This window comes from Melanotaenia boesemani, chromosome 10 (assembly GCF_017639745.1).
Source record: "Melanotaenia boesemani isolate fMelBoe1 chromosome 10, fMelBoe1.pri, whole genome shotgun sequence".
NCBI classification, from domain to species: domain Eukaryota; kingdom Metazoa; phylum Chordata; class Actinopteri; order Atheriniformes; family Melanotaeniidae; genus Melanotaenia; species Melanotaenia boesemani.
In genome coordinates, this window is record NC_055691.1 from 16695968 (window position 1) to 16837949 (window position 141982).

Genomic DNA, 141982 nt, shown 5'->3' on the forward strand with positions numbered 1-141982 from the left:
ATCAACTGGTGAAGCAAAGAGCTATGGCACGAGTTGGAGCTTTAGTGGGCGTGTGATCAAGTGTTGCTCAGGAGCGACCTGGCTGCTCAGGCTAATCTATTCATTAAACTCCCTTAATGGCCTCTTGTGCTTTAGGATCTATCATGTCACAATAACAGCCTTTTATGACTGAAGGATGCTTTTGAATGCTTTTGACTGATTGGAAAAACTATCCAATTTCTTCACAGAGAAAAAAAAAAACAGAGCAATAGCTGAACATGCCTTATTAATTTCATTGTCATGCCGGCTGAATCATTAACCGGTGGACTCAATTACCTCAACAAGCGTGACATAACAAAAGTAGGTTCATGGGTCAGGAATTTGATGGTCCACAATTTGAGATATTTTCCTCAGAAAAGTAGAACAGGCTCTCAAAAGGATGACGAGTACTCTTTGGTGAGACATGACAAACCTGTCACGGGTAGCAGTGGGTACATGAAATAACATTTAGAAAAAATGAAAAGGTAATGGGAGAAAATGAAGCATAAAAGCCTTGAGAGAGAGAGAAAAAAAGAAAATCTGCCAAAGGATCATGTTTATCACGAGCTTTGAATATCAACTAAAGGTCCCTACTGAATTCTGGCACTCAAACAATTATACATTAGTAAGAATGAGGCACTGTTAGCAGAATATAATTCAAATTATTCAGGCCACCTCTTGTGGTGTCATCACCCTTGTTCATTTTCAAACGATGGGGTTCTTCATGACCAGAAAAATGGATGAAGTCCTCTAACATGGCAAATATTATAAACTGATCCAATAAAACTCAATCCATCCATCCATCCATCCATCCATTTTGTATACCCACTTAATTCAATTCAGAAGCACTGGGGGCCAGAATCTATCACTGCCATTATTAGAAGAGAGGCAGGATACACCCCGGGCAGGTCACCACTGTCTTAATCCTACATGTTTTCCTGAATTTAACTACAGCATTTTCCTGACATTTTCTAGAAGTCAAACTTTTTTCATAGTTTGGCTGGTCTTGGGACTAATAGTCTAATTGTAAAAGTGTCATTTAACATGTTTTTAAATGTTAATTCATACTGACTGACATGAACCATGGAGTAAACATTATCATCTAAAGCTGTGATAACCACAGTACATGCTGCTCCTGTAACACTGAAAAAATACTAACAGAAACATTAACTTAAAGACAATTGAGAAAGACTGAACACAAACAAAATTACCCCATGAAGAAAATCCTATTCTGCAGATTACAAACTGCAGGTAGTAAAATATGCAGCTGAAAATGGTAATGGAGCGGCAGTTGGCAGAGTTGTTCACAAGCGACACCGAGGATGAAGAATTCAATGGATTCAGTGATGTGGAATGAGATTGGGAGTTTGATAAACTTCCTTACTGGTCACTTGATCGTTGGAGTAGCTAGTTTGTTATGTTAACTGGGCCTATTCAGCCTCCCAGGTATGTTCTTTATGCTATAAAGCTGAATGTGTTCAGGGTTTCCGCTACATAAATGATTGTGGCGTACCACCACAGCTAAATAAAAGCTGCCATGTTAGTATGTGCAATAATTGAGCCGGTTATTTCATATTTAAAGTGAAACTTCGTCTGTGGCAGGGCGGGGTTGTTTACGCAGTGGTGTTGGTGTCTTTAAATGCCAAATGTGATGTATACATTCTACCGGTCACATATTCAGCCTGTTGTTCCGTGTGCTATTGTGTAGTTGAATAACTTGCCTTTCCAGATTAAATATTTGCTCTTGGTCTTGGATTATGAGAAATAAATTTCTAAATAAATAAAAGCGACTTATAGTCCAGTGCGACTTCTAGTCGAAAATACGATAATATGATGAGTAGTTATCAATTTTGTAACACACACAAAATGTCAAACACGGTGCACAAACCCCAGTTTCTTAGCTGAAAGTCCATTATTAACTCATAACACCAAGCAGCTTTCTTGCTATTCATTTTAGTCTGCTTTCTATTGTTTTATCCAAGGACTAGGTGGCATTAGGTGTAATAGGTCTTAGCCTGCTATAAAATCAAGATGTGTCCTTTATTTATTTCAAAGCATATCCCAGGCAAGGCAGGAAAAAAAGCTGAGATGATGAGGTTTAAATGTTGCTTAGCATCACTGCAGATTTTAGACTTTATTGTCCCAGAGGGGAAATTCTTTCCCCTATATGGAGCCCCATCACCAATTACCGCACAGAATGCAATATAACTTTAAGATAAAACAATAAAAATCTTCAAATACATATTGCTTGGCTTGAGAAAAGATCTTGTTCTGGGTTTCACTAACTTGAGCATTTCTGAGCTGCACCGAGAGCCAGGAATTTTCAACTTTCAGCTTTGCTGCAGAGGCAGAAAAAATGGCAGGCTCTTGGGTCTCAGCCAGGCTTTATAACCGCATAACGTTTAACTTTCTATAAATACCACCGGATGCAGTCCAAGTTGATCAAGTGTGATTGAATCTGAAATGACTCCAAAGATGAGAGCCAAGTTTCCTTAAGATACTTCAGAGAAACTGCTTGCCTCTGCCCAGCTTTTGACAGGGCACCAGCCTGAGTCACTCTGCATAAGGTGCATCAGAGTGTTCATGCAAAAATAATGGTTCCATTACTCAAAATATCAAAAGATATTGGAGGCTTAAAAGGGCAGTAGTGGTATGCTTTCTAGTTGTGTAAGTTAACCTCAGTTGTCCTAATGTCCTGATATACTGGTCTACAAAACATCCCCCTTCAAGTGTCTTATAATCAGGTTTGAATTTCAGCTCATTTCTACATAGGCCCCTGGCAGAGTGCTGGGTAGCTCACTTTGTTAGTTGTTCTATTGCATGGCACCACAAGAACTGTTATAGTGCCGTCAAGCTTACTGTTTTATAGGGTTATACAAATTACAATATCTAACACATTTACCTTCCCAGACTGATGTAGACAAAACATCTGTCCAGCAAAATCCTGCTGAGAGGTTGAAAGGTTTTGGTGATTTTGGATTTGGAAAGGATGAATAAAGTTGCCAAGTTGTGAATGGAAAATCACTCTTTAGGATTGGTTGAGAGAATGGACCGTTAATCAGCGAAGTATTCACTTGGAAGATTGCTTTCTTCCACTTTCCGTGTTAGTGTTTAATACAGCTGTTGATTGGTGGTGTTTGGCTCCAGATATCATCTGTAATGTCCTAAAAATGAATCCAGACTAACCTGAGGGTGCTGTTTCTGCATCAGCATCCAGGTCTTGCCTTTTAATAGAAAAAGTAGGAAGAAACGAATTATTGAATGATCACCATTTTGTTTTATATAGTCTGGCTGGCAAGTGTAATCTTTGCACAATCAAATCCATTTTCACCGTATGTCTGCGTCTGCTCACTTCATTCATTCTTGTGTAATCATGATAAAGTGCTATGACAGGCACTTTTCGAAAGCACAAATTCTCCTTTGTGTTGCTTTGTACGTCCACAGCATTTGTAACTGTCTGGCTATTGATTGCTGAGAGGTCTCTTTTTCTCGCTTGCTCTTTTGTCTTGAATAAATGCATAGTAGATACAAGCAAGGGTTCAAACAGGGAGTCAGTCACAGCCAAAGGGCCTGCATCCCTCCCACACTACGATGCTAAAGGGCTCTGATTGATGCTTTAAGGTTACAACAATTTAATATAATCTGCTTAATGTCTGGGGATGAACAACAAATGGCTGGAAGTGCAGAACCTCTTGCTCACATCCTTGACATTTTACACGCTTCCTTTACTAATGACCTGTCCCCAAATGCAAGCTTGACTTCCACTCAGCCACTTGAGCTAACAGTTAAACAAACACAGCAACATGTTCATGCTTGTTAGCACCTGCTTGAATGTCTTCCTCCCCAGCCTGGTCCAGCTTATCCCAAAGAACACAGCTCTCCAGGTGTTTAAACACTATTCCCTTTTCTCCCAGATGTAAAACCATAAAGTGACACCACTTCTACCACTTGAACTTCCATTTAATCAGGTGGTGAGCCTCCTGTGTGGTGGCAAGCCACTGATTAGATTTTGAGATGGAGAGCCATTACAGGAGGGTGCAGTTGGATAATGACTTAAGTGCTGTTTCGTCTTCCTTTCTCCTCAGGAAGTGATTTATCTGGATCGGCCTGGCCTTAACTGACTGGGAAGTGCCCAACAGTGAGCAGTGCCATATAGATCATCTCAGCCTGCTGTGACCCTCTCAACACTTTCAGTCCTCCTATTGTTAATTTATATTTTCTGTATAATGGAAAAGTATGACATTATAAAACAGGTTATTTTCACAGCTTGTTAGATGGTATCTTGCTTTCTTGTAATTAAATTTTCCTCACTTGGTATACTGCTATGTTGCACAAATTTATAATTATTTGGCAGGAGCCCAACAATCAAAAGCACCTATAAAAATCAAGTTTTTAACCTTGATAACATGTCTACATGAGTTTTTTTCTTTTTTTCAATTTCATTAGACACACCATGAGCAATATCATTATGAAATACCAGCTGGTCATAAAACATTTTCTGCGAGTAGCTAGAAAGGTAATGAGATTTACACACAAAATTATATAGTTAGGGGTTAATTACTCTACTTCAGGGGTGCCCAAGTCCGGTCCTCGAGATCTACCATCCTGTAACTTTTAGATGCAACCCTTCTCCAACACACCTGAATTAAATGACTGGCTCGTTACCAGGCCTCTGCAGAGCTGAATGACATGCAGATGACATCTGATTCAAATGTGTTGGAGAAGGGTTGCATCTATAGTTGCAGGATGGTAGATCTTGAGGACTGAACCTGGGCACCCCTGCTCTACTTGGTACAGAATATGTGTAGTGCAAAGGGGTTGGTAAATGCTAACTATGAGTGCTTGCGCGAGTAACTCTGTTCCTGAGCGGTGGTAGGAGCAACAAAGGTATACTTTCAGCTGCCCAGTGAACAAATGTATCAACACAAAGTGCTGTTACCATGCTTAGCTGCCTTTTCGCTCACTGTATCCATGATGTTTTCACTAAAATTTGTTATATACCTAATGGCAACATGACAGACACCTGAAGCTCCTGACATTTTAGTAGAATAGCCTTGACCTTTACCTTTAGTCCCCCCAAAAACATTGTGATGGGTCTCATTCCGAAACCAGTTGATCGTGAAGTGTAGCAAGCACATCCAAGCATTTAACTGATTATGTTGCTGGCAAAGAAAAACAAACTGCATCCACTGATCCAAGATTGCTGGGTCTTTAGGGAAGCTAAAAATTGACAATATGTCCTTACAACCAAAAACAAAAGTCCCATAGTCAAGCAGTGGTGTAACAAAACTTTCACAAAGTTGCAGGGTATACTGTAACTTGCATGGTCTAGTTGGGGTGCACTACCTGGAGAATTTGACTGCCTTTGACAGTTTCCTTAGTCTTATGAGTGAGAGTTCAAGACTGCTGGATAAATCAAGTTCCTTTGCACTGAATTTCTAAATTCTAATTTAAAAAACAAAACAAAACACTGACGATAAACTAGTAAACACGTAGAAACATATTATAGCTAGACAGCTAATAGTAGCATCAGCTCAGGACTTGTAATTATTGTAGTGACATGCACAGATGAGCAATGGTTGAGAGTTTGGCCGGCTATATAACTGGACACCATTCTTGGCCCAGTATACGCATATAGGAGTGAAACTGAGATTCTAGCTGAAATCAGAAAATGGTAAAATCACAGCACAGATGTTATCTTTAAGTCACTGGAATGGTGGATTTTGACATTTTATCCAAGCAGTTGTATTATTCTGTGATGTATCACCATAATCTGTCATGTTCTAACACTTTGTAACGTGACCATAATCTGGTATATAATGGATAGAATGCTCATTTGTAAAAAACATTCTTTTATCAAGGGATGTTCATTTTGTATCAATGCTGCAGAGCTTAAAATCAACTTCCAACCATTTCTGGTAGCCACAGAGGCCTTGCTAAAAGAGGCACTAATTTTTCCACTGCCTTTCATACAGCAGCTTTACATTTGAAATGTTAATACATAATTTACAATGTGCAAAATGTACCCAGTTCACCAGTAGTTGTACCATGTACCATGTTTCCCACCTAGCAGCTGCTGGAATAGGCTCCAGCCCCCCAGTGTAATAAGTTTTTATGTGCCAGTAAAGTTGATGTTTTCAAGCATATAATTATTGACAAGCTGTTAGTGTCATGAAGGACGCATTATCTGTGACAAAAAGCATCCTCAACAAAAATAAAGTCATTCATCTGTATCCACTGACAGGGATTACCTACATTTGCCAACGCCTCCTTCATTTAGCTTCAGAGAACTGGTGTCTCAGTTCATCTGTGAGTGGCTCTTAGTGTAGAAATCAGTGATTATAAATTGTTCTTCCTTTTCTAAGAGTCACATTTTTGCTTGTTACTCTGATTTTAATCACTTGTTTATTGAAAGCAAAACAACAAATAGACACTGAAAAATCAATACCCAATAAAGAGCTTACTTCAACATAATTGTTCAGTGTAGGTGGAAAGAGCACAAAACAACACCTGTCAGAGAGTCATGCCCTAAACACAGCAAGCTGTGGTTGGTTAATAATGGAGTCCAATGTTGGTAAACTTGATATTCCATTACGGGAGAATGACATCATTCATTATGTGGCTAACCCCTTGCAAACCACGCAATGATGTTTATGTGTTTTATGTTGCTTTGCTGTAGAGCCAGAACAGAAGGGCCAGTCAGTAATTTCAAACCTCTGGCTGTGACCTACATAATGGGCTGTAAGATAAATATGAGGGTCAGAAAATGATAATCAGGATAAGAAAACAAATCAATAACACACATTTTCAAGTAAATTAGTGCATTGAGAGGGGCGGTAAAGAAAAGTCAAAGCAGCAATTGTTTTTTTAAATTTAAGTTATTGTTATTAACAGCTCTATTAGAATAAGTAAAGCCCACTAAGCTTAATGTGTATGTGAAGCATACAGTTCATATAATGGTATTTATATATTAATGAAGCATGGTTTCCGCGGTTGCAAGGTTGCGAACTGGTTAGAGCTTCATGTACTTGTTTGTGACAACAGGTGTGCAAAATGGACTTGGGCTGAAACAATCTCTTGAGTAACTCGAAAATAGAAATATCTTCAATGCTGTGCTTTATCTTATCAACACAAATGTGGTTTTGTAATTGGTCACAGCGTTTCACACCAACCATATACACAATAATAATAAGTGCTGTACTATGTTTACACCAGGATTTGGAGGAAATAAAACAAAACAAAACAAAACAAAACAAACAAAACAAAACAAAACAAAACAAAACAAAACAAAACAAAACAAAACAAAACAAAACAAACAAATAAATCAGGAGCAAAATCAGAAAAAATTATAATAATTGTCTACAGTTTGGCACCACTCCATACAGAAGTAAATCTAAATATTCTGCACAGTGTGTTCGTTGTAAAACTGGATTAGCATAGCGTAAAAGAGCTGTCAAGGAAAATGTGTGCACAAGTACACATCTGTGCATATTCATCTAAAAATTAAGAGTAAAATCACTCATAAAATCACGCATAAAATATTTATGGTGTATTTTGTTTATCTAAATACGATTTAAAAATGACAAATGCGATTTGTAACTTACAGTATAAATACAGGTTCTTCATAATGAATTTACAAACCTACAGCTGTGCCATTACTATCAAAAATACAATACAGAGTCACATTATCTGTTTAGTAAAGATTTATCAGCAAATTATTTACTGATATTTTTTGCATTGAGTTTTTATCAAAAATCAGGAGTGCTATAAAACCTGTTCGCACACTGGTTAGACCATATTCTTGCAGACAAATTTAACACTAGTGGTTGCAGAAATAAGCAATCCTCTTGCACAAAACATCCACATGTATAAAAGAAATCCAGATTTGCATGAGAGGGTGACTCGTCATGGGCAACCGAGTCTGGTACATACCATATGCTTAGGACATGCATGCTCATGTTTATCTAATGGACCTCAGCTTGAGGGCATTTGCACCTTCTCAGGCTGCTCTGTTCCCAAAGTTATAGTCTGTTGGCATAAAGAAAACTGCATTCAGACAGTTTGGGGATGTATAACGTGAGGCAAGATCAGATGTACTCCAAATTTTTGTCAAAAATGTGGTGCCATTTTCTGTATAATGCTAGTTATCTGTCACTTTTATAGACAAATTCAATCCTATTCATTGCAGTCTAATTATAATCTAGTTAAAACAAGTCTGTTGCATAATCCACATGATGTATAACAATTTCGTTCATATAAGTTAATTCATACAACCTAATTGCCTAAATAAGGAAACCAACAGACTGCATCATACCTTCTTTTCGATTAAATCCACCCTGACCCTGCACGGAGTGGTGGGTGACAATCAGATCAGGTTTTGGGGTGGAGAGGAAAGTCTCTAGCAGAGTCAGACTCAGGAAGGTTGGCCATCTCCCTCGACTAGATTTAATCAGTGGAATAAGTGACAGAATACAAGATTACCTACATACATAATCATTATTGTAAACTGGATTCAAACAATTCGGCAATGGTGAAAAGATAAATTAATAGTACAAAAGTAAGAAAAAACAAATATTTTTTTTCCTCACTTATAACTAATAAAAAAATTGGTTATATCAGGAGTTAAGAAGATGTGAAACTACTTTTAGACTTGAAAAGGCTCTAAATGTCCAATTAGACTGATAAGTTACTGAGTGAAGATGAAAATGGGGATGTGTGATGCCCATAGTCTTTGTATAACTTGTGTTTTGATCTAATAGCTTCTTCAGTGTCACAAAGATGAACATGCTTATAGTATACTTTTGCCTAACAGTCATAAGAAGAACTCAAATAAAGAAACTGAAGTATGTAAATATGTTTAATTCATTTTCATTGTAAGAATCAACCACAACTTCAAATGCAACCTGTAGAGAGAAAAGAAAGAAATGATTGCTTTTATTTCATGATTGTAAACCTACACATCAGCAATTTTACCTACAGATCCAAGAAAATTAAATGTGGCATGATACGTTGTATTGGGTTGCATCATCGTTCTGTCAAAACAGTTTAGAAGCTTTTAGTTTTAATGTTCACACTTCTCCCTGATGTTGCTTTAACACTGTTTCTGCTTGTGTATGCCCATGGCACAAATTATCTCCACCTCCATCCCTCTAATGAGCTGAACAGCTTCTTTAGTACTATCAATAACACTACTGTGTTAGTGTCTTATTCTTGCTACATTTCCACATGGGATCCTTGATTGACACACCATATGTGAGTCATTAATGTGGCATATAGCACTTTTGTCCACATCCAATGGTTGCAGCAGGAAGTTGTGTCCACAGTAATAACTTACACTAGGGTGGGTGTGTTGATCTCAGCTAGGGGAGGCCCTGCTTTAAAGGTTACTGTATCGACTCAGCACTCAAGATTTTTTCAGAAACTGGGGAAAAACTTTGTGGGAGTTGGGTGGCTTGTGCTTGCAGCTCCCTGGGGTGACGTGTGATACAGATAAACAAAAAGGAACACCTACGCAACAAGGACGAGCATATGCACAGAAACATGCAAAATGATGTATGCAAAATAACATCTTTTCCAAGACCACAGCATGTGTCTTTCCACATGGTTGTTTAAAAAATAAGAAGCTACCCATTGCTTCAGTTGGGTTTAAATAACCATACAGTAATTATCCAATAGGAGGCTTGTAACTATTTGTTCAGTTAAAATTCAGGTGGTGGCTTTATATACATAGAATATATATATATATACATATATATAAAGTAAAAAAAAATAATGTTTTGTTTTTTCCTGTTTTCCCTTTATACATTCAATTACAAATCCATGATTTCTTTTTGTCTTCATGGCTAAGATTACCTGGTATGTTTGCAGGTATTTGAAATATGCAATTTAATTAAATAATAATTTCTTGCTACATGGAGATGAAGATAAACCTACTGGAACTGTATAATCTGAGAGTGTGATTAACTGAATCCTAACATTTTTGCCCTTATTTTGACACCCCCGTTGGCCAGTATTCACATCACATTAATCTTCTGTGACCTTATATTATCTTTCACTGAGCACTTTTATACAGTAACTAAAATTACTGCCTTGTGGCTCTATGCCTGTAACCAAAACATCAAGTTTGGGTTGGGTGTATGTCCAGATGTATATAACATAAGTTGTGAAACATATGAAGGATTTCATAAAAAGTAGCATTTTAGGACTATTTACTTTTGTTCCACAAATCCAATCTAGATAAAACACACAGTTCTTGTCCTGGTGGCAATAAATAAATTGCAAAAATATCTACAATTTTTTTAGAATAAAGATGACTGACACACACACGGTGAAAAGAATGTTACAATGTAACTTTTACATAATTAATAAAAAAATATTAATTGGATTAAATAATACTTAATAACATTTACATTTCTTAATTTATTATTACTTTTTATTTATGAAATAAATATGCCATTGTGAAATAAAAGTGCACCGAGCATTTCCTTAAATAAACAAGTTAATTTATATATATTTATTTCATGGGATGTTTTATTATTTAATGGACATATTGATTAACTTTAGTACTTATTTATGTAACTTTTAATGGAATGCAGTCCATAAATATTAGTGTCACCAATTCAGTTTGACTAAATATAAAATGTGACTACAGTTGTCTCCTGTTTCCAAGTCGTGGTGTTGAAAAATAGCCAGAGAAGTGCTGAACATTATGACGCCACATTGAAGTTGACCTTTGAAGAGTTTGATATTTAATGACATTACTGTCAACATTCATGAAATGTTGACATAGATGGCCTATTATTAATTCTTAATGTATGACCAGGGCTGTTGCTAGACAAAGAATCTAGCAAACATCTACTGGGGTAATAACTGATAAATTTCAGGTAGTAATTAATTAATCAGTGTTGTCTCTAAGTGAATTCTAATGTGCTGTGTTATTCCAGGTGTGCTGCTCACCTTTCTTTTAACAGAAATCAGGAAGCAGCTGCTTCTCACTTCATTTTCTCTCATTCTTTCTTTCTTTTCATTTTGGGTAACCTGATTTTCCTTTTTTGGAGAAAGAATTGACTTTTCTCCGCCAACTGTGGCTGTCCAGTCACCCATCATAGGCTACCGGCAGGATGCGCAACTTAGTTCAAATGCCCAGTGCAGGTGTGGAGTGAACCATTGTGCCATGTTTTAAAGGGGTGAAATGGACCTCAGAGAACAACCATCATTATTGTTAATGGAAAATTCTGAGATAACTGGAGCTTGTATTTTCATGAAACTACATTATTTGAATTCATATATTAGTCTAAAAAAATCCATCTTCTGTCTCCTGCATTAACTCCTGAGATTATACCGAGGCAAAGACCTCTTTTGCTGGGCCCAGTAAAGGATCAAAAATCAAAATCCCTTAACAGAGAGGTGCAATATAGTTCCCAATATGAAAGACACCAAAAAACTTATTCAGTATAAGGATCATTAAAACTCTATTTTCAAAGATGAAAGGCCTTTTCAATTCCAAACAACAAACTGTTAACAGTCTTTTCTCTTTCTTAAGCTGCATCTTCATCCTTTGAACATTTTTTACCTCCACTTATCCTGTTTACTAACATTTAATAAGGACACATTGCACACTGTGCTAAGATATATTAAGTTTTAACTTAATATCTTTTTGGAAATCACCTTTGCTGGTGAAAAATGAACATTTTATATTAACCCATCTAAAGAAATGGAAACAAATGATGTGTCTTTTAGACACAAACACATGATTTATCCCTTTATTTATCCCTTTATTGCCTTTTTTTTAATGAATGATGATTTATAGATCAAGGTTTTAGAAAATAAATTCCTCTAAAAATGGTCAAGTTCAAAAACTAGATTTAAAATGAGTTTAAAGCAGCTGATGTTCAAAGAAAAATTTTTACAGACCTTCAGAAAGCCAAGAAAACTATTGGTCAAGAACACTTTAAAAGATTACAAGAAGGTCTGTCACCTCATAAGCAAAATCTAAAGACACGAGGAATGGCTCCATCCTTGCACAGTACTATAGAGAAGAGACTTTAGAGTGAAATGCACTCCATAATATCAATAGGGAAATTTGCAGAAACTTTTCTTAGCTCAATTAAAGTTTTTGTTGTCATTAAAAACCCAATCAGTAATCCATTTAATTTAAAATCTAAAATGCCTTAGCATAAAAAAAGACAGTAATAAATGTTTAAAATGAACAACAGGGCTTAATAAAACAGTTGAGATTCTTGTTGAAGAGTAAAAGTTGGCCTTAAGTTTTGCGCTCTAAGTCGTGGAGGACTGCAGATATGTAGAATGCAATGCAAGTGCATCGATGTGGCTTGAGACCTGGTAGCTGTCTATTCAGCAGTGATTTAGTGGCTGACAAGGCTGAGCCATGTGGCTCAATAGCACTAAAAGGCTCATCCTGTCTAATGGGGTTCCTCTATGACGCAGACGTGGAGAAGCTGCCCCTCCTATTCGTTTATTCTGACATATAGTCTTACACATACACAGCTACTGGGCGTCCATTCATTTTGTGCACTGTGCAGTTACAGAAAGTGATGCACGCAATTCAAACACATGCATTCTCATGTGAGGGGGTTCAGCACACACACACAAACACACTGCCCTGCAAACTAATGAAAAGGCAGGGCATTGAGACAATGGTGCACAGCAAACAGTTGTGTAATTGTGTTTGAAAAACAGCTCTTGTCACAGGCTGTCATCGATTGGCCATTTACTCGGTGTGTGGGAGTATGCCCGGGCAGCAGTGATCATTACTGGACTGACTGACTCTGGTATCACTTTATTAATTTAATACAGTCTGATATTTCATTGGAGGGAGGTTCTTTTCATTTTCTGCAAACAACATGTGCAGTACCTGTGGTGAGAGGGGAACAATGTTTTCAGTCAATCATGCTCATTGCAAATTATTAAATCAGACTGAAAATAACTCAATTGTCATTTTTTTTAAACACAAAATGACATGAGTGTTTAATTTCTGCTGAAGCAGAAATTTATTGCTCCAAATCAAATAATCAAATCGATAACCCACTGATTACATAAGTTGATGGTAGGAGCTGAAACACAAGGAGTGTGGTGCTGAAGTTGGTGCTACCCAAGCAGCGTTATGAATGAAGACCCAAGGAGTGCGTCACTGTGTAGTATGCATCCCTACCCAGCAGATGGCCCCGCCTGCAAGTGCTTACTTAGAAAAAGGTGGTAGGGCTGGGGTGGGGGTGCCCTTATTGATTTGGCATTTGAGATATAGCAAAGAAATGTAACATTTTTTGAAGGTTCCTAAAATATTTATCTCTGGTGAAGCTTCTCCACAGACACCAGTTTGCTTAGCATTCTATTTAATCAATGACATCATTGCAAATTGAGGATAGCAAATGATCCAAATGACTGGTGGATTTTGTGAATGGAGCACTTAGTGACTAAGGAAGGACGTCAGCACAAAAGCTCTATCCTTATTAGCCAGACAAGATCGAGGGGAGGAGTCTCATTGGCCTACCGTAGCACCAAAGCAACGTGATTGGCTACCAGCAGATAATTAAACACCTACACAGTCAATGCACAAATCCAAGTGGTGGGATATATAGGCTGCTGCGTTGGCGCTGCATGCAACAGAGTCAAGAGTTGTTCTGCAAGTTGAGAGAAAGTCAACTTATTGAGTTTTGCATAGAGATTCATAGAGCTATATATTTATTTACTTTTTTTTGCTGGGTGATTTTCACTGAAGGTAAGTGTTAACTTTTATCGTTGTGTTGAGCAATGTTTTGTTTCAGTTTGTGGAAGAAAACGGATATGGACGCAGAGGTGCTGGGTTAGACTGCAGTGACGTGATTGTGTTGGCAGTGGGTATAGGAATGAGGCTGCTGGGGTCACCTGTAACAGCAACATCTATTTAGTCAAGTTTTGGTTTTTCAGCTTGAACCCAAAAAACAAGACGAGCAGAGAAAAAGAAAGAGAGCAAGAAAGGTTTTTTTTAAAAAAGCAGAGCTGAAAAGAAAACCATGAGATAGAGGGAAATGGGCAGAAGCAACCAGATTTGAGTGTATGTGTGTGTCAGACACAGTGTGTGTGTGTGTGTGTGTGTGTGTGTGTATGAGAAAGAGAGAGAGAGAGAGAGAGAGAGAGATAGAGGGCTGGCAGCTCATTACACTAATGCACTGGTCCTTTAGGGAGTTGGCAAGCTCGGAGCCCCCCACCTCTCTTTTCCCCCCTCCTCTTCCAGCTCTAGCAAGTGCTACTAACATCGCACAGTCCAGGACCCTTTCCTCTACACACACATACATGCACACACACACACACACGCACACACACACACACACAGTCTAACCTGTAGGCATGTCACACTCCTGGACCTGCAGCGTACATCATGACAGAACTACATGTCCTGTGCTCTCAGCTGGATATTGTGGAACACTACGTTTTTGATGAAGAAGAGTAGAAAAGATTGTCATGTGTTGGAGGATGTTCAGCAGGAGGCTGAGATGTGGGTAGAAGTGAGTTGAGTTTTCACGCTGCAACTTCTTCTCTACAGCACTAAGAGGATCAGACACCAACAAGTGCTTCTCTTAGTCGTGTTGTTTTTTTTGCAGATGCATTTGTGAACGGCAGCAGGTTTTTGTTGCACACGAAGCTGATGGTGGGTGTTTTTCTTGCTGTTTTAGGGGACCATGGTTATGTTGAAGATCTCTGCTTTCCTCGTTGCCTACGCCCTGGTTATTTGCCAGATGTACTGCTCACAAGCCGCTCCTGCCAGGTGAGACACCCAGCATTCACATTTCACACTTGAGACTAAGCTGGCGATGCATTTAAACCATTGGATGTAAAATCCTAGAAGTTTTATTTTTTTTTTAGTTTTATAAGCAACTGGTGGGATGTAAAACACTATTTAAAGGGGTTAAAGATTTTTTGTTTTTCTTAATATTGTCATATAAATAAACATGAAATGAGAAATTGGGAGGAGATGCTGTACAAATTAAAATATACTTGCACAAAATAGAAAATTATAATTTCTCTGGTTAATCTAATTTTGAAATGCTTGTTTTCTTCAATGTGGATGAAACTGCACTCAGTTTAACTTTCAAAACAACACTAATGGAAACAAAAAAAAAAAAAAAGGAAAGAAGGGTAATTCACCTCAGAGGGAGATAAATGAGATCTATATTTCTATATGAATCCCCACTGCAGCCACTCTCGCTGTGTTCCCATGAAGCTATTGATTTTATAATAAATCTAAAGCTGTTTGGACACCAGCCCCTCTCTCAAATGGGGCACTTTCCGCAGATTATTTCCCCCCCATCTTAGCTGGCGGCCCTCCAACTCAGACGCCATAGCTCTCATAGGTGGTGACGTCTCAGCCCCATGTCTCCCCCTTCACCACCCCTCTTGTCCAACCTCCCACTCCACAAGCACCCTAACCCCACCCCAACAATCCCCTTTGCATCCCACCACCCATCCTTTTAACTGCAGGTGATAACTATAGTAAAGGATTTACATGAATTATGACCTCAATCCTTATGCCTCTCTTAAACCCCTTTAACCTCTGACCCTCCTCCTGCTCACCTCCCCCCACGACCACAGACCGGGTTTAGAGTCCATGTCAGACCGAGTCACGCTCACGGACTACGAGGCGCGAAGGTTACTCAACGCCATCGTCAAGGAATTTGTGCAGATGACAGCAGAGGAGCTGGAGCAGCAGGCAACTGAAGGAAACAGGTACACACAACTCCTTACATTACTTGACATTTCTTCCCTCACAGAAAAAAAAGTTAAGCAAAATGGAAAAGGACTGGTTAAACTAAACCTTATTAGCGTAAATCTAAAGGGAAAAAGTGGACAGATCCTTTTACGGCTAAAAGTCATTATGTTCTGAGGGCCTTCATCGTATTCTGCTTTCAACTTTAAACACCAATGAGGATGCATCTTGGATTCAGTCAGGTCTAGAGAGGTATGTACTTTTTATTAGACGAAAAACAAAAATGTGATAATAAGGAAAACAATAAGAAAAAGCCCTCCATATTCTCTGTCATGACCCTGCTCCTGCATGGATGAGTTTGATTATGACATGTGAACTGACTAATACTGCCTGCCGGGCATGTGAACAGTTTCTTTGCTCATCGGAACGAATAAGCATGCATGATGTCAGTTCAGAGGAAGCTGCATGACAGTGGGAAGAGACTGGTTTCTGTTTGTTCTGTGGGTGTGAATGATGTGGGACTGAATAGGGCGGGGGTGGATGTTTTGGGCGCATGAGGGGATGGATGACAGTTTCTTTGACTCTGCAAGGTGGCATGATGCTGTAAGGATTTGAGATAGTTTTTGATGTTTTTCTTTTTTTTTTATGCCTGTGATGGCATGAGATAGAAAATGCATGTGAGTGCAAATGTGTGTGAATGAAGAGAAAAGACAAGTGATGAAGATTAGTTGCTGCATGTTTTTCCCTTTACCTATGAGCCTGTTCTCTGCATGTCTCTTGTGTGTCCCCCCCCTTCCCAACAGCATGGACAGACACCTAACCAAGCGCTGCTCCAACCTCAGCACTTGCGTGTTGGGCAAACTGTCTCAGGAGCTGCACAAGTTGCAGACATTCCCTCGCACGAACGTGGGAGCAGGAACGCCCGGCAAGAAGCGCAGTGCGCCTGAGAGTGACAGCTATGCAAGCTACGGCGAGACGTTTGATAGCATCTAACCCTTCCTCACCCACCCGTCTTCCACATCTTCTACTGCTCCTCGACTTTCCTTTTTGTTCCCCACTTTTCCCCTTACCTCTTCTCCTTTCATCTTCCTCTCCTGAACCTGCATTCCTTCTTATAGTTTTCAGACTGGCAAATGCATGCTAACTTGACCTGCCTGGTTGACATGAGAAGAATATGATTCCCCCCCTCCCTGCTTTGTTTTGGCAGAGAAAAATGTGTTTCTTTTATCTCAGACAATCAGATTTAAATTTTCATTTTACCAAATGTAATTCAGGAGCCAGTTTAGACATCCATCTCTGTGTACGTGGAGTCATTCGATGGCATTTCAAAGCTTCTGGAAGTTACGAATGGAGAGACATCACTTAATCTAAAACATTAATAAATAATCCACTCATGCGACACCAATGTTTGTTGTTCAATAAACGTATTTTTCTACCAGTAAGCCTTTAGTTCATTTTTTAATTTAAAAAACTAAAAACAGTGGGTATTTCTCAGTGTGAACACTTTTCTAAAGGTAAGAACATAGATGCTGTGCATGCTTGACGTGTATGTTTAATGTCTGCTCAAGCTTAATATATTTTCTGTGATATGTCGTAAATTAGACAAACTATCAGTGGAGATGCTTTGTGTGTGTGTGTGTGTGTGTACGCGTGTGTGCTGTGTCAACCTGTGTTCAAGCATTATATGGATGTATGTCACATTGGATCTCACCGTTAATCCCAAGTTTGCTCTCCTGAAGCAGCGTTACAGCACAGAAGCGAGCCTGCAACACAGCAACCTGCGTGACCCACCGCCTGGCGGACTTCCTCAGCCGATCGGGGGGAATGGGTAACAGCAACTTCGTCCCCACCAACGTCGGTGCCAAGGCCTTTGGCAGACGGAGGAGAAGCATCCAGATGTGAGCGCTCCAAGATGCTGCAGGAAGATGGTAAATACAGATAAGATGAACATCCGTCTGCCTTGTCCTTTAAGACACCATGCATCAGATTCATGTTCATGTTGTTTCTTTCTGTCTGTCTTTGTATCTTTCAGAGGTTGAAACCTGAAAAGGAAACCATCAGAAAAAATAACAAGAAAAAAACATCACCCGTGAACAAAAATCAACAGAACTGAGCAGAAAAATAAACTGAACTGGCCCTTTATCCACTCCTTCACCTTCTTACGGGAAAAGAACGGACGTTTTGTTCCCATTTTCATTCTGTTAGTGAAACCTTTTGCTTTTTGCAAATAAGGGAGGAAAAAACGGAAAAGAAAAAAAAAGCACTTTACTTTATGTATATGAACAAATGAACTCCTTGTGAAAAAAAGAAAGAAAAAAAAACATCCAAATGGTTCCTCTTTTTTATACATGAATATCATTGGAAAATAAAATGAAAGCAGCAGTGGTTATCACTTTCTTATTTTCCACCTTTCACCTCGTTAGAGCACATTTCAGCCATGCTACCTCCTCCCCTCTGCCTCTCTTTACTGAAATCCATATTTCAACATTCCCCATTGTACGCCTTTCTCTTGAGGGTGCCCTGCTTTCCTGTGTGCCAGAGGGATGCCATTAAAGATCAGCCTACCCAAGGCCCCCCCACAACGGCTGTTGTCTTGTGCCTTGATGTAGAACAATTTACATGAACATGATTGTACAGCTCTGTTTCCAGATGACCCGAATGAGGATGAAGAGAACGATGACAGATTCATATTGTAAACAATATTGTGAAAACAAATTTCAGCAAGATTAAAATGTATTTTAGATACACTCGGGTTTGGGGTACTTGTGTTGTTCTTCACAGATTTTTATGCAGGTGTAGGAAAGAAACAAAAAAGAGAAAGTGATTAAATCACGTGAAGTTTATATTTGTATTGTTAATACTGATAAATACTGTCCATGAATTATAAATGACATTTAGAACCTCTCAGGAACAGAATACTTTGTGGTTTGTCGGTTGTAAATTTAACAGAACTTCCCATAAAGACAGATGCACAGTCACACACTGCTAACATGTAGCACACATACATAAGTGGTTAAATAATGGAAATCAAATTCACTGTTGCGCACATTACTGCTGCACAAATAAATGTGAAAACACATCAGCTCATTGGAACTATCTCTGACTGCCACTGCAGTAGAACTGATATGTTGACATCCATATTACAAAAAAAAAAAAAAAAAATGCATGCAAAGTTGCATAATAAAAGGCAGCGAAACCTGCAGTCAGTCTTGTTCTTCTTTGGCTTCAGCGAAAATGAACACGCTACTATATTTGACTCACAGAATACAATACACTGCAATTTACCCAGGGGAAAGGCTTTGTTTTATGAGCTGCAACATTACACAAGAGATTCAGCTTTTTCTTTTTACTTACTACACTTCATTTTCAGTTGGATGTTATATGAAGTGTGACTGAACATTTTGGGGTTCACGTGTTTTTACAGCAGTGCACCAATAGATGGCAACGTTATTATCTTGACAAAAGTTTGAAGAGAGCTCTGCAGAGTTTCACAAAGATCTGCTTCAAGTGAGGAGAGCATTAACAGATATTCCATGGATGATAAAAGTCAGCTGTGCGTCACCAGTTTTTCCACCTTTCCTCAGCAATGAACTACCAAATGGAAAGAAAAATAATTATTTTTTTCCTTCTCTTTATGATCTTTAAACAGTTTTTGGACAAGACGTAAAACAAACATCTGCTAAAAGTCCCTATAGGAGTATCACATAATGTCTCGTTTAAACATTTATCTGATCAGAGCTGACAGCAGAAGGCAAGAACTGAGCATCAGTCGTATTCTTCAGCAGCTGATATCAGGTAAGGTAGCTAAGATTATAAGGAAAAGACAAGAAAACCTAAACATAATGGCCAAAATGGAAACATTATAAGTGAAAGTAAAACATGACTTGTATTTGGAAATGTCCACAGCACAAAGTAAAACATTCTTTCCACACATAATGAGGGATAGATAAACATAATTTCACTCCATGTTTCCCAGCAATGACCTGTTTGGCCAGTTGTCTCAAATAATAATAAGTGGAGCCTTACCAAAAAATAAAAAATAAAAAAATAAAAAAAAATCCCAGAGTGATAGTTGAGGGAGGAATAAATAAAGAATGATTGGTTTTGGCTAACAAATATGGCATGTAAGCTTGGAAATTGAGGGGATAAGAAGACCATTCAACACGGGTGAAAGTGAAAAACAGGATACAGTTGATCCTACTTGGTTGCAAGGATGAATGTTAAGTGTGCACCAGAGCAAACACAGGATATTTGTCCCCATGTGTGCCATGCGCTTGCACACAAGAGTGGTCTGCACTAAAAACAAGCATATGTTTTGTTAAATGTAGATTTCATGTGAAATAAAGGGAATATGTGAGGGAAAAAGTCAGCAGCTGATACTTAAATAATTGGCACAGCTGCAGGATTTATCATTTTCCAGATGATAGGACATGTAGGTGTAATATAAAAACATGTGCTTTTAAATTTAAGCAGAGAGGGGATTTTTTTTTTGCTCTGTTCCTCTTAAAGCCTTAAAAGTCTCACTTGTCACTTCTTTTTACAGTCTTTCCACTCCTTCTCTGCCACACTATTGAGTCTGCTTGTGAATGAAGTTTGAGCCATGCAAGAATCCACATGGAGATTTTTCCTGCATGACTAAATAGGAGAAAGGAAAAAAAAATCTCTCTCTATAATCATCTCAACTATATTGTTGATAATTGAGGGGGATGGGATGTTGAGGGTTGATTTGTGGGGTTGGTTTGGTTTTAAGCTTCTTTCTCTGCAGTAATCTCCCAATCCTGCTTTGCAAATGAGAATAGCAGTCCTAATGGCACACAGCTGCTTTCAATGGGGCCCTTTCAGGCTGGAATCAGACAGTTCATATTAGAGAAACCAAGAAGTGAGCCCCCATCTCCAAAAAGAGGACATGACACCAGCCCAGTTCCCAGAAACTCACACCACAAAGCCATTTCAAAATCTCTGGTTTTGGAAGATACTTTCTTTTAATGTTTGAACGAGTAATTTGAGTTGAGGGAAAAATACAGAGCTGCAGCCATTATGTTTTGTCTGGGCTAACTTATTTTCCACTATGTTTTCCAACTTAGCATATTATTGGTCTTTTTGTAGAACAAAGAGGCCGCTTGTTTCATTTGTAACCATAACGTTCAACCTTTTCGATTTTGCCATGTACTTAATTTTTAAAACAGACCATTTGTTCCAAAGTTGTATAACAAATGTAACTATTTTTGAATTATCCAAACACTTTATTTAAAACTGTATAAAGACATAATATTAAATGTAAAAACTGAAACTTTCTGTTTTTTCCACTATATTACATCACTTCTGATTTGTGTTTAGGAACTGAAAAGATCAAAGTTATAGTTTTGACCACCATTTTCATCATTTATGCTTGATATAGGATTAATATATATATATATATATATATATATATATATATAATAGTTTTAATAGTTGCAGAAAGTAATTCCTTTTTCCCTTTAATAAAATGAATTAAATAACAAGAGCTTTGAAAAAGATTTTTTCTGGATAAAGTTGTCAATGCCATGCACGCATCCATACCTCAGACAACAGGTTTTGATTTCTACCTTATTATTAATGTCACAGTGATCATGGTTTCTAAAGAAAGTTGGAATGTAGGATTTGGGACAAATTTCCATATTACCAATGTCCATTTTCTATATTCAGTCTTACAGAGCTGGCATTGGATATTTTGTTATGTTATATTCTTTGCCTTATTTTAACTTATATTTGTGACACAGTTGTGTTAAATGATAATGATTTTCAAAAGATTTCTTTAAAAGTGTGTCTGTTTTTAATGCAGTGCTAAAGCCTAAAAAATATTCTGTTTTGTATCTACATCTCCACATGAAAAGAGATTGGAGAGAGGAGTGTTAGTAGTTATCTAAAACTGCAGTTAGACAGTCAAGCTAGTTAGCACTAATGCTACACACCACAGCTGCTCTAATTTAATTAAGTTCAAATTAACTTGGCCAACCAAGCTAGCTATAATGTGCTTCACTAACATGGCACTCAGACAATATGCTTTACTACAAAACTCATGATACACCTAAATAATGTACAGAGACTATACTGTTCATTCAGCTGGCATGGACATAATTGGAAATGGTGAGGTCAGGGGAGCTCAGTGTTCAGTCCAGCTTGGCTTCCCTGAAAAGCAAAGGAACTCCCTTAAAGACATTCAGCTGATATTCTTAGGAGGAGTCCACTTTTAGTTTATTTTTAATTTTTCCACGAGGTTCCTGATGTTTCTTAAAAATAGGGATGGATCCATACCACAGTTTTCAAGCGAAGTACTAGTACTTACATTTGAGTACTTGCCAGTAATGAGAAATTATATAAATACTAATAAATCCCATTAGAGTTTGTTGGTAAGGAGCATGGACCAGAATATCAGATGAGTTAACTGTGTGGTTAATTGTGAGATATATCAAATGGGTCCTGCAGCCATCCTATAAATGTTAAGCTTAAAAACTATTAGTATAAGGAGGTTAAAGTGTTTTTTTGTGGATTCAGTTAACCAATGCGACAAGACACTTATATGCATAATATCTGCTTCTTATTGAGATAATGCCAAATTTAAATTTTTAAAATAGACAAGTGATAACTTTGTTTCTGGACACCCAATGAGGAAAATGTAAAATGTAAGACTTGAAAAAGATCATAAACTTCATAAATAAAGAGAATAAATGTGAGTGGTTTGTGGTCGATTTCGTTCACTGCTGTGACAAAAGAACCTACATCCTTTAACCCCAAAATATGCTTCTCTTTAAATAACATTAACAATAACTTTGTTGTTAATGATTTTCTGGTTGTATCAGCTGCATACTGTAGTGGTATAATGTTATTTGGCATTCACCATATTTTTGAACAAGCTACCGTGCACTAATATATATGCACACACACGTGACCTGTGGAGTCACGGTACACACTCGTAAAAAAAGGCATTCCCGAAAGCCCCACTGTAAATCGGACCCTGACAATGGATCATTGCTACTGCTACTCAGAGCAGGCTAATGCTACATACTGCTGAGTCATTCCACGACAACAGTACAAATTGGATTTTGACGTTATCTTCTTATTTTTTCTAACCAAAGGTATTACTTGTACAAATACCCCCATTGCACTTAGGATATATTTAACTACTAAAAAAACACATGTTTTCCCACCTCAGGCACCAAATCCATACTGGTTATTATTTCATAATGTGGGCACTGTAATTCTTAAACCCTATTACGTGCGCTATGGAAGATCTCTGATGGTTATAAAATGTCTTTCTGAAGAAGTCAACATTTCATATTAAATAGATGTCACACTAAACTCTTACACTAAACAAATAATTGCAAATAAATAAATCAATGAATAGAAAAAAAATAGAAAAAAAATCCCATTTTTGCTCTACTAAAGCCTGATACGATCCGTTTTGTGACAGCAGCCTCATATTTTTTTTCATTCAAAATGTATTTTAACTGAAGAATTTCAAGCAAAATCAATAATGTTATGATAACTCGACATGTTTCAAAATAAAATCACTAAATATTCAATAATTTTTTTCATAAACTAAAAAACAAATGTATAAAATGTAGTTGTGCTGGGGTTGAGAGTAGGGTAACAGGGCTGAAGGTTGTAACAGGGTTCAAAGGACAAATACAGCCAAATATATTAAATGTTTTTTTCTGCAAGCTAGGTGATAAACCTGAAATTACAGCTTCAACAAATGCATGCTTGGTGTGGAGATAGAGGTGCTTTGGGGAAACAAAAACTCCTCTGCTCTGTCTGCCAGCATTTTTATGGATTGTTTAGTCTTTGTTTTGATAATTCCCAAACTTCTTCATCTAATAATAATAATATTTACTGGAGTCAGGGAGTCATTGAATTTAACAACCACAATGCTATAAGGAAAATATAGTAAGAGCAAGTAGCCACTTGGTTGTCTTGTCCTGCTGTCCAAAAAAACTTCAATGATGTTATTTCCTGATGTTTTGCTTATTTGGATCACACGTTTTTTGGGGGAAGGATCAAACTACAAATAGATGCTTATGTTAATATAAAAATATATGGCCTTTTTTTCATAGTTTTATTTGTGATATTACAAGTACACTTTCACTCAAGGCCGTGAGAGACATGACACAATATGTGATGACAAAACAAAATTAGTTGGGGTTGAGAGTAGGGTAACAGGGTTGAAGGCCTTTTTTTGTCTTCCCCTGGCCTGAGTGAAAGTCCATGGGGACTGTGAGGAGAAGGTCTGAAGAGACTTGTGAGCGACAGAAGGGACCTTTTGAGGTAACAAACTGGCCGGCATTCTGTGAGCTGCATGGAGCAGAAGGGATCACAGTATCTGCACCTACTCAATTACTGCAGCCAAGACTGTCTTAACAACAAGCCATGGATAACAAAATGACAGGCAAGGCAGGTTTGATTACACATTTCATGTACAAAACAACTTAAAGTGCTTTACATAAAACATTAAAAGTATCATAAGAAATTAAATATTTTAAATAGGATAATTAAAGCAAACTAAAACGAGTAATAACTGGGCCTTCAACAGTTTTATCATCACATTTGTTATTTCTGTTTCCCGTATGAATGATGTGAAGAAAAACCTAGAATTCCTTATCTGAAATTATACTGAAACATGGTTGTTATCCAACCATTATTATACAGTTAGCCTTTGTTCTGTTTTGATGGCACAAACAAAGGTAAAAGTCGCTCATTCTTGGAGCATGACCAAGAGGGTCAAAGGACAGCTGTGCCCAACTTCATGCACCACCTCATCTTCCCTATTCTTCTCCTGTAGAAGTGTAAATAGTATATAGACAAGACTGGAAATTTATACTTTGAAGACAATCTAATGTAGTACAAGTAGAACATCAGTAGGTAGAATAAATAGATAAGACATAAAAGCCTTAAAAAAAAAAGGCCTGCAAAGCTTGAAACAAGAGGGACTGATGGTCATGACAAAAGTCATGTGTTTGTGGTTTACTGGAAGCAGTGCTGGTTTTAAAGTCTCCTTGTATGAAGGAAGGACCTGTGATACATTCCTTCACCCACTTAGGGTGAAGCAGTCCGTCACTAGAAAAGCTCTGCTGTACTGTCAAAGTGTTCTGGAGGGGGTGGGAGCTGTTCCCCAACATGGATGACAGCTGAGCCATCATCCTCATGTCTGCCACCACCTACACTGGGTACAGGGGGCATCCTAGTACAGAGCTGGTCTTCCTGGTCATCCTGTCAAGTCTCTACCTGTCCACCGCTAATCTGCTGCTGCTCCAGTAGACAGCTCCATAAAAAATGGCTGATTTCACCACAGAGTCATAACGGTCTCCAGGAGCATTTCCTGCACTCCAAAAGACCTCAGTCTTTTTAGCAGATAAAGTCTGCTCTGGCTTTTCCTGTACAGTGAACTAGTGTCCAGCCCAGTTTATTGTTCAGGTGAACCCAGTTGTTCACTGGTGTAGAGGAAATCCACCAGCAGCTTTTTGGTTTTCTCCATGTTGATCTGGAGGTGGCTTCACAGCCACCAGTCCACAAAGCCCTTCAAGAGTTTTGCATACTCTCTGCCATCTCTATTATAGATGAGGCTACAATAGCAGAGTCATCAAAGAACCTCTACAGATGACAGGTGGAGGTGTTGTATGAAAAGTGATATCTAAAGACCTTAACTATGGACAGGACCAATGAAGTGAATTTGTTTTTCAACAGATTTGTTGCGATGGCCGCTGTGTAACCCCTGACTGACTTGTCTGCTGTCAGTCTACAAACCACAGCCACTCCAGTGTCCCCCCCCCCCTCTCTTTCCTTACAGCCTGACAACCTCTGGTGAAATCCCCATTCACACCTATGGCTTCACTCCCCTTACTCTTCAACCTGACACCCCCACCTGTCCACTACCTGTCTGCCACCTCCACTGTGTTTTTCCCTGCTGACCATGTTCGGAGACAGCTGATGAGACTCCACTAGGGCAAGTCTGTAGACCCTGATGGTGTGGGTCTCAGAGGTCTCAAGACCTCTGCCCCCTAGCTTTGTGGAGTACTTCACCATGTCTTCAGGATGGGTCTGATACTGCAGAGAGTCTCTATGCTGTGGAAGGCATTGTGCTTTGTTGTTCTGCCAAAGTTGCCCCAGTCTTAAAAGAGTCTCAAAACCCCTCATGCACTTCTAAACTGATCTGTGATTAAATGCAGTTTTGTCTGTCTTCGTGTGCATGTATTTAACGATTTGTCTGCGTCAGTGGTGTAGTAGTCACTCGAGAAGTGGGTATACTCTTAATTTGTTTTTAGTAGCACAGAAAAACAAAAACAGCAAGACTACTCTAATTACTCTTTACCCCAAAAGTTCATCAGAAGTACTTGTTTATTGCCACATGATTTCTGTTGCTCGATCTGTAGAGTAAACTATTCCTTATTTTGTTTGTGGATGGATTAAAGAATTACTGGAATGACAACTATTCTCTCACCTGATCAGGAGCTGTTTGAGTAAGTTCCATTCCTCCAACATACAATACATTCAAATGGACAAACCCACACAAACACACAACATTTATCTGTCTTCACTGTAACAGAAGTTACCCAAACTAGCAATCTGTCTAAACTACCCATTTTTTTTGTTCTGGATCCCAACCAGGGGATCTTGGATTTAAAATATTTTTGTTTGACAGTCCACAGGTCTGGACAGTCAATATTGATGTGTACAGAAAAACCTCAAAACAACTGAATTACAGGCTGTAAATGTAACAGGAGAAACAATGACAACAACCCATTCAACATGTAAAGTTGCCATCCATTTCATTTTATTTATTTTTCACCCTAAACAGACAATTACATATGATTTAACTGTAGCTACTGTATATCCATGCCTGTCGAGTTCTGACATGTTATTATCAGCATTTACAAGGTCTAGCAGTAAAAAAAGGTTCCTCTCACTGTTTTTGATGTCGTCATCCGAAGTTGTACCTGCATCTTTAGCTGTGGATGAAGAGACAGCATCTCATTCCCTGCAAGCATCCTTCCTGATGGGGGTGGAGAATGGAGCGGGCATGGGTGTCAGGCTTATGTTTACAGAGCTACTGGCTAACTCCTCCGGTGTAGCATCGCTAACATTAGCTACGCTACTGGTTGATGTACATTCACATGACGTTTTAAAACTGTGAAAGCAAATTTTACTTTGAATTGCTGGCTTCATCATGTATTCCAAAGGTGAAAGTTTTGAATTAAACTTGTAAACGGGTCACAATTTCTTCCTCGGCACGGCCATCCAGCTGTACCTCTGAGTGACTCATCAGTTCCCTAATCCTAATTAAAGTTAACCAAAGAAATCAGTGAAGCTGTGGGTACAAGCCAGTGTTGGGAAAGCTGTTCATGAACTAGTTCAAAGTTTAGTTGACACATTTTAAAATGAACTAGTTTAGTTCAAAGTTCACAATTCTAAAAATCAATGTAGTTCTTTTTTTCTAATATGTTGCTGCAAGCTATTACCCTCAGAATACTGGCATTTTCCTGTTGTTGCCACCCATTCATTCCACGTGCATAGCCAGCTGCAGCTTTCACTCCTACAGTATAAAAACATGAGAAAAACTTTCTTGAATGGTCTTTTTTAATGAGGAATTATCAAACTATCTGAGGTAGGAACCAGGCTGAGGTAGGAAACAAAGGATGTACTTCAAAGTGCAATATATAAAGTGCAAAACATTTAAACATTATCTTTTCATTAAGTCACTTCAGTTTTTTGTGAATTTATTTTTTTCTGACTTGTTTATCCAAAGAAAAGCTCTAGAACTTGGGTCATCAAAAGTGCAATATTCAACCCAAATGAATAGGTAAAAAACAAAACAAAAAAAGACATGACAGACCTTGTGTCTTGCATTTGTCAAGTTCATGAAAGCTGAGGGTTCCTCTTTCCTCAAAGGCTGCAGATCTCAGACAATATATTGCAAAAGGTTTCCCAGCTGTGGCTGGAGATGAAGACAACGGAGGTAGAAGATCTGCTTTAGCACATTGTTGCCAAGTCTAGTTTTTAGTGACATTTAGTTCACATACCTAGGAAGGCTAACCGGGTGCTATATCTCAATATGCCGTTTCCGGTTTGTTGTTGACATTGTTGATGTTGCTTCTTGACACCCGGCGGGCAAAGTTTATTCAAAAAGGCAAAGATTTCTCCCTCTTGGATCATCACTGACCTTTTCAAAAAGTGATTTTAAATGATCATGCGATGTTGTAGTGATCAATGAGGCAGAGGTGTTGCTGCTACCTTCATCGGATTTTGCCTCTATGTTACACATGCGCGGTGCGACTCTGTGGTGGCTGGTGTTGCCAGATTTGGTGTTTTTCACCTATATGAAGGCCTGTTTACGATGTGTTTTAGGCTGCGATTTTGCCTGATGGCTCCATGGATATCTAGCAATCTCTTCAACAAAGTTCAGCTGTGAGGGAACGCCGTTCACTAATGCCAGAATGAGCGTGCTCACAATAATGTTTATCAGGCAGAAATACAGTACGTTCAGTTCACGTTCACCTAAAGTATGAACAAGTTCATGAATGATCGTTTAATAAACTCGTTCAGGCACAACACTGGTACTAGCCAACTCGAGACAGAGTAGGGTGGATCATGGCTTTATTATCTCTGGGGGGAAAATGACAACTATGCTTGCAGATATAACTAAATGGTAGGCCTCACTGGGGTTTAGAAGTGGGTATACACAATGCTGACTGAAGAAAAATGGGTATACACCGTATACCCTGAACTACACCACAGGTCTGCGTAGGAGCCTTTTTGAAGATTAAAGTGTTAGATTTGTGAGGTTGAAATAAAAAAAAAGCAGTGTTTAAAATATTAATGTTTGTGCATTTTTGTGATTTGTGCATGTGTAAATATATTTTGTGTAATTTGTGTGCATTTTAACTAAATCGTATACATGATTTATAGTCCATCCATTTACATACAAGTGCCCAAAGTTACACATAAATTAGTCTACACAATGATACTGAGTAGATTTTTTTTCTGTATATGAGGGTCATGTTTCTTTATTTCTTCTGGACATTTAACACCATCCGGCCAGACCTACTGTCTAAAAAGCAGACATTGTTAAAGATGGTAACTCTTGTTAATGCTTTTAAACAGACACAGTTCTGGTTACCCTGGTTAAGTTCTGTCCAGGAGCTGGAAAGATGGACATGTAACACCACGTCCACTTTTGTTACAGTCTTTTTTTATTGTTGTGGTATTGCTTCTTCATTGTCTACATCCTGTTGGTTATTTGGTCTGGCATTTTGTTTTTATTGAAACATAGCGTGTAAGAAGTCTAGCTGTGAAATTTCCTCATTCCTAATTAGTTCACAGTCAACTGTCAGTGGTATCATAACAAAGTGGAAGCAGTTGGGAATGATAGAAACTCAGCCACGAAGTGGTAGGCCCTGTAAAATGACTGAGTGGGTTCGGCAGAGGCATAGTGCGCAAAGGTCGGCAACTTTATGTGGCCAGTTGCCTCCGAACTTCATGTGGTCTTCAGATCAGCTCCAGAACAGTGTGAAGAGAAATTCATGCATTGGTTTTCCACGGTCAAGCAGCTGCATCCAAGCCATACTTGCAGTGGTACAGAGACCACTGCCACAAGATTCTGGATCAGTAGAGACGGGTTCTCTGGAGTGACGAATCATGCTTTACCACCTCGCAATCTGATTGATGAGTCCAGGTATGGCGGTTGCCAGGAGAATGGAACTTGTCTGATTGCATTGTGCCAAGCATAAAGTTTTCTATAATTATGGTTTGGGGTTGTTTTTCATGAGCTGGACTTGGCCACTTCCAGTGAAAGGAACTCTTAATGCTTCAGTATACCAAGAGATTTTGGTCTGCAGTCTCTTCAACACTAGACTGCCACCTGTTGTAGATAGATTTATCAGAAAGGGTCATGAGGATGAGTACAGGGCTGTGGTGGACAAAGAGGGAACTGGTAGGTGGATTCAGAAAGACTAAAACACATGATCTCTCCTGGCACAGCACAATTATAGAAAATTTAAGGTGCACACAAATTTGTGTCATAACAGTATTACAGTGGGTACAGAAAGTATTCAGACCCCATTATTTTTCACTGTTTGGTAATTTGCAACCACTTGATAAAATCTTTTTTTTTCCTCATGAGTGAAAACACAGCACCCATTTTGACAGAAAAACACAGAATTGTAGCCATTTTTGCAAATTTATTAAACAAAAACTGAACTGTCACATGACCATAAGTACTCAGACCTTGCGCTGTGTTACAGCCCGGCTCAATGGCTGTGACAAAAAATGGAAGCGGGCGTAAGGTGGGTGTTTACAAAAATATAATTTATTAAAGAGAAGCCAAGTAAAACGTGTGAGAGTGATGTAAACGGTGTATGGAAATGTTTGTGAAACCGTAAAATGTAGAAGGCGAGTGAAGGATGGCAAACAGCGTTATATCGGACTATAGCTGGTGAGCAGAGTGTTTACTAAACAGATCCCTCCTGGTGCATTCGTTGCTGCAGGTTGCTGAGTTGTTCACTCTCGTTATCGGGATCTGATTCATGTATGACTTTATGTTTTGTGTTGACATTTTCACTGAGTATTTATATTACTTCTGTCATGATCTTAGTTTATTATCTTGGTCTTTGGTTTTTATGGTCTTATCGTGTTCAGTTCTGTTTCTTGTTTTATTTTTGTAATTCCAATTCATTTGCAGTCTATATTCTATATTTCCTAGGCACTTTGTTATGTTTTGTAGCGTTTTCTTTTTTTTCTAGTAGTATTCATGCCAAGTTCAGGTCATATACTCTAGTTTTATTTCTTACAATCAAAATCTGCATCGGTCTTCCTAGTAAAGCCTGTATTTGGGTCCACACCACCCACGGCATGCAACCCTGACAACTTCAGTTTGTTTACGAGTCTGCCAGTGTTTCTATGACGAAAATAGTTGCGCTTCCGACAGCTACTCCTGGCAGTTGACCAATCAGAGGCAGGCCGCATCAGGGAGAGGCAGGGTTTTGGGCTGATTTTGCTTGTTTCTGGCAGAAGCTGATCTGAGGGCCTACAGAGACGATCGATCTAAAATAAATTAAATGAGGTTTGTGAAAAATGCTTAATTCCTGCCCTTGTGGACTCATATTAAAATAAATTAACCTGAAATGAGCATAATAGAGCCACTTTAATAAATTTGTAAAAATGTATAACATTTTATGTCAAAATGGAGTGTCCATTAATGAGGGAAAAAAATCATCTTCAATGATTTTAGCAAATCACTGCACATTAACAGAGAGAAAAAATTTAAACTGTGTGAATACTTTCCATACCCACTGTAGGTCAGTCTTGTGCATAGTGATGTTTGCAACACGTTATCACTTGGGCATATGCTTACCCAGCTGGTTTTTGTTGCTAACAAGCAAATCCTAATATCTGGCGCTAATTATGAAGCACAGTTGCATTTAAGTATCTGGAAGTTATCAGCAGTTTGCTTATATTAAAAAGTGAATGTGTAATGTTTGTTTTTAAATTGATATCTTCACAGAAGTATTAATCTGCATTGCTGTCAGCTCAGCTCCATTACACTGCAGTCTTCAGCTGACTAGTTGAAAGTTAACTGGAACTAGAAAGGGACAAAAACTGATTACATAATAAAGAGGATGAAACACAAAAACTATAGCAAAGAAACACACGTGAAAAGCATTGGACAATCTTCATTTAACATCTTTACTCCATTACAAAGCAGATCCACTGCAGAGCACAGCTAAAGCACAACAAAAACGAGACAACCAAGTGTACACTGTAAAAAACAAAGTTGTGTAAATTAAAAAAATTAAGGCAACCAGCTGCACAGCTTTTATGAGACAACTCAACATTTTGTGTGAACCTAAATTGCCACTCATGTCTTTGAGCTGAAACAAATCATGTTGTAAAGATGAAAATACCTCTGAAGATATTGAGTCTTAAGTTTGTTCAACTTAAAATTACAACCTTGATTTACTGACTTAATGAGGGTTCACATTTCACATGTTTGGGTTAAGGCGGATTTATGGATGCACGGCGTTTGCATCTGCGTAACCGCTGTAGGCTTGGTGTAGCTCCGCAGAGGCTCGAAGCACACCTCTTCCAGACGTGCACCCCTACTTGTTGATGGTTATGCGGAGGTACTCCCTTGTGATTGGTCAGTTTGGGATCATGTGTTGCCAGATATCTGGCTCTTCTCGCTGTATTTGTGTGGCATCCACCTTTTTTTTAAAACAATGACCAGTGGATCAAATTGATGAGAGGCTGGTCGAATTATTTCTTTGTTTTCTTCCACAAGCTAAAAAAAACACTGAACCATACTGGACGCCATTGTTGTTTTAAAACAAAGTACCTACCGAACTGAAGTGAACCATCAAAAGAACTCCGACCTGGTGAGTTTACCGGCCGATACCACCCTGTTGCCACCTTCTGGTTAGGAGGAGAAAGTGCAATGCAACACCAAAACTACGTGTTACCCCTACGCTCGGGTGCGAAAACAAACTCACCAGCGTCAGCTACGCCATAAATGACCGCACTCAGACGTTGTGCAAGCATAAATCCGGCTTTACTCAATAATGCTTTGCTGCTGGGTGCTTTGCTGTTTTAGGTTTTCTTAACTACTCATTCTTTATGTGGCGAGCTGGTTGTGCAAGGGTAGGACAAAGCCACCCGGGACTTTCACCCAGGGAAATACACCAAGGTGTTGAACTTACCACCAGGCACCCAGGTTCAATATGCACGAGGCGGAGACAGCAGTTCCAATAAACAAATGAATTTATTAAACAAAAGACCAATTAAAATAACTAATAAGACCAAGGGAGTAAATCAGGGCTGAGACCTACTTGGTTGGGGAGGGTCCAGACAAAACGAAAAGAAGGGGATCCCAGGAAAAGTGAGGTTAAACAAACAAAACCAACTTAAATCCACATGACAGACAGAGGGGGCACCACCAACACCACTAGAGACACCAATCCACCCAATAAAAGAAAGAAAACAGAATTATAAAATACTCTTAATAAAACAAAGTTACTATAAGTTTGGGAAAAGGATAACCAAAAGAACTGCCTCTACTATAAAACAGCCACGCATACACGTGCACACTAAATCAGCTGATAGCCGTCAATGGTGGAAGTCATGCTAAGTGGTCAGGTGACAGCATCAGTGTCCACAAAGTAATCAACAATTCCAGGGAAAGCAAGACTTAGCCCAAGCCTCTTGATGAAGATCCTCCAAGATGGCCGCGCCCAAACAAAGCGAAGCAAAATGAATCACAGCAAAGCAAAGCAGCACCGGTCCCCAACAGACGTGATCCGGCCCTGCACGGCCACTCTACAGCCCAATCCGGGATCGCACGACGTATCGCGGAGCATTCACCGACCGGCCCTCATCCTCTGCAGCGTGGCGTCAGGCGCCGTGTTGTCACAGCGCCATGTATAACCCACAATCTAGGGCTGCACGTGAGGCGAAGAAATCCACTGCAGGTTATGCAGCATGCAGCATCAGCCTAAAGGATCCGTGAGCTTGATGAGGAGTGCACAGCGTGCAGCAATACCCACATGAGTCTCTGAAACAAAAACCAGAGTGAGCAGCACTAGACAGACAAACAAACAGTTTGCAGCGATGGCTGCTAGCCTACCTGCACCATCTAGTAAGGGAAGTTCCGGATGCCAGGAAATGACGTAACCCCAGCCACCAGCCAGCAAGCAAGAGGCAGCCTGTACGCCCTTCTTGCCTTTTATATGGTTGTCCCCTCCAGTAATTGGCTGACCAACACATATGGCAATCAATAACACACATGTGTCCTGCTACATTTAGTTTGGAAGTTTGTATTCTATCCATCTATTTCCTTTACCTGTTTATTCCAGTGCAGGGTCACGGGGGCCTGGAGCCTATGGCAGCTACTAGGTGAGAGGCAGGGTACACTCTGGACAGGTCAGCAGTCTGTTGTAGGTCCATCACAGGGAAACAAACAACCAATCACACCCACTCACACTCACTAGAGTTTAGAGTGACCAATTAACCTTTTGGACTGTGGAAGGAAGCAGGGATACCTGGAGGGAACCTATACATATGCAAACTCCACACAGAAAGACCTGGCTTAAACTCCTCCCACTGAGACTCTAATCAGGAACGTTCTTGTTGAGAGGCAACGGTGCTAACCACCACATCACCGTATAGCCCTGGAAACTTGTATTTAAGAATTCAAATACTCCTAAGAAAAACCATCTTATTTGTTAAGAACTATTAAATATTTCCATGGCAACATTTTACACACTAAAGTTACAAGATTGTCCAATAACCTGAATGTTATTTTTGCACATGCACCGCAACTTCACACGTGAAGTGCACGCGCATTTATATGAGTGCACGTAGCGTGGTCAAAAATATGGTTAAAAAAAAAAATACTTAATGCAGCTTGTTTAATTAGAAACAGCGATGGAGAGTTCTTTAACTACAAAAAGAAGCACATCAGGTGGTTGTGTGGACGCTCACAGCACATAACAGACAAACAATGCTGCTGTGCACGTGCTGAAGGAAACAATGAATTATGTGTGTTGTTTGGAAGATTTTTAGGGCTCCCCCTAAAGTATGAGCTGAATCTTTTTAGGGGAGCTCCTCTGCCTTTCAGGGGAGCCAAGCTCCCCTTAGCTCCCCCATAATTCGAACCCTGTTTTTAACAAGTTAACGTGTGTTAACAATGTGTTACAGACACAAGTTCGAAGCATAAAATTTGTGAGTAAAGCAGTGAATAATCCAACAATCATCTGAAGTAAAACTTTAACCTCCAGAAGGTTTTATTTCCTTGGTTGAGTTGATCATTACCTTCATACTCTGCAATGCACTTTTGTGTCAGCTTTAAGGAGTGCACTACTTTTGCTTTTTCTAGGAAATGAGGTAAAATTTGTGAGGAAATTAGCTGTTTACATTCAGATTTAAGCTAGAGCTAATATTTATGGCCTCCATATAGTGTAACAGGCTCTTATGTCCACATTGGAATGTGTGTGAAGCTGTGTGCATCGCATAATCACATGATTATTATTCAGTCAAGAAATAAGAGTATATGAGCTGCAGCAACCCAGACCAGCTGAGTCTTTGCTGTAATGGGAACCAGCCGACTATCGTTTATACTTTTATTTTCCTTCCTCGTTTTTAAAGCTCCCAGTTTTTCCATAAGGTAGTCATTTCCAAGGCTGACGTGAAACCAGACACCCAGGAACAGTCATGGTAAAGGTCCAGAAACAACACAAGGCTGGGCCTGACATCCTCTCACCTTCCCCAGTCCCCCTTTCCATCTTGTGTGACTGTTCCTGGGAAGATAAACACCCTTTCACCATGTCAGAAATAGGATTTCTTTTTGCTTCCATGGCAGTTCCTTCATCTCACTTCTTTTTTGTCCCACCCTCTTTCTTCTCCTCCCCTCCCTTCCTTTGCTGCCACATCTGGAACCCAGCTCCTCATTTATTTATGTGGTCTGTTCAGTTTCTTTTTTTCCAAAGCATTATTTAAAAGTCCTTTACCTTGTCTTGTTGGCAGTTTCTCTCCATCTGATGAGGTCTGCAATTACATCTCACCATGACTGGTCACTCTGCAATTACATGCTCCACCACAGAATCTTACCCCCTCCTCTGAACTGCACCGCTGCTCATATGGCAGACCAAAATAGAATAGTTTCATGTCTGTTTGGATGGCAGCCCAGCTGAAACTATGCTCCACTCTGACTGACAGTGGGATGTGGACTTTTTCTCCTTAAGAAAAACCTTTAAGACCAGTCCCGTTCAGACTCGGAGCAGTCTTACTCCAGCTGGCTGTGGAGGTGGTTTGCGCCAGCTGGGCTCTAAAACGGGAACCAGAGCAGGATAAAGTCAGGGTGAATAACAGTAAGCAGGGAAACAGAGGGTTTTCAGGGCAGAAGACAAGACCCATGACCTTGAACCCCAATGGGAACATTTTATCTTTCAGCTGCTGGCCAAAGAAATGGGTAAGTTTCTCAAGTTTAGTGTTATGTTTATGGGGAATGATGAAGTGATTTTGGGGGAAACTTATTATTATTATTTATTAAACTTTGGGGAAATTTAAAGGGTACATGACAAGTTGCAGCATAGCACTTTTCAGGATAACCTTTAAAAAAACAGACTGGCTTTACTTCAAACATTTGATTGATTGAAGGGCTGTAAGATCTTACAGCTGTGTTTTATCCAACTGGATGCTTGCTTGCAAGGTGCAGCTGGAAATTCATGTTACACGTGGCTGATGCCAAAGCTTGTTTTGATGCCATACAAAAGAGTTTGTAATATAACAAGAGCATTTAAGGACAAAGTTTCATGGCCCTGTTTGTCATTAAGATACACAGGTTTTTAAAGATTTATATGAATGTCCCTGAAGAATGATTTAAGAGACTTTACTACTTTAATATTAGGTCATTCTTTTTAAAAAGAGGAACACATACAGTATCTTAAAAAGCTTTAAAAGAACTCAATACTAATGTCTAAAAAGTTATAGATTACATATATTACAGTAGGGTACACTGAGGTGGAAATGAAGAGAAAATACTATAGTTTCTGATAAAAGTTGAAATGAGAGGTTTATATAGTATGAGAAAATCCAACTTTTACACCTTTTTGATAGTAAACTGAAACAAATTTTCCTCTTTTGACTGTTATTTCTTAACTTTGTTGATCTTGTGTTTGGTGTTAATAAATTATGTTACAATGCTGCTACAGGGCTGCCAAAAAAGGCCCTTAAACAAAAACAACAAGCTGAAAGATGCTATATATTTCACTAAATCAGTTTAAGACTACTACAGCATTAAGTTCTATAGCGTTTCGACAGGACTACAGCTTTCTGCTGACTTAGCTGCACCGACAGCTCAAATAATTTTGTGTGAATGGCCAAATCTAATAAGCATGCTAACATGCTAGGTTTGACAGACAGCCCCCAATTTGTAAGAATCTACATGTATCATCTAAAGCTGTTAAATGGACATGAATAGTCCTCCTGAGACATCGCATAGTTCTCTCAAATGGTCAATATTTTGTTTTAGTTCTGAGTCATCTTGAAGCTGAAACAACATGGAGGCTAAAATTGTTCATTGTATTGGCTGATCTGGTTTGTGTGGGAGTGATAGAAGTTGAGGTAGTGTGGAACAACAAAGATTACTGTGAGGCTAGCAGTAATGATGAAGAATCAGCTACTGCTGTCTGTACTGTGCTTCTGCGTGTGTGTGTCTGTGTTTGCGTTATGTGGTAGGAAAAAAATGTGTTTGTGTCTTCCAGAGACAACCGAATATGACAACAGCTATGTGTCATGATGTTGTTCGATATGTACTGTGTGTGTTTGATTTTATAGGCAAATGATGTGGAACTACATGAGTCCATATAAGGATAATGGCATGAGTGCTCTTAACCCCTTTATGTTTGTTTTTCTAGTCCAAACTAGCCCAGTAAGTACTCCAAACCTACAAACTTTTAAAGATTTAAACTAGCTGCACCTATGTTATGAATGAGTGATAAAAGTGCAGTCAGCAGCAGTGTGTTACCAGGGTAAGAGGCATTTCTGTGGTCACACAAGTCATGTTATCACTATGTAATTATATGACAAACAACAACATGTGCAGTAGTGAGGTATTTATAGGCTAAAGTAAACCATATAAGTAAAAATTTTATACTTCAACAGAAAGCTTGTCAGCGGGGCATTGTATGTCTCTGGGTCAGGGTTTGCATTGGGGTGGGGTGTTCATGTCTTTATATACCTTACATTATATGCTGTATAGATTTTTTCTTTTTTCCCTGCCTTGACCAGCTGTTCATCAAAACTATCCATTTAACCTCGCTGAAACCTTTTGTGTAAGCAGAAAAGCCAAAATGAACATTTTTTTGCTTCCCTCTTGTCTGCATTAACCATGACTTTAAATTTATATACAATAGTTGCTGGACACCAAACAAGACAAAAAGCTCTGCTAAAAAGATGTGTTGAAAACAAGCTGCAAGAACTCTCAAACCAGGGCTAAGAAACAACAAAAACAACATAATTCTTTTCTCACAGCAGTGGAAGAGACAGTACATTTCTTCACTTTTTGTACAGTCTATTAGCTTGTAAGCATGCTATTACTATTTAGTAACAATTTGCTATGAGGCTAATGATGAGAATAAGAACAGGTCTGCCAATGTACAGGCAATAGCTCAAGAGTTATTGAAGTCCTTTGCTCAGGGTTTAGCTTGTTTTGCTTCTTAGTACCTTCCATGAGGTAATCTATTACTTCACATATGTTTAAGAAATATACCATTTCTATATTAAATATCTCTTGAAGTGTTTAAGAGTCGCAACCATTAATGTTACATGGATGCTTTAATATACCATTCCAAGCAGCAAATGAAAACCTTAGCATTGCTTATTATAAGATGGTAGTGTAAGAGAAAACTGGTTAAACAGCTCATTTAGCATCTACAGATGACAGGCTACAACAACTGCTTCCTATAAACATCTGTTAAGCAGTTCTATCTAATGATACATGGTTGGTCTGGGATGAATCCAGTAACTCTGCTTACTGGATGTACTCTGCTCTCCCCCTGGCCTGCCTGATGAACAGCTGAGGAGCTATGGTTTTTCCTTTTCTTTTCCCCATGGGGATCCTCCACACTGGTAGCTATGCCTGCTCGGTCTGCAGAGTTGTTTCCACAATGATCGTCCTTGTCTGGGTGGCAGAGGGTCCTGCACTGCACTGTGGGGTATACTCTAAACCACATGCACAGGTGTGGCCCTAAGTGTGCTCTTGTGCTGTTTAATTAGGTTTTCTCTCCACAGGGTGGGGAACATCAGGGTTTATGCTGTAAAAGTCTTGTCTCTCCACAGTCTCTGCCACACACTCATTGTCATGTGACGTTAGGAGGGTGCTTTGCCACTGATGAGCAGTGGCTGTGGCCGAGGGTGTGACTTAACTTTGTAAGCACAGCTAGTTGGCAACAAAAACTTCACAAGTGTGGTTTTTAATAAGACAGTGAGAAAGCTTTGTTTATTCTGAGAGTCAGCTCATATAAAACTGGCTTTATGCTAAATATCATAACTCGTATTTTTCAAGAAACATCAAACCCAGCATGTGTATTTGCTACCATAGTAACAGCCTTGTTCTAACTGCTGACAAAGCTTTTAGGACTCAGATGCCATGCCTGGTTGGACATGGATGAATCTCAGCCTTTTTCTCATGGACAAAGCAACATTTTTCTTTGTGTACTATTTATTGCTATTTTTCCTCCCTCCTTTATGCATCTGTGTGGCCTTGCTGGACTCAGGACACGGTTATTGCGATTCTCCTCCCACAAGTCTACCGCTTCCCCAGAAGCTATTTCTCACACAGATTTTCCTGCTGACTGTTTCGATCCAGATACTTGTTAACAGCATTTTCTTCAGGGTAAAAAGCATTACAGCTCTTATGACCTGCCTAAATAGTTGTACTTATTGCTCAACAGATGAAAAGTTCACTCAGTATTTAATAATTATTTAACTATATAATTATGAAAGCCTCAATGCCACCATACAGCCACACAGCTGATAGGTTAAAAGCAGAATTATTTTAAAGTTTGCTGTGTAATTCCACAAAAGGTGTCCAATTTTGATTAAGTAATAGATTAACAAGCGTGTACTTTACTTAAAATACTTGGTCTGTGTTGAAATGATCAGACGTTTTTACCTTTTGAGCCTAATGCCACCTCTAGTCGGCAAACTTAAACAAGAGTGGCCATGATTCAGGTGTTAGAGCAGGTTATCTATTTGCAGGGTTGCATCTTCAATACCTAGTCAATGCTAGGGGTGTAAATCACCAGTTTGATTACAATACGATATTATATTGATGTAATGGATAACGATCCGATGTTTGCCATAATTTTAAATTCAGTCATGATATGATTTCGACTCGATTCAATTTACGATCCTCCGATCAAAATGAAATGATATCCCAAGTGATTGAACACCATCATTTCCATCCCAAATCCCATAAAGCAACTAGAATTTAAAATTTAACACTTTTATTCTTGGGCTCAGGTATTTAAATCAATAAATTTAAATGGAAAAACAATCTGTTCTTTTAACAAAGACAGACCAGTAATAAACAAGTGCATATGTAGTACAGTCTGTGTCATAGCTATCCACTGCACCACTATAAACATGTGATTTTTTAAAAAAACAAATCAATGCAAGAATCTCAGTTAATAAAGAATAAAACAAAATATATACACTGTCAAAAGGTGCAATCAGTAGTTTGACTGACTTGCATCTGTTTAGCTTTTTGTTTAATCTTTTAAAAAGTCAAATGTGTCCTTCACAATTCTTCTTTGAAAGGTTTACATGAAAAAAATCAACTGATCAACAAGCTCAGGAGACAAAACACTGCGTTATGAATGGACAATGTCATCTGCAGTGGTGAACACACACTCAGATGGTACACTAGTACCAGGAATACAGAGGTATGTTTTGGCAAGGTTTGCCAGGAGAGGAAACTCAGTCTGGTGACTTTTCCACTACAGTGACACATTACCTCCCAGAGGGAAAGATGAAGTGTCTTTATACTCTATACTTACAACTTCAGTTCTGGCCAACTCTCCGGAGGTTTTGGCAGCACCGTTAGAGTTCACAGTGCAGAAAGAGTCACCAAAAAAAATCCACAAGCGCCTTCACTTCTTGCAGACAGGAATATAATCTAAAATTAAATGAGACAAAACAACACTCACTTATTTTAGAAGACAAAACATTTCTTGAGCATTTCAGACGCTAGTAAGATAACCATTAATTTACACTCACTTTGTGAGTCACCTGAGTTTGTTTATTGACTTTTTATAAAAATGAATAATACACACCTTGTTCAGTGGCTTCAGCCTGGGATGATGCAGGATTATCATCAGAAAGCTGCTTACACAGGCCACCAGATGTTTCATCAGATAAGAAGGTGTGTTCTCAACCCCTGCCACTGGTTCCTTTTTTACATGATTAAAACAAATATCGCACACAAACACAGTACCAAATGACAATAATAAAGAAAATAGTGAAAAAAAAAACATTCACACAAGTGTTCACTTGTATATATATATATATATATATATATATATATATTATTTATTTATTTATTTATTTTCAAGCATGATCATTGTTTCATTTTTCTTTTTTGTATTTGGAATTTTCATGGCTGTACATTTGGTTTTGTATGTGCTCGAAATACACTTACTATATATATATGTACTAAAAGACAAAAAAATCTTACTTTTGAGTCACATAGTTTTGCAGCCTCACGTATGAGATGCTGCATGTCTCTTCTTCTCAGTCAGAAACGGCAGTTTCATGAACCTTGCATCCAAGGCAGTTGCTGTATAGAGGACTTCCTGCACATCCACATATCGCTGCCAAGCTCCGTGGTCATAATTTCCTTCATCTCTCTAATTAAAAGAGAGACTTCTTCAAAGATTTTGAAATGCTCCAACTATTTAGCTTTCAAATGAGCAATGACAGACACAGTGGGCTGATTATCGCGCTCTGATCGAAAAATGCAACAAACCTCTTCACTTTAGTTAAAAGATGTGCCACACCTGCGCATTTGAGGCCTTTCTGTGTGGCCACACACATAAAACATACACTCTATAGCACAGATGTAGATTACAGCTGATATTGTAAATGTTGTTGTAAAAATAAGCCCAGTGCGACCAGTACAACACTGTTTGGCCAGAGTATGTTATACAGGAGGAGTGATACAGACAAAACAACTGTATCCAACTCTAAATAAAGCAGAATATTTCTCCTGTTTCATTCCATCTCCATCTACTTTAATAAAATAGCAATATGTTTTTGTTGGCTCAGAATAAATTTACTTCTACTGGGATGATGCCCCCATGAATTTCAGATTAAAGTTTTAAGAAATTTGACATCATGTGTAAAATGTGTCTCTGTAGACTCTCCCACATCTCTAGTGTCTTTTCATCGTGAAGGTTTCCCAAAAAACCTTTACCAAAAATGAAGAGTTACGGAAGTGGAGGTGGAAAATTGCTGCTAGAAGAGAGAGATTTACCAGCAGTTATTCCTCTGTGATATGCAGTCAACACAAGACAAAGGATTTGGACAGGAGAGATTGTTAGACTTAAAGATGGAGTTATTTCATCTATCTTCAGATTCCCAGATCATCTCCAAAGACTAAGAGTACTACTATTATTATTATTATTATTATTATTATTATTATTATTATTACACATGTAAAGCATATTTGAGTACCCTAAAATATACTGTATAAACTCTTGGACTCTTGTCCCTGTCTGCAGTGGAGATGTCCTCTGCTGAGGTTGCAGAAAAGCTTTTATCTCTATTTGCCAATATTGCAGCCTTAGTATGTGATTACATTTACTTCCCACGATGGAGGCCTGGTAGACAACGATCTTGTCGATTTTACCCAACGATTTGTTGTCCGGCAGGTTCTTTGAAAGCTTCCATGTGATGTGTTCTGCACCATCTTGGTAAATGATGCTGTACCATCATCATTTGTAGAGAGCTACCACCATCTTGCCTTGAAAAATCCATCAGAGGGTATAATGATGGTGGTGAGAGCAGCACAGTTTCATGAAAGCAAGCCCCAAATGTATCTGCAGTCATGAAATGAAAATTAAATTTGAAATACTGTATTTATCACAGAGGGAAATTGCAATGTTTTAGTAGTTTTTTTTTCTATCTATCTGTCTGTCTTACATTGGATTAGACAAAGCCTCACATTGAACACACTCTTCACTGTGTTGTGTAGAGGATGTGAAGAGTCAGCCATTATGTTCAGCAGCTTGTGCAGCATTTTTCCTGGACAATCAGCTCTAGCATCTGCAGACTTATCCCCAGAACAGAACCAGAGTTCTTCCCAGGATAGAGTCAGAACCAGAGTTATCCCCAGTACTGAACCTGAACCAGAGTTATCCCCAACCCAGCACCAGAACCAGACTTATCCCCAGCACAGTACCAGAGTTGTTCCAAGCATAGAACCTGAACCAGAGTTATTCCCAGATGCTGCAAAGCTGACTGCACTTTCTACAACATAAGAATGTGTACACATGGTCCAGGACGAGATTGTTTCTGAGAATGTTTTCTTGCTCAGGGAACACATTGAGGAGATACAGTTTGGCATTGATAACCATAATTCAAACTTATTGTCATTGGTTGTGTCAATGTTCCTTAAAATAAGACTTTACCGAACTCGCCTCTCTTTACTTGCAGAGTGGCAGTACACGAAAGAAGCTCTGCAAAACTGTCCTCTTTCAGAGGTTTTAGCTCACAATCTTTTTTATGAAAGAATAAGATAGGTTAGATCGACTAGATAAGATAAAATAAAAGTTGTAGATAGATTACATGTATACATTTTTACATTGTCACAGTTTACTATGTATATTGTATTTACTGATATGTTAGTCTGACAAAATGTGTTGTACATGTGTGTGAATATATTGTTACTGATATACTTAATTTTTTTAAATATCTCTGTATATGTCTTATATTGATTGTATTTATAGAATCAGTTAGTGACTTTTTAATTAAGTAAAACTGACTAGTACTGTCTCTATGCATGTGTGTGTTTTGTGATACATTGAATACATCATGTACCTGGACACAGACACAAAGTATTCTATTACTATTAAGCAGACTATCTGCCCACAAACTATGAAAACAAGTGTTTTCACTGTAACTAAGTGTCCTGTATCAGAGCAACATGTCTGACTCCTATAGGTGGCCTATGCCTACTGGAGCCCATGTTTATGCTGGGCCTTAATATATAGGTGGAAAACCATAGATATATGTAATAAAGGCAAGTTTCACTTAAGTGCTATCTAGAGGGATCTCTGTATTTTGGCTCCAGAGTATATGGTAGCTCACAGAACTCCTCATTCGTGTAAGGCCTCATATCTTTGCAAATGACATATGAAATTGCAACAGTAATACTCATTGCTCTTTTCTAATTGTTTTGAGTTTGTTCTGAGTGAAAAAGTTAGTTACAGCTGGTGATGATGCCTTGTTCTCAATGGCTCTTCCAGCATGAGAGCCTATCCCCCAATTTCCACTGGGTGCGTGTGTAACGCGGTTTCGTTTCAACCTTCGTGGTCAGTTCACACTGGGACCATGTCAGATGCAGAGCGCCTGCGAGTGCAGGCCACCTAGCTGGATCAGCAAGATCATGAAATCACAGTGGAAAATCTTGTGATTCTACACTTCCAGGATAAATGTCTCATCGTCCATGATGAGAAAAAAACAAACAAAAAACACTGAGACAACTTGACCGATTGACATAATGTTTACATGGTTCAGCGAGCAAAAATTTGCACAGGGACAATTATTTTGAAAATTACTATAAGCGTATCTGAACTGCTGAGCTTGACACATTATGAACATGTGCTCCGTCAATACTAAGCACATATGTTTAGTAGAGAGGTGCGACAAGGCGCTTGTAGGACACTTCTGACAAGCACGGCGACACTCCCAGTGTGAACCAAACCACTGACTAAAATGGCTGCGGAGGCCGCACCCAGAGGGAGTTGGCCTTATCACGTGTTTTTTCTTCAGGTGCCTAAGGTTTGTTGTGTTACCTAAGTATTTTATCTCAAAATGACACTGCTTACACACAGCACGCAACTTGTCAGTTGATCCGTCGCTTTGTCTCCAAAATTCAAAATGTTTCAATCCACAGATTTATGAGTGAGATATGATTATGATTTATGGGTGAGATGATTTCCTCATTGACTGTTTTCTCGCCAGTTGCCATGACGTCGCTAACTTCTTGCTTGGAGGTTAGACGGAAAGCTATGTGCTGGGGAACTTTATTTCAAAATAAAGCAATTTTCAAAATAAAAGGATGTTTGCATTTTGGATCAATGTCTTTTGCTTTTTGACCATATGATTGAATTATCAGTGTGGATCGATGCATTGTTACATACCTGGTTGATACCTCTACATCTCTATTACTCATAAACCCATAATTTATTCCAAATAGAACATAAGCATTTCAGATTTTGAAACTGAAACATTTTACCATTTCTGGGAAAATGTCAACTCATTTTGAATTTGATGGCAGCAACACATCTAAGAAAACTTAAAACAGAAACAACAAAAGGCTGGAAAAGTAATTGCCACAAATCAAAAACAACCTGAGTAGCATTTAACAACTAATTAAATTGGAATTAAATTGACTGTTTATAAAGGAGCATTTCAGGGAGGCAGGCAGAGCTTCGCAGATGTTGGATGATGGAAGGTTCATCAAACTGCGACAGAAATCATTGTATGTGTTCACAGACAGTGATGAAGAGTCCCTGAGCCCATGCAGTGATTTCCAGTAGAGAATAATATTTTATTAATGCAGTGCTGCCTGAGGGCCTGAAGCGCATCTTGACCTTCAGCCTTGTCCCTGCACACAGAGGATCCTCCCATTTCTTTGAATTGTTTTTCTGATGTACTCTGTAGATGGTGGAATGTTCAAAATCTTCTCAATTTTAGATTGAGAAACATTTTCTAAAACTGTTTCATCATCATTTTTCATCCTTGAGCTTACAAGTCTGTGGATGTCTGCTGGTGGGAAGGAACACAAGTCTTCTATAATAAAGTCTCATTTGTTGCTTTGATGATAGTGGTGGAGGGCACAGCTGAAATTGTGGGTAGTAAATCTCCCATAGGTGTTCAGCTAGACAACATTTGCTTCACATCATTTTGATACACAGTTAGCCACCCAGTGCCTGGAAAAGATTGTTTCCATTAAATTATTATAGAAATATGTCATCATATGATAATTGTGTTAACTCTAAAATTCAAACTGGTCATGTATTGGCATTGTTAGAATCCAATTTATTTGGGTTAATGATAGTTACTCTTTGCATAGCATGGCCACAGAAACATTATTCCCTCCGGTGGGCTACCTTTGAGAAGATGACCTTTGACTCGGATGGAAGACAAGCAGCATGAAGCCAGCAGCCCGTCTCAGACATTAATTAAAGAAGCAGTTTTTACAGAGAAACAACTGTGATCAAAGAAAACTGTTAAAAAAAGAAAAAAAAGATAGTTGTGTCTGAAAACCCCCTACTGTTGATTTAGATATTATTTTATTTAAGGATTAACATAGCAGTGTTTTCTTAACTGTAGTATTAGAAATGAACATTTGAAGCCAGCTGTGCCAGCACATGGATGCTGCATGTGTGTCACATATTTGACGCTTCACTATCGGGGTTAAGAGCAACTGTTGACACACCACTGTGAGAGCTTTTGTGACTCAGTAAAGACTCTTTAGTGTGGGGACTCAATTAAGAGAGTGAGGGTATAAATTTTTGTGTAGGTGGGCCCAATATGGCAGCCACTCGTGGGGCCTAAAGCTGGGACATAAATCAATATCAGACTGGTTGAATCAGAGCGTCATCTTGAAGCTTCTCCTGTGCTGACCTCTTTTTCTTTCCTGTGTTCTTTTCTTTCTATCCGCATCAACTAATTGGACCGAGGTCATGGCTTACTGAGCTTTAGCCTGTTTATCTGTCTCTGCTGCAGTTGCCATGTACTGTATCTGCTTCGTGACCCACGTTATGGTTCATTGGTGAGATCATGACAGGAAATGGAGGCTTCAGTTCTTGTGTGTTTCTGTTTGCTGTGAGATTCACAGAAGATAGAAAGGTCACCACTCCCTCCTCCTTGTGAAAATGTCTGTTGAGAGCACCTCAGGGAGTCTTGAGGAGTTACTACTCCTAGTTTCTCTCCACTTCTCTCCAGTGATATCGTTTTCTATTTGGATAACCTCTCGCCGTCTCTTCTACTGTCGGCTTCTGGCTCAAATAGCTTCATATATCAGCAACACGCTCTAGAGGGAATGTGAATGGAGATGTAAACTTCTACAAAGTTTTGCACAATATCCTGAAATTAAAACTTTATATATTGGTTGTGCAGGTGGATAATTCAGTAAATGAATAACATAATTCATCTTTTGGTTAACAAAGATAATTCACATGTCATCAAAGCACAACATATCATGATGTGACTCAGTAACTAAGTATTAATAATTTTAATTATTATTTCATTTTCCTAAGAAGCGAGTTGTTAGAGTAAGGCTTGTGGGAACTGTTCAGGGTTTGGAAAACTGTATTTGGACCAAACTATATTATTTTCCAAGTAGTTTTGTGCATAAAGCCAACAAAGTAGTGAATGAAAATTCAACCAAAAAGACTGGTCAGCGTCCTCTGATTTAATCCACAGCACCCCAAATACAAGCTTCCAAATGCTTGCATGGTTGCTGATGACATCCTTATTTGCCATTGGAAACAAGCGATGAGCTGGAAAAAGAAAGGTTTGTATGCTGCTGTTTAGGAAACTTCTGATCTTGTTTTGCTGTCAGAAGCTAAAATCTGCTCTAATTAGATACATCTGCACTCAGCAGGGATCAAATTCATGCTGTTTTACTCTGGCCAGTTGGTTGGATTATTCAGCTTAAACTGTCAGAAAACATTGTCTTTGTTCTGCAAAAACCCTCAAATCTTTAACTGACAGGAATATTACCAGATGCAGTAGCTGCTTGAAAAGAAAGATCAAGATCCTTTTGTTTGGAAACATGATGTTTGGTAGACTGACTAATTCATTAATTACCATTTTTCAGATCTGTTCATAAATTACTGTTTGGTTGTTTCTCAGTGTGTTGGCCCTGCAATGGACTGACCCCCTGTCTATGGTGTACCCTGCTTCCTGCCTAGTGGCCCCTGGGTTAGGCTCTAGCCTCCTATGACCCTGTGTTGGAATAAGTGGGTATGGGCAATGGATGGATGGAGATCCTACTATTCTTTCATGGATCCATCCTGTCTTTTGACAACACTTTAGGCTGCTGGTGGTGTCATGGTGTGGGGAATGTTTTATGTTTCAACACCACAGCGTACCTTAGTATTTAGCTGTCCATGTCCATCCCTTTATGACCACAGTGTAGCATCTTCTGATGGCTACTTCCAGCAAAATAATGCACCATGGCACAAAGCTCAGATTAAAACCAAAGCCAAGATAAGCGATTTAGTCAGGATATTTTGGTCAATCTGGATCAACTCATCTATGATCCTGTTGCATAAAAGTGGGATGAGGGGAAGTGTGATATGTTATGACATTAGTTACCATGAAGATTCTGTGGAGCTAGCCTGCTCCAGACCAGGCTAAGGTCCAGGATTAATTTAATCTCATCCCTTACTACAGTCAGCAGTCACCACAAATGGAAACCAATATTTATTCTACTGCCTACTACACATTGTTATCACATTCAGCTAAACCCACTGTTATTGTTTAAACACTTGTGATCATTATTTACAATCGTTTTTGATAAATGAGTTTAGATGGTTTCTTTTAGATGCATTCATTAGATATTTTACACTTTCTTATAGACTATATATATGAAATACATGCCATATAAAAATCATCAAACATCAAAGAGTAACATGAAGTTCCTTTATAAAATAAGGATAAATTGAAGCAATTAAAGCATGAGCTCAGTTCAAAACTGAAGTCTGACAGCACTCTACAACAGTGGTTTCCATACTTATTGAGCTCCCAAGATAACACATCAGTGATGACATTGGTTAAACCTGTAACACAAAGCAACGAGTCTCCTAGTATGACTGACTTAGCCAGTTCTCTTACCTGCAGTTATGTAAAAAATCTCCTTGATGTTGCAGCGTCTTCTACATCCAGGGGAGGAGATAAAGACATGATGGTACTTTAGCAGGCAGACACACATATTTACACAATTTCACTCACATAGGCAGTCAGTTTAACCTTCAGTTTCAACAGATTACGTTTCAGAGATGTCAATTAAGTGCAGTATGTGGATTGTAATCGTGAGGGTTTCAGTGGAGTAGTTAGTGTGTAGTAGTGACCTAGTTGTGCTGTACTTACTCATTCAGGTGGTCTGCAATAATTTACTATGCTTTATCTCTTAGTTTTATAACTCTGGCAATGTTTCCCTTCTTTTTATTTGGTCCTTGACTTCTTCATACATTTCTATGAGGGTTTCCTGCTCCGACTGACAGAAGTACACCGCTCTAGTTGCTATGGTAGATCAGTGATTCTGTGATAGATCGCAAGGGTCTATTTGAGGAAGCCGCGAGCTTGCACTGATCCAGGATTAGTGTCACCTGGTTGGATGAATCTGTGTCTGCTCACCCTGGCTTGCTCTTTGTGTAACCAATTAAACCTTGTTTTGAAATCAATGAACCCAGCTTAGTTATTTATCCTGGATATTTGAACTTTACTTTGTATAATACGCCTCAGATCTCAATCCAATAAAGCACCTTTGGGATATAGTGGAACTGGAGATTCTCATTATGGGTGACTGTGTGATGCTGTCATGTCAATAAGGAACAAAATCTCTGAGGAATGTTTCCAACACCTTGTTGAATCTATGCCACAAAGAATTAAGGCAGTTCTGGAGGCCCAGTGCTAGCAAGTATACCTAGCAGTACATAAAGAATATAAGAATATACACAGATTGAACATTTATGTCTTCTGTTCGAATGCCTTCATTTGATTCAACCCATAAGAAAATAAAACCTCCAAATGACTCTCAACTATTTTATCAGAGTAGATGTTGCACCTTTTAAATGATAACCATCTCATTTATTTTAGACCATACTATATTTTAAATGGGACATGGCAGGATGTTTGCCAGATCTAATTACCCAGAAAACTCTCCCCAGTGTTTACTTTTCATACCCAAAGTGGAAAAAATAGCAGTGAAATGGCCATTTGAAGCGCCACGTGTGTGTGCTCTGCTGGCACACATGTAACGTTTATTGCATACTTTGCCATTTTTGCTGCTGATATTTAACTTATCAGGCTGACCCCATGTGAGAACCATTTACCATGTGCCTTTAAGTCAGTGGAAAACTGCTGAAAAATCCCACCCTGGGGTGAAGCAGTTCTTGTGTTGCTCTGATCTAGGCAGGATCTATCCTCCACCCCTGATTCTTACACTTCCCTTCCTTCTCCCTTAAACCCACACATGGACCCAGCCCACCTAATTTACTCCCACCTCCTAATGTCAAACAGCTGTTATGTTGACTTGCAAGGAATTGCTGTTATTGCATCCTCCTCCCCTCGCTCTCTGCTCTCTTTAGTTAAGCCATTTTGCATGTGGATTGAAATCAGTTTGCTCAAAGTCCAAATATGACACTGAAGTATCCAAATTTCCATTCCAGTTTAATAAATGACTTGGGTGTTAGCTACAAGGTCATGAGTTAAAATCCTAGGTGCATATGGGAGGAGACACAGACAAACAGATAGCTAGCTATAAATTGTGGCTATGAATCTTGCTTGGCTCCAATGTTTTGAAGTCGCATGACACAACGTCAGGTTGTAACTGCGTCAATGCAATTTCCAGAGCACTCCATCAAACTGAAGGAGCTGTGTGACATAAATACCTTGAGGTCACTCTACCTGTGATTGACAGCTGGAGATCAGGTAATGATGCCGAGGGTTGAGAGGTTCTGGGAATCTGCTTCAGAGGATTGTCCTGCCCACAAGCCTGGAGTTCAGCATGGAAGCTGATGACACAAATTTGTCAAGAATTTATCACTGACTTTAAAACTTTGGCCGCACAATTCCAGACAGTGCTGGAAAACCAACATCATGCGCTTAGACTGCCAAGGATTTTATTATAATATATCATGCGTCTACATCGGAGCACTACAGTGTCTTTTGCCAAGCTAAAAAAAAAAAAAAAAAAAAAAAAAAGGATGCAGCAGACCACTTTTTCATCTCAGTCATATATAACTTTGCATGTACAGCAGGAGCAGGAGATTTTTTACAGAGTCTTTAAGCCCACAGGGCACCCAAGTTGTTCAATTACTGTTTTATAGAGTTTACTCCTGTTTCTCGTGGTTTTATTGAGTACTCATGCTGAGCTTAAGTAGTTTCGCTAAAGCAACTGGGAGTTCAGTTTACTTTTGTACCTTATATATGTGTCGTGTTGACGTTTCTCCACCCAGAGCCTTGATCTTTAGATGAATAGTGATGAATAACAATACAAAATACCAGATTTAGCTAAACACCAATGTTTAGTTTTGTTTCTTTTATGTCAAATGTAAACCTTTTTATTTATTTTTTTTACATCCTTACTTTCTGAGATATCGGCCTCTTGGGTCAAATCACAAAAACAAATAATGTGTCACTCTCAGGAGAGACGGAGTGCAGAAACTAATAATAGGACTGCAACAGGAAGTGCAGCTTTTCACTACTTTTTAGCATCTACGCCTTGCTACATTCCCACTCTTTCATTTATTGTAATGGGCAGGCAACTCCTCAAATAAAGAATGTGAAGATACATCACGCTATGTAGCACACTGTCACACCCCCATTGTTGCCTGGATTTTTGTTTAGCTAACACTAGTAACGTAGAGTAGATGTCTTGAGGTGGGAAAAAAAGTAGGACAAACCCAGTTATTTAAACTTCCCTGAATATTTCTTTTGTTGTGCACTTACTGAACAGTTCTGTGTTTAAAAGAAATGCATGCTAAGGTCAGGACAGTGTTGCAAGCAGCAGACAGATGGTGTGGACCATCAGATGGTGATGATTCCCAATAAAATGCTCAAAGTCCACATGAGTTGTTAACCAGCATTTTTGTGAAAACCAGCAAGTCCTGACATGGTTACTGTTCTGTGATGAGCAGTGTAGTTTAGATGAGGTTTCAGCTTGACATTTTGAAGGGGTTAGACAATGTGTTACCAAGACTCTAACCACATGTTTGATAGCACTGTGGCTCCATTTGTATCAGATTTTTTTGTCCACTCAGTCAACCACTCAGTCAGTAGTTGTTTTTTTGTTTATTTTCATGCACTCTCATCTTCTAATTACAAGCTTTCTGATTGTTGAAATAGTCTCAGCTCACAGCTAATGTATTGGTTTTTGTTTCCTGCAGATGACAGCTCTTCCTTTCATTTGTACTTTCCCCTCTTCTTTTCCACATAGCATAATTTTCAGCCAAAGTTAGGTGTGGTCGGTGTCTAAGTCATTCATGACAACACCCATTAATCTTCTTATTTTAAACACCACACAGGATTGTGATTGGTGTTTTTCCACATTACCAACACCATTTGATATTGTCATCTCAATGCTCAACATCTATTTTTCTTTTTCTTTCCTTTTACATTGCACTGAAACAAAGTTTTCACAAACTGACTTTATCCTTCTAGAAACAGCATCTTGCAGCTACGCGATGATGACAGACTACTTTGTTAGCAACATGTGTCAAGTTGCTTTGACTTGTTATAGTTGTATACCCTACTTTTACCCGACCACACTGTAAGCCTACCTCCAATTATATGAGTCTGACTCCCTGCTAACCATGTGGTGTGTGTGTGCATGTGTGTATGCTTCTCTAAAGGTTTTGTTTATTCATTATTTAGCAGCTCCCGATGTTTTGCTGGTCGTCGCTGCTTTGGTATCAAATGCCCGCTTGATCCTTCTCTCTGAACCAGGTTTAGGCAGGATCCAGTTCCAGTCTCTTTGGCCTGTTTGAGCTGCTTCCAGAGCTGCTGAGTTCCACTCCAAAACCCCTTTGTTAGTCCTGGATGTTGTCTCTTTCCCGGCTGATTTCTCTTAGCTATTTATTCAACTAACTGTCGATGGAGCTGGGAAACGTAAAATGCATTTGGATATTACTCTTGGCGTAACATTGGGGCTGTTTGGGCTCTCAGGAGGTATGGTTCTGCTATTATCTTTTTATTTTGGTCTTGAAAATAAGAGTTATGGGTACTTTTATAACTGACCATAAAGTACCACAAAGATGGTGCATTTATTTTGTAGGCTCACAGTGAAGCTATACAGTTATTTATTCAGCTGAATGTAATCTTTTTTGGGGGACTAAAGTCTCCTTTGGTGTCTGAGGAGCTGATATAATAACTGTTGCCTTGAAGTGTAGCAACAGTCAGTCACAGTTATCTGTTTACTTTTATTAGCATGACAATTTACAGTGTTTCTGATCATGAACCATGAACAGGGATACAGGTCTGTGCATATATGTGTGTATGAAACTTGATCTCATCTTCTTACACGACACAGGTTGCCTAGAAACACCACGAGGGCAGAGTGTTTTAACTTCCATATTTTTATACCAGAGGAAAGAATGCTCCCAGACCTAAACAGACTACAGTGGTTTTGGCCTTACATGGGAACCTTCCCATTTAGTCAGTAGTTTTTTTTTTTTGCTTTTTTTGCTGTTTTTCATGGAGAAAGATAAATTATCATCTCCCATACTTACGGATGGAAAGACTATAAAAAGTAATTAACACATGCTAGACAAAGAAACTGGAATAATCTAAAAGAAAACTGAAGTGCTTTTATTACAAGCTAACAATAGTTTTATATGTGTCTGACGTTATCTTGGAAAATAAAAAAAAAAACAAAGCACTGTGCTGCTTCCCATAAATGCTACAAAATTACTTTTCCAGCTCTTTTCTGAATACGTGTAAAGCTCGAGTCAACTTCAAAAAACAAAAAACACAAAAAGGAAAAAAAAAAAAACTTTTGTCTTGGGTAACAGCAGAAATATAGAATATATCTAACAGAAGTACAATGGAGGGAAACCGTGGCTCTGATGTCTGGTACGTGTTGGTAGAGCATTTCATATGTCAGTCAAATCCATCATGACTGCAGAGGCTGGTGCCAGATGCTGAGTGATAGCCAGCTCCCTTCTGCTTCAAAATGGATCTTTAGTCAGAAATGCTTGAATGATCCATTTAAGGGGCCATTCTGGTACTTTCTCGGTACATCTACTCAAACTCTAAGTGCTACAACTTTTCAGCCCTGTTCCTTTGCAGCAGAAACTTTGACAACATTCTTTCTTAAAATTATTATAAAGAAATAAAACTCTAGAAAGAGCATTTCTATTGACTCTTGTCCGTATATTTTAAAAACTAAACCTTCTTTTACCCAACTGGATTCAGTTTACTTGAAATGTCATTAATTTCAGTATAAACTTTGATGTGTCTTGAGTTTCTTCTTTAACCTTCCAATACGTGTCCTGCCTCTTCACAAGGCAGGTGTAATAGCTGATTACGTTTAGAAGGAGCAACAAAGCACCACAAAGAAGGGAATTTGTGATTTTATTAAGATTTGAAAAACACAATGTAAAGTAGCTTGTATTCTTTGAAAGATTACACTTCTGCTAACTGCTAGCTAGCTGTTAGCATCTTTTATGGTGTTGCCAGATTAGCTTTAATTTTTGTGTTGTCTGGTGTAAGAGCAGCAAACTGTATGAATAATCCTTTGCAACCCCCCATGTAAATCACACCACATGTCCTTTAGGCTAATTGTTATAATCAGCTAGAGCGTTCTTAAAAAAATAAGCAACCTTTAGCTGCCTTATAAAATAAATTCAGTCAAAACAGAAAATGAAGCTTTGCTGTAAAGAATTAAGTACATCTCCATAATGAATTCATTTTGTCAACCAAATATTGTAAATTAAATTCAACAAAATTTGGTGCCTAAAATTACCCAAGGCATTGAGTGACAATTAAAGTGCATTAAAGAAAAGTTTGAAAACAAAACCAAAAATTCTGAAAGGTCTTGATATATGGACTCCTACCTCTGTTAGGTGAAGGTTGTACTTGCTGCAGATACACAGACGGAGGGACAGTTTCTTCCGTCTCCTGTGTTGGTCATGCACGTAATTTTGTCCATTTTCACTGAGCTTAGCCATCCAAAAAAATTTAAAAAAAGCAGAAAAAGAATGAAGACAAGCACAACAACTGTGGAAATTGTGCAAGCTTTTGAAGAAAGACTATATGCGAGTATCTAGGGTGTGTTGGGTAAAAAACTTTATAGTGAAGCTTTTCCGCTGCCAAACTGTGTCTGAAACTGACGTCAGCTCATGGGACTGAACTCTGAACTTAGACCTGCCTACTAGTGGAGGAATTGACTCAACAACCATGGCAATGCAAAAGACTGTCATGTTGCAGAGCTGCTCTGCAGAGCTGCAATCAGGATGATCTCCTACACCTGTCCTGATTGTCATTTCCCTCACCTGCTCCCTCCCCTACTTAAACTCTCTTCACTCCCTGCTTCCCTGCCAGATGGTCACCAGTACTTACCTTGTGATATCCAGTTATTTCTAGTTCCAGACTTCCTTGTCATCGACCCTGTCACGTCCGTGGATATTCTTTTGCCTGACCCCTGCCGGATCCCTTCAAGTGCCTGCCTGGATTGACCCTTGCCCGCATGACCACGGAATAGCCTGTCCCTCTGGATAAGTACTGCACTGAGCCTCACTGTGAATGAACGTTGCCTGCCCTGACTACGTCTTTTGGATTTGTGGACTAAAACTTCCTGTCTGAAGTTCATTTCAGGAATTCTCTCTCACAGACCTGGGATTGCCTGACTCCGCCAGCTAACCAGAACTGGTTTCACTCCCTCCATCCCCTGGTCCTCAATAAACCTTATTCTTTTCAAATCCATTTGTCCTACGTGTGGCTGAATTTCCGGGTCTTCAGGAGCAAACCTGACAGAACCATCTGGCCAATATGGACCCGTCGCCCACGCAGGAATGGCGCTCATGTGTAGAGACGTCCATCACCAAGCTGGAGAACCACATGCAGTATTTATTGTCTCTGCTCACTAACCTGTCTGCATCTGCAGGTCCTCCAGACTCCCCGTCTGCTCCGACTCCCACAGTAATCCCTGCTCACCCTGTTCAGCCCTCCCGGGAGCCGCGTCTCAGTCCTCCAGAGGTATTCACAGGTGAGCGCGCTCAGTGTCGTCCATTTTTGACTCAATGTGAAATCCAATTCGAGCTTCAGCCCTCAGCTTTTCCTTCCGACCGAGCCAGAGTCGCCTACGTGATATCCCTGCTGTCCGGTAAAGCCAAGCTGTGGGGAACGGCTGAGTGGCAGAGCGACTCCCCTCGGTGCTACGTGTATAGAGACTTCGCCAAGGCACTCATCAGAGTGTTCGACCCCATTCTACCCGAGAGGGAGGCCGCTCGCGGGTTGTTGACGCTGCGACAGGACAACAGACACGTCGCAGATTACATCATCGACTTCCACACACTGGCCGCTGACAGTCGCTGGAATGAGGAAGCACTCTGTGATGCGTTCTACCAGGGTCTGAATGAGGAGATAAAGGATGAGTTGGCTACCAGGGACGCCCCCAGGAACCTGGCGGACCTGGAGACACTCGCTACCCGCATCGACCAGAGGCGGCAGGAACGGCAGAGGGAGAAAGACCGGGCGCATCAACGTAGCCAGCCCTATGCCAGGGAGGGACTTCCTGGTCGTCCACCTGACCCCGCCCCTTCTCGTTCGTCCACCACGACAACAGGGGAACCCATGCAGCTGGGGCGGACCAGACGTTCCTCCCGGGAGAAGGACCGCCACCTCAGGGAGGGTCTCTGTTTCTACTGTGGAGAGGGCGGGCACCAGGCCCTGCGGTGTTCGCTAAAAAGAACTGACTCGGTAGGTAGAGTGAGGCGCCTACTGAGCCAGAGGAGATTATTGGCCTCCACACCCATGTTTTCTGTTCCAGTCCGGTTACAAATAAATGGGCAGTCGAGAAAAGCATCTGCATTCATTGACTCGGGCGCAGATACTGAATTCATGGACATTAACCTGGCAAAGGTTCTAGACATACAGACCCAACCCACACCCAGCACAATAAAGGTGTTGGCTCTTGACGGTCATGTGTTGCATCGCATAACTCAACAGACTGTTCCCTTAACCCTGGTCATGGAGGGAAACCATCATGAACACGTGAGTTTCCTGCTCATCCACTCACCTGACGTTCCCATGATTTTGGGGGCTTCCTGGTTACGTAACCATAACCCACATATAGACTGGAACAAAGGAGAGATTCTGGGTTGGTCCGCGAATTGTCTGTCCACCTGTCTTCGCACTGCTTCTAACTCCTGTAAGGATCCTGGGAGGTTTCAGGAGGAGTTTCCCAACCTGGCTGCAGTTCCCCGAGAATATCACGACCTCCGTGAGGTCTTCAACAAACATTGCGCCACCTCTCTTCCACCTCATCGACCATACGACTGCTCCATTGAACTGATGTCTGGCACGTTTCCACCCCGGGGTCGGCTGTATTCCTTGTCTGGACCAGAAAGACAAGCCATGGAGGATTACATCAACGACTCGCTGGAGGCAGGCATCATCCGGGCATCTTCATCTCCTGCCGGAGCAGGGTTTTTCTTCGTCGAGAAGAAGGACGGTTCTCTGCGACCGTGCATTGACTACAGGGGCTTAAATGACATCACTGTAAAGAACCGCTATCCACTTCCTCTCATGAACACTGCGTTTGAGCAGATTCAAGGGGCTACTGTTTTCACAAAGCTGGACCTCCGTAATGCCTATCACCTCGTTCGGATCAAGGAGGGAGACGAATGGAAAACTGCGTTTAATACACCCAACGGGCATTACGAATACCTCGTGATGCCGTTCGGCCTAACCAATGCCCCTGCTATCTTCCAAGCTTTAGTTAATGATGTCCTGAGAGATATGATCGGTCAGTTCGTATTCGTGTATCTGGATGATATCCTGGTTTTCTCAAAGGATCTCTCTTCTCACAGGCGGCATGTTCGAGCTGTTCTCCTCCGTCTACTACAGAACAAACTGTACATCAAGGCGGAGAAGTGTGAGTTTCATCAGAACACCACCTCGTTCCTGGGGTACATCATCACCACGGAGGGCATGGTCATGGACCCATCCAAGGTCAAGGCGGTTGCGGACTGGCCCATTCCTCAATGTCGAAAACAGCTTCAGCGGTTCCTGGGGTTCGCTAACTTCTACCGTAGATTCATCAGGAATTACAGCTCCATTGCATCACCCCTGCACGCCTTGACGTCGTCCAAAGCGCGGTTCGCCTGGTCGGACCAGGCTGACCGCTCTTTTGGGTGTCTAAAACAACTGTTCACCACGGCCCCTGTTCTGTTCACTCCCGACACGTCTCGTCAGTTCATTGTGGAGGTCGACGCCTCCGACTCGGGAGTTGGGGCTGTCCTCAGCCAACACTTTCCTGATAACAAGACTCACCCCTGTGCCTTCTTTTCTAGGAGCTTGTCTGCTGCAGAGAAGAACTATGATGTGGGGAACCGCGAATTATTGGCGGTTAAACTGGCGCTGGAGGAGTGGAGGCATTGGCTGGAGGGGGCGCCTGTTCCTTTCATTGTGTGGACCGACCATAAGAATTTAGAGTATTTAAAGACAGCTAAACGGCTGAATCCGAGACAAGCCAGGTGGGCTCTATTCTTTGGTCGTTTCAACTTTACGTTGTCTTACAGGCCGGGCAGTAAGAATGTGAAGCCCGACGCGCTTTCCCGGCTCCATGACCCGCCAGAGAAGGCGCACATGGCCAATCGGGAGGAGTTTATCTTGCCTTCATCTGTGCGTTTGGCGGCCACCAGGCTAGCCCTGGAGAACAAGGTCACGGATTCCCACCGGCTTCATCCCGTGCCGGACGGCTGCCCCCGGGATAGGCTGTTTGTTCCGGGTCACCTGGTTCCCGAGGTATTGTCATTCTGTCACAGCTCTCGTCTGTACTGTCACCCAGGTTTCCACAAGACGCTCTCTGTGGTTCGGGGCCGCTTCTGGTGGGAGACCCTGGTCAAGGACGTCAAGGGTTTTGTGTTGTCATGCCGTCTCTGCTGTCAGGCCAAGCCCTCCCGTCGACCCCCTGCGGGTTTGCTGCGACCCCTTCCCATCCCTGGTCGTCCTTGGTCTCATGTGTCCATGGACTTCATAACTGGTCTCCCTGTTTCCAACTCTTACACTGTTTTGCTCACCATTGTCGATCGCTTCTCTAAAATGACTCACCTGGTTCCTCTTCCTAAGCTGCCCTCTTCCAGGGACCTCGGGGTTATTCTGTCCAGGGAGCTGTTCCGTCTTCACGGCCTTCCCACCAGTATCGTCTCGGATCGAGGACCCCAGTTCGTGTCCAAGTACTGGAAGGAGTTTTGTACCCTGCTGGGCATCCAGGTTGACCTATCTTCAGGTTTTCATCCCCAGACCGATGGCCAGACCGAACGTGTCAACCAGGAGGTGGAGACCAAGCTCCGCATGTTGTGTGAGCGGGACCCGGCCTCTTGGTCACAGAACCTCCCCTGGGTGGAGTATGCCATCAACTCTCTTCCCTCTGGTTCTACTGGGTTGTCTCCCTTCTACGTGGTGTTTGGTTACCAGCCCCCTGTGTTCTGTGTCCAGGAGAGGGATGCCAGGGTGCCCTCGGCCCATGCTGCTGCCCTTCGGTGCCAGCGGGTTTGGAGACGGGCCCGCAGGTCCCTTCTAACCACCTCTGCCGTTTATTCCAGGGCGGCTAACAGGAGGCGCACCCCGGCGCCTGAGTACTCCCTGGGACAGCGGGTGTGGTTGTCTACCCGGGACCTTCCGCTGAGGGTGGAGAATCGCAAATTGGCTCCTCGCTTCATTGGACCCTTCCCCATCATCCGACTCATCAATCCAGTGTCAGTTCGTCTGGGCCTGCCCAGGACCCTCCGGATCCATCCCACTTTTCATGTCTCCCGGATCAAGCCTGTGTCGGAGTCGGACCTGGTTCCCGCCTCCGCGTCCCCGCCGCCCGCCCGGTTCTTCGACGGAGGGCTGGTTTACACTGTGCGGCGCCTCCTCCGTTCCAGGCGCCGGGGTCGGGGCTTGCAGTATCTGGTCGACTGGGAGGGTTACGGCCCGGAGGAGCGCTCTTGGGTTCCCTCCCGGTTCATTGTGGATCGCACCCTCGTCCGGGCTTTCCATCGGGCCCATCCGTCGATGCCTGGTGGGCCGTCCGGTGTCGGCCCTTGAGGGGGGGGTACTGTCATGTTGCAGAGCTGCTCTGCAGAGCTGCAATCAGGATGATCTCCTACACCTGTCCTGATTGTCATTTCCCTCACCTGCTCCCTCCCCTACTTAAACTCTCTTCACTCCCTGCTTCCCTGCCAGATGGTCACCAGTACTTACCTTGTGATATCCAGTTATTTCTAGTTCCAGACTTCCTTGTCATCGACCCTGTCACGTCCGTGGATATTCTTTTGCCTGACCCCTGCCGGATCCCTTCAAGTGCCTGCCTGGATTGACCCTTGCCCGCATGACCACGGAATAGCCTGTCCCTCTGGATAAGTACTGCACTGAGCCTCACTGTGAATGAACGTTGCCTGCCCTGACTACGTCTTTTGGATTTGTGGACTAAAACTTCCTGTCTGAAGTTCATTTCAGGAATTCTCTCTCACAGACCTGGGATTGCCTGACTCCGCCAGCTAACCAGAACTGGTTTCACTCCCTCCATCCCCTGGTCCTCAATAAACCTTATTCTTTTCAAATCCATTTGTCCTACGTGTGGCTGAATTTCCGGGTCTTCAGGAGCAAACCTGACAAAGACACATGGAAGTATGAGGACGGTAACGTATGACAGCGTTTGAAACGGACATTTCTACTTACATCCGTAAGGAACATAAATGGGCCTTAAAACTAAGTATGTAATTGCCTTTTGATTTCGCATTCGGATTAGCGACCGCCTCTCTTGTCAGTGTAAGGGTTGCTGAATTTGTAGGTTGTGTACAAAACGATAAACATGGAGGTTAGTAGTTGGTTAATTTTCATATCACAGCAGAAAATATAGAACAGCAGTATTGTAGATGGTAAGTAAGGCATCTAAACAAATCATTTTAAAAAGTATATTTGATAAATTTTTTTTTAATTCTATCAGTTTTTTTTTTTTAATTTTTAACTTTCTTTTCATCCCGTGACCTTACATCTGGTCAAATAGGTCCCTACACTGTACCACTGCAGCATTATTCACATATTGCAGCTTGAAAATGTGTAGCATTAATTTCTCAAGATCAGTGATCACCAACCTTTTTAAGACCTCTTACCTCAGCATGATTGACAGAAAATATCTACCCTACTGAAGTGCTGAGTAAAAAAGACTGTCAAGATGATGCTTACAAGTTCAGGCTTTTTATTCAGGCTAGTTGTAATTAATATTTTTGGTCCACTTTTTAAATAGATGTGACCAAGAACAAACAGTAACACTGTTTCTGTAAGGCCATTACTGTTTTTTCTTTTTCACATCACAACGTATATTCCTAAACTCTTATTATCAGAGTGTCACAACAAACAGCAGCATGTGACCTATTTCCCATCTGAGGAAATTATTAACAATAAAGAAAACACTTGCAGCGAGCAGATCATCCAAATTACCCATTACCCATTTAGTGTTGTTTTTAGCAAATTAACTTTCACGTAAGTGGAGTTCTGTGTTTTATGCATCCTTACTGTTCCATCACAAGGCAAAACTGATGTAGTCTTGTCTCTTAAATCAGTGTGATGGCTGTGACTGAGCACTGTCTGTGAGGGCCTTGTAGTTTGACTCATAACTACCAACAGCCAGTCTGAGCCAATCTGTAAGTCAGCTCCTGTACTTTGATTTGATTATTTTGATTAGTGAAAATGCCATTTCACAGAGGTAAGTGGATCCAAAGTAGGCATTAATTTTTAATGCACATGCACTGAGGAGAGGAAACTTCTCTCTGCCAACAAGCCCCCAAAAGTCATTATCCTTTGATCTGGCTTTTAGCTCCACATCATTATGCAATTCAATCATTTCCATGTTAATCCCACATGGCAAAGCAAATGTCTGCTGGAATTTAGCTGCTACCTCCTCTATATTAACAGGCAGGAACGGGTTTGAGACAAATGCAGCAAAATCTTCCATGCTGTCTAACTCACTATAACACCAACTGAACTCTGCTGCCAGTTTTTCCAAGTAATCGCAGTACTGCTCAGGGCGAAAATCATGGTTGTCTTTGATGGATTGTGAGATTTTCTCCAGGTATCTTGGTTCAGACATTGAGCTTCCCCTTGAACGCATTCACGGTGCTTATCGTGTGCGGAAGGTGGGAGTCTTTTCCCTGGAACTAGCTGTTGAATCCAGTTTTGTTATTCAAGCAAAGCAACTTACATCTGAAGGTGGTTAGGCAGTAGTGTTAAGGTCTTGCCTAAGGACTCAACTGGAAGGTGTTAATATTTGTCCCCTGCAGGATTCCCTGCCAACTGAGCTATCCAGCCGCTAGGTTTTTCTGAGCTATGTTTTTCAGAAACCCCAGTAAACTCCAGTAGCCACACATCATACAATAGTTCAGTGCACACTACTCATTGCAGGGGCCCCATTTGTAGCAGTTGTCACCAATTTATGAATGAGGATGTTATTTTCACAGACATTTGAAAGACATTGTAAATATCCTCACCTCCTGTTCTCTGCTTTAAATGGAGAAGAGTGGTGAAGACATCCTTGGTTGTGTAATCCTGGAAAGCCATTCTGACAAACACAACATGTTGAGCTGTTTCCATTACATCCAATAATACATCGAACTGCATCAAAAATAGTAGCAGAGTGAGAAGTCCTTTAAAACCTGTTGATTCACATCCTCTGACAATCACTTGACCCTGTTTGTCACTGTTACGGGGCTCAGCTGTACGGCAAGGACTGCGGCTTTTATGTCTTGACTTTTAAAGTTGCCGCAAAAAGTCTCTGCAGTGACGTCAGTGCTTCCTTTAACAAATCCCCATCTGTAAGGGCTTATTGTGTTTAGCCAAAATGCTGCTAACACAAAACGACGCTTCTGTCGCAGCCTTATTTAGCAGCAGGTTTTGAGAAAAGTGACTGCTGAACCTTTAGCTCTGATTTCAGCTCTTTAACTTTCTTTCGTGGATTGAGCTTTTTTTCGGTGGAAAATTGGTTTTGAATTTCTGGTGGTTTGTGTTGTGGTGCTTCTCCAAATCCCGTCACTTGGACAGCACCTGTTTTTGGTGGCACAGTGTACACACACAAACTTGTCTTTTACCAAGGTGAAAAGAAATTCCTTCTCCCATTCTGGATGGAAATTGTAGGTTTTTGCTTTTGCTTCATTGGGCCTCCATCATGCTACCTAACTGTGTGTCAACACGCTCTACAAAACCGAGCATGAATCAGAGAGAGACGTAACGTGTTTTTGAATGATTTTTTTTTTCAGAGCTATGGTGAAAGTCTCTGAGATTAACCAGTCAATCCTACTTGACGGGTTGACGACCACTGCTCAAGACATACACAAACAACGTTTTAAACAAATACAAAATACATGAGGCAGCCATGATAAACATGTACATGTAATTAAAATCAAGTATATTATCAACCTAACAAGTAACACTTTATCAGGCTCCAGGATAAAGTATTAGGGTAAGTACTTGTCTTGCTAACAGGAATAAGGCAAGTGTAGAAGGGAATTTTAAGCTTGACCACTGCACTTATGTCAACATTATCATACTAATGCTTGGACACCCAGGAAAGACAGATTTGAACAGATATTCAGTCATATGGATTGCAGTTGTACTTTACTGTGGTGCTGAGAACTGTTGTCACATATGAATGTAAAACTTGAACATCTACTGCATTGGTGCCCAAGACCGGTTCTCGAGATCTACCATCCTGCAACTTTTAGATGCAACCCTTTTCCAGCACACCTGAATCAAATAACTGGCTCGTTACCAGGCCTCTGCAGAGCTGAATGACATGCAGATGACATCTGACTGAAGTGTGTTGGAGAAGGGTTACATCTAAAAGTTGCAGGATGGTAAATCTCGAGGACCGAACTTGGGCACCCCTGATCTACTGGATGGTTTCTTTGAGTTTAAATAAAGCACCATAAATTCATATCGCTCTGTAGAATCTGAATCCCTTTTACTAAAGAAAGTATATAAAACTTTTCCACAAGGATTCACTCTTTCAGTAAAAGTGACAAGTGTTTGTGCAGTTTGCTTTTGTTACCTGCATTATCCACCATCCATCTCCAACTGTCATCTTCTCAAAATTTCCACTTCCTTTTCAGCTCTTTTCACTTTCCCTCTGAAACGCAGCTACTTATTGTTTTAAAAATATATTGAAAAAGGAAGAATGCATCCTCTCTGTCCTCCTACACATTTAGTACTGACATCACAGTGCCTCACATTCAAACCTGTGACGCTACTGAAACCCGTCATCCATGCGGATACATGCCAAGACACTGACACTGTTTTTCTATTATTAGCCATCCAGCTACTGTGCAGATGCAGCAGAATATGGTGTTGTATGTGTGGAAAGACATATTTATGTTCCATCCATGATGTGGACGGTGACTGTGAGCTTCATAGGTCTTCGCATGATATAAACATGGTCATTAGGAGAGTGTGGAGACAACTGTGAGAGCAGTTTGTTTCTTAAAGATAGTTTTTTCTCTTAAAAAGGCTAAAGATATATATATTCCTGTGGATTCAGAAATTTATAACAGATCCTTTATCTGTTCTGCAGATGCACAGTTTTAATCTGTAAGAGGAATTCATTGGTGACTCTGTTTAACTTGTTTGAGCATCATGGGTTATGGTTTTTATGTTTTAATCTGTATCTATACTGAGCAGTTACATTGATACTTTTCAAACTATTTATTCCATTTACGGGCATTTGCTGCCCTTTAACATCAGTTTAATCTACTGTTAAGCAGTTTTTCTTTCCTATTTTTGTTTTGGGTACAAATCAGAAAATGGATGCCAGTTTGTTACCTTTATAAAATTTTACTTACCAATCAGATTTATTTAATACATCAAAGAGAGGTAGGGAAGAGCAAAAAGAGGAGGACCAACATTTATACCACTTGGAACAGTCTAGCCAGTCATGTTTCGTGAAAGGATTAAGTAATCTGACTGGAGAGTCAAACTGAGCATGTCCATTAAATATTCAGTTGGGCATCCAAAAAGGCACAAGAGATGATTTGCACTTGCAAAATTGCAGAATCATTCAGGAATCAAACCAGAATAAAAATCATCTATTCAGTCCCTCATTGTCTATTTTTCAAAAACCTAAGTCAATCAGTGAAGTTTTCATGATTATTTTCTTAAAGAAAATGTAAAAGATTTAAGGTTTTGATTATAAAGAAGGAAAAAAAACACATACCTGGGGCTGATCTGACTTAAATGGCACTCTCAAGGCCAGAATCTCTCATGAGACATGCCTGGCTACTTACGAATTGTCATTTGTATATTGTGCACACTACTAACCATTGCTTACCAGAGGGAAGAGGATTTTGGCTTCCATATTTTTATTATTGCTTCAGTTAATCCATTAAAAATTTTATTTTTCTCAGAAAAGTCAAAGCTTTGAACAACAGCTGACATTGAGATGTTCTTTAATTGCTATATTTATCTTTATAAGCATAGCTGTTGTGCTGAATGACAACCTTTTTTTGTCATTCCTCTTGATTTTGAAAGCAAGATTCAACCACTGCTTAGTGGAAGAGTGATAGCTACAAGGTCTGGCTTGTTGCCAGGTATCCTCATCCCTGACCCAGTTACTCCCACAATGCTTCTCAGAAGCAACCGTTCTCATTGAATAAACTGAACAACTTTCATGTGCTGGAACTGCTTGAATTCATAGCTGCATAAAACAATATACAATTAATTAAATATCCATGTTCTTTGTCTCAGCGAAGAGCTACATTATGCTGCAAATTGGTCAACCTCTAAAAGGCTAAAGGTTAACTTAACTTTGTTACTGTACCAGACTGATGCTTCAGTGTCACCTTACACAAAAATATATCTCATACTTAAAATAGTTTGTCCATGTCAGTGTTATCAGTGGAATGCTCTGTATTTAGCCTCGCTGAGATAAAGGCTAAGATGTCGTGTCTGGAGAGAAAACTATGTTTACACTAGATTTGTGTTATGTAATAAAACAAAGTAGTTTTATTCATCAGTATAAAAAAACAGGGATGTCATGTTATAGATTTTCTTGGTACACTTATTGTCAAAGAAATAATCACAATTTTACAACTATCTAGATTAATTTGATTTGTTAATTATGCAATATAAATGTGTAAAACTACATGAACACTCCTTATAGATCTTTAAGATTTTTTTCTATTACTTCTATAATTTGATACCAACATAACATAAAGTAAAGTAAGCAAGCAGTCTCGTTCCAACTAAATCCCCTCTGTTGTGTAAAAAAAATAAATTCTATATATTAACTCTGGATTTCTCTCAGAGAAAACTAAAAAAAATGCTTCAGGACCTCTGTTTGGCTTTGGGAGGCTTCTTTTTGGAAACTACATCATTAAAATGTTTTTGAAACAGGAAAAACATGTAGCTAGCTTTAAATTCCAGCTTTGCTTTAGCAGAATAGCAGCTGTTTGCCATAAATAATACTGGAAAAGTGGAAATAAAGAAACAAGACCATGTTTCAGGTGTTATTGATAAGTTAAAAACAGGTTAGTTTACATTGTGTTAGCTTAAATTGTATTAGCTTAAACTGTGTTAGCTTAAATTGTGAGCTTACAATCTGAACTCTTAAGTGAGACATTCAAGTATCCTAGGTGGTTTGGTATTAAACTTCCAATCTATACATATTATTTGATCTTTTAAAACAAAGTGGTAGTCATCCTAAAGTATCAGTATTTTAGTTAAAGCATAAGGTTTATGTTAGTTCATGTGTAGGTAAAAGTTTGCTGTTCTACTCAACAGCTGATTCTGATGTTTTGTTATTCCTTCATCTCTCATTAGGTATTTAATTCTGATTTACTTGTGTTCCTTACTGCCAACCTCCTGTTTTGTGATGTGCATTAGTTGGCTTTCCTGGTGCAGGATTTCCTTTTGTTTGCTGTTTTGTTTTCACACCTGGGTTTACCTAAAGATTGTCAAAAGATTGTTTTTTTTTTATTAGAAATCACCATACTGCCCAGTTTTCTTTACAACAATGCAGATCATCATTTTCCTAACTTTGTACAAGCTACTCTGTTTACCATAAGTTGTTGGAGATCCTGCCAGTGCAGTGCATTTTACAATTTGACTGTTCAAGTACAGATTTGCACGTTTGACTATGAGCAATAGTCATCATCATGTCCATTCAATCAGAATGTATGTTAATAACCTTTTGTCATTTCTCCATCTAAAGAATTTAATTCAACCTTATTCTGCCTATTTGGGAATCATTTTGGAATAATTCTGCAAGGGAAAAATAAAGAAAAAGAAACTAAGTACTTCAACCTCCTATCATGTACTAGGAGGGTAATGTAATAAAGGTCAGCCCTGATATCTGTAGAGAAACTTGAGCCATCTCACCAAGCGTTTAAGCTGTTCACATCAGGCAGTAAATGCTGCCTTGTGTGACTCTCTCTACCCAAGTACAAGGGCCCACTTTGAGCCGGCCCACAGCATGTGTGGGTTGGGAATGTTGGGTACATGGCTTAGCACAGCCACTTTAAGCTTGTTCCCACCCAAGTACTCATACAGGACCCATCCTGCTCTGTTTTTGTCCCCACATGACAGCTCTGTGGTCAGAGTGTGACCACTGCCTTCCCATGCATGAGAATGATAGGAGCACAAAGCTGTTGAGACGCCAAAACACAGTTGGTTGACTGTAGCAGCAAGAAGCAACTTTTTTGGAAGAGGCTACCTTCATTTTTGTGAGATAGGATAACAGCAAGAAAAAGGGGGAGAGGGTGTTTAATCGCAGGACTTTTTTGAAATAAAGCCAAACTTTGAGAATGCGGCAATAGAAAGAGGCACTCTGAAACATAAAAGATATTAAAGTTGGAGCACTCAGCCATCTTAAACTCCATCACATTAATTCAAGCTGGTGGTGGCCTCTCAAAATGGTGAGTGGTTTTGCTTGTTCCATCTATTTCTCTTCAGTGTTTGATTTCTTTGTTTGTTTCGAACGGAAATTCATTTCTTTTGGCACAACAATGACACTTAGCCACAGTAGTGTGGTATTTTGTTTTCTACAGAGATCAGATTTTGTATTCATTTGGTGGTTTTACCCAGAATCATTTGACTTTACCACAGCATATTATTGGAAGGGCTTGAGTTTAAACCAGTGATACAGCAGTTAAGGAGAGCACAGTGGAAAAAGAACTTTTATTCTACACACATGCTGATTTTAATAACGAGACAATTAATCCTTTGTTTGTAATTCCACATAGCTGATAGTTTTGTGAAATGTGTCTAGTCCCATGTTGATCTGTCAGCATGTTTAGCGTGTCCTCTCCACCCCCAGTCAAGACAGATGGCTGCCCTTCCTGTGTCTAGTTCTGCTGGAGGTTTTCCCTTCCAGTTAAATGGGAGTTTTTTGTTTGTTTTTTTTCTTCCCTCTCCACTGTTGCCTGCAGTCCTGTGCATGGTCAGGATGGGGGATTGAATCAAAGTGAAGATTTGATGATGTTCTACTATGCAGAATATTAAACAGAAATACATATCAAAACTTTAGACTTTATACAATGATGCAATACTGAAATTGGTGAATGGTAACTGGAAAATTGAAAAATTATTAAAATAAATGATCTAGGACAAGTGGAGTTAACCGTACAAAATAATGATCAGCTGTCTCAGGTTTTATATTTCTTGAATACAATTTCCAAATTGAATGAAAGTTAATTGCAAAATTTAAATCAGTGCAAAAAAACAATAAAAATTAGATAAGAATTAACTGGACTGCCATACTATACTGATGTTTCTGAGCTGTGATGGGACAGAATCAAGATTTTTACATAAATTCCTCTAATAGCAACAGAAACTTTATGAAACACCACTGGAAAACTGCAAGTGACAGAAACATGGACACAAAGATTCAGCGGTTTTCATATTTCCCTCAACACATGAAAAGAATGAAAACAAGTCCGTAAATGTCAGCACACACACGCACACACACACAAGTGATTTCTCTTATGCACACAAGTCACTGAGTGGTTGTTATTTTACCCGGCGTGTGACATAAGCCTAGACAGAGGTGTCCTTTGTTTGACTTACCTACAGCTAGCATGTTCACCACGGCAACCAAGTGGGGAAACCCTCTGGGTCCACTCAGGTTTCACCCCAGACATGAAAAGAAATGTCCACCCCAGCAAGAAAATTAGCCAGGAGACCTGGCACTGGTGGATATATAACCTGCAGCACCAGAACTCCACAGAAATATGTTCTTAATTTTAGAATGAACTGAATGTATAACTTTAGCTTTTTTTCCCCTATAACAGAGCATCACCAGCACCAAAACTAAATCTCTACAAAATAAATAGTGTAAAAACAGTGTGACCACTCGCAGCAGAATGAAAGTGATCCCTTTTAGTGCAATGGTCCTTAACACCCCACTTAGCGACACACTCTAAGTGCTCAGGCCTGAATTGCTTGATTAGACAACTCATCTTCATTTATAGGGTAATCCACAGAAGAGGGCTGTAATAAGCCGGAGGCACATGTAATGGAATCTGCCGTAGCTGTCGCTTGATGCCCTCTCCTCAATTATAGGGGCAATATAATTCATCAACCATCAACTGTGATAGTTGTAACAGTGCAATTAAATTGCATCAGTGCTCGTTCTATGTATTACATTCTACTCTATTCTCATTGTACCAAGTGTAATAGATACTGGTTTCTCCCAACATCAGCTACTGTAAAGGTACTGGAATTTTGTGGTGCTGGCACTGTGCTGAAAATGGCTTTTCCTGGAGGAGCCATGCCTAGACGGCAACTAAAAGACTCTCTTTTTATTTAAAGATTCTCTCTCCTTCTTTCTCCTTGCATCTTTGTGTGCATATTGGGATTTTATCCCTTAGCCCTTCATCTGTCTTCATTATAATCACTTAATTAGTCACCACCCCCTGCCCCAAAAAATACTCTTTACTTTCTCAGTCATCATCAAATTCCTGATTTCCCTTGCTCATTATTATGTACTCCAGGGATTTTCAGTATAACTGAACGAAACAGTACAACAGACTTGTTGACTCTTATAGTATAATGCATTGCTATGCTCCAAACTCTTCAACAGATCTGTCATTGTGGCATTTCTGCCTGAATATAGCAACATGGGATTGAACAAAAGATGCCGAGAGTGCTTCTCACATCCCACTGGTATTAAATATTCTGTTGTGAGTTTCCCCATCAGCCTATATAACACTTCCTGAGCTTTCACTGAAAACTGCTAGGCACAGCAGCTGAAACTTCTCCCCGACACGAGCAGGAACGGACGTTTGCGTGCGTGTGAAAATGACCACATTTTGTAACTACCTGCTAATTATACCCCACTGTAAACATAAAATTTCTAACCGCACCAGGATATCATTAACTAAAAGGATTAGAGCATGGTTCAGGCAGGAGGGCATCTGTGGCTTCTCCTGATTGAAAACGGACTAATCTAAATGGGATACATCAATAAAACAGCAGAATAAAGTTGTGGGCACTTTGCTCAGGCTCAAAGCAGGGAAGAGAGTCACTGGCTGGCAGCCAGCCAATAAATTAGAGGATAAGAAATATTATTCCACTGGCACACCAGCGGCTTGCAGCTATTTAAAACAGGGAGGTTTATTGATAATTGAATTACTTGGAGGAAAAAAATACAAGACAAGAATAGAAGGCTTGCAGGTGGATCAATAGGAAGATATTGTAGTGGATAACACTGCAGTGGCAAGCAAAACGCCCATAAGGATGCAGGTTGAGGATTATAGAATAACTGTGATACTGTCCTGTATTCACAGTCTGCTGAATAATGCTGATCAGTGACCTACAGTTAAAATATTGTACACTTTAACATGAAATAAAGAATATTATAGGTTGTCAGACTCATATCATGCATTTGTTTGTTGTGTTTTAGGTGCTGAGCTGAAGTAGGATGGCCTCGGAAAGAATGCCAACTCCTCCGAGCAGCTCGAGACAGAGCAGCTCACTCTCTTCATCACCGATGAGGCAAGTAGCAACTTGATTCATCCATCCTGGATCTGCACTTCACTGTTTTTTATATGCTCATGTCACTCATGCAGTTGCTGCTCATTGCATGAGCACTCAGAAAAGCTCTCGTTTTGTCACTTAAATGTGGTATTCGGCCATTTTTATGTACTGTATACATCAGAATACCTACTCCTCAGGTATTGTGTTTGTATAGAACCACTTTTATTCATTTTATTTTTTCAATTTGCTGTTGAATACATAAACTGCAAGTTAGAGGTCGATAACTTCACTATTACATCAGCTACTGCCATCTTAAAGTCTCAGTTTTGCCTCCATCATCTTAATTAGGCCAAAGAGTATTTATATAAAAAAGTGAAGCCGAGTGAAACTGATACTTATCACTGAGGACCAATATATATATATATATTAAATGTATCAACTGAAAACATATTTCTAATGTGTCCACCAAATCAGGAGTGAATTTAGCTAACAATAACACTGATTTCTTGGAAGACAAATAAAACAAACAAATATCCCAAATCTAAGCTGGCACAGATAAAAGCTTCCAGTTCCCAGTGTGAAGTCATAAAATCATACTGGTTGACAAACACATCCAGCTCATTTCAATAATAACCAAAGCAGTCCACCAGGAGCAGGCCAGATCTGCTGATTATCATTATCCCATAGTTCACTAGTAGCAACAGATAAAGGGTCTTTGAGATAGTGATGCCTACAGTTTTATGACCCCATTTTTCAGCATGATGTCATGCCAATAGCATGCTCCTCTCTGTATTTGCTCATATAATTTATATGTATATAATTTATATTTTAAACATTTGGCATGCCACTTCATGTAGTGTGCCAAATGGTTAAGATTCAGAGAAAAGCACAGTTCACAGCTATTTTCTCGTGGTACGTGATTTTTGCTTATTTGTACTCCTTTTGAAGTAACTATCACAAAAAAATGAGGATCTTGACACTACAGTTTGTGGTTCTGCAGCAACCCCACCCCCCACAACACCTTGAAAACTTGAACCTGCATACTTAATCATTTACGATAGACAAATTGCTGTTAAATCATACACAGTCTTTCATCTGCAATGTAGTTGGCAGTTGCTCTGATAACACCTTCATTTGTAATTACAAATATATTTACAGGAATGGAGTCTCTCGTCATCCACAGATTTTCTCCTCCCACTTGTGTGTAACGACATCTGTGCCTAGACCATGAAGCATATCATATCAAACCTAAAAATTTAAGCTATCCTTTTTTTCACCCAAAAATAATATTGCAATTACCTCAGCTTATCTGATCTGAATAATTCGTTTTCTGAATTTTATGCACTGATAGGAGGACTCGCGTAAAAAACATAAGCTGCATGAGCAAATATCACTTTGTCTTTGCCTTTTAACAAATAAAAAGCATCTGCAGTGTGTGGACAATAAACAGTGACACAACCAAATTACTGTCAAAACACAAAACAATGGTAAATCTGGTCCTTGGTAATTAATAGAAGTCACCACTTTTTGAACGAGAGTCAGTTTCAAGCAGGTTTAAGACAATGAAGGGAATGAGACACACAACAACTGCTGTATGAAAACAACACAGAGATATATAAAACATACACTTTTTATCGTTTGTTTTTAAAATGAAGCTTAATATGGGTTATTATCAACATATTTAGCAATTTGTTACACCTATTCCAAAGCAACAGTAATCAAAAAGTTTCAGTTTGTAATTTACATAGAAACATAGCCAGGAGGAATGGTGGCCTAGTATCTACTAAACACGCGTGGCCCTTAGGTAAAATGTGGCCCAGAAGAGGCGTTCAAATACCAATCAATTAGAAACTGAAGCAACAACAAAGCCTCTGATGCTGTCAACCAGTCACGAACCTGCCAGCTGATCTCAACTGGACTCAGCACTGTCAAACAACACAGATTTTATCTGAGTGTCAAGTCTTTTTTTATTTAAAATGAGCAAATTGTTATTGTTCTTTTCTCATGTTTTAGCAACTGAGATGCAAACAAAACTCATCCAAAACACAGATGTTTCCAGATAAACCGATGCCCTCAATTTCTATAAAAGTCTCAGTTTAGAGACCACACTCATATGACACAGCAGTTTATTTCTGCTATGTGTTTATACAACTCCAAGTGCCAGATGTCTAAACCGCTTGGAAAATGACTCTTTATCAGTGGCTCAGGGTTGAGAACATTTCAGTCACTTATAATAAATCTGAATATATACTATGTGACAGTTTTGTGTTTGCAAATTTTTACACAGAGAGTGCACAGTGGATGAGCTTGAATATCAAATCAGTAGAACTGTCACGCCTTACACAGGCAACCAGATGCACACGTAAACAGAAGGATAATCCCTTTACATGCCTTCTTTGTCTTTCTCTCATAGACACACTCAATTATAAGTCCTATTTGTGTTGCTCATGGCTCACTACCAGTCAGTAAATCAAAATGATGAAAGGAGCCAAATGGCTGAATTGCATTAAAATAAATTGCAAACAAAGATGGAACACATGCACACTCTCAGCTGACAAACATCACCACAACAGGACCGGCACTTTGTCCACATCGGATTGTCTGCATAATTTAGGACTCAGGTTACAATCTCAAAGAGTTTGGTGAGCCATTACAATACAAACTGACTGGTCAAGTTTCCATGGCTTCATTTGTTTGTGTGTGTGTGTTTTTATAGTATGTTGTCACTGTTCACTTATAACCCACATAGGAATATTGGAAAAGTTGCATAAGCAATGCTTTGCTGATGTCGACGATTGAGTGTGAGCGCAAAAGAAAAAGATGGAGCAGCTGGTGATGGTTTGCATATGGTTTGCAGGCATATGGTTTCCACATATGCCTGCAGGGCTGTATTTTTATGCCTTTCGGTGCTTGTAGCCCAACATGTGTGAAGGTTGGAGAGAATCAAGTTTGAGGTAAGAGACTGAGACAAAGGAAATAAAAATGGGGGTGGGGGGACAGATTGCATATTTTGTCTGAGGTGAATCGGATCTTGGCTGTACATTAGAAACTGTCTGCAACATCTGGGACTCAGATGTTTACCACCACTGCCAGGATTTAACAAAACCGGTCAGATGCCACAGTTATCTCCTACCCATACCTCTTCAGGAAGAGTGCTGGCCTGACCTTAGCCCAGAGAATCAAAGCTTGACTTATGTATTCAAAATTTCACACCCCAGTTTCATAGCTCATCTGTCAACACTTAGCGCACTGAAGCTTCATCAAGTACAGCTTCACTAGAGGGGTAATTTGTGTTTAAGAGAGTTCTGTTCAGCATTGGCTTTTTTTGCTCTTTTGTTTGTTAAAAGAGAAAAACATTTGTATTCTGTTTGGACTCAATATGCCTTCATCTTTAATTCTTTCTGGAACAAGAGTGCCCTCTACATCCAGACAAAGCCAAAGCCACAACGGTCAGTCCACAAATATTTTGCAGCTCAAATTGTCCATATTTCCATTCCCTCTGCCCCACAGGACCACCATTCTGTTACAGTATTTAAGAAGACTTTCCTTTTGTACCTTGTTGACATCACTTGTCAGAATGTGATTAGGCACTCCAGACATTGGGCAACAGCAGATGGCCCTTTTTCTGCTTACAATATGATGTGTTCAATGGCGTCCATACTGACAGACTGTGGGGAGAAAACACTGAACTAAATGCAGTCAGATTCAAAATAGACAATGACATGGACGAACAGATGTTGCTGTGTTTCTTTTCCAAGCATGATGCTTGGCTGGCCATTAGTACAGCATTTGTCAGTGAATGCAGTGTTAAACCATTCAGTGAGGGACTCACTCCAAAAGTCTTCATTGTGCTATGTACAGCATGCAAGTTTGGAGAAGCATGGTGTAATTCAGCCAGGGAAGCCAAGCTAGCAGCTGTTCAAAATCGGAACAGAAGAGCTAACTCCACAATACTGTGGATTTATACACTGGTAACACATTGGTATGAAGTTGGGCACTTTATTTTTCAGCTGAATAGCACTCATTTTTACATAGGATGTGTGTATCCACCAATTAATGATTCTTTGGGCAGTAGAATCACCAGTGCTACACTCTTAGAAAAAAAGTGCTGCCTATAACCATATAAGGTTCTTCGGCTTGTCCTCGTAGGAGAACCCTTTTTGGTGCCTGTTAGAACCCTTTGTAAGGGTTTTAACTTAAACCTTTTCAGATGGTTGTGGCTAGAACCTATGATAAAGGGTGACACCAAGAGCCGTAAGTAGAAGGTTCTACCCAGAACCCCCTATGACAGGTTCTACACTGAACCCTGCAATGATGTGGTTGTTCCACCAATAACCCTTACTGGGTGTTATACCTGGAACCCTTTTATATCCCAAGGGTTTCATCCAGGTCCCTCACAGAGAGTTTTCAAGAGATTGAGGGTCCAGAAGTGCTAACTGCAAAACTGTAAAGTAAAAGGTAACTACAAGTAATATTATGTCATATCAGTAACCATCACTTTTTCACCCATGATGCAACATGCTTGGTGGTGGCTTCTTTTCCTGTACTGTCCATTTCACTCATGGTACCAACCTTAAAATTCAAACAGGGCAGAACTTTCTAACATTGTGTAATTGTTAGCATAGCACAGGAATTAAAGCACACAACTCAAATTTATAGCACAGCAATAGAAAAAGATAAAATTTCAGCTGAATCTGCATTTCCCATTAGGCTTTGTGGTCCAGATATGTTGAGTTTTGAAAGTAGCCTCGCCCCCTCTGACAGAAACGTAACATGTTCAGTTTTCTTTGCTAATCATTATTCTTACACTGCATGATGTAGAAAAGTATTAGAAACAACTTGTTTTAGTAATGAGACACTTTTTATATAAAAGATTGGAGATTGGGGTTCAAAAGCCGATCACTGTTTTGCTAAATGCAGTGCATTTAACTAGTCTATGACAAGACATGAAATTTTAGACTTTGTTACAGTCAGTAAAATGAATTAATGATTTAATTCCAGACACATGCATTAAAAATACTTTATAAATCATGAATATTTGAGGGTGATGATCTCCTGTCAGCCATACTTTCACAAGGCCTTGAAAAACCTTTTCTCCCAAAAAAGGGTTCTTGCATTAAAGGGGTCCCTAAAGGAACTTTTATTCTTACAGAGAACTCTTGGGTAGAACCTCTGCCCTTCACAGAGAACCCTTTTTCTAAGAGTGTACACAGAGGCTGGTTGGTTGATATAATATAGTGCCAGAAAAAAATGACTTAAGTAAAATTAAATCACAAAATATACTTTGCTCAAACCTCTAAAAGTTTTTGATAGAAAATAGTAGATGGTGAAAATTTACTTCTCTCCTGTCACTGTTTGGAGTAGCTGTTAGCTTGGCTCTCCCATCAGTCCTCTTCCTTCCTTTTCTAACTGAGAGCACCCTGACAGCAGTGGAGACAAAATCGACTCAATATCGTTGTGGGTGTGGGTGTAATACATGGTTTGTAAAGTGTGTAAACTAATTTGTGTGTAACTTTGGGTACTTGTATGTCTCACACATGGTTTGTAGGTGGGCCATCTGAATTTTCATCAGATTGTCTTCTCCAGTTATTTGGGAAAGATGCTTTGTACGATAACAGCAGCAATAGATAGATAGATAGATAGATAGATAGATAGATAGATAGATAGATAGATAGATAGATAGATAGATAGATAGATAGATAGATAGATAGATAGATAGATAGATAGATAGATAGATAGATAGATAGATTTACAAACCATGTGCTACACATACAAAATTATATTGAGTTGCTTTTCTCTCCACAGACTGCTGTCTACTGCTGGTAAGACACTTTATACAACTTTTGTAAAGCCACAAGGATATTAATACCTGAAGGATAAACAAGTGCAGTCAGTCAGCATGTTAGATAAATGTCAAATGCTAGCTAACAAACTTCTAGCTAGCTCCTGCAGCACATTGGCTGTTGTGAAACTGCCCTGCAAAGACGCATAAAGAAAGTAAATTGAGGCAAGCCATTTAACTGGGGCATATCATGCCAATTAGACTACAGGTTAGAGCAAATAAAGCTCAAAACTTGCTTAAAATAATGCAAAAGTGTGAAATTACAGATAATGTTTCTGTCATTTGATTTGGCAAAATTTTGGAGCACATAGGAGGAATAAGGAAAAAGGAATCTGAAAATGTGATATCTGTAATTTTGGATATGTTATTTTGACATACTACTCAGATCTGTGGGATCCACACTAGGCATCTACCATCTGTTAATTCAAAACAGATCAGTAGGATCCTTTCCCGTTTGGTGGTCTTATGTGTAGAGGAGACCATTATTCAAACAATGAGAAGTAGACATTACCCAGCCCCCTGTGGTTATGATCTGTGAAGTTTGTTACACAGCACCTGAATCACTTAAAGTCTCAAATGATAGAACTTTACTTCCCTGAAAAACAAATTAGTTTACTGCTGTCTATCTGCTAGCTCTACACCACTGTGTGAGCTGATACAGTATATGGATGGGAAAATTAATCATCGTGGCTTGAATCACATTTGTGTTGTCATCTACAGTCACTATCTTTATAATGGGATTTGGAATAACCCACAAACTGTACATACTAATAGATTAATGCTTACAGAGTATTTTCATGTGGGCATTTCTGTTTGTAGTCCCAAACAAACTGACTCACACCCTCTGCTGAATGATTCTGTGAGCAGTTTATCTAAGTGATGCTTCTGTATCCTGACTTTCTGTGTTTGTAGATTTCCTGCACTCTTGAGTGGCTGTCTTCCTTCTTTATTGAAGCTAGATTACAAAATATGCAGCTTTAAAACAATAATAGTTTCTATTGAACAAATAATGTTAAATTAACAGAACAGAAAAATGTGGAAAAAAAATAATATAGATGAAAGCATAAAGAAAATATGAGGAGGAATTTGAATAGATTAAAGGATGAATGAATAGCGGTTTGTTTACAAAGCATTGATTTTATTTATTGTCTTTTGTTATGCTGTATTGGTTTGTCTGTCTGCATGCCTGTTAAAGGATTCTTTACTATTGGGAGATTTTGCCATTAAAGCCCAGAATCATTGGAAAAAAAGATGATACCATGGTAGGTGTTATAATGTAAAATTGACCCGATCATGTCGATATTCTGGATCTAGTGATCCAGAAGGTTAGAAATATAGGAGGTACTGGGTGGGCTGTTGGGTTTTTCAGCGACCTTATGGCTTGGTGCAGGTCTGCATTCTCTGAGTGCTTCTACTTTAAAATGGGATTAAATAAACATGTTATTGTGCGATAACTGAGTGTATCATCTTTGAATCTCATAACAGAGAGGGTATCAATATCAAACATGAAGTAACAGACAAACTTGTAGGGCCTCCAGCTAAAAGCCAGGATATTTAGTATTAACCAGCTGTTGTGACCTCACCTGCTAGCTTTGCTGACAGCCCCCTGCAGATTAGAAGGATTCATGCGTTATTTCCACGAGATCCTGCCTGAGATAATAGAACGGCTGTTGCCTGACCCTCTTTTGGCCCTGCATGTAAATATTTGTCATTCCCTGTGAGCTGAAGTGCACTGCTTCCCCTCCCTTGGAAAACAAACCTGTTATTATCATCCCCCCCCCCCACGGTGAGGGTTATGTTTTGTGGTTTGTTGGTTGGGTGTGTCATTCTAAATGAGTTCATCCTTATCTGTTGTAGAAGAGAGAAAAATGGCTTGGAATCATCATATTTAGTTTGTTTTAGACAATCAGATGCTGTCGCATATTTTGTTGTTTACTATGAGTAAGTGTAGCAGAATGGTGCAGCATAATCCACTCATCATATCCTGTCATATTCTCTTCATATTGTTATGTTTCAAAATAAACTTAGAAAGTGTTTAATTAACTTTTATTATGAGTCTGCATGCAATAGCAAATATACTGTAGGTCTCAGAATTTGTGACGGTATTTGTCAGGATCAAAACCATAAGATGAGGACGTGATAACCTGTCAAAGGACCTTGATCAGTTAGGTGACCAAGAACTCTGCTGTCACTATGAATTAATAAACTAAATTGATTGTAGAGAAGAAAGATCCATGCAGTCAGATACACATCGGTGCAACACTGTACCAATCGGATTATTTATTTATGGTGGAATGGCTATATGAAAGTCAGATATGAAAGTTGAAGTGTTTAGCCACAGTTTTTAAATGTGAATGGAGGAAACAAGCAGTGGGTTTCACCTCATAAATGCCACCTGTATAATCAAACGAAGCGATGGCAGCATCAGTCTGTTTCTATAACAGTGCCTGGGAGATTCATCAGGACAAAATAACTTTGGCAACCAGCTGCCTTTTATTTAAATCTGTGGTGAAGGTGGTGGCTTTCTAATGATTCAATATTGAGTTATAAACTCTTGCTTAAAGCAGGTTTGGAGTTTTTAAGTGATGATATTTTTGATTATGAGCACAGTTTCATACCATATCAGCTAATAACTATAACAATTACAATATTTTTAAAAAATAAAAAAAAGAAGAAGGTCAAGGGAGCCAAGATAGAAATATCCATCTTCATTAGAGAGTCTTCCCAGTGTTGACTCAACGCTGAGATGGCCGCTGTCGCCATCGATCCATCCTCTATCAGAGAGCTTTGGCCTTCTCACTCCTGGATTCAGGATTACCACCTTAAGCTTGCGTTCATTAGGGTCACCGCTGAGAGAGATTGATGTTGGGAGGACTGTTTGCTCAGTTTGGCCTGTTATCAGCGCTGTTGTCAAACTGAGGGGAAATAGGAGGTTAAACTAACAAGCACAAAATCCAGCAATTAGTTGGAAATAAACTTGATCATGCAGTATTGATTCTAGGAATGCCTTGGTGGGTTTCCAGTGCCCATTTATAGTTCTACCTTGAAAGAGTAGAATGGGATTTATTTGCACATATAATGTCTTTTACTGACAGAAACAGGGGCCAGGCTGATTGGTTCTGAAGTATCAAAAAAAGACTATTGAGCAGAATTGTGACGACAGATTTAAGAACGATGTCATTTGGGATATTAAAAAACAGAAGGAAAAAAAATCCCTAATCAATATCATAATTAAATTGGTAAACTGCCTTTCTAATGTAAATCTTTAATCTGTGAGCACTACATTTTCTGATCTCCAGAGTCTTTAAAAGTAATCTTTGTCATCGTCCTCTATCTTTCTGGGTGGGAAATATTGTGCAGTGGGCTTTACAATGTGAAATCAAATAACGATGCTAAAAAAGGGTTCTTTACTCTTTACAGCAGGCAGGTGATGTTGATTTAAACAAGTAGGTTACATCTTTGTGTCTGGTATCTAGCTCTACAACACTCTATGACATACTTATTTATAAAAAAATGATAGATAACCAGGGAGAGAAGGCGAAGGAGGCATAGAGAAAGGACAAATATGGTTGGCCAAGTTAAATGATCTGTGACCAAACACTCACTTTGAATTGATGGTAAAAACTTTCTTAATTTTCCAATGATTAAGCTTGTTATTTCTTGTGGAGGAGGCAAACATGATTTAGACGTTCTGTGTTGATCAGCTTTAGCCTAATCAGCAGGCTGGTCAATGAGGATGACTTCCCATATCTCAAACACTGTTCTCCACACACAGTAGCTGTGGCACTGTCTGTGCAGCAATTTGGACATTTAAACTGCTGCACAAATTACTAAATTAAATCTTCAATTCTCAGAAAAATAAAACTGAATTATGTTTTTACTGAAGTGTTTAAAACGATAAATAAACTCAGGCTCTCAGATTTTATCTAGTATAACACAAATTTACTTTACATACTTAACTAAAGTGTAATTTACAAAGTAAAATGTAGTTTGGACAATGTACAACCACATTTTTTTTTTAACTTTATTTATTTCCTTTTCTTTTTGTTTTGGTTAAACACAGAAAAGGCCTGTAATTATGCCCTGGTCTCTGGCATTACATCATCTCCTACATAAATAAACTATGTCAAACTGTAATGTTACCTCTTCTCATTTTTACTTTGTTCGTTTCCCCCACAGTACCCGCATGCAGTCTCTGCAGGTCGACTCGGTCCAGCGTTGGATGGAAGACCTCCGCCACATGACAGAGGTGGAGTGCATGTGTGTCCTCCAGGCCAAACCCATTGGCGTGGAGGAGGACTCCCAGCAGGGAGAGCTGATTGTGACCTCAGGGATTGGCGCAGGGGACCATGTAGCCAGAAACAACCTGCAGACACTCCTTCGCCGTGCGCTAGTAGTCAGTACAGAGCTGGGGAAGATGTTCCAGAGGCTGGAGAAGGGGCGCTGGCAGAGGGTCCACAGCACGGCTGTACGGGCAAACTGCCATGTCCGCTCATTGGTGCATGAGTATAGCGCTGCTCGGAGCACACCGCCTGAAATGCAGAAGGTGATGGTTGAGCTTCAGAATCGTTGTTCAGCGACATTTTCTGCCACTCTCATGTATACATTTTTTGGCTTTATTTTCATAGATCACTTTTTTAAATGGTTGTATCACCAGTTGATGTCTTCTTTCTTTCGTTACAGTATGAAAAGTCATTGCTGGAAAAGTGTATGGAGCTGACTAATATCACAGAGAGGTGACACAAGCGTAAACATAACAGCAATGAATATCTGTTTTTGCAGATGAGGTTATATTTAAAATACCTTCTGCCTACTCTCCTGCAGGTGTCTTCACACGGATGATGAATTCTTCCTGAAATCCATGAGAGAGGCTATCCATGAGATCCTTACAGATGTCAGTGATTCATTCAGCAACATGATTGACATGGCTTTAGCCAATGAGATCCAGGTATGTAGATAAGTTCAACGCAGCCTAAATACTGAGTTGCTGTCTTTAATGTATCAACTTGATAAATAAGGATGTGAGCTCCATTTATGAGCCTAAAATAAGTTGTTTATTCTCATTATTTTCTTGGACTGTTTTGGGTTTGAAATTGGGTTTTTTTACACAGCTTCCCAACTTTGTAGGAATTGATTGAAAGAACATCAAGTTAAATCAACTTTATTTCTAAGCATATTTAAAACCAAGTGTTGACCAAAGTGCTATACAACTTGAAGAGCCATAAATAATAATAATTAAATGAGAAAGGGACAAACTGAGAATGAAACAGACAAAGGTTAAAAAAAAAGACCAGTATGAAAATAAAGATGAGCTGAAATGCTGAAACTGATACAGATTTGAAACGACAGAATAAAAATGGTCTTTAAACACGTTTTAAAAATGTCCATTGTTGGTGAGGTCCTAATGTGATGGGGAGACTGTTCCACAGATAGGGGGCAACAACTGAAATAGCCATATCTCCTCTTTAAAAGAATGAAAGCTTGTTTCAGCATTGCCAACAATGTGATTAACTGGGTGTATTGCGATTCTTAATTAAGGTCTATTCTTCCTCCCAGGTTCTGATCAGACAGATTGAGTCATCAGATAGCGTTCACACCATAGGCAGTGCCATTAGTAACCTCCTGTCTCTAACCCAGGATGGACCTCAGCTCTGCAGCATCATCGCCAAGGTATAGTAGATTAGGCCTTATTCTGACAATAGTTACATTCGTTTGTTTAAGGGTTTTTGTAAATGCATCCTTGTTTAGACCATGGTGTGCAAGTGTTTGCCATCCAGACCAGTAGACCTGCATGTACCAGCTATCTCTGTAGACATGGTTCTAAAAAGCTATTCCAGTGGGAGATAAGACAAGACAGTCCAGACAGCGAGTCTCAATCGGCCATTAGTAAGCTGACTGCCTCTAGGATTCTCTTGATAAGACCCTTCCTGATTGTGCACACACACAGACACACACACACACACACACACACACACAAATACAGCTCCTTTACAGCCAGATTGTCAGATCAATACTGTCAGCTCCCATTAGGAGTATGCATTGATCACAAATGCAGGCCACTCAGGTGCCTTTACCTTTCAGTCCACCTTGTAGCATCACTGGCCCACCCATCAGGGGAAACCTGCCTGCCATTTGCTGTTAATGAATACCCAACACAAAACTCATCCACCTGCCATCTGAGTTAATTAGCCTCCAGCTGCCTGTCTGTCACGCTTCCACATACATACCCACCACAGTGGCTCGCATCATCTGGTTTTCCTTTCACATAACAATTTCTACAGCTTGCTGACTTCATTCACCCACTTGTTCTGAATAACTCCAATAAGCTGTTTAAGGACCTGGGTGGGGACCTCATGTTTCTGCCTTTGCCGTCTTTTTACCATCAGTGTTGTTGACAGACAATGTTAAGTGAGTGATATGCTGCATTAAGTGAGGTAAATGGGTGAAGTTTAACAATGTTGTCGTCATAATGGATAGCAGACAGTTTAAGTTAGTGAAAGCTTCTCAGGAAAAAATGAAAGACTTGCCTGGTTAGGTATGAGAGTCAGATTTATCTCCATCCAGCTCATATGATTAAAGCAGCCAATGCTTTCTGTTGCTTATATATTGTTTTGAATTGAAGCATTGTTTCCTTATTAACAAGTCAAAGCTGACTTCTGTGCATCTGGAATGTCTAATCAACAGATACATGGATGGAGACGGAATTAAGGATTTAAAGGAATCAGTGTGTCTTCATTTCAGGGTTACAGCAGACTTTACTAACTTTAGTAATTCACAGTTTATTTACTCATCAAGCAGCAGTGCTGGCATTCATACAAGCTTTTTTCAATCAGACCAATCAAGGTCCAAAGCTCACTCCCCTCTTAGATTTGTTCAAATCTCAGTTCTCCACCATGTTCAGCAAGTAGCTCATCCTGGTAGCTTATCTGTTGTTTGTTGAGGCAGTTTATTTGTATAGCACATTTCATGTACAGGACAATTCAAAGTGATTTACATAAAACAAAAGCATTACAGATATTAAGAAATTGTAAAAGGCAGAAACACATAGCAAGAATCATAATAAAATAATAAATTACATTAAAATGACTAAAATCAAGATGAGTTAAAAAGTTACCGTGCAGAATTCATGCAAAGGTGCACGAGAAAAGAAATGTTTCTTACCTGGATTTAAAAATATCTACATTTGGTGAAAGTTTAATCTCCACTGGCACTTTGTTCCACTTGTTTGCAGCATAACAGCTAAATGCTGCTTCTCCATGTTTAGTCTGGACTCTGGTCTGGACTAGTTGGCCAGAGTCTTTGGATCTAAGAGCTCTGCTAGGTTTATATTCTCTGAACATATCACAGATGTATTCTGGGCCTAAACCGTTCTGGGATTTGTAAACGATCAGAAGGGTTTTAAAATCTATTCTGTGACCGACAGGAAGCCAGTGTAAAGATTTCAAAACTGGTGTGATGTGTTCAGATCTCTTAGTCCTGGTTAAAACTCTAGCAGCAGCGTTCTGGATGAGCTGCAGAAGTTTAATGCTCTTTTTAGGAAGTCCTGTTAAAAGACCATTACAGTAATCCAGCCTACTGCAGATGAATGCATGGATGAGTTTCTCTTGGTCTTTCTGGGAGACTAAACTTTTTATTCTGTTGATGTTTCTGAGCTGGTAAAAAGCTGTTTTAGTGACAGCTTTGATGTGGCTGCTGGAAGTCAGGTCTGAGTCTATCAACACTCCAAGGTTATGAACTTGGTTGGTGATTTTAAGAGCCCGAGTCTCCAGGTGTTTGCCAATGCTGACCCTCTTCTCTTTGCTACCAAACAGAATAATCTCAGTTTTGTCTTCATTTAAGTGTAGAAAATTCTCCTTCATCCAGGTGTTTATTTGTTCCACACACTGACACAGTAAGTCTATTGGGCTGCAGTCGTCTGGTGACAGAGAGACATAAAGTTGTGTATCATCTGCATAACTTTGATTATCAATGCTAAAGTTATGTAATATTTGACCCAAAGGAAGCATATACAAGTTAAACAGAAGAGGTCCAAGGACTGACCCCTGGGGAGCGCCACAAGTCATGGCCACTTGCTCGGATTCATAGCTGCCGATCGTAACAAAATAACTACAGCCTTCTATATTCATATTTTTGGCCTTCAGTATTGGTGAAGCTCAATATTGTGTAAATAGAACAAAAATGGCTGTCTTCTACGTGAGACTGTAAGAGTTAACTTAAACAGCAAAGCTGTGGGATTTTAAACAAAACAGTTGGCTTAAAGAAACTTAAAGAAAAAACTTTAGTTTATGCATTTATTTATTTTATGTTTTAAGCTGCAGAGTAGAGCAACAATTCTCTAAAGACTGCCATTTAATTGCCATCTTTCACATACAAGACATCTTATAAATTCTTTTTTCTTATTTTAATTATAAATACTGTGTCTGCAGAACAGTAAAAAGAGTGGCAGAAATTATCAATATTTAAAGCAGATGATTTCTACCTGTTGTGTACACTTACCATCCACTTTATTAGGTACGCAAATAGCTACTCAGCTAATCACAATCCTTGCTGAAGCTCAAACAGCATCAGAATGAGGAAGAAATGTGATATAAGTGACTCTAGACGTGGCATGGTTGTTGGTACCAGATAAGCTGGTCTGAATAGAGAATTTTAGAAATTCCTGATCTACTGGGATTTTGGAGAATGGTCTGACAAAGAGAAAATATCCAGTGAGCGGCAGTTATCCGGATCAAAATGGCTTGTTGATGTCAGAGGAGAATGGGCAGAATGGTTGGAGATGATAGAAAGACAAAAGAAACTCAAATAAGCACTGGTTCCAACCAAAATATGCAGAATAGCATCTCTGAACACATCCCCACTTTTTTTTTACTTTTTTTTCCTTCTAATTTTATACCCATCTCTTTATGACCACGGTTTACTACCTTCTGATGGCTACTTCCAGCAGGATAATGCACCATGTCACAAAGCTCAAATCATCTCCAACTGGTTTCTTGAAAATGATGAGTTCACTGTTCTCCAATGGCCTCCACAGTCATCAGATCTCAATTCAACCCAGGCAAGGGAAGACAACAACAGGTTGATTCAAAGTGCTTTACAGAGACATTAAAATATCAGAAAACAGAAAGCATAATTTAAAATTAAAAGCAAAAGAGAAGGGAAAAAGAAAGAAAATTAGATAAAAACAGAATTGAAAACAGCAGAAGAAGCAGCTTTGGGATGTTTCGCAACAGGAGATTCTCATCATGGATGTGCAGCCATCAAATCTGCTGCAGCTGTGTGATGCTGTCATGTCAATATGGAACAAAACCTCTGAGGAATGTTTCCAACACCTTGTTGAATCTATGCCACCAAGAATTAAATCAGTTCTGAAGATAAAAGGAGGTCCAACCTGGTACGAGCAAGAAGTACCTAATAAAGTGACCAATAACTGTCTGTCAACAAACAGCTCATTTTGTAAACACCTACTTACTAATTATATCAAATCAAATTCAATCAAATTTTATTTATAGAGCAGTTTCTATGCACAAGGCAACACTTAGTGCTGTACATAATAAAAACAAATCATACTTGTTGAATATAAAATTTAAAAGCCTTCACACATCAAAAATTATGATTAAAAAATAAAAAGGCACACCTCATAATTTTTCACACACAATTGCACACTAACTCACACACATACAAACCAAGCTTCACGTACACTCGCCCCACCCACCCATACCCCATTCTGTACAAACATGAACTCCCATTACTAATAACTGTCTCTGAACTTAAAGTAAGTATAAAAATAATAATAAAATGCAAGCATAAACATAATTATACCAAAGCATCAATAATGAGCCTTTAATTTTTTTTGCTTGTGGAAATAGCTTCTTCTCATTCTGAATAACACGTCTATAGCTGTTCTGTGACATCTGAGACATCATAGCATTCATATCAGATGGTAAATGTGTTGATGTGAAATGTCCGTATGACAAATCGCGTAGTCTTCGATTTTTTTTGTTTTTTTAGTTTACTTTTTTTTCCAAATATTTTATTAAAATAGGCTAAATATTTAATCACATGTAAGCTGAACTGAGCCATCACAATAAGAATGAGGATATTAGTAGTTAAGATTATCATTTTCCTTTAAACTTTGACATATTTGGAGTCAGAGGGGAAACAGAAGGACCATCTTACAGAGAAGTAGAACAAGCAGAATAACTCTGACCTGTCTCATGACAAACAGCAGCTGGATAGATGGATACTGATGAAAATGTTTCAGCTTATGTAGAACTGTCCTTATAGATGTCCATGCTCTGAAGTCTGCAGAGATGTGACGTGCAGGATGTGTAAGAGCATGAGGTGGCGTTAAGAGTCAGTGTGTGATTGGATAGAGAGGGAATTTGGAAAGAGATTGAAGAGTCATTTATTGTCTTCCCTAGTCAAATAAAAATTAAATAATCAGCCATTTGAACCCCCTCATGAAAAGTTATGGAAAAAAATAAAATTTAACAATTTTTTCAATAAAATGCAGTAAAAAGAAAGGTTTTAACCTCAATTCATAGCTCCTGAGAGTTTAAGCAGACCTGCAGTATCATGAAGTACAACGGATCAGCGAGAACAAACCAGAAAACTGTGAGATGACAAGAAATTAACGTGCCGTGCAAGCCTGTAGCTGCACACATGAAAAGACAGCCATGAGTGTGAGAATAAATGTGTTGTAAGAGCTCCATTTAAGGGATGAAGAAGAAATCAGTGGAAGCAATTGTCTGACGAAGAAGGGAAAGAAGCCTAACAATCTGTAAAAAGGTGGACAGAGTCTCAAAAAGGATGGGATAAATAGAAAGACACCACCACCATAAGCTGGTGATTGTTTTTTGCATCTTATTTTCAAAATGGTATAGTCCGGCATGTTGAATGAACAGGATCAACCAGCTTCCCGTCACTATCAGAGCAGTTGGAATCAACATGAAAGCCTCTCTGGAGTTTCATATGGCTCACTGAAAATTGTCTGACGATGTTGGCAGTTCTTGCAGGTACGGTGGACCAATATTGCGTAGGCAGTGAACAGGGATGAGCGGTCAGGCTGGAGGGCAGGATGATTAACCACTCCAAGCCTCAGCAGCGCGGCCTTAGCAGAATATGAGACATGCCTGCCCAGTATAATGGCCTTATTAGGATAATGGTGGTAGTTACAGGCTTCGTCTTCCTCCAGGTAATTCTAGCTATCTGTGCAGCGAATACAATTCTCCAAGTGTTTAGTGTGTCAGAAGCACGCTTCAGTGCAGGCATGGAGCCAATACAGGAGCTATTTTTGTTTGTTTACACCAAGCATAACTGAACAAGAAAATGCTTATGCTTTTTTTTTTCTTTTTTTTATTACATTACATTATATTTCTACTCTGTATTTTCTATTCATGAAATATGTATATTTTGGCCGATTTTATCCGCTTTCATAAATTGTTGGAGCCATTTGATAGTTTCTGTGGTTGGCAGGCTCTCCGAGTAAAGCTGGCCAAATCCATCGGTCATTTCAGGTCTCCTGGATTCTTTGAAACCAGAATGCTGCTATTGGCTTCAACCTGTAGGTCTCATTGGCTCTCACAGTATGGTGTGCTGCAAGGAGCACTTTGTTCCCATATTTTGCAAAATAACATGTGCTCCAAGACAAGAGCAGACAATGACGTATGGGCTATAATTTGGTCGTATGACTCTAACGCCAGGTCTGCTTAAGACTTTCAAGAAGCTCAGTGAAAGCTTTTTTTTCTTAAACTAACATCTTCTTTTGACCAATGTTCACTACAAGAAAAGCATAAAGAGAACAAAGTGCAGAAAACAACAGATAACTAGAATACACAACAATCTTCATAATTAGTTCACTTAATCTGAGTGTCTTAAATAGATCAATCTGTTAAATAATGTTTACAAATTGCAGGATACTCGGAGTCTGCTCAGTGTTTGGTTTTGTTTTAAGTATAGATTTGAGGTAAATGGCAATAATTCATGCTGTTTTCTGGGCTTTTTTCACAACAAAGGGAGACCATCTGTAAAAATCTGTGACAATTATTACTCTGCTGCATAGTAAAAATAAAATCCATTAAAGAAGAAGAAAAACACAATAACAAAATGAATAGCTTATCTTCTTATTTGCAGGTGACAGGCTGGTTCACCAGTTTATTCCAGGCCTCTTAAAATACTGGTGGATTTTCCACAAGCTACAGTTAAAAACAAAGAACATGTGTAAAATGAAAGTTTAAATTTCCGCCTCAGTCAGCCTGCTTAGATCATGAAGAAAAAAAAATCAAAACAGCAAAGTAAAAGAAATGTTTTTTCAGACAAACATAAATCAATCAAAATAATTTCTCCACAGTTAATAAATATGAGCAGGCTGCGCCCAGCCTTTATGGACCCCACACAATTTGATTTGGCCATGAAATCTGTATAATAAAATGCAAAACTGAGTTTTTTGTATACATTAATATTTTTATTTTACATCATTTCAAATTATTTTATAATTATGTTTAAATATTTGTTTATTTTGAATCAAGATTTATTAATATTTCAAGTACTATAGGAGGTCTCTTGGTGGTGTAACCACTTAGTTATTATTATTCAATATTGGAGTATAACCACATATAATAATCATTTTTCAAGCACTCAATTATATAAACCCACACAAAAAAAATATTTTGCGATCATGTGAAAACAGGATTTTGCTGCTGATGATCAGTGTAAGTTTTAGCAGCTTTACAGTTTGTTCCCACGTCCACAGGAAGGAGCTGTGGTGGCCCTGTTCAAGATCTGCCGACAGGACCGCTTCAGAGACCTCTATGCTCACGCTCTGAGAACGGTGGCCTCCATCTGCTGCGTGGAAGAGGGCATCAACCAGCTGGACAAGGTAGAACTGTCAGTTACACACAAGCACACACAATCCTGCCTTACCTCGCCACTCACGTGGCTCCTATGGTTAGCAAATTCCACACTCCAATCCAAACTAAACATCATTCAGTTGTTTTTTTCATCAGTAAAAATCCACACACACACACACACACACACACACACACACACACACACGCACCCCCCCCCCCACACACACACACACACACAAAAAAAAAAAGTAACACAAAATGAGGTCTTTATTTTAAATATGTATCTGTTCTTTACAATTATATAACAAACAGGAAAAAAAGAGAGTGGGGGGGGAGTTATAGTACATATAATACAAATTTATGTTGTCCTATTAAAGGAAAAATGGGTATACATAAGATAATTTAAACATAAGACAGAAAGAAAGTACATTTACGTGCATTAAGAACATTACTTCCAGTAAAATCTGTCCCAGCCCAGCCAGGTAGTGTTTTACACTGATCAGCTGAGGTTCTTCTCTTCTTCCCATTCAATCACCTCCTGTCTTTCCCCATGTTATGACTGGGAGGCCTCCGTTTATTTTCCCAGGTGAACGCATGCCAACAACGGCAGTGGGAGGAGGCCCAGCTGCTCAGAAACAAATAGTGTAATCACGAAGGATCAACAGTTAATGGAAAGATCTGGCAGGAATGTGCGTCTCTGAAAGATGATGTCATTCATCTTGCAGTAGTTTTCAGTTTTCTCTATTAGTTTATACTTTTCTTTTTTTACACCAGACTCTTTCTGATTGCTGCTTTCATAATCATACAACCAATCACCATCAGCACTTGTTTTTTATCACTAATTGGAAAGCAGGTGATTTTTCTCTCAAACAATGACATCTTTACATTCTACAGTTACATATTTTTGGACCTTGATTGCAGACTTCTGTATATTCGATTACTTATTTTCAAAAAGTTTAGTTTCCTCAGACGAATTAAATGTATCTATACAAATTAAAATCTTGGAGACAATGAGATAACAATTACTACATGGCGATGAGATTAATGACTTTATAATAGTACATACAGCATCTATGATGTATAGGGGTTGTCTGTCGAATGAGCTATGAGGTCATTAGTGGGACCTCTTGAATGCTGAGTCAAACCTTGCAAACATTGTTTTTCTCCCACTGTATATGTATATGGATGTGTGTTTAAAGGAAAGAAGCTGGGACAGAAAGAAAAAAGCTAATGAGACATCCATAACTGTGTGTCCTTATTTATTCTCTGTGGAGAATTCCACCAAAACAAACAGCAGACACACCTGTGTTGACTTGAGCGTTTACAGAAAGACAAATATATCTCGATTCAGTTGAACGATGCCACAGAGGCGTCTGTTCACATCCAGAGCAGCTGGGACTGCGTAAATCATCTGTGAACATTCTTTAACTGGAACCCAAGTCCGCCCCAAGATTATCAGGCTGGTCCCGGAGGAGAAGCTGTCAGGCAAGTCTGCGCTCCCAACCGCTCACCGGCAACCGCTCAGGCTTTACAAACACAACTGTCCTTGTTGGCGGGTGATCTAGAAAAGGGGCCAGCAGGCACCACCACTGCTTATTGGTAGACATAATGTCTTAGTTCCTCCCCCAGCTGGCGCTTTATGTAATCATAATAATGGTGTATTGTGGAAAATCAACGTTGCTTATTGATTATGTGCTTAGTGAACACAGATAAAGAATCATTTAGAATAGAGAGTGGATGACTGCAGTATTTAACTGACTGGAAGTGAAGGTTTCAACCTTTACATCAATGTTCTGACATTTAAAATATACCTGAACTGAAATGAACTGAGCAAACGCAGCAAACAATGAAACATTATGAAGCCAATCCTTTACATTTTACTGAAGTAGCTTGTAAAATACATAATCGATGTATTAATAGGAATGGAAATTCTAACTTTGAACAAATTATAATACTATATAAATTCACTTAGAATGTTTGCCAATATCATATGATCCACGATACAGAAGTCAGTGATCAATACAAGATGTATCTGCATGCTGACTTAACACAATCACTTCCATTCCATTCGCTCAGTCAGATATTTTAGTTAAAAACAGTCTGTTCTTTTAACCAAAATAGACTGTATTTTAAATGTTCAGATCCTATGAATAGAAACTGAATAACCAAGGTAGTGCTGTTAGACTTTATTATTGAACCTTTAGATATCTGCATTTTTTTCTCATCAAATAAAAATATTCTGTGGTTGGAGCAAAGCAAATGTAAATAATTCCACATATTCTTTTTGAAGCTGATATCTGCATTGATGTTTTATTACAATGTGAACATCTGCAGCACCAAGAGATAGAGGAACATGTATAAAATATAACCTTGTTGTGATTAGGCAGTGGTTGCAGTAAGTGTCAGGGATGTTTGCTGAAGCTATTCTATTCTATTCTATTCTATTCTATTCTATTCTATTCTATTCTATCCTATCCTATGCTACAAAGAGTGCAGTAGTTGTTGAATATTGATGGGACTATGACCCAGAGAGTCCTAAATTTTGTGCTCTCACAATCAACTTTTTTTTTCTACTCTGTCTTTTAACAACAGCTTTTTGGTAGTTTGACTAATTTGATTTAGTGTGTTCAAGCTGTAAAATATGAGTAGTATTTACTCAGATCAACCGCTTAAATTGGAACTAAATTAAATGCAAATTGTTACATTAGTTTTATCATTAAATTCCTACAGGTTTGTTTTTGTATTGAAGTGTCACAGTGTGTCAGTCTGTTGTGTGTTGGTAGGACGATGATTCAGTTATTTATTCGTTTTTAGATTTCAGAATGACAAGAAATGAGACAAATCTGACATTTCAGAAAGAAACAAGGAAATAATTGCTGCATTTATCTCCTCAGGGCAAACTTTATTATCACTTATTTAAATGTTTCTTGACAGTGACCCAGAGAGTAAACAACATGAGATATGTTTCCTGTCCTGTAAAAGAGAAGATGGGGAGCATCCTGTTTTGGTGAGGAGGAAGAGTGGGAAGCGGAGGATGAATGGGGGTGTAGAGAGTGGATCGTTCCGCATCAGTGGGTCGCTCTGGCACAGTGCTGCTGACGTCCAAGGAGACAAAAATAGGGAATTGGCCTGTGAAGCTCGGCGCACTGATGCTCGTCAGCGGATAAGACTGACAGGTGTGGCTGGCTGTGAGCTGACAGTTTGCTCCACTTGAGATTTTTGTTGGTAAACCTTTGTTTTCAGACATGATGGCTGGCTTTGCTTTAGATGAAGCACATTTCTTCTTTATCAAAATGATAAAAAATAACGGTTGTGATAGAGACATGACTGATGTAGCAGGTCATGGATGGGTTTTCTAGGTCTTTATTTTAGCTTAGCTGTCACATCTCAGTAGGTTTGCCACACTTGTGCTGTTCATTATGAGTTTAAACTAGCAGTATGGATGATTTCCAGAGTGTGGGCTGATTTTGAACACTTTCACAAGTGCAGAACCTGTTGAGAACGGCTTCATACAGATGCAAAGAGCATGACAGACAGCAACTGTGGTTCATGAACTGAACAACACTGCCCTCAAGTGGATAACGACGTCTCCACAGCCTTTTACCTGGAGTCTCTACACTCTAATACAGGCATGTCAAACTGGTCCAGCAAAGGGCCGTGTGGCTGCAGGTTTTTGTTCCAACCAAGCAGCAGCACACCAGATTTGACTGATTCAATCAACTGATCTCAGTCTTCAGACAGCTGATTGGTCAAACTGTGTGCTCTTGGCTGGCTGGAACAAAAACCTGCAGCCACACGGCCCTTTGCTGGACCAGTTTGACATGCCTGCTCTAATACCACCTACACATATAAGCTAAAACAAACACAAAAATGAGATCAATAAATAGTCTCATGCCTCGCAACCCTTGTGCCCCATAAAAGATTTCCTGCTCCGCTATAACTTTGAGCTCCTCCTTTAAAGCAGATCATGCACACAGCCTGGGTCGATGCCAGTCAGATGTGCATGTTTCTTAGTTCCACATACCCTCTGGAGGTGACCATTTAACGGAAAGGTGTGTCTTAACTCCACCAGCTTTACAGGCCAAGCTGCAATATCTAGTCAAGCTGACAACTCAGACACTTAAATGCCATCAGATGGTCACTGATGATGAAACTGTTGGGTTGCTACTGAATGACAGGGTTCAGTGGTGACTTATAACTTTGCATATTTAGTTGTGTTGTATGTATAAAATGTCGAGGATATGTTTGAAACCATTGTGTTTTTAATGAAGTAAAGATGGAGAAGTCCAGCTGATCATTTACCTAAAAAAACAACGGTATGATGCTGCCATCATCTGTTGACTGTAGGGATGCTTGACTAAGGTAAAAAGAAAAAGGAAAAAAAAAAAGATAAACAAATCTCCTTCCATTGATGGAGCTTGCAGCCATACAGTTTAAACTTTCTGTCATTAGATCAAAAAGAAAATTAGACTTTGCTTCTCACAGTCGGAGTCTTTTTTGCAAATTCCTGTCTGTCACATGACCAGCAGAGGGGAATGGCCTGACCTCTGTCTGTCCGCTCTACTATAACTGTCTGGTTGAGCTAAAGGTTGTCCCTCTGTAAGGCTCTCCTGTCTCCACAATGAAGTTCTGGATGTCATTAAAAGTGACTGTTGGCTTGTTCGTTAAGTTTATTTGCTCAGGGCCATTTATCCCTCAACAAACCATTTTTTGCTCTGTCATCAGAAAATAAATAAATACTTCATAAATTCCCCAAGGGATATTATAATGTAATAGGGCTTTTTAATGATCATTAATTATTAATATTATTTGCTATATTGAAGGTACTTTTATATATTAAATATGTCTGTTTTATGAAACACACATTATATTGTAGGTTTCATTATATTGCGCTCAGTATGGCTTAGATTTAACAAAAGAAGAGTAATATCATCATTTAAAATGGCAGGGAGGATCATAAACTGTCCTTTCCTGATCTCTTTCTATTTGATATTATCCATAAGGTGTGTGTTAATAGACAGTGACTTAACTGTTATGTGTGCACAAGCTGCAGGAGAGTTCTCAACATCTGTCAAAGTCATGTTCAGACACAATTTATTCATGCACTATTTATGTATTTATATGCAGTATGACTACAGGTAGTTAATAATCCCTTAACACCTGAATTTATTTTAAATTATATAGAAACAAAATGACTACAGGAAAAAAATTTGAAAACAACAAAAGGAAAAACAGTGGAATAAAATATTTTACAATTAATTGTTAAATAAATTAATAACAGTTAATAAATAAAAAAAAAAGAATAATATAAAATAAATACCTAACTAAGAGTAAGTAAAAGAAAATCCATAAATAAAATAGATTTGTTTGACAAAAAGAAACAAAATAAATAAATAAATAAATAAATAAATAAATAAAGGCCAGAGGGGATTTGTCACAAAACAACAACCATCAAGGGGTTAAAGGGACAAAACAGACAAATAGGAATGGTATCAGTGTCAAGTGTTGTAAAGACTTGAAATAAAGTAAATATTATGAGTAATTGACTAATATAAGAAAGAAGATTTGAATGTTTTTTTATTTGTATTTATGTGTGTCTTACAAGTATCTGGATGGTCTGCAGAATGAATCTCCTTTTCAATATCTCAGTTTTGGCTGCTCAGCAGTCTGAACAGGAACATTAAAGACACAGTCACAGCTTCAAAGATAAGAAAAGGAAAAAAAGCTGACCATTAAAAATAAAGACTAGACTGCCAGTATTTCCACACATTAGAATAGAACCTGAATGAGCTTAAAGCAGCGATGGGTGTTATTAAAATTTATCTGTTTGCAGAGTCCAGTAACCTACACATACATCTGTACATGAGCTTGCACAATACAGCACAACAAGCCAACATTAACAAACATTTACTAGTACTGATGCATCATGTCTTTTATGTCTGTATATGTCCATATCATTAGCTAGGCTGCCAGGTATTTAACCTCATAACACTTTAAGGAAAACAATAAATAGAAAGCAGTCAGGAAATGATCATTTACAATCCTCCATACTCCTTACATATATTATTCTTCTTTTGTTAAGTCTAAGCCATTTTGGGAGGAAATCCTCAGTAACTGCTGAAGGCCACCACCATATATATATAAAAGGAAAACTCACCAAATCGCCTATATACACCAATTTTACATGAGAGTATAAGCTTGTGTGTCCACATATGACCCATTCTGTGTCTAACATGTAGGTGGATGGGATTCTGTGCCTGGCTGACATCTTGACTGATGAATGCAGTGTGGAGGCAGCCAAGGCTGAGGCGGCGGCAGTCGTGGCTCAGATCACATCTCCCCACCACACATCTACCCAGCATCTCGCCAGCTTCCTGGAGAGCATGCACGACATTGTAACCGCACTGATCAGTGAGTGGACGCGTTACCCATGATGCCGTGCTGACCTTTCACTAACTCACATCCCAACTGATTATTTAAAAAAAAAATATTACTGTTGATTAGATTATGACACAGTTACACCGTAAAGTCTGTGTAACAGAGACAGCTAATTTGTTCATTTTATGGGTCATAATTCTTGCATTTTGTGCCTTTTGTATCAAAACATTGCTCATATGCGTTTACTTTGTTCTTTCAGAGCTGTGCGAGAGCGCCTCCTGTGGTGAAGTATTCCTCCTGGCATCTGCAGCCTTGGCCAACATTACCTTCTTTGACAGCATGGCCTGTGAGATTCTCCTGCAACTGAACGCCATCCACATTCTGCTGCAGGCTTGCAAAGACCGCCAAAGAGTTGACACACCGTACTCCAAAGACCAGGTACACGTCTGACTGTGTGTTTGCTGTGTGCAACAGCTATATTACAGACTAAATGTAAATTTATATTAAAAAAAAAAAAAAAAAAAAGATTATTTTGTGCAATTTGAAGTGTCTGTCTCATTTTTCTGATTCCTTGTGTAAATCTCAGGTGGTGACAATTTTGGCAAACCTCTCTGTCTTGGAGCCATGTGCACCTGAAGTCCTCCAGGAACAAGGTAATCTCTTCTCTAATTACAGTTTCTAATTTTAACACATCAGTATTGTTTATGGAGCTAAAACAGGAAACTTCTACAGAAGCTGAGAAAAAAGTAACTCTCAATAAATAAGGGAGCTTCTTCTTTATTCCTTAAGAGGGCAGCATTAGGTTATTTTTGTTAGCTCAGAGAAGCTGAACCTCCACACCGGGGCTACTTAATTCAGTCCTACTAGGGCCGCAGTTCTGCAGATTTTCATTGTATCCCTGCTCCAACATGATTAACAAGTCATTGTGGAGACCTTTATAGGCTGTTGAATCTATTTAATTTGAGACAGGTGTATTGGAGCAGGGATACATTAAAAACCTGCAGGATTGCGGCTCTTGTGGGGCCAAATTAAGTAGTTCTGCACTGCACAGTAAATATGTTGGAAATAAGTGCAAAGCAGTTCAGTATTAATGTTTAATAATGTTTTCAATATATTCAACATTTCATCTTTAGATTTAATGCTTTAGTGTTATATCATCATGTTTATCCCACATAATACCCTCTGTCAGCTCTAAGCTTCAACAAATTATTCCACTCATATGGGGATTTCTGTGTATTTGAGACCAACTCAAACCATCAACTCTGGCAGTCTCAGTACAGTTGTCTGTGTTCATTTCCTTCTGTTGTTTGAGCACTTGTGCACATGTATTACAAGTAAAAATGTTTCTCCAAATATACATATTTTGTCTTTTCCAAAAAAAAAAAAAAAAAATCTCTTGATTTATGACAAAGTTCTGAGTATTAATCATGTGAGTTTGTGAACATTTTTGCCACTTATTAGACACCACTAATCCCTAAGCAGTGATTCTGATCCTCTCAAGGATGGTAATCAGCTGAAGTTCCTGTGTCCTATGTTTTTGTTTTGTTGTATTAAGTGTTTTAAGTGTTTGTAAAACTGGCTCACTAACAGCACTTTGGTCCAAATCCTTCATCTCAGTGATTGGTTCGATGTCTGCTTTCTTCCTCACCTTCACCCCAGCCATTAAACTGCCTTTTTTAATTATTTTCCATCTGGAAAGCTTCAGTCTGATGCATTGTTATAGATGATGTATTGCTAATTTGATTTCTGTTTGAATAATTATTATGACTATTTATTTTTATATTACGTACAGGAGTTGCCTTAGTGCTGTGGCTATTTCTTCTATCTCCATGTTCGTCCTTGGCTAAGCTGTACTGCATGTACTGTAACTGTATGTCCGATAGGAATCGAGCAACTGCTTCTGCTGCTGGGAGAAAAGCCATCTTCTACTAGTCCATCAGAGGGAGCTGCCTGCGAGCGAGTCCAGCAGAAAGCTGCAGTCACACTGGCCCGTCTCAGCAGGAACCTAGATGTGGCCCAAACAGCCATCCAACTAAAAGGTTGTACATTCAGTCTGTTTTATTTCACCCATCTGCTCTGTGCCTTATTAATTATTTACATTTACTTCGAAAGAAAGAAAGAAAGAAAGAAAGAAAGAAAGAAAGAAAGAAAGAAAGAAAGAAAGAAAGAAAGAAAGAACTTAATTTAACAATGGAAGTGGACCCTAAAGTGCACCATGAGGTACTCCATTGGTAATTGAAGAGGCACTGTTACAAACTAGACAAGCTACACTAAACATCTTAGAGTTTAATATAACATATTCTAATAACAGTGAAAATAATTGTGGCTCACAGCGTATGAGTCTTTCTGAGCCGTCAGGAAAACTTCTACTTTATTAAACATATGTGTTGACAAAACATTCATCTCTCTGAAAATATCTGAACTTTCTTAAAGCACTTTATACAAACCACATATGGTTTTGTGAAATTCACATATTTAATATTTTCTAACAAAATTAAGCAGTTCATTCCTTGTAACTTAGTTTATTGAAAATATACAAATATAAAAAGGTTAACCCAGATGAATGTATACTGAGGACAGGTACTTCTGCTTTGCACCACAAAAAATAAATAAATAAATAAATAAATAAAATAAAATAATTATATATATATATATATATATATATATATATATATATATATATATATATATATATATATGTATATATATACATCTTAAATTATGAAAAGCTGGTAACTGTTTTTTTTTTTTTTTTACTTTGCTTTTTTGCCAGCTGTTCCTCGTCTCATTGAATTGTGCCGCTCCCCTACTGAGAGAAATAACAGTGACTCTGTTTTGGTTGCTTGCCTGGTAGGTGTAAAGGATATATCTACCATATTATTGTGCATGCACCCTTTAGAATAACTTTAAATGATCCTGTGTCCTGAATACAAATATATCATTTAAACACTGAAATGGCCTATTTCAGTTGTGCACTAAAAATGCAAGTCAATTTCATCTGCTTTTACTATAAGCACTTCACATGCATGCATGTCATTAGTTCACCTGTTTAATCGCATCCACAGGGCAGGGTTTGAATCAGAGCTTACTAGTTTACGTTATGTGAGACTTTATGTTTAAACACAGCACATAAATATCATTAATAAACTCCCTGCTTTTAAATCATCACTCTGTCATTCTCATAATCATTAAGATGCAGAGATTTCAAGCACATATTGGTCAACAGTTTAATTGGACTGCCTGAGAAATGCTCTCCTTTATATTGTGCCCATACTTGTCAGTCCATTCAGATTAATGTGATTCCATTTTACCCCCTTAAGCCAAGGTTAAGCAGTGCATTTGTACATGTTGAATTTTTCCCTTTAAAAGACGCTGAGCTTTCACAGATCATTTGTGAAATGTAAAGGTCCGAGGCTCTCCTGGCTGAATGGGTGAAGGATGTCATGCTTATTAGTCATGAATGCATTTAAGAAAAAAATAACCTTCTGATCTGGTGGGACTCTTTGCTGATTACCAGACACATATTGTGTGTGTTATTTATTTTCTTATTTAATTAATTAAGCATGTTGAGCCCTTACAGTTCTAGTTTTACCTCCCGGGTTGTCCTAAAGCGATTGCATATTATGCATGTTTGCTCTTGCAAACGGCAGCACAGCATGATCTTGATGGGAGATAAAGAATATGTCTTTTTTTTTTTTTTGTTTGTGCACTCCAGGCTGCTTTGAGAAGGCTCGCAGCAGGCTGTTCAGATAGCATCGAGGCGGCCGACCACCAGCAGCTGATCAAACCACGACTAGTCGACTCTTTCCTGCTATGTTCCAACATGGAGGAGAGCTTTGTATGACAGCTTGGGCTTAAAAACACTGAGAACTGAACTCTTAGCTGTAATTTTAAGCCTCATGTACTGATATGTACTTTGAAACATTGCGACTTTTTTATGACTAAAGCCTCTTTTGCCCCTTTATGCCTTAAGAAGGTTTCCCAACCTTGATCCTGGATTTAGGAGACTGGGGTGCATCTTCATCATGTCAGTTTAAATTGAAACAGAAGACAAATATATGCAATATGAAATATTGCCTTGTACAAGTCAACATCCAAATGAATGCAATAAATTTATGAAGTGTTGTAAGAAAAACTAGGCAATTAGCTAATTTTATTTAAAAAGAAATTACATCAATTTTGTACAGGTAGGTGCTACTTTTTTAAAAGTTAAAGTATAATCTGTTTTACAATGTGCAATTTAGTTTTTGCTCTGATCGTTTAAGAAGATATATAGGAAACACTGTAAAAGCCTGATAAAACTGTGCATCATTACAGTAACAACATATGTCAAATTAAATCCTCCTAAACATTTTTTATATAGAGTTGCATGAAGCAATTGCTCTGGAATATATGTTATGCTTTGTAAAGGACATCTTTTGGCATCTGTTGTCTTCAACTTTTTATTTTCTTTTCCCATATATCAAATATTACAAATGATACTGGAAAATAAATTTAAAAATTTGAACATGCTTTTTATTTAAGGAGAGCTACCATTATTGTATGCAATGTATGGAATAAAGGCACTTATCTATCCAATGCAGAGGTGTTTTATATTACTGCATTACAGCCAAGTGTATTGGAGGGGATCTTTTAGTGTTTCCCACAAACCAATGAAAGCAAAGAACGTAAAAAAGACTGTGGTCCCCTATAAAATTTAAAACAAATCTGTCTGTATCAAACAGTGTGTTGGCTAATTGGGAAAAATACACATACAAACTAGAAATGATATATCTGTGTTTGCAGAAACGGTAGATAGTCAATCTCTGGGCTGGGAGAGAGGTGGAGGAGTACAGGACCTTCACCCAGCAGGCTGGGGTTCAGGGACCAATGAGAAAGTTACTGCTATTATTTAGTTTTAGCTCCAAAAATATGTTATGTTTTGTTTTACCTCAGTTTTGATAAGATTTTACACTTTTTTTTCAGTCACTTTTTGTACAGACCTATTGTCATGAGAGCCTTTTTTTCTTTTAACTATAGTAATTTTCTAAGGATAGTACATGAGCTATCTCATTATCTCCACAAAACAAGTTTTTTTATTAAGAAAACAGAATTATTTATATTGTTATGTTGACAGAATAACTTTGTTTATGAGTTGCTTACATGTTACTTTACCAAAAAAAAAACAAAAAAAAAAAAGGGAAAAAAGAAAAAAGCTTTGATAAAACAGAGGTCTGGTATTATAAGAATCCAGGAAAGCCATTGCCATGTTACTTTAAAAAAGTAATTAATTATATTTACTAGTTACTTCTTGCAAAAAGTAACAGTGTAATTAATAAAGTTACAGCATTATAAAAGTAATGAATTACTTGGAAAAGTAACTACTCCATTACTTTCTAAAAATGCTCAAATACGTTCCCTTTAATGGAATTTAAAATCCATCTGCATGCTCAATTATTCATAATAAAACCAATATTTGGTCTGACTAATGATTGAATTGGAAACCTAATGGAATAAATTACTAACAGAAAAATGATTGACATTAATCTCAGGCTGCTGGATGTCGTGTCTCCGTCTCCTCCTCTGGAGAGGTGTTTCTCGTGATTCTAACTGCTTACAGCCACCATGAAAAAAAAAGCCTTGTTTCTGGTTATGATAAACATTTCTCATAATGTTCTTTTCTTTTATCTCTGTGAGGGAAAAGTGATTTCTGTGGTTCCAAATGAAAACTCGTCCTCTGTTTTCTGTGGACTCGCCGTTGCTGCATCTCCTGGTTGTTTCTGCGTAGCGGAGCCCACTGACTGGGTCCGCTCCGTCAGCCGGGTGGTGACCAGGGAAGTGAGGAAGAGTTTGTGAAGACATAAGTGTTTGTCAATGGAAAGAGGCTTTACCAAAATAAAAGAAGCGTGAATCTTTCAGGGTAATATTAATCATTAAATTATTAAAAAGGTAATAATGAGGTCATAATTCTTTACGCATTTCTTTCAGGTTGTAGTCTGCAAAATGCAACAGTGTTCTTTGGAGGTCTCAACATATAAGGAAAATGATTTGGATTGGAACAAAGCTTTGCTGCCTAGAGAAGCTGAAAAGAATTACAAAATCAGCAGAAGTTGTTTGAAGAATCATATTTATGTTATCCACGGATTAAAAAAAGAGCCACACATCAACATTTCTAAGTTTCTCAGAAAACTGACTTTGACATCAGTTGAACGGTCGTCCAGCTGATGACCTGATCACCTGGTTTAAACAGAGTGAAAACCATTAACAGTGTAGACCTACTTTGCTTGCAACCTGGTCACAACACAACACAGTAACAGTTCTACTTACATATTGAGTGTATTCTCCGGTTTCAGTCATGTCACTCATCCAAAACCAAAACGGATCTTATCTTACAGTAACATGCTGTCAGTAACATTTTATCCTCAGTAACGGTAACAACGTTGTAACGATGGTTAGAGTAGTTAGATTACCCGTTACTGAAAAAAGTGACGCCATTATAACGCTGTTTATTTTAAGCTTGTTATCAAGTTTTGTATTCTTGATCACAAAGTAATACATTTTTAATCTTTAATTTCAAACAAGATAAGAAGAATGAGTAACTGCAGATTTTGGCTGCTCTCTGCTTCCATACAGACCAAAAGTATAATCTTACTTGTTATGGTGCCTATGTGCAAAACATCAGTTTGAGTTACAAAAGACACTTTGAGAAGCAGACTGAATGTCCGTCATCTTCACCCAATTTCTCTTTCCTTTCTACTAAAAGAGTAATGAAGAGGCAGCCAGTTTTCCTCAATGTTGTAAAGCTGATCTTTAGCAACAAGCTGGACTCTTTATTGGTGAAAGGACTTAAAAAACCAGACATGTATTTTAATGCGGTAGTAATCATTTCTAAGGCAACAAACACTTTGTGGGCTATCGGTGTCTATGCCAAAAAAGGTTCTTTGTAAAACTTTGGACAAACTACATATTCTTCAAGTAGTTATAATTCTGAGAGAACAAACTGCACTTTGAACAGTTGTGATTTATTCTGTGCTGACATCTGCAGAAAGTCAAGACTCCGTCATTTTAACTTTGGTACTGTATAAAATGTGAAAATATGAATCATTGTTATTCATATCCATGAAAGGAAATCGATTGCATGATCATTTTTGATTTGCATTACTAGAAATCATAATCTCCAGCTTCCTTTGGAATTTTTGTTTTTATTTATAATGTGTATAGTGACCTTTAAAAGCTGTTGCCAGTTCTCAGTTATCCTTAACAAATCAAAGCTCTAATAACACACTCCAGCCTCAACATGTAAACCCAAACTCAGTGGTGAATTTAGCTGTTATAAAGAGACACCAGAGATCAGATGGGTTGATTAGAAAGGTTAATCCAAAACTACTGTGGCACCCTAAGTAAATACTTGTGCAGGTTCAAACGTTTTGATCACATTTGAATAATAATAATGATAATAATAATAATGATGTATAATAATAATAATAATGTTACACCCTGCCACGTTCATTCTGTCCTTCCCATGCACCACAGCAAACACACTCCAGATTGCTGATTATACACTCCTGTTTCGGCCAGTAACTCTTTGGACTCCTAACCAGCCAACTCTATTCCCAGTCCACTCACCCTGCCATATATACACCAGCTCCACACTCACTCCTGGTTGGACTTCGTTGCATCATGACTGGATTACACCTTCTTTGCTTTGCAGCTCCAGGGTTGATCTGTTTACTCCTCCGTGCCTGCCAGTCGTAAGACCCCACTTCTGTTATCTCTTGTGTGTAAATAAAGTCTGTTAACCTTCTCCTGTCTCCAAGAGGTCCATTGCGTAACAAATAATAATGATCTTTAACTTATCTTATGTAAATATAAAATATGACAGCAAAGACTCATAAAACTGTAAAGCAGCTAGAATCCTGCATCATAAGAATAGTAAAATTTCCCAAGGTCAATATTTTCATGACCAAAGATGCTCCATGAAGTCAGGAGTGCAATTAAGATCATACATACTGTTTTCTTCAACATTTGTGTTGGTGTAGACAGAGAATTTGTTCAATAAAGACACATTTTTTCTTGTAAAGTAGCTAGGTTCTTGCAATATTTACTAGATCATTGTCATAAGACAATCCAGGCTTCCAGCAAACCATTTGGAAAGTTTAACTAATGCTATTGGTTGAATTTTGTGTGTAATGATGACACACTAATGGCTATTCTATTCTATTCTACAGTCATTTAGCAGACGCTTTTATCCAAAGAGACTTTAATAACAACACAAGCATGAATTCAAACAAGATGGGATGTCAGAATTAAATGATAGTCAGACCGCTTTTGAGTCCAGTTGGACCCAGGTGCTGTCATGTAGTGCTAGTGCAGTGCATATAATTTTTTTTTTTTTTTTTTTTTTAGTCATTTTATTTAAATACAAGATCACGATTTCATCACACAATATCAACTTGGGCGTAAGTGCATGATTTCATCACACAATGGCTGAAGCATACGTCTGTGTACTACTAAACAGCTCTCAAAAATGCAAATTACTTGTTTGAGCTTTGACATGTGGGGCAATACACATAAAGTGTAAAGACTGAATCATATGTACCCTTGCTTTGTTTTTCCTGTAGTTGTTTTTTGCTCTGACAAAAGAAAGACACCATTAGCTTTGTTGCGGAAGTACTTAACTGAGTACTTAAAGAATGTGTATTACCTCCACTGAACACTGTAGGTAATGACTTTGTACTTCTGAGGGTAACATTTCTGGCATTTCATCCTGTTTTTCATCCTGCTTCTTATGACATCAGTTGTAGTGGGCCAGAATTGGGTCTTTCCAGATCAACTTAACTTTTGATCAGTCAGCTTTCAGTCAGTGTTTTGCATCAGTTCCACAGGCTCTCCGTGGAGGGACGCAAGTATGACCCACCTCCAAAGCTGGATTAAAACATTTGCTATCTAACTTTAGGTGCCCACTCTAAAACCTTTTAAAAAAAAGTAGTCAGACAGTTTAAGTGGAGTTCCACCATAAAATCCTGAAGAATCCAAGAGATAACATTTGGTAGAAATGATCTAAACTGTGCTGCACACTATTGCACCAACATGTACATGCCTACAGCATGTGGAAAACGTGCAAGCCTTTTTTTTTTTACTTTTTATCACTCAGCTGCTACGGTACAGGTTTGGCTCGCTTTCCTTAAGATGGAAATAAAGTAAATGGTCGCTACTTTAAAACAGTAGAGAGAGTGATGGGCTCAGAATGAACCAGCAGGTCCTCTCAAAGAAGCAGGTGCTGCAGAGATTTAATATGAAACTTGTAGCTCACAAGTGATTTGGACTCAAAAAGTAACAGTAAAGAAATATGCAAATGCTTTTCTGCCAAACTTGGGCTTTGTATTGTCATCTGTTTGATAAAAGACTTTTTTCTTTTTCTTTTTTTTCTCCATAAGCCTTCCTCTCCTCAGAGAGACAATTGAGGGGCCTCTTGCTTTTTCTTTTTCACCTAAGGGCACTGATGCTGAGGCAGGACTTTTTACGCTCCAGCCCAGTACTGAGACAATTGAACTGCTTTGTGTGTGTGTGAGCGTGTTGTCCAGCATACATGTGGGATTCCGTTCAGAGGCTTTTGTGATAGAATATGCTCCTGCTCAACTTTGTTGAGAACCAATGAAATATGTATTGAAGCAGAGGAGGACTAAACAGACAGCCTAAAAACACAGGTTCCTTTGATATTGTTTTGACTTGACCATGACCATGAGCTCGAGTGTTGTAGCTTTGAGTTTTTCTCAGTTTCTTAGCTCTTGAACTTTTACTTTCCTCCCTTTTTATCATTCTGTCACTGCTTGTTGTAGCCTTTCTATTGCCATCATTCACTGGCAAGATAAGCTTAGTTTAAAGTCAAAATGTTTTACATTTAAAGGTTAACACTAAATAAGGAAAAGTCTAGAAGCAGCTAAGTTTTATATTTTTAGATTTCTTGAGACTAAGTATTAGAATATCAGCTTTATTACTTTTGAAAACTTAGAGGCTTTAAGAAGTTGCATGGCTTATATTCACATTTAATGGTGCTCAAAGATTAGTGGTGTACATGGCCGTATATCAACTGACCTGGGCAAAAAATGCCAGGGCTGATTTTTTTGTACCAGTCCGCCCCTGACATTCAGAGCAGTAATGTTATAAAACACCACAATAGGCCATCTTCTAGTTGTCATTTGAGTTCTCAGATGAGTGACCTTATGGCGTGACGGGGGTCTGCGGGCTTCTAGTTTATAATTATTTTATTATTACTATTTTATACGTGTCTGAAGTGGACAACCTGTCTAAGAAACAATTGTTGGAATACAACTTCATCACTTGCAACTTTCATAAAGCTGTTTAGTTTGTGCTGAGCAGCAAACATTTTCTTTGTTTCAAACTTTTTTTTCTCTCTGACTGCTTTTGCACCAGTAATTTGTTTAAATGAGCTTATTAGACAACTTTAGATCCACTAAAGCAGTTGCCTTCCTTCATTAAAAAATTCTGCAAATGTGGAAACTGCTAAAGTTCCTATTACCAGCAACACGAACAAAAAGCATGCATGTGCAGAGTGATCCTGCATCTATATCATCTGTTTTCTTCTGTGATGCATACACCCGCACACATTTCCAATTTCTATTATTCCACAGCACATATAGACCTCACAATTATAAAGTTTAATTATGACTTCATGCCTCGCAGTTGAATAGCCAATTAAGAGAGAGATGCTCCTATTTACAGATATATCTAGCCTCCGGGTCCTTTTTTAAGACCAAGTGGAAGTTTAATTGCTTAAAGACAACCGCAACACAGAGTGTAAATTAATATCAGCACTTATGGTCACAGCCTTTAGCTAAAATCAGTGAAGGGTGAAGTCTTAATGCCATAAAAGTTCCGGGGTTTGTGCAGAACATGACTTTTCATGATGTCCTCCTGTGTGTTTTGGGACTGTTAAATAAATGCTGAAATAATGCTATCCAGGAAAAAATGGGTGGCATATTGTCTTTTTTTCCTGTAAACCTATTTTTGTGTGACACTAACTAAATCATTTTTAAGGTTTTAGAAACTAAAAAAGCACAGTTAATGGATAATAATATTATATTATATTATATTATATTATATTATATTATATTAAATTATATTATATTATATTATATTATATTATATTATATTATATTATATTATATTATATCAGCTTCTCCCTTTAAACCTGACGTATGACAACACTAAACCTTACAACAAAACAAGTCAGCTACACTCAAACTGCTAAAAAATTATGAAAAGAAAACAGTTTCAACACTTTAGAGTGGCATGCTTTAGAGGGTCCAGCCCAGAACCCCATTCAGAATCTATGAAGGGAACTGAGGGCCAGAGCAATGGAGAGTATTGCAACATATGATTGGTTCAGCAAGATGCATTCAGAAAGCCTCTTAACAATTTGGAGAATGTGCAGACAATTCAGTCCATATTTTTTTATCCAACATTGCTATTTGTGCCTGCTGAAACTCTACCCTGGAGATTTACACACCTTTTTCAATTTAATGTGTCATTTAACAAGCCTGTGCAGAACTTGAAAACAAGCTGTTAAGGGAGATCTATTTCATATGGATGAGGTGTGTTGGAGCAGAGAAACATCTAAAACCTGCAGAACAGTGGTCCTCTAAAACCAGAATTGGACATTCCTGATGTAGAGTCAACAGGTTGCCGGTGAAAAGTAAGATTTAATTAAAAGTCTGGCGTCTTGTTACAGCCGGGTGCAGGGTTTCACACAAATGACTCATACCAAAAATAAAAAAGCTTCATTTTCAGGAATTTTATACAGTTATTTTGTTGTTGCAATAATAAATGCCCAGCGCTTTATTTGAAGAAATCCAGGGGAAAAAAGGAACTTGCAGAGGTATAAGGCATAAGGAGATGAGAAAAGTGGGTTGAAGGTGTGTAATAGGATAGGATCTTACTATAGGTAACAGGACACAGGAAGCAGGTGTGGAGGAGCACCTTCGGGGTATCTTAAAAGACAAATGAAATTAAGTAAACCACAGATACATTTATCCTCTTTACATTATATGTAAATCCTAAAGAAAATTATGGATCATCTTTCACTTTTTTCCTATTTAGACAGCTTAATTATTTCCTGATGGAAAACATTATTCTTGTCTAAAATAACCTCTGATGTATGAGGCAGTCTGCTGCCAGTTTTGTACTGTAAACTTTTCAATCCTTGGAGATAAAACAAAACATTTTCAAAACAAAATTCTTAATGGACTACCACGAATTTGTTCAATTGTTGCTTGAATGCACCTTAATTTTTTCATGCCGTGCAGGACAGCAGGTGGTCGCTCTGTGTGGGTCAGAGTTGATTCTGAAATAGCTGCTGTGCTCAAATAGCTCCTTTTTTTATTTTTCAAAGCCTGTGGCCTTGATCAAATGTGTATTCAGAGTAATAATTCCTTTTTTCAAACTGCAAGGTGAAAGACAAACAAAGGTGATTCATTTTTAGAGAAGAAAAATCAAGGCTTTGCACCGTTGTTTCACTAAAATAACCCTTGACAACGGTGTACAGTAGCTCAAGTGGATGTTAGGACCAGCATCTTGGGGGGGAAAGGAAAGTAATTAGATGCAATCATTAAAATTTGAGAAGCCACCATCTTAGTAATTTCAAACAGTGTTTTTATTAAGTCTGCACAGCATATTTGCATTTATATGTATGAGAGACGTTCCCCTGTGTAAACCTATTTGAATAAATATATTGGTATTTTTAAATTATTAGTTTTTAAATCACTTTATTGCCACCACCTTGGTCATAATGAAACTGACAAAAAGTTTGAGTTTTGAACACAACCAGTGAAAATGTGAAAAAAAAGAGCCACACTTTAATTTTAGTGAAAAATCTCCACAGCATCAACTCAACCTTAACCAATGAACATAGAGACAGTTAGTAACTGGGTTCAAGTTTCCTTTTTTTTCCCTTTTTTTACAATATTCACTAAGCATTTGAAGCCAGGCTGACTAAAGTAGCACATTGTACTTTCTAACCTTGAAAATATACATATCTGACTGGTTTTGATGGCACACTGACATTTATTATGTATAAACCTGGGGTCATAGCTGCCCAGCAGCATGCTGAGGCTGAGAAACTGCACTTCCCAATGTTTGCTTCCTGGACACTGCGTCATGGTAATGCTGAGTTTCACGTTACACATCATCACACCATGTCACTTGCTAGCAACTGGATATCAACACGGGCCATTTTGAAGATGCGCCATGGCTAATTCAGTAAAGAAACAAGAGGAAGAGCTCCTTAGAGGAAGAGAGGAAAAGAAAGAGTGAAAGAGACAAAATAAGAGATAAAACATAGTCAGTAGCTACATTTACATGGACAAATATTTCATGTATCCCACTTAAATCAATCCAAGACATTCCACCTGACATGTTTACATGGAAGTGATCCTATCAGTTTTATTTACATGATGGACAGATTTAATACAATCCTCGCACATTTGATATGCCTACTAGTTCGGAACGGGACAATAATTCCCAGGCATTTTCAGCTGAGACTGACCCAACAGGTACTGGAAAGACAAGGAAGCTTATAAATGGAAACAAACTTTTTTGTGACAGTGCTTGTACATTGTCTTGTTGGTATAAACGTACTTGTCTAATAAACTTAAACCTACACCATCCTTCCAGTCCGTTTATTATAGACATTACTTTGTGGAAACCAAAAGGCTGCTTGGTCTAGTTAACCTCGAGAACAATGCACAATTCATGATGGGATCCTGAAATTATGACAGAAATAAATAGAGGTGAGACATGATCATTGATGAATATTGAAATAACATATTTTGTGATATTTTCAGACTATTTATTCACCACCACACCACAACAGCACAGAAAACTTCCTCAAACATGGAGATCTGACAAAAGTGAAAGGAGACAGAGATAAAAGATGAGAAAGAATGACACTTGATGGACTTGCAGATGATCACAGTACTGGTATCTGTACTCTAGAAAAACACCTGAATCACGTATTCTAAGAGGAAACCACAGCAGGTTTCCATAAAAGATCGGATTGAAAATTCTTTCGGATTGAGGCCAGTTGGATCAGTTGACATCAGATGCATTTTTATTCTGATTGGATCATTACAAACACAGCCACTCTGTGGGAAATGGACACCTTGCATATAAAAGATACATCCGGGGTTTTGACCAAATGCTTACATATGAAGCTCAAGGAAAAAGAACAGCTTGCAAATACTTACATGTGGACACCCAAACTAAATCTCTTTATATAACTTATATTAAAGATTGTTTAATAATTAATTCTAAATAATCCCAGTTAGGTATTGGTACAATCAACTTGTCTTCAGCAAACTCTTAATTTACATTCCCAACATTGACTTTCTCACCATTTAATCTTTTCCTAACCATAACTACCAAGTGACTAAACCTGACTTTAACCCTAAATTTAACTGGGTCCTTGCTCATGCAACAAGATTTAAATGTCTCACTCAACAGGTCATAATTTATGTTATGGTGACAAAGTGTTGGTCCCTAAAATGAATTTGAATTCAGACAGTATGATGCTGTAAATGGATTTATGACCCCATAACATTAGAAATATTATACAAGTACACACACTCACACACTTTCCTCTATGGTCCTCTGAGCCCCCCTCACCATTAACAAGGCACCACAGCATGCTGTCTCCATTTAGGTCTTCCATTCTTCCTCAGCTCAACCCCACCTAAATATATGAACACACACATACACACATGCAGACTCCCCCATCCTCACTCCATCTGGTGTCTCGGAGGATTTGTGGAGAGATCGTTTCTACTCCAGACAACCAGGCAGCAGAATTTTATTTGTTTTTTCTGTAGCGCTGCCCATAACTGCAGACAGTAGCAAACCACTGGGCCGCGTGTGTTAACTGTCTGCGTCCGCAGTTATGACGGAGTATATCATGTAACGGCCCAGCATCCATCGCCTTTGGGTTTAATATGTCTGACAAGGCTGAGTATGTTTGACACTGCTTTGGATTGGCAGCAGTTGTTTTTGGTCTCCAGAGTATTTATATTTTAAGTGGCATGTCTGTGATGCTTTTTTTTCTTCTTTCCAACAAACTGTGCTGGATAAAGGGAAATGCCATTTGACAAAAATGTACCCCTACCATATGTTAGTGTTTTCTTTTGTCCCCTCATTTAGATTTCAGTGGCCATAAGGTTTGTTTGTGCATCTATATCTTTAGGAAAACATGTGTTTTTTTTCATAACTGCAAGTGAATATTACACATGTATGTACTGCATAATGTCACAAAGCACAACTTTTTTGCAAAAAGAAATTAAACCTTTTTTTTTGTATGCCCTAGTCTGTGCCCTGAAGTGATTCTCCTGGTTAAATATTGAGAAGGGTGCTGATTGAATTTGTTCTCTTGGAGTGGATATACAGACATGGGATGCTGTGTGTGTATAAGTGTGAGTATGTTTACAGGTATTTTCAGACATCCATGTAAGAACAGAGCTGCTGGATTTGTAACTATTAAATCAACATTGATTACTGCGTACTGCAGGGTCATTTGATCAGCTCTACTGGCCATGTGCTACTTTTAATTGAGGATGCTGTAGTCAGGGCATCAAATATGGGCACAGCTTACTTTTTTTATGACAGAAACACATACCGGCCATAGGCAGAAAAGCTGGAGTGCAACACAGGGGACATTACCCACCCTTTCATAAAGCTGTTCCACAAAAAAATCATGGTAAACAGAAATAATTATTTTGATTATAGTATAGTAATGTTGCAAATTATTAACGTAAAACCGTGTGTTTAAAAATTGTTAAAGATGATCCCCCTTTCCTAACAGTGGTTGGTGCACTTCCGAAGGGCGGGGCTTAATTTTAAATCAACACACCGGATAAGGCTGCATATCAGCAGCACATTATGGTTCTGCAATGTACCATATGTTAACGCAAAACTGCGATTCTCAGCTTTCAGAAGCCGTTTGAATTACGTCAATAGCATAAACAGTTGAAGATTTACAGTAATTTAAAGAACAAATGTCATTTTCTGTAGCCCACAACAGGATTTAAAGCCTAGCTTATGATCGTTAGGCTCAAACCAAGCGGCAACCTCCGCCGGTAAAATGTGAAGCCTATGTGGACGTGAAAAAAAGCGGCTCCAAAACAGAATCAATCCCCATAGACTCCCATGTTAAAAAGACCAACTTCACAGCAGAAATAAACATGGTTAAAGCCGGGTAAAAAAATCCTTTTTAGGATTAATAGGACAAGTTTACCTTCATGACAGCTGTGAGGGGGTGAATTGTTTTCTAACTCATCCATTTGAATGGTTTTTAATCTTCAAATAGGGGCGTGTCCTTTTGATTGACAGGTATCCAGTATCTGCAGCAAGAAGGGAGAGTGCAGCACAAACGCAGTTTTTAGCTGGCTAACAACATGCCTTAGCTTTAGCCTGCCGACCTGTTTGCTGGTCAGCTACCATTAGCTCCAGGTTGGCTTGGTTAGCTCTTAGCTACAGGTAGCTCAGAGTTTGATGGGTGTCAATCATCTACCCCTACTTTCACAGTCCCCCTCTCAGCTCCACCTCTTTGCCCATTTTTGTATTTTCAGGGAATGACAACACACAAGATGCTGCCAAGATGGCGATGGTGGGAACCACCCAATGAGTTTCAATTCAGCTCTTCAGAAACCTATGGGTGATGTCACAGAGGCTTAATGGAGTCGCTGAGTGTCTTCTTCTGCTTATTGGAGTTTGTTAAACAACTGACACATTACTTCCACCAAGTGGAAGTCAGCTGCATTGCACCTGAGCTTCTCATGAGTAACAGAAATATCTCTTCCATCTTCAGCTGATAAGTTCTGCTGTTCCACAAACCTTACAGCACACTGTAGCAAAACTGAAAGTTTTTTCGGCCCTCTAGGTGGCGCTCAAGGCCTCATGGTTAAGAATCACTGATCTACAGTATGAAAGGTAGCACTGAGATCAAGAAGAACAAACTCAGGCAATCACTGGTCTGTGTTAGTTCTAAGGTTGTTTAAAAGCTTGACCAGTGCTATTTGGTTCTAAAACCAGACTGAAATTTTTCAAAAATCTTACAAGCTGTTATAAAATCCTTCAGCTACTTAAAAACAAGTTTTTATAAAATTTTACTAAACAATGGGAGATTGGACAAAGGAGTATAGATGCGAAGCATTGCTGCATCCAAATTTGCTCTTCTTCAGAACGAGGCTAACTGCAGCTCACTGGAGATCCACTGGAAAGACCCCCATAGGAAGAAAGCAGTTCACAATGTGCTGAAGTTCTTGAATAAAGTAGCCACAAACTAATTTTAAAAAGGAAGCAGAAAATGCATGTGGTATTTAATTTAAAATTGTATTCTTTACCATTTCAGCATCAACCAGGGCAAAGTTCTCCAGTGTTTCTTTGGTTAAAAGCATATATTGCACAAGGTGAGTTTTGATATGAGACTAGGTTTAATCTAATGTTTTCAATCTTACCTTTGAAGTGGGCTGCAAACTTCATAAAGGTCTTTATTATGAGGGCGGGGTTTATTAGCTACCCAACAGCTGAGATAAGAAATCTTGCATTTTTACAGTTGTTGATTTTGATTTTCTTTTCTAGTTCTTGAAGATGTTTCACTTCACATATAAAGTACTTTTTAATTTGAGGAGTTTCAGGCTTATTTGTTGTTGTTGGGATGTTCCCACTGAGAACTGTTGAGTTTAGGGTGCTGCTGATCTACTTGCTTATTCTGTGGGCCATCTCTGTCATTTTTTCCTGAGAGTTGTTTACCCATCTGACCAACATTTTTTTGGTGTCAACCATTGCTTTTTACCTTTTTTTTTTTTTTTTTAAGGCTTAAATGATTAATTTGGCAATCTGTGAAATTTACAGAATGTTATCTATTCATAATTCGAACCACCATAACACTTTAATTTTCTTTCTAACCCCAGTGACACATTGCACACAATCTCAAAGTGAAGTACACTGTTATGCAGTCACCAGAGACATTTTGTATTCACAAAAGTTTTCTTTGAATGATGAATGTAAAAAAAAAAGATAGAAAAAAGAAAGGAAAATGCTGAATAAGTTGTGCCCATCTGCAGAAATAGAATAGTGTTTGTTTAGTAACAATTTCATGATTTAAGTGAGGTTTGGCTGCAGATACTGCCGGTATCTCTTTTTTCATGCCACTACTTCTATTCAGCACCTTTCTGATTTCTGAGATTGTGCAACATAAATTAGTGAATGTTTTGCAAAGACTAGAAAGACAAAAAACAAACAAACAGACAAAAGAACTATGGACTATGCATACACACATTCACACCTAAGGTTAATTTAGTTCCACCAGTTGGCCTAACATATATGATTGTATGATTTAGTACTATGGGAGGAAACTAGAGTACTCAGTGAAAACTTGCATTGGTTTTAACATTTCATTTGCTCAATTTAGCAAGAAATCCTTTTTTTATGCCTCATTCTGGTTTAATTTTATATACTAGGGTAACAGAGAGATTGCGGCTCTTGATCTCTGCCTCTTGAAAGAGAGTACTGCATCCTCCTGTGTGCTGCTCCCACAGCTCTAACAGGGTTGACACATTACCATCTCAGCACATGTTGTTCTCTCACACGGAGACAAGGAGTTTAGGGATTTGTTGGGGTGTGGAAAGTTTGTGAAAACCTCTCAACCCTTTTTCACAGCACCCCAAACCTCTGAATGGCAATACTACAGTGTATATAGATGTTATGTCTGATTGCAGTTGTCTTTTCCAAGTGATTGCTGTTTAATTTCTTTGTATTATAGGTTCATTAGGAATGTATGACTCAGATTTGTTTAAAAAAAAAACAATGTAAGTCATTTATAATTGGGTATGTGCCAAGAGCAAGTATCAATCTGTTGCTTATGTTTTTACTTACACATAACAGCCGACTAAACCCCAATAAGTACAATAAAGTCATTATAACCTGTGTCATATTGATACCTCAGAAATTTGTATATGAATCATAGATTAGATATCTACATGGGTGTTTGCACATCTTCCAGATGAGCACTATTTCACAGGCAGCATCCATACTTTTGTGTGTGTGGTCATGTTTATACACTAGAGCCCGAACAAAGTGCAACTTTGAAGAGCAAAGTTTAAACCAGTGGTGTGCAAATTGATCCAAATATCAATAATATCGAAGCTAACGTTGATATCGATCGATAGTAGTGTGAAAACACCAATACTTTAATGTAAGGCTTGAAAACTGTTAGAATTTTCATCATTAAGGAGAATAAAGTGTTTTTGGTGGATTTTGGTTCACTGCTGTAACAAGGAACTCTCATCAAGTTAAGGCCAAATTTGGATTTTTATGGTATGAGTAACAACTTTCTTGTTTTCTTTTAAAAGTTTTAGAAGTTTTTATAACTTTTTTTGTTCATGTGTTAAAAAATTTAAGTATTAAATCCACAAGTTCATCTCTTCATTATTGCGTAATGTTTGACTGCTCTATTAAATAAACTCATTTCAAATGTGTTCAGACCACAAATTATCTTATTCCTTGCTGCAAGTAAACATTCGTCCTGACTCATTAATATCTTTATATGAATTATCTTATATTTGTTCTTAATTTATACTTAAGTACTTTTTAAAGAAAACTCCCCATTACACTAATGAACGTGTTCATAGGCTGCAAAATTGTTAGTATCTCTTCTCATAAATTAGTGAAAACAAGTCTGTTCATAAGTTGAGAGGAGGTCACAACTCGTCCTTATTTGCAGATAAATTCCCTAAAATGTCTACAAAAAACTCGTGAGACTAAAGGTTTGTGTACAAATACAAACATTTATAAAGAGATACACTATAGATAATAAGAACATAAGCTTCAGATTGTATAAAAGCAGCTTAATGTACAAATGGGCAATTAAGTATTCTCAAACTTGAACAGCAAGCCTGCAGTCTTGTTCCATGACTGCGTCAGGACAAACACTTGTGGTGTAGCGTCTAAGGAGAAAAGTGGTACACCACAGACTATATTTCCATCTCTCTTTACTTTACATCTACAGTTTGTAAAGCAAATTACCTCCTCCTGCGTCCAAGCACATCCAGCATGCTTTTAAGATGCGGTGCGCCAATGGAGCGAGTGGTGCATCTGATGAAATAAAACCTACAGGTGAGTCTCAAGGTTGGTCAGTGGTGCTATTAACTAGGAGGCAACCTTGATGTCCTATTAAAACTACTCATTATAATAAAAAAAAACAATGTTGTCCTAAATTTTACTGATTATTCATTGGAAATTAATTTAGTGATATTCTTGCAGTTGAGGGAGCAGATCTAGTGAGGATTCTTGAACCATGTGCAGTCTGTTGAACCATGGTGTTAGAGTCCAGCAATGCTGGTAAACACCATCTTAACAAACTCATTCTAAATGAAATGAAAAATAGTTTTATTTCAACCCCTGGTCAAGATTATAATATCAAGAAATTATTAATGTTAGGGTACTATGTGCAATATTGTGCTATTTATTTTGAAATAAAGTGCTTTTTAATTTACCAAATTATTTTTGAAAACTGACGAGAACATTTCTATGATTTTATTATTGTATTTTAATTAACTAAACAGGAGAAGACAACACAAATGTGGACTTTGTTCAAACATGCCAGAACTGAAGTCTTACTTAAAGGTCCCATATTATACATTTTTCATCAATTTCATATGGGTGTCAGAAGTCCAACAGCACTGTTTTCAAAGTGTATTATCCTAAATTCAGCCTTGGTGCTTAATTTCAGCCATTCCAAAAGAGGCTCGAGTGAGCTCTACTGAGAACGGGTTGTTTCTGTGTCTGAACCTTTAAATGTTCATGAGTGGTGCCTTTCCTCACCCCTCAATGGGAGAGGATTTGGTGTTCGCTGGTGCCCACTCTGTGATTTTAGAGGGTAAGCTCAGCTATCCAGAGGGACGGGTCAATGACAGTATCCACTGCCGGGGGGGATGCTTTTTTCCCTCTGTGACGTCACAAGGGAAAAGATCTCAGATACACTCGTTTGAGCACACATTTGGTAAAAAGTGGAACAATCAAGTGAGAGAGGAGACATAATTTTCTAATTCTTGGGCCTCATACACAGGCTATGAGGACACACATGACTGTTAGAAAACCTTTAGAATTTTTTTTTTTTTGCATAATATGGGACCTTTAAGAACAAATCCAGGGTATAGATTTTTGTGAATACCACACTCTTTATGGAAGTAACCTTTTGACCTTAAAAGTGTGCTACTGACTGGTTTTGGCATAGTGACATCTATTATGTTAATTTCTGGAGCCATCACTGCCTAGCATCCATCCATCCATCCATCCATCCTCTACCACTTATCCAAGGTCAGCCAACCATTTAAACACTGAGGCCGGGCAGTGGTGTGGAGGTTAGCACGGTTCTCTCCAGACAGTCCCACTTCCAGTCCAAAAATCTTTGGTTTAGTTAAGTGGAGAGTAAATTTAGTTGCTGTTTTTGTTGATTAAGGCGTGACTGATGTGAAATAATAGAAACGATGGTAAATTAGACAGTGATCAATTTAAAAACAAAGACATAACAATACTTATTAGTATTTTGTTAATTCCCTCAGTATATTCAAGCTTCGTGTCAGTTAAAGTAGAACAGCACTATGAACCAAAATAGGTAAGAACAAGAAGATATTAACAAGACAGGGCATTGACAGATGTTTTTAAAATACTGTACAACCCCCACATCCTCTCCCATCAAAAAAGACCCCAACAGCAGCACTGAGGGCAGATTTGTCTGAGTTTTCAGCAGATGAAAGTGAATATGTAATTAACATGCTATAATTGCTAGCAGTCTCTCTTTTTATTTCTTTTTATTTCAAGATAAAATATTCAAGCTCTTTCCAAACCCAAGGTCAGAGGCTCAGCCCCATGTCATACATATTTAATGCAGAAGGACAGACAGTGATCATGTGAGTTGTACCGTATTGTAAATATGGTTCTATAGGTGTTTGTTTTTTTTTTGTTTTTACAGAGTGATTGCTCATTTCCTTTTTTCTACTATAATTCAGTAGTCAAACCACAACTAAAATGCTGCTTATCATGAAAGTAAATGGACTACCTCAGCCTAATGTTCTGGTGTGGTTTTGTGGCTCATTCTTTGTTTCTATGTTGTTTCAGCGTTTAGCTGTGCCGCCATGCTGCTCTTTGCAAACTGCATCACAAGCACATGCTTCCTACTGATTTCTAATCCAAACTGAGAACAATTTAGTTATACAAGCAGCTTTAAGAATCCATAAAGACTGAGACAAGACAGCTTTGTTGGATATGTGGTGCAGTAAGAAACAGAGCTGGGGTAAGCATCTCCTCGCCAATGGGGTCAGATTGAGAAGAGCGTTCCTGGCTACGCAAATTACCTCATCATCTGTGGCTTGGGTGGTTTGGCAGCAAGGGAGAACGTTTAAGTTGTGGCATGAGATGACAGAAAAGGGCCACAGTTAAAAGCGTGTTGGTGCCGAGACTGGAAACTGTTTTACTCCTGGAGGCTTCATTTGATTGAAGAAGTAAAGAGTGATGCTTGGGATGAGGTTAGTCGTTGAAATCCTTGAAAGGCTTAAAGACTATTTATTTATATTATTATTTTATATATTATTATAGATTTTCTGTAGGTTTTTTAGAGTTTTTCTTTTTTGACATTTGCTGCTTTTTTCTCTCATTTTTAGCATGATACATATGCCTCACCGTTTCCAGAAGAATGTGTTATTTTAAGTAGGGATGGGTATTTTAAGTGTTTTTTTAAGTCGAGCAATCAGTGCAAAATTGCTTATTTGTGGTGCTGTTATTGCTGAAATAAAAAATTCTTTATCCCCAGAGGAAAAGTGTGAAATTCTAGTTTCTACTACAAGCTCTAGTGTCTTTTATTGTATAGTAAGTAGATGGGTATGAGAGTCAGATAGAGAGGGTGACATGCAGCAAACGGATGGCTGCATGGAGAACCTGTGGCCTCTGGCTATGCAGCCACCATGACCACAGCTACAACACACTAATCATTTCCATAATCTTTCCATCTGGTATTTTTACTCCTGAAGTTCAACTTTTTTATAACACTTTAGTAACCAATCTGTAACCAATTCCACTACAGATGCAAACAAAAACAGCTTCTGGCTCCGGACTGCTGGTTGAGGCTATGCTAACCCCAAAGCTGACTGCAGTTTTACTTTATACAACAGGAGAAAAAGCAGACACAGAATTTGGCTTTCAACCAGAGGAATTGTGGTGTTTATTGCTCAATCTTGCAACAGAAACTAGACATTCACCACTAAACGGGAAGTTTACTACAGCTAATTTTCTCTGATAGCATGACCAGCTTAGACATGCACTGCATGTCAGACTGACAGAAGGTAGCAAATGTGAAAGGTGTACCCATCTCTCTCTGCCTATTGCTCGCTCTTAAGGGGGCTATGCCATTCTTACAACACAGTGCTGCAAACTTTCATTGTGTAAAATCTGCACAGTGAAACAAAACAGATAAATAGATAAATAAATACATAAGTAAAAATCTATGACAATGAAAACAAAAATCTTTTTTTGGCATGATTGTTTTCCTTTTTCTTTCTCTAAAAAGAATTAGCTTTAAAAAAATTCTGATCCTGCCATTTTGTTAAAGCTCCCGTTCAGATTTACACAAATCATTGGTATTGTATTTTCATGGAGCATATTTCACTTTTACTTCTTTAGAAGCTGTGACAAGTGAACGAGAGGTGGGGGAAATTTGTAGCACATTGCATTTAAATATTGAGACCATCATTAGACAATTTTAATTTTATTCTTTTTTAAGATGCTGCAACTCAGTTTTCCTGCTCTTCAGTGACATTATTTGGTTAAGTTAGGGAAATACAAATCTTGGTTAGATTAAAGCACAGAAGCTAGTTGGTAAGGTTTTGGAAATTGTTGTAGTAGGGTTTAATGTAAAAAATCTTCATTTCAGCAGGAAACAAAACTCTTAGAGATTTAAAATTTCTTTTTCAAGAGTGTCCTGGCCAAGGTAAGTGGCAAAATTGTACCTTCAAGCAAAACTGTAAAAACAAATCATTACAAGACATAAAAGGTAGCAGAATGGTCAATCAAAGAATTTAATCCTGACTTATATGCTTCTAACAGGTGTAAAATGGACTTGAATTAATTTATTTACACCAACTGCTTTTTTCTTTCCACAAAAGATAGAGACACTGGTGACAGATAACAGGAGTAATTCCTTGGAACAAAGACAATGAATTCCAGGGCTTTGTTGAAGGATAAGTCTGTCACATAGAATCAGACCCAAACAGAATAAAACATATTGTATGAAAATTACACAAACACAGAAATTTTGCTACATATATCCAGTATATTTTTTTTTCTTTTTAACTGTTTGCAACACAGATTACAGAAATTATATATATATATATATATATATATATATATATATATATATATGTATATATATATATATATAGTTTCCTTATACTTTTGATTCACCTTATTTTAAATGTTCAAAGATTATTTCTGTTAATAAAAACATGCTACAGACAGAAACTGTGATTCTTACTTTCTTTGGCCAAGTCTCCACAAAGTGGAAATAAGTTTAAGTAGTCCAGACTGGTGTGGTTAACCTGACAAAACTGTGGCATAAGTCAAAGTGCAGCAGTAAATAGAGATGTCCTTCATTACAAGCTGCAGCAGTAAAATTCACAACTGTCACATCTACGTTTCTGATCCTTCAGGGCAGAACAATTAAATGCAGTTGTAAAGCATTTTCTTCACTTTAATAGATCAACAATGTTTTCAAGCACTTAGCCACCCCTTCCCCCACCCCCACCCCTACCCAAGGACAGGGGCCTGAATCCCACATGTCACCTTCTTCACATAATGAAGAGACAGCGGGTGTCATGTCTGGACTTGGCAATCTGCTACTGACATGAGAGTTAGAGTAATAAATGGACTAACTGCGTGCTTCGCCGTTGAGGAGCACCGGTGTCTGAGCACAATGATTACTGCAGCCACCAAACAAAAATGACATTTATCTGACAATAAAATTGGATACTAACCTGTCTGAAAGCTGTCTCCATTTGCCTAGAACAAATGTTGACGACAGAAAACAGTTTGACACACTTTTCCGCTTGAATACAGAGAGAAGGCAAAGCCATCTTTGGCTCATGGTAATGGCCCCTCATTGTTGGCCGCAGAGGATGTAGCGCTATTCATACTGGTGGGTGATTGAAAAGAAAATTGAATCTCTTTTGATGTGATAAATGTGTCTATTACTGCATTTACACACAAAATGTCGGTGGAAATTATAGTGGGGAGGCAGGGCTCAGAGGGAAAAATACATAGGGATGGCATATTGGCTAGCTTTGATTGGAGCTGAAATATAAATATACTGTACCGGTAGTGAAATGAGTCCAAGCTCCCTGATTTTTCCACAGGAACTTCACAAATGAAAGGCCTTGAGAGCCCCAATTGTAAGACTATATAAAAAGGTTAAATGTCTGCATAGCGCTGTCTCTCTTCTCTTCTTCAAAGAGGTGTTTGATAAAGGACACCAACAACTGTTGTAATGAATTTTATCTTTTCAAAAACTCCTGAAAGACAAGAAGAGGCCCAGGGAAAAAAGGAGATGGCATGTTTTGCGTTGCATGAATGAGGCACTGTGAAGGACACATTAATTTAAAATTATTGAGACATGTGGTGAAGTGGTTTTGATGCACACATAAATGAAAATGCTCTGTTGTAGATAGACACAAACATCTCTTCTTTAGTTTTTTTTTTTTTTTGGGGGGGGGGGGGGGGGGGGGGGGGGGGAGAATTTTGGGGAAATCCAGTAATGCAATTAAAATATTTGCATGTGAAAATGTTGTTTGGTGTTTTCCATACATACAACATCAAACGCTGACATGTAACGTGTTAATGTCCTCTTCTTCTCCACTGAAGAAAACAGTTTTTAACCATGTCAGCCGTGCTACCGTGTCAACATTGCATGCATAACCATTAATCATTTGCATGAGGATTTCTGCTTTGAATCTGCAGCACTGTTTTCAGTTTAGAAAGGTGAAGACAGATAGCTCATTTAATTCTAACAGGTACTGGCTACTTTGACCTAATTTGTGTAAACTGCAAGGAATCAATAAACTAAGAAGCTAGCAAGCTAGGAGAAGTTTACACAAACTAGGTGGAAATGCTACTTGGTGTGTTTTTTTCAGGTCCAACATGCTCTTCATGGGCTGTTATAATACATTACATTCAGAGATCCTCATTTACTAAATGAGGAAGAACTGATTAAGTTACAACTTATCTTGAGGTCTTGAGTTTTTCAATGCAAAAAGTAAAAAAAAAAAAAACATAAAGCATTTGTTTTTTGAGGTATGAATAAATGCTGAATGGGTACTTTTCAAGATGAAATGAAGATAGAAGACTTTTTCAGGTATTTTCAGTACTTCTCAGTTCAGCGGTTTTTGTCTGATCTTATTAGATTTCAGCTAAGTGGTGAAACTTGATGAGATTAAAATGTCGCCGTTTTTGTTAGATCATATACAGGGTTTCCCACACAGAACCAAAAAGGGTTTAGGATGAAGTTAAACACTTATTTAGTCCAAAATCATTTTGTCAATAATAACTTAAATATTCACACTTTCACAGCATTCCATCAGCATATGATTTGAACAATTTGGAAACTTACCAGGTCTTTAAATTTTAATATTTTCAGTTTGATGAACAGAAAGTTTAAGAAGATTTAGTGATTATTGCTTTTTTTTTTTTTTTTAAAGACAAAAGACCAAATTTATTATTGTCTTATATATATTGATATAATTGTATGGTATTTATTGTGAGTTTCTTTTTAGTGTCAGAGTTTATTGAGTTCTATTCCAACTGCTTCTCCAAATTGTTCTAACATCAGAATGTTTGTCATGCAAAATATGAAGTTGTGTAGTAAAGTATTCCAGTCTAACATAAAAAATGTTCCCTAATATTTTGGAGAACTGAGGAAGTAAAAAAATTGGCCTATAGTTAGGAAATCTATGTTTATAACCAGCTTTAAATATTGGTATGACCTTTGTTTTAAATTTTCTTGGGAAAATTCCTGTTTTCAAAGGTCTCTGGAAAGCTTGTTTTTGAAACCTTTAGCTAAGTGAGTGATTTCTGCTCCTTTCAAAGACATGGTGTCCATTTTTTCTATATTAATGTTATTTGGGTTATCTCTCTTTTTAGGATGTTTGATGTCCCTCACTAAGTCAGATCCTGAGTTTGTAAAATATTGTTAAACTCTTTGGCAAAAAAAACAAAAAAAACAACAACAACAACAACAACAAACAAACAAACAAAAAAAAACACATCTTTGGTTTCATTATTTGTATCTAGAAATTATGTAGAAAGTTATATATCATTTCTGTTTCTAATAATAATAATTGCATCTAATACTTTCCTTGTGTTCTTTATATCATTCTTGTTTAGCAGTTTAGTGTAGTAATCCTTTTTACTATTTCTTATAATGTTGGTAAATTTATTTCTACTTAAATTCTGCTTCGCTGGCCCTCTTTATTAAAATATCTATATATAATGCATTTGTCAACAGGCATTTGTGCCAAGGTTTTTTAGCAGTGTTCTTTTTTATTATTTTTGTTACAAGTGGACAATATTTTTCCTAAAGATCAATTATTACTGTTATTAAAGCTTGGTAGGCTTCTTCAACATCTTTACATACTTTACCTCAATTATAGCTCATTAGTTTATTTTTAAGTGCCTGTATTATTTTTTTTATTATTATTTTACCATACTGTCACATCTCTAAACGTGTCAGTACAGCAGCTCTGTAAAAGCTTATCATTAGATTTTTAGATTTTTCCATTTCTGTTTTTACAGTGACGCATTTCATAATGTTAACTGCTACAAGTTCTCTGTTTTTTTGTACATTTTATCAATATATAAAGCAACTCCACCTCCTTTTTGTGCTTTCTGTGTGTAGGGTACATCTTACATCCATCCATGTTAACTGAAAATGTTTGCTCCTGGTTAAGCCAGGCCTCAGAAATGGCCTAAAATCTGAATTTCATCTGATTTAAACACAGTTAAATTTTTGGAATATTTGGAATCAGGCTTCTACTATTGAAGTATATGATTAGCAACACTCCTTCAGTTTATATATATATATATGTATATACATACATTCATTCATTCATGGAAGGTCGCCGGTTCGAGCCTCGGCTGGGGGGAGGTTCGAACCTGGAGGGTGGTGGCCTTTTTGTGTGGAGTTTGCATGTTCTCCCCGTGTATGCGTGGGTTCTCTCTGGGTTCCCCGGCTTCCTCCCACCGTCCAAAGACATGCATGATAGGTTAATTAGTTATTCTAAATTCTCCCTAGGAGAGAGAGTGTGTGTGAATGGTTATTTGTCTATCTGTGTTGGCCCTGCGACAGACTGGTGACCTGTCCATGGTGTACCCGTAATGGAATAAGCTGTCAAGATAATAAATGAATGACTGATTTTATATATATATATATATATATATATATATATATATATATATATATATATATATATATTTGTTAAATAACTCTTATGTATAGTATTCACAATCATTCTGTAAATCAGTAAAAACATTATTATATGTTCAGGGTTGAAGTTTTCTTATGTTTCACAGTGACCAGTGTCACTTTAAATTCTCCCTAGGAGTGAGTGTGGGTGGTTGTTTGTCTCTCTGCGTTGGCCCTGCAATGGACTGGTTACCTGTCCAGGGTGCCTCCCACCTGTTAAATGTTAGGCTTCAGCTTCCCTGCAACCCTTAATGGGTGAAGCAGTTCAGATAATGAATGTATAAACAAATAATTTCATCAATTGAGTTCAGTTAATCACCTACGGTCACGAGTTGTGGGTAGTGACCGAAAGAACGAGATTAGGAATACAAGCAGCCGAAGTGAGTTTTCTCCGCAGGGTGGCCGGGCTCTCCCTTAGAGATAGGGTGAGAAGCTTGGTGATCCGGGTGGGGCTCAGGGTAGAGTTGCTGCTCCTCCACATCGAGAGGAGCCAGATGAGGTGGCTCGAGCATCTGGTCAGGATGCCTCCTGGACGCCTCCCTGGTGAAGTTTTCCGGGCACGTCCCACAGGGAGGAAAGTCCAAGGAAGACCCAGGACATGCTGGACAGACTACATCTCTCGGCTGACCTGGGAACGCCTCGGGATCCCCCTGGATGACCTGGTGATTGTGGCCAGGGAGAGGTCAGTCTGGGTTTCCCTGCTTAGGCAGCTGCCACCACGACCCGACTCCGGATAAGCAGCAGAAAATGGATGGATGGAAGTTCAATTGAGTTTGCTGCTTTGATATGTTTATGATTTTGTTTATGACTTTTTATGTCCTCTGATTCTTCCTCTGTGATTGTGCCTGGTTTCTTGGGCCCCATTTTACCACTTTAATATGCTTACAAGAAGGATTGCAGACTAACAACTGGCAGGCCTACGTTGAAGCTAGTTGTTTGTTAGCTGCCAGGACTGAGCCTGATCTAGGCCCAGTGCTAGTGGCCTGTTGGTTCTGCTCCTGCCCACAAGCTTGTACTCCAGTGTGGTTTAGTTGTAGCTGCTGTTTGTGAAGCCTGGTAGTGGTTGCTGCTGTTGGTGATAAATCCCAGTGGTAGCCTCATTCAACCTGAATGCTGCTGGTGGTATCGGCTGGGACTGAGCCTGAGCCAGGCCCAGTACTAGTGGCCTGTTGGTTCAGCTGCTGCCAACATGAACTTATTGTCAAAAAGAAAAACACGTTTCCTTAAAAATCTCTAAATGTGCTTGAGGAGGCTACTTAACAGAAACAAAAATCAAAATATTTTTGACTAGTGCATCATAAATTATATGAAAAATTATTTTGTTATTATTTCTGTTATGAGAACATATAGCAAATTTACATTAATTTCCAACTGTGGATGAGTATTTTAGGAAATAATTAAACCCATTTTTAAATTAAAGCTTCATCAAAAGTGGCTGCCACTGTTGCCAACTGAATACAGAAGAAATGTCTGATTTGTTCACTCCAAAATATGTTGTTGTATCCAGTATTACGTCCTGTCTACTGAACCACAACCTTTTCTTTGAATTCATTTTTTTATTTCAGTTTAAACTGACTTGAAATCACAAAAAAAATATTTGCAAACAGTTGTAATGAAAAATAAAGCCAAGAGTCTGTACTAGCAATAAAAAATACTCTGCTGGAAATTTAATCCTCCACCCCTTTACTGCTCAACATCTATTTATGTTTTTTTTTTAATTTTTTTTTTTATATTTTCTGAAAAGATATAGCTTGCGGTTGAAAAAGAAACACTTATAATGTAAAAAAGGTAAGAGAAATTACAGTAACATTAACTCAGTTTTGTTACTCTTTCATTCTGTCTTCACAACTGAAACCTTGTTGATCCATTCATTAATGAATAATTTTTAAAGCTCAAAGGCCCAAATGTTAATCTCAGCATTCTCTGTTAGAAACTGAAGGAGAAAGACAGAGCACTTAAAGTAAATGAGACACTTTATCAAGTGTCAGAATCCTATACTGTAAGTACAAACAGGTTATTGTGTGTGCCGTCTCTTCTCAACCGGACCCTCTTGTTTGACTGTATCTGAGATATATGGGCTGTAACAAAAACACTGACTCCACTTCACCATTCTAGCGCCTGACCCTTACATTTTTAATCAAGACACTCATCTCTCCTTCAAAACACAACATCTTTGATGATGAGGCTCTCTTTGATGGCAAGTGAATTTCATTTGCGTCTAAAAGCTTGCAAAGTATTCAGTTCAAGATGATCACTGCATTCGTGACTTGTAGGCAATTACTGTAATGATGCAAAATGGTAAACACTGGACCAACATCTAAATAATTTAACAAGCTGAAAACTTGCTGCTCCAATGTTTATGAAATCCGTTTTGCATTTACAGAGTGATCATGTTGAACTGTTCAATGGTGTTGAGCTAGCAGAAGAGGTAATGTTTGAGTAAGCTAATTGCATGATATTTAAAAGGGTCCTTTAGATTACATGATGATTTGGCTCAGACAATAGTTCCACCCTTTTTAAAGCTTTTGTGGATGAACACACACCAAATGTAATGAATCTGAAAAAGGAAAGCTGGCCTGATTTTGTCTGTTTATTTTTTTCCATTCAACAAGCTCAGTAAAGTAAAACATGTTGTTCTCTAAAAAGTGTCCTAAGGTGTTCATCAGTTTTTTGTTTGTTTTTTTTTTATTGCAATGACTGGAAACGTCTTGTCAACTTTGTCTATAAATGAAGCCAAATGTAATTTTCTCTCACACTTAAAAGCAAACAAGTGAGCAAGTTGCCATAAAATTTATGCACACTCACTGGCCACTTTATTTGTCCAGTTGTTCAGTTACTTGTCAACATAAATATCTAACTAGCCAGTCACATGGCATCACCTCAGTTCATTTATACACATAGACACAGTAAAAATGGTTTGCTAATGTTTAAAACTGGGCTTCAGAATAAGGAAGAAAGGTGATTTAGGTGATACCATTTCAAATGCCTCAATGAGATGGTAGTGTCAGAATTTGTTGTGAACAACATAAAAGTATGGATCCATCCTGCTATGTATCGACCATTCAAACTGCTGGCGGTATAGTGGTGTAGGGGATATTTTCTTTCTGAGCATAATTTAACCACCACAGCCTAGCTGAGTCCATCCCTGTATGACCTCACTAAACCATCTTCTGATGGCTACTTCCAGCAGGATAACGCACCATGTCACAAAGCTCAAAACCTCTTCAAATGATTTCTTGAACATGACAAAGAGTTCACTGGCCGCCACTCACCAGATCTCAATCCAATAGAGCAGCTTTAGGATGTGGCGGAACAGGAGATTCTCATCATGGATGTCCAGCTGGCAAATCTGAACCAGCTGTGTGGTGCTATCATGACATTATGGAGCAAAATCTCCGAGGAATGTTTCCAATACCTTGTTGGAACATGACATAAAAATGTAAGGCAAAGGGGGTCCAATCCAGTACTAACAATGTGTACCTGTGGTCAAGGAGAGTGTTTAAGGACAGCCATGTTTACATGATCAAAATTTCTTCTGTCAGGTTACAGTTCTGATCAGACCTGTACTGTTTACAAGAGCCTGAAAAAGTTATTCGTATCATCACTTTGTTTACACGAATCACACGTTTGAACAGGATTAACTGACATGCACAGAATTTCACCCCTGTCTTTCTGGAAACAGTAGAAGAAGAAACAATTACCAATGTAAGCAAGAACAACTGTGCGTGTCTCTGTTATTTGAACAATTTCAGTTTCTCTCCCCTTTATGATTCTAAATCCTTTCAAATTCTCAAGCAATTTATTTGCATCACATATCGATCGCTTCTGCTCTGGTCTCACCAAGTCTTCCACTAACATAACTTTATTTATTTACTATTCAAATAAACTTTATTGTGTAAAGTATATTACAAGCCATAATGTAAAGTTGGGGATTATGTTACGCTTATGTAAAAGGCATGTAAGAATGTTTTCTACCTGATATTCGGAATAAATGTTTTCAAGCACCAAATGAAATTTATATCCAAATAAGCATGATTGGATCAGAATATTCCAATTGGTGCGTTTACATGGAGCATTTTTATTCCAATCGGGCTTTTAACCCAAATATTTGTGCCCACTTCCGTCTTGGAGCGTTAACATATTATCATTAGAAAGGACGTGGAAGGAAGTTGGCAGGTGAAGTGATGTTCGGTTCATGCTTATTAGTAATTTAAAACTGAACATCAGCTTATGGTTAAACACTGACCACATCAGGGCTCAATTTGCTGCAAGCTGAACTGAATTATTTAAAAAGATTTCTTAAGATCACTTTTTTTTGTAATTACATGTCCTATACTTCACACTTTAAGTTTTCCCTATAAAGTTTTGTTTTAGGTTTCGATTTGCAGTCATATAGAGTTAATTTCTTCCTTTGACTCTTGTTATGTAATCCCAGTTCAGTTGTGTAATCCCAGTTCCCAGTTTGCCTGCTGCCAAGTTTGAACCAGCAGTTGTTAATGTGTAAACTGCAGCAGAGGGGACGAAGATGCCCACTGGAACATTGGCCCCTGATAAGCAAGCTGGGCTGAGCCACACACACAAATGTACAGTTTTAGTGTAAATGCCACTGATGGCTCTTGAGTCTTTGCAAAGTAGATATTGGAGCTCAGATTACCCACATTCGGACCATTTGGTTGTTTGCATCCAAGTTTACTTGTCATGTCATGTGATGTTTTAACCTGCGCCAGAGTATTCAGACTTATTATCCAGCTGACTTTAATTTAGGTGACATTGTGGTACTAAGTACGGTAATCTAAGAGTTAAATTTGTACACAGATTTTACAGTAAAATATTTATTGTAAAATTTTCTTAATTTAAAATGGACAGTCGATTTGTTGGTGCTGGGAATCAGCTTCTCCATGTGGACATCTTCATTGATGAGCACGAACCTCATAAGGGAATCCTGGACCTTCTGAGCAGACTCCGTCCTCACTGGAAGGCACGGGACATTCAGATGAAGGTATGTGAACATGCAAGTCTCCAGATGTACTGGACTGATTCTGAATGTTAAATTCAGATATTTGGATCTGTATCTTCAGTGGTTCAAAGGTTTCATTATAACATTTATTATGAGAGCAATTTGTACAATGCATAAAGACTGCTTTATATTTAAGATGTCTTTATTTTATATAAGTTTGAGTCAAGGTTTGGGTTTTACATTATGGCAAATTGGCTCCATGAAAGGGAATAATATAGCTAGTTTTATCACCCAGACATCAGCAACTGTTGCACTTAGTGTGGCTGGAAACTGATGGGTGAAGCTGTGATGTTAGAATAGAGGAAAGCAAGATTATTGAAAAATAGAAATGTGAAGCAGGTGTTAACATATGTTTAGATAAATGTGATATTTTATGCAGCTTCATATTTGTTGCTTTAAGTTCATTTTCAAATGAACCAGCTTAACATGGACATTTGTGGTCAATTATTAGATTGTGTTGGATCAGCAGAACCATCAGATTCAGAGATCAGAGCTAAATCAGCAGTTTTATTTATTTATGTCTTTTTTTTTTCTTTTTTTCTTTAATTTGGCATATCCACATTGTGAGCAGAAATGCTATTTACACATTTGGAGATGGTTTGAAATGTAAGTCTGATCACATTTAAATATTAATCCATGCTTAGATTCTTCAAGTGTACCTATAGCAGCTCCACACAGGATTGCGGACCGTGGTAGCCCCACTATTTTACAAGCAGCCACAGCTGAGAGGACATTCATATATAATTAATAAATATTGAATGAATGAATACATAAAAAAAAAAGTTGATGAATTAATATTTAAAAGTCTGCTTGGACTTTCAGCCCTCTTCTCTCTCTTCTCTCCAGCTTTTTCATTTACATAATCAGTTTTCTTGTGTCTGTTTTTGGATCTATTTTAACATTGTTTTATTCTTACAGCAGGAGTGTAACAATACATCGATCTAATATATCAAATACAGCCTTTCCTTATACACTCAGTTTAACCAAGGAGGTTAAACTGTGGGATGTCATCTCATATTGATTTTCTGATTCAAAGCAAATGGAAATCATATTGTGGTAGTTTGTGATTTGTGCGTCTCATCGAGCCTTTTCTGTTTGTTCTACTTGAGGCAGTTCCCATAAATCAAGCCTTTTCTGTCCAAATTTCATCTTAAAACAGTGATACATACCTTTATAATCGCTCCACTTGATTATTCCACTTAATTAATTTTAATTAGACAGGCTTCCATTGCTTGTCTATGGCTCACAAAAAAATCCAGATTTTTAACCGGTGCAAGCAAACAAGCAAAATATCCTAATTTAGCTTCCCTCCTCTAGCCTCTGGGTTACTTTCAAATTCACTTAAATTATTTTAATTATTTTAGGTCTTCTGTACGTTTTTTTTTTTTTTTTTTTTTTTTTTTGTCTGATCCGCTGTACCTAGCCATGTAAATGTGTCTCAGTAGAGACACTCTGCTCAGGTCAGCAGAGCAAAGGCTTTAACTTTTCCAAAAAAATGATGCAAATTCAGAGGTGACAGAACCTTTGCAGTAGCAGCTACAAAATTGTGGGCCAGCACATGTCAGACAGGCTCCTTTACTTAATCATTTTGAACAGGCTGTAAAGACGCACTTTTACTGCCAGTGTCACTGACATTTATGAACTTTTAAATTATTATTTATATAGTTCCTGTATATTTCTGTATCTGTTACCCTTGGCTGTGCCTTTTTTTTCCTTTGGTTCCATTGTGCATCACCCTAGTCTACCTCGCTGTATTTTTGAAAGAACTTTACAGATAAATTAATATTTTATGGTATATTGGTAAACACTGAGTTGTCATCCATCTAATAGATATTTTGTATCAAGTTTAAACTTGTGATTTACAGTTTTCTTTTACAGTATTTTGACATTTCTAAATTTGAACGCTATCATGTACACACACACACAGCATAATCCCTTTCTGGTCCCATGTGCAAACACAAGGTCCAATCTGCCAGAGAAATAGGGTTTATATTTGTTAGGTGACCGTGCATTGGGTGGATGACCTCTCAATCTACACCCAGTCCAGTAATGTACACAAAGAAGTAGATGTTTCCCTTCAGCTCTGCGTTCCCAGAAGTGATTTTAATGATGTATTGTGTTCATCAGAGGAAGGTCAGACAGTTCCTGTTGTTACACCTGTGCTTTAATCTTGGCCTGTATGGTGTGTGAGTTGTTCTTTCAAATAATTTTCTATTTATTTTTTTTTATTCTTGTTTGTTATCTCAGATGAAAAGAAAAAAAAAATCAATAAAATGCTAAGCATCTATTTCATTTGAGTGATTCACTGTGGCTTTTAAGAGAACTTACAAAAAATAGAAAATAAAGAGAACGCAAACATGTAGAGGCATACCTGAAGTAGAGAAATACAAAAGCAAGACAGGTTGGTGGCTCACGGCAATGCATAGCACTCCCATACATACCGTGATCTGAATTCCTACTCTCTTTGTTAAGGTGTATGTTTTAGGAGTGTTCTTCATAAAGATTTATTAAAAAATTCCAAATAACAATTCATAAATTGTAAAAAGAAAACAGAAGTCTTTGAAAAGAACGGAATTTAATAACAATGTCAAAACCAGTCCTCCAACATAAATAGTTGATCAGATGTCAAGGTGGGCATGTTTGTTCGCTCTCCACTTCAATGGAAAAACTGTGTTGTGTTCAGGTTCCATCTGAGGCTCAGAAAAAAAGAAAAACCACAGAATGACACCACGTGTCACAGGGAGCCTTTGCAGGCAAACAGTGGTCTCTGTGATAATGCTGAGCACACAAACAGAGCAGAAAGTGTACTGGTGCAGAGTACACCTGTACATGTTTGCCTGTTCTGCTATATGTTAGTCTCATTTTCAGTCATTAGGTTTTTGGTGAGGAGATAGGAAAATGTTTTTGTGATAGGAAACTCAAATCACTGTGACTGATTTTTATGCACACACCAAACAATTGTTTTCACCGGGTGAAAGGGAGGTGTAAAAGTGAAGAAGCCTGAGTGAGAACAAGTAGTTATGAAAGGACTGGAGCTTATGGGATGGGTTTTAAACTCATGCTTTGTGGTGTGCCACCTGATGCACACTCCTCCTTCTTTACTTTAAGTGTTTGAGGCCATGTCAGCATGTCAAAGAAGACATCGTAATAAAGCTAACTTGTAAACTTTGGCCTCAAACATTCCTCTAATCGCCAGTTTTCTTATAATTGGTTCACTCACCAATCTTGTTCTTCCTACCTCATCCTCCGTATCCCTATTCATCCTCCCCTTAGCCATTCATCCTTCCTTCAGCTTGTCCATCCTTTTTTTCCATCCTTTCCCCCACTAGTCAATATTTCCCTTCTCCCTCATTTCCCTCTCGTCCATCCATACTCCACTCATTCGTTGATTCTTCTATCTTCCCTCCACTGACGTCCTAAACCAGAACATCGAGTCACTTTATCGCAGTCTTCACTCAAGAGACAGATGAGTCAGAGACCTTTCAAACCTCTCCACAACCTCATCCAAACCAGTAAACTGTTGAGATGTGCTCTTTGCTTGTGAATCTAGATGAAAGCAAATCACACAGACATAGAACATCATAGTGAGATATTGATTGTTGTTACAGTGCAGCGAGACTTAAACGTGTTTTTAGTAAAGGAAATAAGACAGAGAAACATTTTTAAGTGTTAAACTTGAAACTGCTATGTTTTTAGCTGAGAACTAGAAAAACCAGCCATGAGGATGGCAGCTCACATCATGAAAAACAAATTAACAAAACACAATTACAAAGTACATCAGACGTGCCAGTTTATTGTTTACCCAGAAAACCATTTTCACTGAATGTTTTTTTTTAAACCTTAAAAGCAGATTTTGACACAGTTTCTTTCTGCTGGACATGGCCACAACCTTAACTCAAGATGCTTATATATGCTCGATATTATAATATAATTATAATATATATTATATATTATAACATCATAATATATATTATAATATACTTAGCCACCATTACAGTGTTGTGAAAAAGTGCTTGCCGCCTCCCTGATTTCTTTTCTTTTTTTCATGTTTGTTACCCTTAAATGTTGAAGACCATCAAACAAATTTAAATATTAGTCAAAGACTACACAAGTAAACACTATATATATATATATATATATATATATATATATATATATGCTGATGCATATATCCCCGAAGAACTCAGCAGCTACAGGCCAGTGGCTCTCATGTCCCATCTGATGAAGACAGGAGAGAGCCTCCACTGCAGTTCACAGCCTGGCATCGGAATGGGAGATGCAGTTATTTTCCTGCTACATTTATTTCCTGCTTTGGCTCACCAGGAGAAGCCCGGTAGCACTGTGAGAATCACATTTTTTTATTTCTCCAGTCTTTTCAACACCATCCAGCCAGTGTACCTGAAAGCCAAACTGGAAAGGGCTGGGGTGGACCTTCATCTGGCAAAGTGGATTCTGAAGTAGCTCATGTATATAGTGCAGAAAGTGCAGAAATTTTATCTGTGGTCTCCTAAATGCCCTCAATAAGATATTAAAATATACCAATAGCAGCTGAATATCTCATTTGTGTTGTGATGCGTAGAAAAATCCAATTTGCAGGCACTGGCATGTATTCATGTACCTTTTGTATTTTCTCTCATTTCAGACATTTACAGAGGGAATCACAAACCAGCTCATCGGCTGCTACGTGGGCTCTCTTCAGGAACCCAGTTGTGTTCTCGTGCGGCTTTACGGCAAAATGACGGAACTGTATGTGAATCGGGACCGGGAGGTGGCGATGTTCCAGGTTTTCCACGCCCATGGCTGTGGTCCTGAGATATACTGCAGCTTCCAGAATGGCATCTGCTATGAGTTTGTCAGAGGAAAAGTGCTGGATGATGAGCTACTACGGCAACCTTCCATCTACAGGTCTCTGCCAGAACTACTTTGCTCTTTTGTAAACTTACTCAAACAGAAACCGTGTGCTGAGAGTGCATGTGCATTTTCTTGTTACGTTCCTACATTTAGGGCTTTAGAACTGACTCGGTCATGCAGCAATCTGATGATTTCATTGTTATTCTGATTAGGACTTGGGATATAAAAACAGCAACTGTAAAGTTAAAAAGTCTTCAGAATTCATTGTGGGTTGAATTTAGCTGTCACTGAACAAGAGTTGTAGAAGGAAAACTTTATAATGTCTAAATTATATATTTTCTAATGCAAAAAATACATTTACATATTTTTTTATTAATACGAAATAACAAAAATAGCAAAAAAATATCAACTTTTAATTCTAAGAAATTATAATCATTTATTATAAATAGGCTATATATAACCCAATTTCCAGAAAAAAATTACATTCATCAAATGTAAAAGAAAAAAAAAAAAAAAAAAACTACATGTGTTCAGTTATTTCACTTAAGAGACAGAGTACAATGGAAATTACTTTTTAGTATCTTCACAAACCTACTACTTTGTAATTATATCTGCATGTGCATTGTATTTATATTTTTCATCATATTAAAACAAAACCGGTGTCTGATGTAAGCAAGACACACAAAATGAGGAAAAAGAGGTTAAAAAAGTTTAGTCTAGAGAAGCAACACTGTTCTGTAAGACTAATTGGTTAAAGGTGAGGGTGCCAGGATTAGGTGTAAAAGGAGCAGCCACCAAAAACTTAGTCTTTTCAAGCTCATCACTTTATACTAACCTCAATCAGAGAATCATCTTGGGTTCAAAAGAAAGGAAAAAATGCAATATTGTTAAAACTTTGGTCAGTCAACATTTACTAGTCATAAATTGTTAACATACTCATTGAGTCTCTGGAAATCTCATTTCTTAAGGGCTAGTTATAACCACTTAAAGTACTCAGGTGGTGTCGCATGTAACCACCTGGGTTTAATAAAAGGTGCTAAAATCTGCTCCTGGAATAACATAAGGGTGTATCAAAGCCTTTAACTTGATTGACTGGTATATGTGGAACTGGTGCATTTTATATTCAGCAATAATAAAGTCAGATTACTATGAAAAATGTAAAAATTTAGCATCATCAATTAAATTTTGTTGTATTACAGAAAGCTCAAATTTTCTTGAAATTGTCTATTTGATTTTTAAATTGAAAATTACATAGAATTAAACCACAATTCTGACCTTATTATGCTGCTTAATGCTATAATAATAAAAATATAATTATTAGCAAAATGATGCTGATGATGATCTGGTTCACAAATCTTTTAAACCTAAGATTAAACATACTGAGGACAATGTGAAGCCTTAAACATCAATAGTGAGTCATCATTACTGTAGGTTATGTGCACATATGTTACTGGAGCATTACATTTCTTTTGTGCTGATGCAGGTGTTTTCTTATTATTTCAGTTGAATCACTTTTCATGCTGAGCAATGTTGTTTATTCACACCCCCATTTTCATTTGTCATTCTCATGATAACAGGCCAGCATCATCATTCACATCGCAGGACGGTAGGACCCAACACAGCAAGCCAAGGCTGAACAGCCAGGGCCACAATGGGCATCAATCACCCCACTCTGCCTGGTGCCCTCAGTGGGGAATACCCAGAGAACTTATGTCACTGCTAGCATACCTCCAGAATGAACACTTAAGTGGTCAAAAGGTCACATAAGCAACAAGGCCAATTTTTTTTTTTAAATAACTGAGTGAGATAAGAACGCTAAATGGAAAGGGAGTCGTGTTTCTGCTCTGATAGGGATTGTTTGTGCAATAACAGTGTTGGCCAGACTCATCTGAGAAAATGTTTTTTCTCTGCAGATTGATCGCAGCCGAGTTGGGGAGAATCCACTCCATCCAGCCAAACTGTGGCTCGCCTGTTGAACCCCTGCTCTGGACGAAAATGTCCCACTTTCTCACACTGGTGCAGAGCAGCATCAACACCAACGCAGCTGAGCAGTGCTGCACAACAAGGTATGATAAAATCAGTCTCATTCATGAAACAGCTTACAGTTGTTGGCTGAGGAGATATGTTTCTCAAAAGCACCTGAGATGTCATTCTGCAGTGACCAGACTCAGTCAAAAACTACTGTACTGGACAAAAGTGCAACATATAAAATGAGGGCTTAATAAAATGTATAGATGTTAACTTATTAAGAAATGCTTGAACAGTTGTGAGGTATGCTCATTAAGCAAAGGGGTCATGAGGCCAGTCTGAAAGGTAACAATCAGTTTTAAGAAGAAGAGGCAAAAGATAAAAAAAATTCAACTAAATTCCTTATTAAATGAACACTTACCCTGAAAATTAGTAGCCTGTAAATTGTAGCCTGTAAACCTAAACAAAGTTTGGGAATTTTGGAGAAGGACAACTAATGAAGCAACATTTTGGTGTTTTGTTTTTTGTTTTTTTTTTTTCCATTAATTTATTCCATTTCAAGGATAAAACCAAAAAAACCCCCCTGACTCTTTAGGGCTGTGGCTTGTGCCCTCCATTCACTTTCATTAACCTCTTTAATGATTAATGAGTAAATGCCAGGAATATAACCAGGATCACTCGGAAACATTGGTACCATTCACAGTTAGCTTCATAATATACAGTTATAATCCTCAAGGAGAAAATAACACATCCACAAGGACAGAAGTTAGTGGAGCAGATGATTATTGAGTCTAAGGCTTGATTTTTCAAATTAAAAGGAGCAAATTTGCGAATACAAAGTGATATGTGATAGTAGACGAATGGAGAGCTTGACAGGTGTGGCAACAGTATCTTCAGGAGGTGAAGGGGCTGGTGAATAGACAATTGTCGTGTCAGGTGGGAAAAGGGTTTGAATGAATGCATGAGTTAGTCAAATAAATAAATAAATAAAAATTAAAGGCTGTCTATTATGTACTGAAAACATTTTTAAAAAATACCTGTCAGAGTGAAGATGGAAGGGATTTCTCAGTGGTAGATTTCTGCTGCCTTCTCTTTGACATAAACCAGCTACATTTTTTTTTTTTTTTTTTTTGTTTAAGCAGCAGCTCTTCCACTGATGTCTTCATTTTCTCACATTTTTCAAACCTGCCGACAGCTCTCCCATCCACCCATTTCTTATTGTTTAAAAAAAACGCTTCAGCAGCTATATTTTCATATGTGAGCTGTCACTGGTCAAGGGGGCGAGGTGGGGGAGTGGCGTTCGTGGCAATGACATTGCATTATCTCTGACAGGGGGTCACAAGGTGAGAGGTGAGAGGGGCCCTCCAGACACTACAAAGAAACAGACAGCTTGGCCATGAGCTTCCTGCAGAGCTCTCCCTTATCGGTCAAACGTTCAAGCTTGTTTGTGTTTGCAGCGAAGGGGTCGGAAGTCCATGAAAACTGAAGCTGGAAGGTCTCTAAGTTTTTAATGTTTTTTTCTTTAGTTTAAGAGGGAATCTTCCAGTATCCAGAGGTAAAATTAGACACAATAACAAAGAGGAGATTTGTGCCTGTAGTGAAAAAGGACATCAAGTTACTTGGTGTAAAACAGGATGCAGAAGATAGGGTTAGATGATTCACCGTGGCAACACCTAAAGGGAAATGGAAAGCAAGAACATCTAACAGATAGCATTGAGTTATATGAAATTAGTGCATTTTATCTGCAGCAATTAAATTAGAAAACTTTATTTTTGCAAAAGAAAAGCACTAAAAAACTTAATTTGAGCATAAAATTTGAAATATCCAGCACATCCAGAGAAGCATGCTGCACCACATTTAGTGGCCCAATAGATGGTGCTGTGCTGTGAGTCATTTGTGTGACTTCACACAGTCCAGAGTGACTCACATAAACACAGAAAGACATTCAAAATTATTAGGAAATTATGAATAGTTAGGATTTAATGATAAGAACTAAATTTAAGGTTGAAATTTAAGAAACCTTATTTGTGGATTAATTTGGGTTTTAGTGTCTACGTCTGCATGCATAATTATTACTTTCTTAAGTGTGCAACTGCATGCATGACACCACACAAAGGCATCAACAGAGAAGATCAAGAATCAACTAAATAAACCAAAAGGATCCTAAATAAGCATCAGAGAAACATTTTATGCTCGAGACTGTATTTGAGTGCTGATGTGTGAATGTGATCTTCAGAGGAAATGGGAAAAAGAAAGGCAGAGAGAGCAGGAAGAGGCTGCACCTGCAGAGGAGGTCTTCTGCTCCCAAGCCACCCGCTGTGTAGAGAGAAGGGGATGTTGGGGGGGGAGGGGTGATGGAAAGGGGGGAGGGTGGTGGAGTTGGTTCGGGAGAGTGAAGGAGGCTGTAGCAGCTGCGATGTTCAGAGAGCGACAGCAAAGCAAAGTCAGAGATGGGGGTGAGAAAAGAAAGAAAAAGCAATGGAAGGCATAAGTGCAACCTCTTTCTCTCCCCAAAGGCCCCCTGCTATGTCTCCCGTATGCGCTCCTACAAATCACATAAAACTGAGGAAGAAAAAAAAAAGAAAAGAAAAAAAAGATCAGCAGTGCTCTGCTGGTGTTTGAAATCATATGTAAATAAGGCACATTGGTAACGGAGCGCCAGAGGAGGAAATTCCACTAATTACCTTACAGAGACTTGATAGGGAGCAGGAGGCGAACGTACTTGACGCACACTTTTTATGAAAAGGACAGAAAAGAGAGGAAAAGATCTGATGGCAAGACGACAGGTTTCCATTTAAAGTCAATGCAAGCGTTTCGTTTAGCTATTTGTGGGTTCTTACGATAAGCCGGTTTGTTAGGTCAAAGGAATCAGGGTGATTACCATTCAACTGCATGTTTCACTTCACACTAGAGAGGATATGGATGAATTGTGCGTGTCAGAGTGGGGTCGGCTTTCAATAACAACAATTTTACAGCTAAATAAATGCGATCAAGCATTTTATTCTGAGCTTAGAGCTTATAGAAATGTAGTATGGAAATATAATGCGGCACATTTCAATGTTGGTTTAGAATAAAAGTTTGTTAAAGAGGTTAAAGCTGCTCACATCTCCTGTACTTGCAGGTACATAAGTTATAGTTCAGATCTCAAGGTGTTAAGCAGTCAAACTGTCCTTGGTATATCTTGGAGTTGGGGGAGGGTGAGGGATTCTGACTGAATGAATGCACACGAATACGATAATAACTGACTTGTGTTGTTGAGGATGTGCAGGAGGAGTTGTATAAAGCAGCACAACCTCGGTGTCATGACCATAAACAAGCCTCCTCTCCTTTTGCTTTTATTGTGCGTTCCTCGCGGGCCTCACTAAATTACATCTCCAAGTGTGTATAATACCGGAGCATCTGTTTGTTCCCTTTTGAATAAATAGGTAGTGTTTAAATTACACAGTTTAAAGTGTCCTCTTGTCAGGGCAGATGTTGGGACTGGAAAAGGAAACATGAAAAATTAATTAGGAGACGAGCACTTGTGCAGCATTTGTCTTCCAGGTGCGTTTTGCACTGACGTCCAAAGACATTACTTCTGTCTTTGATAGATTGAGTCATCAACCGAGTGAAAACAAGACATATAACTGAGCTGAGTTGGTTTACAAACATGTTGTTCCAGAAAATCTGAAGAGTTCATGACAAAGTTGATTTTCTCCTCTCTTACTCCATCTGCCCTATAAAGGCCCCTCATGTGTGACAAGTTATTGTTGTCAAACATAAAAAAGGACAAGAAAAGAGAAAAAGCCATGGGGATTTCCAAGCACAACTTTAAAGGCTCAACTCAAATCCAGACAAAGTGTTTTAACAACCTTCTGAAGCATTTTCAGCTCAGACACTAACATTTACTGAAATCCACAAAAATGTAATTCTTTCAGGGTGAGTGGTTTTTAAAGCCAGGTGAGTCACCGGGTGTAAAGAGAAATATCTGGGTTTGATTGAGCCTTAAAACAAAACAACAACTCAACATTATTTACACGGCATGTTATCAAAAACACACAAGAACATCTCAAAATGCTTTACAAAAAAAAAAAAAACATGAAAAGACATGATTAAAACCAAGAAAAACAGCTGAAAATGACAGAAGCAAGTTGGAAATAATAAATGGTGAAACAGGGGGATACAAGCAAAGTGAAACAAAAGGTTACAAATACATCATCAAATTATCAGAGCATGAAAACAAAACAAGAATGTAGAATTACACTTTATAAAATGATGTTCATATCGATTGTTAAACACTTATTTTGATTTCTTTGCTTTGTTGGTGCTGTCTGATTCTCTCCTTCGTGAAGCTTAATACATATGCAATAGGAGGGAGATGTGGACTTGCAGGCGGGTCAGTCAAGCACACATTCATTCTGCATCTGTGAAGCCACACTGTTGCAATAATCCAGAATGAAGTCTGACTTTGTTCTGCAGAAATAACCACTTACTCAAGGGTATTGATGGTAGTATATGTCTCTCTAAACTTCTAATATCAACGGTATCTTCACCAGTCATCCATCCCATGAACAGATGCACCCTCACCCCTGACAGCTTTCTGTCATTCTGCACCACTGCAGGCTCTTAAAGGAGAATACACAGATTTTAAAGACAGGTGACAGTGCAGCCAGAGTGGTCGATAAAGTGGCACTGGGTGTGGGTACTTCTGTGACAAAATTAATGTGATCAAGTTTATCAGTCCTCTCCTGGACTGACAACATCAGGGCCCTGGTGAAGAAGGCCAGCAGCAGCAGCGCTTCCTCTGTGTCCTCAAGAAGAACAACCTGGACCAGAAGCTGCTGCTGGCTTTCTACCGCTGCTCGGTGGAGAGCACGCTAACATACTGCCTGAGAGTGTGGTACACTGGCTCCACTTCTGAGAACAGGAAGGCTGTGCAGAGGGTTATTGGCACTGCCCCCAAAATCATCAACTGCCCTCTGACCTCTGCCTCAGAAAACCCAAGGCCAACACAGGAGACCCCTCATGTCCCACCAACCACCTGTTTGACCTGCTTCCCTCTGGCTGTGTCAGATCACTCAGGTCTCACACCTCCAGACTTAAAAACTGTTTCTTCCCCAGGGCCACTCAGCCTCCCAAACACCCAAATATCCATCACTTCCCTCCCCTTTCCCCTCCCTCCCTTCACACACACTCAATGAACCAAAGACCTTCAGTCAAGATCTTGCAAAACAAGAAAACCTTCACCTGTCTTGAACTATCATTTTCATACTACAGTACATTACTTGAACAATTTGCACTACATTGTCATTTTTTGTCCTTAATATTTATTTAAACTGAACTGAAGTTATTCTAGTCTGGAAAATGCAACATTTTTTTATTTAATGGAATTACACTTAAGTTTGCTCATTAATTTATATTAATTTTCTGCCATTTATATCCATCTACAATTACATCCATATATATATATATATATATATATATGGATTCTTTATGGGTAAATGTCAGTTTCCATTTCAGCCACTTTGTGTAACTTTGCTACAATACCTAAAATTCTGGAATGAGCCTCTCCATAATACAAAAGGTGATCTTTATGGTCTTACTCTTTGCAGTACTGTGACTCCACAGGAGACACCCAGCTTTGAGACTCTGTCTGTGGAAATGGAGTCACTGAAGAGACACCTCTCCCAAACTGGCTCACCGACCGTCCTCTGCCACAATGATCTTCTTACCAAAAACATTATCTACAACCATGACGAAAGTAAGGGGAAACTCATCATGTGTTCAGAAAGCCAATTTACCAAGAGGTTCTAAATACACAAAATCTTCTTATATTTTTTTTCTGTTTTTCTTTAAAGAAGCAGACCTTCAAATGGCTGAAAATGAATATTCATTTACTAGCACGTAACTAATTTTATATATATTTTTTTTATTATTAAAAAATCTTTTGTGCTTTAAAACAACTCATTGTTACATTAACCTTCACAAGATTGTGTAATTTCAGTGAAAAGGGGAGGGCTGCCAGGTGTATGTAAACACGTCAGTTGTGTTCATCTCCTAGTCCTGTAACTACTTCTTTCCTCCTACATCAGGAACAGTAAAATTCATTGACTACGAGTAT

The 141982-nt window shown here is 38.6% G+C and overlaps 3 protein-coding genes across 8 annotated transcripts in view; all 3 read left to right on the forward strand.

Moving 5' to 3' along the window:
• Nucleotides 1-13649: 13649 nt before the first annotated feature.
• On the forward strand, nucleotides 13650-18902 carry calca (calcitonin/calcitonin-related polypeptide, alpha). Of its 4 annotated transcripts, none has more exons than XM_041996191.1 (5): nucleotides 14287-14522; nucleotides 14691-14782; nucleotides 15607-15741; nucleotides 17461-17649; nucleotides 17754-18902. In XM_041996191.1, exons 1-4 carry the CDS (start codon nucleotides 14409-14411, stop codon nucleotides 17621-17623), a joined length of 504 nt encoding a protein of 167 aa, XP_041852125.1. In that variant the 5' UTR covers nucleotides 14287-14408; the 3' UTR covers nucleotides 17624-17649; nucleotides 17754-18902. The 4 variants fall into 4 exon arrangements, with proteins under 4 accessions (XP_041852127.1, XP_041852125.1, XP_041852126.1 ...); XM_041996192.1 differs by having other exon boundaries at nucleotides 17464-17649; XM_041996193.1 differs by lacking the exons at nucleotides 14287-14522; nucleotides 17754-18902 and adding an exon at nucleotides 13650-13756 and having other exon boundaries at nucleotides 16525-17563.
• Nucleotides 18903-35526: 16624 nt separating this feature from the next.
• LOC121647968 (protein inscuteable homolog) lies at nucleotides 35527-100069 on the forward strand. Of its 3 annotated transcripts, none has more exons than XM_041997823.1 (13): nucleotides 35527-35711; nucleotides 70356-70447; nucleotides 80451-80817; nucleotides 80955-81007; nucleotides 81096-81219; nucleotides 81828-81941; nucleotides 89023-89148; nucleotides 95359-95530; nucleotides 95757-95935; nucleotides 96084-96150; nucleotides 97381-97536; nucleotides 98271-98347; nucleotides 99213-100069. In XM_041997823.1, exons 2-13 carry the CDS (start codon nucleotides 70374-70376, stop codon nucleotides 99339-99341), a joined length of 1638 nt encoding a protein of 545 aa, XP_041853757.1. In that variant the 5' UTR covers nucleotides 35527-35711; nucleotides 70356-70373; the 3' UTR covers nucleotides 99342-100069. The 3 variants fall into 3 exon arrangements, with proteins under 3 accessions (XP_041853757.1, XP_041853759.1, XP_041853758.1); XM_041997824.1 differs by lacking the exon at nucleotides 35527-35711 and adding an exon at nucleotides 67267-67368; XM_041997825.1 differs by lacking the exon at nucleotides 98271-98347.
• A 28539-nt stretch (nucleotides 100070-128608) lies between these two features.
• The window catches only part of zgc:113516 (uncharacterized protein LOC541449 homolog), a 25705-nt gene continuing 12331 nt past the window's right edge, over nucleotides 128609-141982 (forward strand). The window contains exons 1-5 of the mRNA XM_041996496.1: nucleotides 128609-129045; nucleotides 133706-133968; nucleotides 135828-135980; nucleotides 141474-141622; nucleotides 141954-141982. The exon at nucleotides 141954-141982 is cut by the window's right edge and continues 55 nt beyond it. Coding sequence (XP_041852430.1) covers nucleotides 128905-129045; nucleotides 133706-133968; nucleotides 135828-135980; nucleotides 141474-141622; nucleotides 141954-141982 — 735 coding nt within the window. The 5' untranslated portion in view covers nucleotides 128609-128904. The remainder of the gene's footprint in view (nucleotides 129046-133705; nucleotides 133969-135827; nucleotides 135981-141473; nucleotides 141623-141953) is intronic.

Coding starts and splice junctions, on each gene's coding strand:
- calca (XM_041996190.1), top strand. CDS start 14,409: ATGTCCTGTGCTCTCAGCTGGATATTGTGGAACACTACGTTTTTGATG. Junction 14,783..15,606: donor TCACAAGCCGCTCCTGCCAG/GTGAGACACCCA, acceptor CCACGACCACAG/ACCGGGTTTAGAGTCCATGT. Junction 15,742..16,524: donor CAGGCAACTGAAGGAAACAG/GTACACACAACT, acceptor CCTTCCCAACAG/CATGGACAGACACCTAACCA.
- LOC121647968 (XM_041997823.1), top strand. CDS start 70,374: ATGGCCTCGGAAAGAATGCCAACTCCTCCGAGCAGCTCGAGACAGAGC. Junction 89,149..95,358: donor GCATCAACCAGCTGGACAAG/GTAGAACTGTCA, acceptor TCTAACATGTAG/GTGGATGGGATTCTGTGCCT. Junction 97,537..98,270: donor AACAGCCATCCAACTAAAAG/GTTGTACATTCA, acceptor CTTTTTTGCCAG/CTGTTCCTCGTCTCATTGAA.